At 31.7% G+C, this 122925-nt stretch overlaps 3 protein-coding genes across 3 annotated transcripts in view; all 3 read left to right on the top strand.

Moving 5' to 3' along the window:
- Window positions 1-12498: 12498 nt before the first annotated feature.
- Window positions 12499-81044, top strand: LOC107455511 (fatty-acid amide hydrolase 2). Its single transcript, XM_087164046.1, has 8 exons — window positions 12499-12818; window positions 27837-28023; window positions 29583-29802; window positions 34466-34678; window positions 48095-48214; window positions 51317-51471; window positions 68198-68293; window positions 78834-81044. Coding segments are annotated over exons 1-8 (1572 nt in total). The 5' UTR covers window positions 12499-12816; the 3' UTR covers window positions 79413-81044.
- A 21479-nt stretch (window positions 81045-102523) lies between these two features.
- LOC147809409 (fatty-acid amide hydrolase 2-A-like) lies at window positions 102524-113967 on the top strand (the record flags this gene model as incomplete). Its single annotated transcript, XM_087165051.1, has 5 exons — window positions 102524-102764; window positions 105238-105357; window positions 106534-106688; window positions 110974-111069; window positions 112071-113967. Coding segments are annotated over 5 exons (828 nt in total), but the record flags the coding sequence as incomplete, so codon positions are not given.
- Window positions 113968-118629: 4662 nt separating this feature from the next.
- LOC139426413 (fatty-acid amide hydrolase 2-like) overlaps window positions 118630-122925 on the top strand; it is a 51353-nt gene continuing 47057 nt past the window's right edge. Inside the window, exon 1 of the mRNA XM_087164045.1 lies at window positions 118630-118939. The gene's annotated coding sequence lies outside the window, so the exon portion shown is untranslated. The remainder of the gene's footprint in view (window positions 118940-122925) is intronic.

Below are 122925 nucleotides of genomic sequence, written 5' to 3'. Positions count from 1 at the left end.
CAGTTGTGCGCATGAACCCAAAACCTTTTATAAAAGTAATTGATAGAAATTTATTTTATATATTATTTGAGAATTGAATCTGTAGTGGTAAATAAGTGAATAAGGCAAACCAATAATATTCATAAATAAAAAAAAAAATTCAGTCATATATTTGCTACCACTTTCTTATTGTAACTAGATTTTGTATTAAATGACTCGTTCGGAAAGTTGTTATCCTTAGTAGTGGTCTGATCGGACTACCTATAAAAAACCGTGTGGAGGCTTTCAGTTATAGGAAGCGTTGACGTAAAGATATGTGCTACAATGTAAAGCATATTAATAATTTTATGTTGAATTCTAGTTCGCTCAATCAAAGAAGTATTATATATATTTTATAATTCTTAAATATTCTCGGTAGTTATAAATAATTTATTTTTTTGAAAGAAAGTTGGAATTAAATGTCTATTTTTCCAGTTATTGTTCTTTTCAATCTTGATATATATAGAATCTCAGTCGTGGACCAATGTGTGGATTTTTCAGACATGCCAATCAAAAGTGGAGATAAATAGATAACAAAAATTTATAATAAAGTGACTAAAATCATTAAATATTTCAAGCATAATCCTTTCAGTTTCCGATTGAAATAGGGTGATAGTTATGAGTTACGAAGAATCCAGGAAATAAGTACCAGACGCGGAAGGCGGTATCAACTTATTCATCGGAATTATGAGTCATGAATTATAAAAACTAATGTGGATTTAGTTAGAGATGAAATGGAAGGAAAACTGTAAGGAAAAACAATGGCAAGCACCTAGTTCAGAATAGTTGAATAATGAAATCAATATATTAATAGAAATCTACATATAAGGCGGTAGTTTATAGAAACATGAAATAAATCGAATAAATACATAAGAATACTATTACAGTAAATGAAAATATATGTAAAAAGTTTTTTTTATAAATATGAATAAATAGAAATATAATTCATGTTAGTAGTTAAAATTGCATAATTGAATATATACAGATGAATTGAGTTTCTACCATTAATTACAATTTTAGTTGCCCGTGCCATCCCTGACTTAGTAAAAAATCAAAAAATGAATTGTATTAAAACTACACGGCTATTATATAGCAGGTTTCAAACAAATTTCAATAAAATTTGAAAGATTGTTCTGATTAAAATTCCAAAATGTATGTGTACTAATTTAAGTTGCCAAAATATTTAAAACATTTTTCATTTTGATACTTTAAAAATAATTTTTTAACATGTTTTATTTAAAAAATATTTCTTAAGCGTAAGCATGATCAAAGTAATTGTAGTGTATCCCTTCGCACTCCGGGTAGCTTACAAAACTTTTTGAACTATTCTTGTTCTTTTAAAGTACATATCTGCCAACTTTTAATCCCTTCCATTATCATTTTTCCAAGTGGTATTAAAATGGAATTAAAACTTCAATTTTAAGCAAACAAATACGTTGCATTTGAAAAAACTTAAGTTGACAACCATGATAATACCGAATATTAATATATGTGATTAATTTTTGAAAGAATAGTGGTGATCAAAATCATTTAAAAATTAAGTTTATAAAAGAAAAAAATAGTATATATTTACTACCACTTTAAATATGAAAATAAAATCTTCCGGAAGAGTTGGCAGGTATGATAGTACATAAAAAAAATTTTTTTATTTTTGCATAATTTTAAAAATTCTTAAACAAGAGGTTACTAATTATTAAGATATAAACATTTTTAATTTTAGAGTGGTAGCTGTTGATTACGCCTCAGACGCGACATTGGAGTGTAAAGGGTTAAGGATTTATTTAAAAATTAAAGATGTTAGTCATTTATATACAGTAAAAACTATTAAAATTAGCTTATCCTCACAGAGAATTTAAAATCTGCTTTAAATTTAATAAAGAAAAATGCCAAAACTTCAGTCAACAATATTATAAATATATTTTGAAAACATCATATATACTTTTTAGTGCATTGCCTTTGAATTTTTAATCGTGTAATCTTCGAACTTTTAACACGCTGTCTTTTAGTATTTAAGATTACGTTTTCTGATATTGTTCTTATTTCTTGAAGAAATAATTTAAATATTATCAATTGATGTAAACGTATTCATATGTGTAAATGTAAATATTCATTATGTAAAATATTCATTAAGTAAAAATATGTATTATTAATCAGCAAAGATCGCATTTTTTGTGGGTCATCTCTGAAACAGATTGTGCACCCTGAGAATGATAATTATGCATGGCTAAAAAGCATAGCAATGCGCATAGCTAAAAAGCATAGAAATACGCATAGCCGAATAATATATTAGTTTTATTCATAACTTTAGAAAACCATACCAGAAAGAATTATAAGTCCCGTGGGTCACGCAGTGGGTATTAGAATAAAGATAAACAACATCTCTATAAAATCATGTCTGGTTATTTACAATTAACTACTTTAAATTAAATTAAACAGGACATTCAAAAATTACGAGATTGCTCAGGCTCAGATCTGCAAAATTATTTCCAAGTCAGAATTTCCCAAGTGGTAGTGAATAACTAGTTGAAATATAAAAGTAGGTAGAGTTAACTTTAAAAACCACTATGCATAGCTGCCAACTCTTCCGGTTTTCGCGGAAGATATTATTTCCATATTTAAAGTGGTAGCGAAATTCACGTTATTCCGCTAAAATTTTTGAATTATAATAATAATTATAAATGACTTTGGCTACATGTAAATAATTGCAACAAATATATAAAAGCATATTAGTCTTTACGTTAGCGAATTTCAACCTGTTTAAAATATAAATATATTTTTGAGGAAGAAAGTTTTTCGGTAATTGTTTTACTACCACTTGGAAAATCTATTCTCGAAAAGAGTGAATGTTGGCAGGTATGCATTATGGCTTAACACTCATTTTCGAATCGTTAACCCTTTGACGATAATGAACGAGTTCAGCTCGCAATCGAATCGTGCTTCATAATGCGCGCAAACGAGTTCCGCTCGGGAGCAAGATTTCAACCGCAATGGTTAGTAACGAGCACTACTCGCGTTTTTCAATGCGCGCTGAGGAGCTGAGCTCGTTCGCCATTATTATTCTGCATTAACTATGTTAAAAACGAATTCTACTCTCGAAACGTAGTTAGTTTTACAGACTACAGAAGACAGTGCGTGTTCCATGAATTTCTTTTCATAATGAAGGGGGAATTAATTTTTTTACCTTGTTCTTTTTATGCGGATTTTGGTGTGTTTTTTAGGGTGTTTGTATAATAAAATGGGAGAAAAGCGAAAGTTAGATAATTATGATGTTGATTATGATTGTGATACAGAAAGCTTATCAAGTTTTGAGTCTGATGTAGACTTTTTTCAGAGTATTTAGGTAATTACTGTATTTAAATGCTTCATAAAGTTTTACATTATATGTAGTTATTTAGTCCCTTCAATCTAATATTTGTCTAGCATTTATAATTAATTATTATTTATATAATTGATTATAATAATTTATAATTTACTATTAATAATTATCATTTATTATTTTAAAGTACGTAAAAACCGTTATTCATGTACTACAAATGCTTTATGAAATTTTTAAAACGCGTGAGACGCGCTATCGAAGGCACCGCTTTGTAAAATAGTATTTTTTAGAGGTAGCGAAATTCAAGTTACTTTCAGTTTAGTATTTTTTCTCTTAAGTAATCCTTTCACCACTAAATATTAAAAATTATAAGTGTGATATAAAATGCACCGTTTAAGCAATTATTTACTGGCTATTCTATTAAAAAGTAGGCGTAACTGTCCTTCTCCATCGAATTGTACTACATAATATGCTACCACTTTATTATACCAATTCCAGAAAGCGGAGCAGTTGGCCTCGCCAGAGAAGGGTGACATTTTCGGAAGAACGGCGGGGTAAAACAGCTGCCACTTTCTACTACTGTTTGCTCGTAATACTGCGCGAATTAATGAAACGAAATCTGCTCATTTCCCTGGCCGTCAAAGGGTTAATTTGCTCTTAGATATAAGATTGATTTATTTGCATTTAGTGGTAATTAAAATCATATTAAATAAAATTTATCAATCCGAAAATTAAAAAGAAATTTTTTATGAATTATTACCATTTGAAATATTAAAATGAAATACTATAGATATTCCGTACTTTTTGACAGCTATATCAAATATCACGCAAAAATGGCAACTGTAAACCTCTTCAAGTCATATATGCATTCGCAAAGTGGGGACAACCATGGCAAACTATTTCTGTAGCAGATTATTAGTTGCCAGGGCAGTAATAGTCTGATTTATTTAATTTAAAACAACTTAGACTGCTGAAATTAAAGCGTTAACAAAAATATGTCTGTTAAATCAGCCATGCAGACATTTAAGCTACCACTTTTTATTTTTTACCATCTTGATTCTGTACAGATGCATTTATGACTGGACCGTCTCGAAAAAGTTAAATAATCTAAAGAAATAAAAAGAAAAACATCTGAAATATTTTTATAAATGCATTCAATGATACAAAACTCGACATCCACCTTATCCCCAAGAATATGATGAGATTAAACTTTAAACCCTTAAAAAAACCAAAGAGATTTGAATATGGTAGAAAAAGTATGTTAATTTAAGTAACAGATTTTTAAAATTCTGAATTACAGATGGCGCTGCAATCTCAAAATTAAAATGAGGAACAAATTATTAAAAATGAACATATTTAACTTTAAGAAGTGAAAGTCAGTTCGAAATAATAAAAATAGGCATGATTGATAGTTAAAAAAATGTATTTTATGGCAACAAATTCGATTCTCAACACCAAACTAGGGCCTTGGGAGTAATCCCAGTCTTAAGGGTAGCTCGGGAGAAGAGTATTTTGTATCATTAAATATGTTTCAAACCTTTATCACTCCAAGAATTTATTTTATTTTGTATTAAATAACTATCAGGCAACTTGGTAACAGAATATAATTAACCCCTATCTTTTTTCGAATGAGAATTTTTTTTTGTATCAAGCACAATTTCCCCCCATCTACATTTGTAACAAATTAATATGATACTGATTAGGAATTCTCAAACTAATATACTTTTAATAAGCTAAAAGAAATGATCGTAAAAATTACTTACTTTATTAGAGAATAAGGCTAAAATAATTATTTCAAAAAGTCTTCCTAAAAAAAAAAAAAAAAAAATTCTTTGCGAGAAAAGTATAGGCGTATGTCTGTGACAGTAATACTTGGTAATAACACGTAAGTAAAAAAAGTAAAAAATCAGGTAGAAAAGCCAAGGCTGTCACTTATCCTACTACTTGTTAGCATTTCTAAAGCTTACACATGAAATATAAATATTTTACCGTTTATTAAATAATGATAGTCACGGAGAATTTACTTTCCCCGAAAGAAAGGTAGAAATGTAATGTTTTTATTACCGTTTAATCATCTTTTCCGGATAAGTAGCTGTTCGGTAAAACTAGAGCCCCTGAATTAGACAGGCTGACTTATCGTCTATTGTTGGAGCAAAGAGCTAAAATAAACACAGCGAATAAATATTTTCAAGTGGTAGTTTATTAATTATAATTCTTGGTTTAATAAGTTTGATTTAGTAGATTTTAATCCACCACTATTTTTAAGCAATGCGTAGGCTTATATAATTCACCACTTAATAGTATTTATGACATGCTTTACATTTTTAAAAGTAAGCAAATATTGTCAACTACTTGCAAAATTTACTTTATAGTTATTTACCGTTTTATAAATTATTTTAGTGTGTCCACAGCAGTTGGCATCTCTGTAATAACATAACTAATACTAACATAACATTAACTCCAATATTGCTTGATAGGTCAGCTCTGATAGTATAGGAGAGTTAGGTAAAACTATTTCATGTCTAGCTTGTTCAAGAGAAGAGTTAACTGCCAGGACTTATTAACAATTATGGCATATACTATATCAGAGATGCCAACTGCTCCGGTCACGAAAAAACAAATAAAAAAACGGTAAATAACTTCAAAGTAAATTTTGAAAATATTTGACTATTTTTGCTTGCTTTTTAAAAGGTATGGCATGACATAAGTTTATAAAGTGGTGAATAATATAAGCCTGCGAATTATTAAGAAATAGTGGTGGATAAAAATCTACTAAATTGAATTTATTAAATCAAGAATCACAATTGATAAACTACCACTTTAAAATATATATTTGCTGCCGGGAGCAAGTTGGCATCTCTGCTATATGACTATTTTCTGTGTGGGACAGTAATTGAGATCTTGGCCAAGGGTTTCTGTGTCTCAGAGAATAAATAAAGCTGGTAACAAAACAGTTTCATATCTTGCACATGTTTTCTGGAAAAAGTAGGAACTCTGGCTACCAAGCTAATTCAACAGTTATAACGTATATACCAGACTGTTTCTTATTTTGGAAATTAACCATTAATAAGGTTTGGTAATCACAAACATTTGTTCCTTGCGTTTGTTACCAGCTTATTTTTCTCTTTTTTCCGGGATACACTCAGACCTGGTTTTCGTATTTAACACTAGGTTTACGGACGTTTCGTATATACCTATCTCTACGTACACGTGTCAATTTGATGCATGAACGAATACATATAACAGCACCTACAGAGATGCTAATTTGCTCCGGACAGCAAATATATATTTTAAAGTGGTAGTATATCAACTGTGTTTCTTGGGTGAATAAATTCAATTTAGTAGATTTTTATCCACCACTATTTCTAAATAATTTGTAGGCTTATATAACACCACTTTATATTTGCAAAATTTATTTAGTAGGTATTCACCGTTTTTATAAAGTTATTTTTTCGTGTCCGGTGCAGTTGGCATCTCTGCACTTAGAAAGCAATGTAATTATATACTATAAGAAAACAAAAATATAAGATATATATATTTATGAAATATTTTAGTATTTTATTTTTCAATACTTGAACTAAGCAACTGAAACTTTCAAAATCTGACACTCTGACATCAATTGACATTCCGCGTTTGTTCTTTCTATTATTGCTTATCGGCAACAGTTGTATCGCTTGTTTCATTTGAGTTAACGATTTTGGATAACGGATCGAAGTATTGTCGGTACATTCCTATTTATTATTGATATTTTGTTTTAATTACGATCGCGTCAAATTGACGCATATCCGTAGAGATAAGTATACCAACAGGGCTGAAAGCCCATATATATCAAGACGGAAAAGTGTAAACACTGGTAACAAATAAATTTCATTTTTTAGCTTATTTTCAGGAATAATTAAAATCCATAACTACCAATTCTTTTTAACGGATACAATTTTTATATTGAATTGCTTCTTTGCCGAGAAAAAATTAATTACAGTGAATTGTTTATTGTTCAGAATAGATTAACTCCTCCCGAATATTATCTAATATTGAAATAGTTCTCTTACCAGTATTTTATCTTTTCCGTCTCGCTTTCAGGCCTGTATACCACAAAGAGAATCTCAATATTTCAACGCTTTTGAAGTAAATAGATTTCAATATGCAGGGTGTTTATAAAGTCCCGGACCCATTTTGATGTTTAATAACTCATAAGGTTAAACTCATAATATAGGTTATAACTCATAAGATAGGTTAAAATTAATAACATAAATGGTTAGATAGACTCAAAAAGTTTCATGGCCCTTGTCAATGAACTTCCACGTCTGCCCCCTTCGTCACACGGAGAATATCAAGTCGATAGTCAATTTCACGCCAGGTAGCGGCAAGCATGTCGGCATCCACAGAGGCTATTGTGGTTGTAATTCTGGCTTTTAGATCATCAATGTTCGACACGATCCTCCTGTAAACATTGTCCTTTATGAAAGTCCCCATAGAAAAAAGTCCAGCGGCGTTATGTCAGGTGATCTGGGTGGCCAAGGAATTGGACCTCCTCACCCAATCCATCTTCCTGGAAAATAGTCATTCAAAGAACTACGAACGATGATACGCCAATGAGGTGGTGCACCATCTTGTTGCAAAAAGACATGTGGCTGAAGCTCTTCTAGTTGTGGAAATACGAAGTTTTCAAACATGCCTATGTATACGACTGATGAGACCGTCTTTTCTGTAAAAAAGAAAGGCCCTAGTGACTCGGTCGTGCATTAGTCCACACCATACATTAACCTTTGGGGAATCCCTTTGTGTCTCACGGTATTCATGGGGGCTTTCAGATCCCCATATGCGCACATTATGGCGATTAGCATTGCCAGAAGCATGAAAGGATGCTTCATCGGAGAACATTATGCGCTTCAGAAATTCAGCAGCATCTTCTATCCTTCCTACCATATCTGTTGCAAACGCCATCCTCCTAGGCCAGTGGTCGGCAAACTTATTAGTCAAAGAGCCAAATATGAACATGACAACAATTTCAAAAAAAAAAAAAAAATTGGGAGCCAAATCAGCTTGTTTAGTAAACTTTTATTACACTAAATAAGTAGTACACTAAATTAAACTAAATTTCATGCTTAATAAATATTTACTAATGCGAACAATGTGCTTGCATCTCCTTGGAAAGTTTGAGTAAGTCAGGTTTGTATGTTACTGTTTTTAATTTTAGGCATGATTCCAAGTTTTCATAAATAAGAAGACTTCTCAGTTTACGCTTGATAATGTTCATGCTTGAAAAAGATTGTTCGATGTATATTTAGAACTGAAAAGGGAAAGAACAGCAAACGCGAGCTTTTTCAGCTGATTGTAAGAATCAGGAATACTATTCCAAGCGTTGAAAATGATAATTTCTTCCTTCTCCGGGTCATTCAAAGCATACCACTTGTGTTCTGAACTAAGATCAAATTTTTTCTTCTCCAATATTTCCAATTCAACACAAAGACGTTAGAATTTAGAGCGCCATATCTCCTTGTTTTTTAAATCCAGCAATTGTATATTTCAAAGCTACCAATGTCAATTTCAAAAGGAGAAAATTTCAACTCAGTTATCGTAGCATTAAGAGGATTTTTGACAAATGCTAAAGTTGCTCTGCTGTTTTTAAATTCCTGAAACCTGCTGAGAAATGCTTCCCTCATATTTAAAATTATTGTCTTAAAATGATCAATCAATATCAATAGAGGAATTATTTTCTTGGATATGCTTCAGCAATCCTGAGACAAAATTGACAATTTGTTTTCGAATGCTATTACTTCCTCTAACATCGAAAAAATTAAGTTTCCTTTTCCTTGTAGTTTACGATTAAGCTGATTTAGATGAGACGTAACGTCTACCATGAAATAAAAGTTTTGGATCCACTGATTGTCTGTTAGTTCTGGATAGTGAACGCCCTTCTCAAGGAGAAATGCTTTAATTTACGGAAAAAGAGACGCGAAATGTTTTAAAACGTTCCCTCTTGATAACTAACGTACCTTTTTATGAAGCAGAAGATCAGCGTACTCACTCTCCATTTAAAATAAAAATTCTTTGAATTGGCGATGATTAAGAGCTTAAGCTAAAATGGAGTTGATAATGGTAATCACTAATTCATACCTGCCAACTCTTCCGGATTTTCCGGAAGATTTTATTTTTATATTTAAAGTGGTAGTAAATATATACTATTTTTTTCTTTTATAAACTTAATTTTTAAATGATTTTGTTCACCGCTATTCTTACAAAAATTAAGCATATATATTAATATGCGTTACTATCATGGTTGTCAACTTAAGTTTTTTCAAATGCAACGTATTTGTTTGCTAAAAATTGAAGTTTTAATTCCATTTTAATACCACTGTGAAAAATGATAATGGAAAGGATTAAAAGGTGGCAGGTATGCTAATTCCATAACTTAACAAATTTTATCTGGAAATGTTTGCGCACAAACAGTGGTAAACAATTATCTCGTTATTAATATTTTCTTTCAATAATTAAAGTGCTTCAATTCAATAATTAAAGCTTCTCCACGTGCCTGACCTTTGAGTGGCAATGATCCTAAAAATTCTTCTTTAGGGTATGAATGAGACATAAATCTTACAAAAAGTGAAACTTACGCTGTATCATTAATGTCACAAGACTCGTCAACTGCCATTGATAAAGCCGAAACCAATTTCAGATCCTCGATACGCTGGGTGGTTGTATTCGAACACACTTTAATTGTTCTATCTTTAATTTAATTGTTATATCTTTACAACATACGAACTCCGAAAACATACGAACAATTTCAGCCGGTAGCTTATACATGGTTTTGTGTTTACGTTTACGAAAACTAATAAAATTAAATTCGATGTTCGTTACGTATTTTTACAACAATATATAAAACTTTAATTACCTATCTATCTTTTAACTTAAACAAAAAATTATACATGTTCTCCATTTATAGAAGAATTTTAATTTATTAAAATAAGACAAAGTTCAAGTTCTTGCCAAGTTTTTTTTTTAAATGAAAATATTATTGCGCCTTCCGTGGATATTTGTGTCTGAGTCGCACTTAAGGAGCCAAAGAGCCACATGCGGCTCTGGAGCCGCACTTTGCCGACCACTGTCCTAGGCCTATCGTCCGGTTCCAAACCTTGAACAATTTGAGCTTTGTATGCATGCAGTCTTAATTGTTTCTTAATAACCTTGTACACCGTCGAAATTGGCATATCAAATTATCTTGCTGCTGATCTCACAGATCTTCTAGGATTGTCTAAAAATGTCTGTCTGACACGCTCAGCGTCAAAATCACTTGTGCAGGGACGTCCGGAACGTTTATCTGCGATACTTCCAGTTTCTAGAAAATTCTTTTCCCACAGCTAGATGCTGCTTTTGGATGGAGGATCTTTTTGGTAAATTCTTCTGCAATTTCTCTGTGCTTGCACAATCGATTTCGTTTCTATGAACCACCTTAAAATCTGTGCTTTCTCTTGTGGTGTATGCATTCTCCTTAATATCCGCTCAAATAAAATATCGCATAGAAAAGTATTACATAGAACAAACACATCAAAAGTAAACATAACATTGCAATAGTTGCCAAAAACAAAAGAGAGAAAAATGCAATTTATAAGCGGACGATATTTAGAAAAGTACAGATATTTAGACTGGAAAATGAAATTATCTGAAATTAACCACACACGCCGACGATATTTACAAAAGTAAAGATATTCAAACCTGAAAAGGAAAGTATATGAGTTATTCCATCAATAAATGTCATAAGTTTGTTTATATCTTCATTATTTTATGAGTTATTAAACATCAAAATGGGTCCGGGAATTTATAAACACCCTGTATATTTACCTCGATCAATGGATAAAAGTCATTACAAATAAAAATGCAAACGGGTCCCGTAAACCTAGTGTTAACTATGTTTATTCTTCCAGTAAGGAAATGGTTTAGCTATTAGTTATTTCGCTTTCCTGGGTCTCAAAAAGCCCACCAAATCATCCCCTCTTGCATCAGAACGGTTTCTTATAAGTAGTCTGAGCAGACTATTTAAAAAATGAACCAGTTGCGCGCATGAGCCCAAATTCTATTTTAAAAGTAATTGAGAGAAATTTATCGTATATATTTGAGAAAATTGAATCTGTAGTGGTTGACAAATAAATAAGACAAATCAATAATATTCATAAATTAAATAAAATTTTAGACATATATTTCTTATTACTTTCTTTTAGATTTTCTATTAAATGGCTCTTTCGTGAACTGGTTTACCTTCAGAGTGGTCTGATTGGACTACCAATAAAATACCGTGTGGAGACTTTCTGTTACAGGAAGCGTTGACCAAACACATCCCTTATTGTTTCTTTCATCTGATTTTTATTTCTCGAATTCTCCAAAATCGGACCATACCTGCCAACATTCACTCTTTTCGAGAATGGAATTTCGAAGTGGTAGTAAAACAATTATCGATAAACTATCTTCCTCAAAAATATGTTTATATTTTAATCTGGTTGAACCTCGCTATCGTAAGGTCTGATATGCTTTTATATATTTGTTGTAATTATTTATATGTAGTGGTGGTCAAACTCATTTATAATAATCATTATAATTCAAAAAGTTTAGTGAAATAGCATGAATTTCGCTAGCACGTTAATTATGAAACTAAAATCTTCTGGGAAAACCGGAAAAGCTGGCAGCTATGGAATACTTTAATTTTCCAAATCCAAAACTGCATTAAAAATTGGAGATTATTATTTACGATTTTATAGTTGCCCCACCCTCTGAGAATGAGGCATGTAGGCGGATTAGCAAACGCATTTTTTAAAACTGTTTTACTCGCATATTTTTAGACCGATGTGTAATCTCAAGGAATTAGATCGTCTCTGTATTTTTGTACTTCCTGTGTAAAAAAATGTGAAAGTTATTAATATCGCATTTTATGATTCTAAAGTGCTTTATAATATGCATTTTAGTGGATTATTTTTATATGTTTCATTGAAAATTATACTTAGCAATTTATATTCTGAAAATCAAATCGAAGTAAATATTTTTTCTTAGTCTGTTAGGTTCTTTTTGTGTATGAAAATTTCCTTCGTAGTACATTTCCTGGAAGTCGAACGATTAACTTTGTTTAATTGTTGCTAATGAAGCATTATGAGGTGTAATCGTATCTTCTTTTGAAATTGAGGAACTAAAGCGAAAAATTAAAATTGAGGACTCGGATGTCACTAAATTGTCTGTAATTAAAAATTGTAAAAGTAAATATAATTCTTTTATTAGTTGTAAACTGATTTTCAGGTAATATCTCAAGATACTGATAAAGTTTTAATTTAAAAATAGAAAGTTCTGCTAATAGCAATTTATTTTTGTAAATAGTATTGTTGTGTGTTTATATAAAAACCCTGATATGAATTTATCTAAAAGTAAAAATAGCCCAAAACTGATAAACGTGATTTGATAACGAAGTGTAAATTTTTGGAAAAGAAAGTAACATTGTTGAGATGTAAGTACTAAATATTTCAATTTTGGATTTATTTATTGTATTATATATTTTGTAATTTTTACTTAGTAATTTTTATTTTGTAATTTTTTATTTTGTAATAATTAATATTTTAGTGTTGTCAAAGTGATTCAAACTGATGATATGTGTCAATTAATTAGATTGTAACAGATAGATTAATAGCTTAGATTAATAACAGATAGATCAATAGCTTAGATTAATAATAGATAGATTGTTTGATTTGAATGCGTTAAAATTCATTTTGCTTACCTCGTTTGCTTAATTCGTTTTGCTTTCCTCTAATAATCCGAATAAGCTTATTTCATTCGAGAATTAAAAGGGTTTCTATATAGCTTTCAAAACGAATATAATCCTCCCATCTATTTTTTTAATCAGTTGTTCAAATCTATTTATTTAATTCAAACCTGTTAATCCAACAACATTCAAATTTATTTATAATACAGAGGAACGAATTATATTTTATTTTATGTCGAGTGATTTTTGAATGGATTTTTAATATTTTCGCGTCGATTTAAAATCTGCAATTGGTTTCTTTATACAAGCTTAAGTTTTTATGCAAATCAATAATATGTTCAAGGATCTTTTTAAAGTGTTTCGATGAATATTAAGAGTCTCCAATTACGTGCTACGTAGGGAGTGGTAGAAAGAAGGAGATAATACATTTCAGTTTATGATGCGATGCGTTAACGTAACATACCTTTTATCTTAAATGTAACTTTCAATACAGCAGACAAGTGCTTCAGCATGTATATGTTACGGTGAAACACCGAAATCTGGAGAATGTAGACATTTACCGGTGAATGTCAACATTCACGTAGTCGCTTGGTGTATGTCCGAAATATTTACTAAATACCCTTATTTCTGACTCTCACCGGTGAATGTCAACAATCACATAGTCGCTTTGGTGAATGTCCGAAATATTTGTTATTTCCTATTTGATATTAATTTATTCGTTAATATTATTATATTTATTTGATATATTTATATTTATTCCTTATTTTAATACTTACTGACGATAGATTAGAAGAAACATCAATGTTTGGAGTATCGGGCAAATATATACCGGGAAATGGCACTTGAATTTAAAAAAAAACATCAGTGTAGGGTATACCCGGCAAATGTATACCGGGCAGTGGCACTTAACCTTAAATAAAACATCAGTGTAGGGTATACCGGGCAAATGTATATCGGGCAGTGGCACTTAACCTTAAAAAAACATCAGTATATTGTATACTGGGCAAAAGTATACCGGGCACTTAACCTTAAAAAAACATCAGTGTAGGGTTAAAATATCGAATAAATGTAATTATATCCACGAATAAATTCATATCAAATCGATTGTAATAAATATTTCGGACATTCATCAAAGCATATATGTGATTGTCGACATACACCGGTGAGGGTCCGAATGTACAAGAATGTAATGAAATATTCGATCTTTCACCGACGTATTTGGTGTTTGTCGACATTCACCGGTGAAAGTCAACTAACACCGATTTCGGTCTTTCGCCGTGACATATACATTTCTTTTTAAACTTGAAGATTCAGATAAAAAATAAACTAAACTAAAATTATCATTTTGAAAAAAAAAAATATGTAGCTTTCTGAACTAGCTCTTGACTAGATCTAAGTATTTGGTGAAGTTTCTGCCCGCAGCAGCGTGCACCACACTTCTTGTTCTGGAATTTTGCCCTAGGGCAACTGGGACTGTTGGCATAGATAACTGGATATAAATGAAGGAGGTGGTGCCTGATATAGCATGATGTGGTGCACAGTTCCTGTAATGATTGTCAAGTAAAAAGACATAAAAGATATGAAAAACTTAATTAGTATCTGATAATGTGAATTAAAGTTTCAATACAGTTTAAGTAGCTTAAGGGGAAGCAATAGTTTAAACACCTAGGGGTGGTATACTCTCAATCTGAGAATCACCTTTGCTTTTCTTTTTCTCGTGCACATTCTCTGATCTTACTCCTATGTCTATACCTATGTAAATTAGATATCCTAGTATCATCCCCACTAGGGGCTCTAACTAATTCGTCTGAGGGAAATTTTATTTAAGTATCCGAAGCTCATCTGTATTGGGGGAAATTGGGAACAGTAACATTTACTAAAGTACAGAAAAATTTAGAGCACAATGAAAAAAAAAATTAAAAATGGAAATAAGCGAAACAAAGGTTTTAGCCCCGAGCTTCACGGGTGTCTAAACTTACTCATGGAAGAAGCAATTTTATACATAATTGAGAAAGAAATCTTGTTACATACAGAAATTCTGTTTATTTTGTTTGAAAAAAAATGATAGAGTGAAAGGTTTAAAGTACCAGTTTTTGCTCTTTTCCCCTCTTGATATATATAGGCTTTAAGCTCTGTTTGAAATCTCCGCACCAGAATTATGTAAGATCAAGTACTTGTATAAACACAACAAATAATTTGTTCCCCAGTGCATACCTGCCAACTTTTAATCCCTTCCATTACGATTTTTCCCAGTGGTAGTAAAATGGAATTAAAATTTCAATTGTAAGCAAAAAAATACGCTGTGTTTGAAGAAACACCAGCTGACAACCATGATAGTAACTCATATTAATATATATGCTTAATTTTTTTTAAGAATAGGGGTGATCAAAATCATTTAAAAATTAAGTTTATAAAAGAAAATATAGTATATATTTACTACCACTTTAAATATAAGAATAAAATTTTACGCCAAATGCGTAAAAGTTGGCAGGTATGCCAGTGCAATCAATGATTATTCCAATCGGTTTGTTCAAGTAACTCATTTAGGCCAGGCCTGAAAGCGAGACGGAAAAGAGTAAATACTGGTTGGAGAACTATTTCAATATTAGATAATTTTCGGGAGGAGTTAATCCATTCTTAGCAATAGCATACCTGCCAACTCTTCCGGATTTCCCGGAAGATTTTATTTTCATATTTAAAGTGGTAGCAATACTCAGGTTATTCCAATTAACTTTTTGAATTATAATGATAATTATGAATGAGTTTGACCACCACTACATGTAAATAATTACAATAAATATATAAAAGCATAATAAGCCTTGCGCAAGCGAATTTCAGCGGGATCAAAATATAAATATATTTTTGAGTCAGATTGTTTTTCGTTAATTGCATCACAACCACTCTGAAAATCCATTCGCTAAAAGAGTGAAAATTGGCCACGGCTGAAAGCCCTTATATAGCAAGACGGAAAAGTGCAAAAACTGGTACGAAAGACATTCCAATTTTAGCATTTTTTTCTAGAAAAAAATAAAATATCTGTAACTATCAAGATTTCTTTTATAATTTTAGTCTATATATGAAACTGCCTATATTCCAAGGACAAAGTAGATATTGTTGAATACTTTTAAAAATAAGAAGTTAACTACTCCGGAAAACTAATTATAACTGAAATGGTTTTACTACCAGCCTTTCCTCTTTTTCGTCTCGCTTTCACCCCTGAAGTTGACAGGTATTACCCTTCAACTGCTACGGAATTTCCGTAGTTTCAGAAATCTTCTTTTCAGACGGTAGCAAAATTAATGTCTTAATATTTAAAAAAAATTAATTCTAGCGTAACTTGTGCACTATTACTTATAAAAGTGCAGGCCATATGGCTAGATTCTTAAGTTCTGATAAAAGTTTTATGAGAGATCCATTTGCTTTAAAAATTTCTACTTTGGTTCGCTACCACTAGAAAGAATTATTTTCAAAATCCTCATAAGTTGGAGGGTATGCAACAGGCAATTCATTGTAATTAATCTATTTCTCGGAGAATAAGCAATTAAATATAAAAATTGTATCCGTTAAAAACAATTGGTAGTTATAGATTTTAATTATTCCCGAAAAAAATTAAAAAACGAAATTTATTTTTTACCAGTTTTTACTCTTTTTCGTCTTGTTATATATGGGCTTTCAGCCCTGATTTAGACCGGGATTTTTCAGAGGTCTAATTCTTCATTGTAAATGGCTGTGGGCTATTTGAACAGTGAAATTCTTTAGTATTGTAAATGGCTGTGGGCTCAAGTATATAATGGGAAGTCTTCATTGTAAATGTCTGTGGGCTAGGTATATTGTGGGAAGTCTTCAGGATATTTGAACAGTGAAATTCTTCATTATTGTAATTCTTCATTATAAATGGCTGTGGGCTAATTATATTGTGGGAAATCTTCGTGAATTTGTTTTAACTTTAGTTTAATTTTAGGCCTAATTTATCAGTCAGAGAATCTAAAAAATTGAATGCTGTGACAAATTTTCTGGATCTACCAACTGAGGCGATGCTGTCAGCAAATGCCAAGGTTCTATAGTAATTAGGTTGATGGTTTTTTTAAGCTGTGAGACCAGACTCTCTGATAGCTTTTTCCAGGGTCAAGTTCAATAGTACACGCAACAGAGCACCACTCAGTTACAATCTTCTATCCGTATGGAAAACTTCAGGAAAGTCGTTCGTTATTTTCGCTTTGCACCTTTCCCGAATGAAGTTTTTGTCAAGTTTAGCTGGTATATCAAATTCTTTAATTGTATCAGGAAGTTTCTATTAAATAATGCTATCATGCACAGTTTTAAAATCGATAAAGAGGTTGTTTATCTAAAAATAATAACATTAGGAAACATATAGTTGGTGTATTAAAATATTTGATTTTATCTATTTCAGGTGTGGTGATTTTAAATCTGAAATTATTTTTGTTTGAGAAACTGCAAATTTTTCTAGGAATTATAATTTTAGTTTAGTTTATTTTTTACATGAAAGTACAAGTTTCTAAGGAACGCTTAGATTTATATGCTGGCCAGGAAAGCCTGGTTGGCAGGGTGCTGGACTCACGTTGGGAAAAGTAGAAGTTCGAATCCAGCCTGCCGAAGACTCTGTAGTAAATGGTGACTGGTGCACGTTAAATATTTCGGGTCACAATGTCCCCCATATTCCCATAACAAATCAATACCTCTTGGGATACTCAATTGGAGATTGATTTTTCTTCGGTTCAGGTCTGAATTGCGATTTGTGGACGAATGAATCGATGTATGAATAGGCCCGCTTGGCAGAAGTCTAATTCTCATCCATAGATGGTGCCACTGGAAAACAAGAACAGTCGCACCCATCTCCCTTAATGGCCAACGACAACACCAACGACAGATTTATATGCATATGTATACACTTGTCTGCTCGTTAGAAAATTATACTTCAGATTAAAAACTTATAGCCTTAACTTATCATCATAAACTGTGTCGCTCAGTGCTGGGTGATAAAAATTAAAACAAAGAAACTTACGCATTGAAAAGTATAGTGGTGTACATGCGTAATATTACACAACCTCCCAGTTACTAATAAAATTTACATAAAAAAAAAATACCATTTGGAAAGGAAACTAATACCTTCAACCAGCCTTTGAAACGAATGAGACACAAAAAAACAGTAGACATCACTAATGCCAGTCTTTTCAGATGAAAAACAAAACCATCTTTATTTAGTTCTCATCGACATTTGTTGGGCACAAAGAGGAAACAGAATGGTAAAGTAAACTCCGTGGTGATCTGGAGCGTTATTCATATTCTTTTAGAGATCTCGTCAAACCCCGGTGACGCAATTCCGCAAATCAGGAAAACAGGCAGATAGTATGTTCCATATTCTGTCACAGGAACGCTAGAGCAATGTACAGGATATTGCAATTATTCGATGAGACGGCCGATAAGTTTTAACTGCTGATCATGTGAAGACATTAAGACTTTCACCATTACCCAGCCGCCTGAGGGGGAAGGTGGAAAAAGGAGGGGGCTCCGTTTAAGCGAGATGTAACAATAAAAAAAAAAATGCAAAAATCAAATGCCCGGCGCTAAGCGCCGGCTGCACCTGTTGGTAGCAGAATGCTACCAACAAGTTACAGTTACGTAAAAGTTAGAAGTTACGGTTAAATAAGCAGCAAAAGGTATAAGTAAAAGTTAAAGTTTTTAGTATTTCAGACATGTTACGGGTAAGAAACAACAAAGGAGCAACATTCCAGTCAACTACCATTAAGGAAAATGCAAAAATAACCGAATTAACTCCAGTAGACCATGTGAATTTGAGATCTTAAAATAGTGAGTGACCCAATGTCACAAACTGAAATGTATTGTTGCTTTTTTTCTAACACTCCTCACTTAACAGTAGCAGAGAAGTGGAGAAACTTACATTTATAAATAATTACACTTAATGAAATGACACAGTCCCTTCTAAGATATTACAATTTTTCACTCAATATTTGTGTCAAATTTAAAATTAAAAAAAATAGATTATTTTTTTGTGTCTGTTTTTTGTGTTGGAGCCATTGTTTCTTTCTATTTCGACCAAGTTTTAACATTTTCTTGGTGAAAACTACTACTAAATCATTCTTTATAACCCCCCCCCCGCAGAGGAAATAAACGTTTCTATCACTGACCAATGAAGAAATTTCTTGGTTTTAATTGCCCAATAAACAAAACAAAAAGAAGGAAGAAAAGAAACAGTGAAACAAAATAAAATAATATACGATTAAAAGAGAGATAAATAATTTACTGGTAAACTATATATTTTACTAATTTAATTTTAATTTTAAAACAATTCGAATCACGGAGTTAAAAGTTCAATTTTGAATCCTTGATTGCCATTTTGTGAGGTTCAGATAATTCTAACATGGTTGGTGTATATATATATATATATATATATATATATATATATATATATATATATATATATATATATATATATATATATATATATATATATATATATATATATATATATATATATATATATATATATATATATATATATATATATATATATATATGTCATGTTACGTCTTTAAAGGCTAGATAATTGAAGAGACTTAGGCTGCTTCTGTTAAAAAGGCATTTTATTTTGTTAGATAGAGTATTGCAAACATTATGCGTTGGATATTTACATCAGGTTTCCCCCTTTGCAGGGATTGTTTGGTTTTGGCCCAGCTTTATCTAGCCATTGAAAATATGAAAAAGACACGCAATTTTGCCTGTCCTGAGCTTTTAAAGTGAGATTCTGAGAGGGCGTGGTTGCAAGTATCTTCTTATTTGAATGAAACGTCATTCAATTTATAAAATTTAGAGGTTTTGATTCGCTAAAAGTATCTCGCCACTCTGACGGTGGGAACTTTCTGGGACTATCTTCATTGATGAATTATTGCCCATTAACTTCAGAACATAATCTTTTATCTGGCCTTATCTGGTTCATCTTGACCTTTTATGACTCTTTGTGAGAGACCGACTTCTACATCTTAAACTTGATAAGAAACATATGTTTTAAGCTTACCAGTTAATATAGAATGACTCGTATGAGAAATTCTATATTACATCCCCCCTCTCCAAAAAAATTTCATTTACTATTAATTTTAGAGCTTTGGGGAAAATTATGATTAATTACTTGCAACCCCTTCCATCAGAATTTTCAAGAACATTATAACAAAACACACACAAAATGATCAAATAAAAAGCTTCAAGCAAAAAAAAATTACAAATGTAAAGTAAAAGTTGTGTTCAAGACAACATGCATACCTATTAAGTATAACATTATGTAATGTTTACATCAAATTATTTTCTATAGGTAAAGTATCAAAATTTCTACACATATAAACATATAGCAAAAACATAAACAAAAAGATTTAGAGTCTCTAATCTTATTAAATATTTTTTTTTCTTTGAAAAATTCTGTTTAATAACACCACAAAATGCTGTAAGTGAAGATTCTTTTTGTTTTTTAAGTTAATATAACGAAAAGAAATTAGAAATAATAAACGTAGAATCACATACACAGAATTTCATTATTCACATATATTTCTAAAGTGAATGAAGGAAATAAGTAAAGGACACAAATGTGTCGTTTCTCTAGAATTTAATATTCTAGTATCGTTAAGGGCTTGTTACTGGATACAAAGCTGTAGTCCCCAAAAGAAGGAGAACAATATTGTATCTCAGCAATATTGATACGGAAGATCCTATCTCAAAATACAACAATGAAAAATATTATTTGTTTTTGTTTAGATCATATGAGAAATTACATCCCATATTTATTTTGGATTCGGGTAAACACAAAATTTTTGAGGGGTCAGATCTTCCGTGAAAAAGGGGTATCATGTTCAAATGAACCATGTCTATAACAATTTCATGTCTTTAAATTTGTTTACTGCAAAACAAATAATATATTTGTTTTTCACATTTTCATTTCACATTTACATTTTCTATTTAATAAATTTTATTCATGATTAAGCTTTAATTTCTCTGGTTCGTAATATTTTCTTAGTTTAGAAACATGTACGATTTCTGTTTTTTCTTTAGTATGACTATTCTTTTTGTTTATTTCATAATTTACATCAGACATCTTTTGAATGATGATATAAGGACCACTAAAAGTTGGAGAGAGTTTTCTAGTGTTAGGATATTTAAACTCTTCATACATGACTGTGACACCTGGTGAAAAGTTTATATCTACAAATCTAGAATCGTAATAAACTTTATTTTTCTCGTGGTATCTTTTTGTGTTTCCGATAGCTATTTTCCTAGCTTCTTCAAGTGGAGGATAAATATCCTCTTTTAAAGGATTTTCATATGGAACTATGCCATTTAATAAATATGCCGGCGGGAATTCCGTAACTGAGTGAGGAGTTAAGTTATATTCCTGAACCACTTCTTTTAATAATTTAGGCCACGGTATCCTGGAAGAATTTTCATTAATTTTGCATTTTAAACGCGTGATGATTGTTTGTCCTAATCTCTCTACTTTGCCATTAGTTTCAGGCCTATGGGCTGTAGTTAAAAGTTGTTTAACTTTATGATGCTTAAGAAATTTTTTGAAATGCGAAGATGTAAAAGCTGCATTTCTATCACTTAATAGTTTTGTAGGTATTTGATTTTCAAAGATTTGATGGAGAAAAGTGGTATAAGTTTCTGTTGTAATAGATTTTGAAGCGAATGCCCATATATATCTTGTCATATGATCAATAATTAAGGTCAAATATTTTTTTGTTGAATTATAATGGTTAAGACCACCAACACTATCAATTGCAAGTAAATCAAATGGTTTATCAACAGGAGGCATTGATTGTAAAAGCCCAAATCTTTTTTGCCGGTGCTTCTTATTTAATTGACATGTGTGACAATGCTTAATAAATTTTGTGATATCAGAAGTAATGTTTTGCCAATAATATACCGGAGTTAATAAATTAATCGTTTTTTGAATACCCGGATGTCCAAATTTTTCATGAGCAATTTTGAGTAATTTTAACCGTAATGAAAAAGGTACTACAATTTTAGTAAATCCTTTTTTACGAAGGCATAATACATCATTAATTTCTACAAATTTTCCAGTTAAATTGTCACTTTTTTGAGCCTCTATTATTTCATTTAATTGCAAAAGATGTGATACTTGACTTCCCTGATTGTTTACATTTACATTTGAATCTGGTATTTCTCTCGAAAGCATATCTGCTTCAAAATTTGTACTACCTTTTGTATATTTTACAACGTAATCATACATACTAAGGTGTAAGGACCAGCGAAATAATCTCCCTTTAAGATTTTTAACATTAAGCCAAAGAAGGGCTGCGTGGTCCGTATGTATTGTAAATTTCTTTCCAAAAAGGTAGTGATGAAATTTATTTAAAGTGTCCACAATAGCGAAACATTCCAGCTCAGTGATAAAATAGTTCTTTTCATAATCTTTTAATAAGCGGGAGTGGAACGCTACGGGATGCAGAACACCAGATTCATCACATTGTTTAAGTACAGCTCCAATACCATTGGTACTGGCATCAACAAAAATATGACAATCATGAGAAGGATTAAATATTTTTAATATTGGTTTGCTAGTTAAAGCTGATTTAAGAGCTTCAAAAGATTTCTGACAATCATCTGTCCATATCCATTTATTATCCTTTTTTAACAAATTATTTAGTGGAGCTCTAATAGATGCATATTTATCTATAAATTTGTTATAAACATTAATGGATCCTAGAAATCTTTGCAAGGATTTTACATTTGTAGGAGGTTTTAATTTTTTAATAGCTTCAATATTACTATTATTTGGTGTAACAGTGCCGTTTGTTGTCTCATACCCCAAAAAGTCAATTTTTTGTTTTAGGAAAGAACATTTAGAAAATTTTAATTTAATATTTTCTTGTCTACATATATCAAAAATTTGTTTAATATGATCTAAATGTTCAGAATAGCTATTTGAAAAAATAATTATATCGTCAAAATAATTTGCAGCGAATTTAATTTTATGTTTAGTAAGGATTCTACGAATAGTTCTTTGAAAAATGCTTGGTGCATTTTTCCAACCAAAAGGTAAACGTAACCATTCATATAACCCATTGTGTGTTGCAAATGCTAATTTTTCTGTGTCTTCTGAGTGGATTTGTAAATGCCAATAACCACTAATGAGGTCTATAGAAGAATAATAAGAACTTTGAGCTAATTTATCAATTAGAGATTCCATGAGAGGTAACGGTTCAGCGTCCGACTTCGTCACCTGATTCAATTTTCTAAAATCTACACATAAACGCGTTTTTTTATTTTCCTCCTTTTTAAATACTAATGTTACTGGCGCAGAATATGGAGAAGAACTTTCTTTTATTATATTATGTTTTAATAACTCCTGAATTTGGTTATCGATTTCTTCCTGTTGTTTCGGAGATGTTTTATATGGCCTTAAAGAGATCGGTAAATCCGAAGTCAACCTCACCCGTTGTGGTTCTATTCTAACTTTGCCTACATCATATTTATTTTTAGCAAATATGTCCTCATATTCCCTTAGAATTCTGAGTAAATCAGAATTTTTCACACTTTCTATCGATTCAGTTGTTTCGTGGATGACGGTCTGATAATTTTCGTTTCCATTACCAGAATTTTTCTCAGAAACATTCGAATTCTTTAGATCTTTTTTAACTTTTTCTTTTATCCTTTCCGTAAAACGATTTTGTTCGTTTACGTTATTTGTCATATTTATTTTTGAAATTGATTGTTTAATGTCCCCTTTCTCAGTTTCATCCTCTTTTTGTTTACTGTTACTAACATTTATTTGCATTGGATTTTCAGTTATTATTTGTAAAGTCAAGTCGCGATTTTCCAGAGGTGAGAAAGTGATCAGTTTTCTGTTTCTCTGGGTAACAATTTGCTTTACACAGTTTATAACGATGTGAAACTCACATAAAGATTGTACCCCTAATATGGCATAGTTTAGATCGTTGTTTAGTACTAGAAACTCAGTCGACCTAACCATATTACCAATTTTTAAATTAAGAGTACACTTTTTTGCAAGTGTTAATTTTCCTTTTGTTTGGATAACATTTATCCCTTTACAACTTCTAACAGGAACATTCAATTTCAATACAATATGCTCGGGTATCAAATTTATCGTTGATCCCGTATCCAAGTTTAACATTAATTTTTGCATGCAATTCGAGTTATCTTTTTTCTCTTTTTTATCCTTTTGTACGGATTTTTCACTTTCTATGTATCCTGACACAAGTAATTGATACTTATTGGTCTTTGATGTTCTGGCTTTATTTTTAGTTATAGCCGGATTATTTGAACAGGATTGCCCCCAGTGATATGCTTTTCGTATGCCTATTTTTTCGCAAAATTTACACGGTCTGGGCAGCAAATCTCGCATCTCATGTATCGCCTGATTTTCATCATTTTTATAATCACTTAAATGCAGTTTAACCTCCTTTTGCTTTTGTAATTTAGGAGTATTGTAACGTACGTAATTATTATGTATTTTATTTTTTCCTCTATCTATGCACATTTGGTCATATATCCTTAGTTTATTTTTGAAATCATTCAAATTTGTTGCTCCATATAATATAGTTTTATTTTCTACTGTATCGGGCATGCCATTAATGCAATATTTCATTAAGGTTTGTTCATCAACATTATTCTGAATTGCAATTTCTTTTAATTTTAAAAAATATTCTTGCACTGATTCGTGCGTATGCTTTTTCCTATTTCTCAAAATTTCATGAATTTCGGCTGAGTTATATGTAACCAGAAATTCACCGATTAATAATTCTTTCAATTGAGCAAACGAATTAATATTAGGATGGCTACGAAGAAGTATCAACGCATTTTCGCGTAAACACCTTTTTGCATATACAAATTTATGTAAAGGAGATAAATTAAAAAATTTAGCCTGATCTTCAAATACTTCGAACCACCAATTTACGTTTTCGTGTTTTTTGCCTTTAAAAGGTGGAACAACTGTTTCAAAATCTGAAAAATCTATCCTAAATTCAATATTTACATTTTGCGTTACCTTTGAATTATTTTTTTCTACATTGGCACAAATTTCAGTATTGTTAAAATTATTAGAAGTTTGTATACTTTTAGAATTAACCGAATTCGGCTCCCTATATATTCCACAATTGCTTTTAATATTATCATGATTATCATTGATATTACACTCATTAATTATTTTTTCTTTCTTATTTTCATATGTAAACTTTTTCAAAAATTTTGTAGACAATAATACAAGTAATGATAATGACAAAATAAATAATGCAAGCAATAAGAGAATATTAACATAATATACCTCAATAATTTGAACCATTTTAGATCATTATGTTTTAGAATTTTCATTTCTTACAATTTATCAAAAAAAAATTTTTTCTTTTAAAATTGACTTTAATGAAGAGCATAATTTCAAGAAAGACTTATACATAATATTAAAATAAATAATAAGAAACAAATGTACTTTTAAAACTAAATAAAACTTATTTTAAGAAACTTAATATTTTTCATAAAAATAACTTACCCATTTAGAAGAATGGCGTGTTTAGTTGTCATTGCAAATTTATACTTATAAATTAAAAGGTTTGACTTAAACATTTTACGTGAAGACACGCGGAGTACTTTTACTACTTCTAGAGTTTTGAAGATAATGTTTATATTTGATTCTGAGCATTTGTAAGTCCAGATCCTCCGCCCAGATGTTTTCCATGATTTCGATGCAAGTGTTCTTTTAGATGTCGTCACCTAGAGGAAGAACGCCGATTCACTTTGAACTGTAAAACGATGTAATATCATTTCTTCTCTTGGGGGGTTGGGGATTCTTCGGAGTTGAAATTCTCCACATGGCTTTTGATGATTCTTTGACTGATCCAGATGCGGTGGTGAACTTTATAATGAATATTTTTTGGGACATAATCTTTTTCTATGGTTGTATCTTGACTTCAGCTGATGATAAAGTTTCTTTTATTGTTGATTTGACGATCCACTTGCATATTTTTCTATTTACTTCTTTTGTGGTGGGAACTATACGGAATTCAGCTTTTTCACCCCATGCATCGGAACTTGTTGACATATTTGTTGTTTCTTTTCATCTTCTTTTTCGGAAGGTAATATATATTCCTCTAATCTTTTCGTTGAAGTAAAACGATGGATATGTTCTTTGCTGTTTATATCTGGAGCCATTATTCCCAAACAAATTACTTGCGACTGCCGGCTTGTCATGTTACGTCTTTAAAGGATAGATAATTGAAGAGACTTAGGCTGCTTCTGTTAAAAAGGCATTTTATTTTGTTAGATAGAGTATTGCAAACATTATGCGTTGGATATTTACATCAGGTTTCCCCCTTTGCAGGGATTGTTTGGTTTTGGCCCAGCTTTATCTAGCCATTGAAAATATGAAAAAGACACGCAATTTTGCCTGTCCTGAGCTTTTAAAGTGAGATTCTGAGAGGGCGTGGTTGCAAGTATCTTCTTATCTGAATGAAACGTCATTCAATTTATAAAATTTAGAGGTTTTGATTCACTAAAAGTATCTCGCCACTCTGACGGTGGGAACTTTCTGGGACTATCTTCATTGATGAATTATTGCCCATTAACTTCAGAACATAATCTTTTATCTGGCCTTATCTGGTTCATCTTGACCTTTTATGGCTCTTTGTGAGAGACCGACTTCTACATCTTAAACTTGATAAGAAACATATGTTTTAAGCTTACCAGTTAATATAGAATGACTCGTATGAGAAATTCTATGTTATATATATATATATATATATATATATATATATATATATATATGTATTTGCAGCCCCTGGCTAAATTATTAGACCCGCTGAAGTTTTTTAATAATTACGTGCATAATCGTAATTGCACGAGTTTTTACATGCAATACTTTTATATATAAACATTCATGTAATGGGTTTTCATTTTGTCTTTTTTATACCCTTTAAGTTTTATTTATATCCTCTTCCTACTTATATTTATTTTTAATGTATTGCATTACAATGTTAATCAATTGATACACGAACGTAAACAAGTGCAAACCGGTTTCAATCACATTGTCGCGTGCGTTAGTTGCGGACGCGTTTCTGTGACTTACAGTTTTTTACTACGCAGTCATTTGTTTATTTTCACTGAGAAGAAATAATCAATTGGAACAATTTTATCATTTCTAAAAATGCGATCTTTCACCATAGCAAAAAGCTGAAGCAAAGGCTCTCGTGAATGCTAACATATTTTCAATTCGCGAAATATCACGAAAATTGAAGATTTCTGAAGATAGCGTATGACGCATGAAAAAGACAATATATATATATATATATATATATATATATATATATATATATATATATATATATATATATATATATATATATATATATATATATATATATATATATATATATATATATATATATATATATATATATATATATATATTATCATATATCCTGTCATATAAGGCTCTGTCATCTCAGGAGAGAGCCCCCCTCCCCCTTTACTCTTCTTGAGATACTCCAGCGGTAACTGGCCATTTTTGCTGACTAAATATATACATAATATTATAATATATACAGTTTATATACATAATAGATATATTTGATTTTTCAAGGTTGACAGCTTTAAAAACTAAAATTTTTTTAGGCATGAGTGTGGCTAGCTTTGCAAAAAATATTTTGTCAACGACCGTACAAATTGTCAAATATTTATACCTAATATCATCTGAATAACTTTCTTTTCCAGGTTCGACAAAATATTCAAATCTATTCGATTCTGGGCTAAAAAATTGGTCTTCAGTCTGTTGAGTGCTCTGAGTCACATTATGCTAATGTTTATTTACTGGGGTAAAGGTAAAACAGTTCTACCAGTCACGAATGATTTACTGTTGATGTCAGCGACAAGAGTTGCTGAAAAGATTAGAAATGGGCAAGTAAGTAGAAGCACAACACATATTTGAAAAGCAATTAAAAAAAAACTCATAAATTTATTATAAAAATCGAATGACAATGTGTTGCTTCACAGGCAGTTGAGGTTAGTAGGACGTTGGACTCGTATTCGGAGTTTGAATCCCTTTGACCTGAGAAACCCCGTGTATCAAATGGTGGTTGGTACATGTTAAATATTTCGGGGTCATAAAGTCCTCCAAGTTCCTGCAACAAAGTCAATTCCTCTGGGGGTACTGAGTTGGAGATTGATCGTTCTCTTGTCAAAATTATGATCTGTGGATGAATAAATGGGTCCTCCCCGTAAAACGGGCTGTGACGTTCGTGTAAGGTTGAAATCGTATTTTTGGCTAAATATGGCGCCACTGAAAAACAAGAACCGCACCCTCTGCCTTAAAATCGCTTGGTTTACCAAGCAGGCTTGCTGGTATTGGCAAGTGGCAATAGAAACAAACAAAAAACAACTTTCAATTGAAAATAATAAAGAAATCCTTTCCATAATCGTAGCTGATAGTAATTATAATGAAATTAATATTTTTTTTTTAAATTTCACTTTAACTGTACTTAGAGTTTCAACCAGGGTCCTATTTGCAAGCAGAATGTCATTTTGACTCCTCTTAACTTTAACTCTTCTTTGACTTTATTATAACCGATAATGTTTTCCTTGTTCGTCTTGTTGTTGTAAACCCAAATTCGGGTTAACTGTTAAATGACGGTTATAAAACAAATTAGTAGCTATTACTGAAATTAATTAAGCATTGGCTTCAATATTTGTATCATAACTTTTTTATGCTTCTCCTGAATAACTAATTTATTTCTTCGTTAGTTTTGCTTTTTAGTGCGTGACTGATTTTTTTAAAAATCGATTTCTGAAATTAACCAAGCATCGTTATCATTAATATTAGTATAACGATTTTTTATGTTTCTTCTAAACGGATTACCGCAATTCCTCCTTTAACCATTTGTTTATGGCTGGCACAACATGTGGACCAGAATGAAAGGCTTCCTCATTCGTGACACGTGAATACGACCTCTAGCGGGGCGGAAAATGTCAGGCTACTATTTGTAAAGTTTTCATTCAGTTCCACCAGAATAACTGCATTGGTAGAACATGTTTTTTTCTAGTAGCGAATAGGAAACAAAATTTCCCATGAAAAAAGTTGAAGAACTTAGCAAAACAATCTAGAACATCGGTAAATATGATCGGTGCTATTGGAAAATAGGACATAGTCCATGCTATGAAAAAGCAGTCCTTGCTATCATGGAGTCGCCATCAGATTGTTACTTTCATCAAAGAGTCTCTCTCTTGTCTTCTGGGTTGGATGAAAAATTACATAGCTAAGGAGTTGAACATTGATAGTCGTTTCCCCCGAAATAGGTCTGCTTCTCAACACCGGTTACAACATAAAAATGAAAAAGAAATGGCAAATTTTTTTACCAACTCACTTAACAAAAAATGAAGAACTATTTATTTCTCACAAACATGCTTTTACTTATAATACTATCACAACATACATTTCATCGCACTGATTGTTTTTTTTATCAGTTGAAAAGTGAGGATGTTGTGCTAGCTTACATCGAACGAATAATTGAAGTGGAAACTGACATCAATGCAGTGGCAGAGTACCGTTTTCAAGAAGCTATAAAAGAGGCGAAAGAAATCGACGCTCTTATAAAATCTGGAAAGTATACAAGGGAACAGTTGAAAGAGGAAAAGCCGTTACTCGGGGTTCCATTTACAGTGAAAGTCCTTCTTAATGTCAAAGGTATAGTGTAAATGTATTTCTATCTAGCTATTTTACCAGCTCTTAATTTAGTAACATAAACATATTGAAAATATGGCACAATAGTTCATTTGTAATATGAAATTAATTCGGAAAATTAAATATTACGTTAGGTTTAAACATAGCTAATATTCATCTTTTTTACGGCTGTTAATATTCAAAGATTCCATGGTTCTTACAGCATATTAAAGTCAGAAGATATCTATGTTACAAATGTAGTGATTTTTTTTAAACATTTTAAATCCCAGTTAATGATATTTCTCATTCTCACAGATGGCGCTCTGAACAGCGACGTAAAAGTTAATTGTTATTCAGAATCAACAAAGACACTGTAATGATAAGATCAGTCTTCAATTGTTTATTAAATATATTTATCTGTTCAAAGGCATTTTATAAAGAATTATGCAACTTACTTAAACGGATTAATATGAATACGGATTCACAAATAAGGATAGACCCGAAATTTTCGAATTTCACATTGATCTGCCACTGCTAATTTCATAAAGGTGAGTGCATCTAATTTGTATAATAGATGCAATTAATGGTTTAAAAAAACAAAAGAAAAACAATGTGTTTCTTAAAAACTCGATTAATTAAAAAAGGTGAAGATTTAAAGAATAATGTTATCGTTACAGTGTCTAAGTTGATTCGATATAATGAACTTTTATATCACTGTGCAGACTTTGTCATCTAGCTGCGAAAAATTCATATCCTTGCTGACATTAGGGCGGAATTCAGCAAAATTTTCGCAAATACGATGGCTCAATTAAGCCAATCAGGAGCCTGTATTTTTGTAAACATATAGCATTTTGCGATATGTAAAAATACTGGCTTTAGATTGGCCAAATTTGTCCATCGTAATTGCGAAAATTTAGTTGAATTCCATACTTAGAAAGCCATGGATTTACGAAATGTAGATTGTGTTCATACGACAGATAAATGATAAGAAGCTAACATAAAACAGGCGGATTTTACACTGTACTGATATTTTGTTTAAAAAAAGTTCATTAAATAAGAAAACGTTATATAAACTTTTTATTTTATTTGGGGCCCCTTTCATCATGAGGGGGCCCGCGGCAACTGCTCCGCATGTTCCAGCCTCACTCTGGCTCTGGTTGAGGAAAATAACTTTAAATCAAATAATGAAAACTAAGAATTGCATTGAAATATAAACTTAGCTTTCACTAGAAGAAATGTTGCCCGATTGCTTAGGAAGTTGGCAACCCTGAAGATGGCTTTGAAATCATAATCTAATCATTAAATTGTTATCATTAAGTATAATCATTAAAGTGTTATCTTTAAAAAGAAAAAAAAACTAGTAGTAAAGCCAGAAGTAGTACAATTGAGAACCATAGTATTAGATAGCTGAATAATATTGAAAATTCAAAATTCAGTTCTTAGCACATAAGCAATGATGAGCGTCGTTGACCTCCAATTTTTGAGAGGGGCTAAATTAAAATATAGTCACATTGTCTCAAAAATTCATAAATTAAGCAAAATTATTCTTAAATTTGCTAATCATCTGCTAAACGATTTATCTCCTTTTTGATTTTGCCTCTCACGAGCTAAAATCGACGATAATTCATGAATTTTTTTTCTTTTGTCTGAAATATTGAGGGGGTCTGAAAATAGGGACTAAATATCCACTTCCCCCCTCCCCTCGCCAACGACGCCCATGACAACACCTCATTGCTTAAGTGATTCTTATGTCGCTCGAAACATTGCCCGCAATGGTTAGTACGAGTTAAATCAGGTACAGTCGGAAAAAAAAATGATGGATCTCCGTTGCGAATTGTGAACCGTTGGCCGTATTTTCATTCTGTAAAAAGTTTCGGCAGTGTATCAAAAATAAAAAAAACTTTTAAAATATGTATAACAGTTAACAGGGATGCCACAGGGGAAAAAGTGGTAGAAACTAATTTCCCTTTCATTTATTTATAACTTCTTTAGTTATTAAAATCTAACTACCACTATAACATTTCAAATAATGATATTCATTCAATAGTAAAGTTAAAATATATGTTCTATAGAATTGATAATTCAGTTTCTTTTAATAAAAGTTTGAATTTTATTATTCAGTACCTTTTGCACTTTTAGTACCCCTGCAATTGTAACAATAGTGGATTCTAATTTTGATGAGTAATAGAATACCTGCCAACTCTTTCGGATGACTTTGTTTTCATATTTAAAGTGGTATTAAATATATACTATTTTTTCTTTTGTAAACTTAATTTTTAAATGATTTTGATCACCACTAATCTTACAAAAATTAAGCACATATATTAATATGCGTTACTACCATGGTTGTCAACTTAAGTTTGCTCATATACAACGTATTTGTTTGCTTAAAATTGAAGTTTTAATTCCATTTTAATACCACTGGGGAAAATGATAATGGAAGGGATTAAAAGTTGGCAGGTATGTGAGTATCACCTGCAACCAGATTACATAATATATTGGCTCTTATGGGGTTTGCAAAGAAAAATGGGCCGGGATAGCCAGGTCGGAAGGGCCCAGGTCCGAGAGTTCGTGGATTCGAACCCCGCCGGCCTAAGACTCCCCGTGTAGTAAAGTGACTGATGCACGTTAAATCTGTCGAGTCGCAAAAGTCCTCCATGTTCCCATAACAAATCAATACCTCTGGGGGTACTGGATTGGCGATCGACCGTTCTCTGATTCTGGTCAAAATTACGATCTGTGGATGAATGAATGAATGGGTCCTCCCTATAAACGGGGACGACGTATGGTGTGGCAGAAGTCGAATTCTTGGCCATAGATGGCGTCACTTAGAAACAAGAAACGCACACTCTGCCTTCAATTTGCTTGGTTTCACCTAGCAGGCTTTCCCGTGTGGCAAGTGATATTAGAAATAATGACAGCAACAAAAAAGACAAATTATTGCACGGAAGCATCGTTTGGTAATCGTGATCATTCTAAGATTAGAATGAAATTAATGAGTTAAAATTTTTAAATTAAATAAATAGTGGTAGTAAAATTTTTATTATATTTATTGCGTTACTTGCTTTTTATGCAGGGTGAAGTATATGAAACTGAATAAAATAAATACAAAAGTAGTAGTAAGACCGCGAACAAAAACAAGGAAATGAGGCATCTTCCTTGATCTTTTACTGGCTATTTGAGTTCAATTTCCTGAGTGGTCTTGGCATACATTCTGGGCCCGACTTAGCCTAATTGGGACAAGGGAGCAAGAACTTCCTTGGGCGCCTCCTCTGCTTCAATAATGAAGAACCAATAATTCTGAAGGTATTTAAATTTTCACCTCATTATTGATAGCAAGAAAATTGACTAGAACCTAAAATAGCTATAAGCTCTCCCCACCTCCAATGGTCAGAAGAAATATCGTCCTGTCCATTTTATTGATTTTCTGACAATTCTATGTCCACCATGGCGAGCGCAGTTTTCTGATTGTTAATTTTGCCATCTAGCTGCCAAAAATTCATAACCTTGCTGACATTAGGACGGCATTCAGCTAAATTTTCACAATTATTATGTCTCAATTGAGCCCGTATTTTTGAAAACCTACCGCATTTTGCGATATGTAAACATACAGGCTTTAGATTGGCCAAATTTGTCCATCGTAATTGCAAAAATTTAGCTGTATTCCGCCCTAAAAAGCTATGGATTTACGAAATATAGATTTTGTTCATACGATGGATTGAATGAAGTTGCAATGAAGAAGCTAACATAAAACTGACGGACTTCACACTATACTAATATTTTGCTTAAAAAAAGTTCATTAAAGGAGGAAACGTAAAATAAACTTTTTGTTTGATCCCCCCCCCCTCATGTGGGGACCCGGGACAACTACCCGTATGCCCCTGACTTAACCAGACTCTGCGTACATTGTCATGCTGCAAATGCGTTATTAAATAAAATGCTTTTTTAAGGAAAGTTATTTACGATTGCTAAAATTAAATACAATTTAGATCTTTCATTCAAAAGCCACATGAAACACTTGTACCCACTTTTTAAATATTTACAAATGGTGACCTCCCTGTTAACGCAGAGAGTCTCGTTTATTCTGGATTGAGTTCAAATCTGCAAGGTTAGGGTTTGGTAGGTTAATGTACTGAACAAAAAAATGCTAGTACATTAACCCCACTAACGTGGTTATCCTGTTGGTCTGTAATTAAATATTAAAATACAAGTATTGAGATTACTTTACAACAGAGGGATTTTGCGAAGTGATACGTTACCCACCAACTCAAATATGAACGCTGATTGTGATTAATAACGTATGCGCATATATATTTACCTGTAAATTGCTATGTCGCTAAAGGGTATAAAATTAGGTTGGCGTAACAGTAAACGCAATGTTATGTAAAATCTCTTTGTTGAAATAAAATGTTTAATGTGGTTATAAAAATGAGAAATCTAGAAATTTTCACTGACATTCAATTTCTAATAATTGGGTGCTTGAAACTGGAGAAGTGTGTGATTATGCTCAACCATGTGATTTCAATCAGATTTAATTTGATACCCTGTTAGTGACGTCAAACGTATATGTCAAACCTGATTGACTTTTGAATCAACAAATGCCACGATTCATCTGCAATGATCTTACTTGCAAGTATCCAATTGTGTTTGAGATTATGACGATCTTTAAGCATTCTTCTCATTTCAGGACTTCCCAATACTGGCGGCTCTTTAATGTATAAAGATTCACCTTCAGCTACTACAGATGCTCCAACAGTAGCTCTAATGAAATTTGCCGGAGCAATTGTTTTAGCCACTAGCAATTCACCAGAACTAGGTTTCGGCTTCGATACAATAAATCTGTTGTACGGGAAAACATGCAACCCATATGATACAAATAGAACAGCGGGAGGAAGCTCAGGTAAAAGTTTATTTTAACTACATATATATATATATATATATATATATATATATATATATATATATATATATATATATATATATATATATATATATATATATATATATATATATATATATATATATATATATATATATATATATATATATATATATATATATATATATGTAATAACAGGGTTCCAACCCTGTTATCAGTGTTGTATTTATCTTGAAATAATTGCAGTCTTAAGCCATCTGACGTTCTAAACAGGTTTATTACATGTAGGCTGATATTGCTAACAGTTGACGTCCACGCTCCCTACGGGAGGGGAATGGACAAACTCCGGAGAATTCCGGCACAGCTTATTTGGATCACATCATTATGAAAAGGACACGCAAAACTATGCGTTCTTACGTTTTATACCAACATAGATTTGAAGTAAAAAGGCACATTCGTACATTCCTTGTAACCTTACGCATTAAGGAAAATCATTTCTGCTTCCTTATATGGAATTGAAAAAGGGAACGATTCTAAAAATAACTCTTCCCTTGAAATATAAATCTATTTATATTTCAATGGTATGTTTTCAGCCTTGAATTCCCAAAATAGAATCTCTCGACGTTTATTCTTTAACAAAGACATTTTAGGAAAACGAAAGAGATTTAATTCTTTTATTAATACAAAAGTATTTACTTTTTGTATTACATCCCCCCCCCCCAAAAAAAAAAATTTTGGTGAGCCAAAATAAAAAGATTTAGAATACTTTAAATATTTTAGGTTGGCCTTTTTCCTTACTACAAACAACATTTTTTCAATTATGAGAAGAAGAAAAAAACAATTTTTTACAATGACAAAAATATGAAAAACATGATTATGCAAATTATCTGTTCAGACAACTAAACAGAAAAAAGAAATGAAACATTTATAAAACTAATCTACTAAAATTTTCAAAAAAATTTTTTCTCACAAAAACATACAAAATTTTTATGCAAAACGAACTAGACAACAAGTGTCATTGAATCAGAATTTAATTTCAACATTTGTGGTTTTTGATATTTCCTATGCTTTGATACATGTACTTTTTCAAAATTTTGTTTACTTAAATTTCTTTTTAGTTATTTTGTTTTTGTAATCAGTTTCTTGGTCATTCTTTCTTTTTCCTATTTTTCCTTTTATTTTTTGTTTTTGTTACCCTTTACATATTTTTTCGTCGATATTAACCTGATAATGAACGCATCCATTACCTAGATCTATCTTCGAATCATTTGAACTTTTTGGACATTCTTTCTTTCTATTTTTTGATGTTTACTTTTATTGAAACATCCTTAACATTCATTTTTTCGATGCTTACTTTTTTGAAACATCATTCTTTTCTTTTTTCGAAGTTTACTTTTTTTGAAACATCTTCTTCACCATTTTTAACCGTAACATTTTGAGAATTCTGCTGTTTAATGTGTAAAGATAAGTTGTCACTTTTAGAATTAGCAGAGATGATCAGTCTCTTACCAAATATAGTAACAACTGGCCCGACACAATCAATAAACAAACAAAAATCCCTGCAAGTCTACAACCCTACTAAAGCATATGGTAAATCAGTATCAAATATAAAAACTTAGCTGATTTAAAAATTTAGCCTATCGTAATAAGGGAGTCTCACAAATTTTGTTAAGTGTTAGCTGTCCGTTTGTTTGGGTTTCACATTTTTTAAAATAGGAATATTTAGTTTTGACCAAGTCCGAAAAAGTAAAAGAATTTCAAATTTCTTTAAGTTTATTTGAAAACTCTTCATTGTTTGGTTCAAAAGAAAGTTTTGATCAATTTAATTTTTTATGTGGTTAGATCTAGAAAAATCATTAGGAAACAAAAGTTTAAAAACTTAATTTAGTTTGCCGTCACTAATTTAATTGACGTTTGAATCACATTTATAGTTTTTTTTTCTTCAAAAACATTTCAAAATGCACGATAAATACAGTACTATATCATAATTTAAAAAAAACAACAATATAAACACTAGAAATGCAATCTAATCATTAATAATATACTATTCCATTATTCAAAATAAATATTTAGATTACTACTCATCTCTAATAACTATGCGTTCTTACGTTTTATACCAACATAGATTTGAAGTAAAAAGGCACATTCGTACATTCCTTGTAACCTTACGCATTAAGGAAAATCATTTCTGCTTCCTTATATGGAATTGAAAAAGGGAACGATTCTAAAAATAACTCTTCCCTTGAAATATAAATCTATTTATATTTCAATGGTTTGTTTCCAGCCTTGAATTCCCAAAATAGAATCTCTCGACGTTTATTCTTTAACAAAGACATTTTAGGAAAACGAAAGAGATTTAATTCTTTTATTAATACAAAAGTATTTACTTTTTGTATTACATATATACAGGGTGTCCCAAAAGGTCGTTTACAAACTTAACATGCTGGTCTGTCATATCATGATGAACAAGATTTACATAGGAACTTGTGTCCGAAAATTAAAACTGCGACCGCTAGAGGGCGATAATTACACGAAAACGGAGAGAGGAAAAACAATCATTTCAGGCGTGGACGTTGAAGGAGAAGGATGAATGAGTTTAGTAACGCAGAAATGGCCGACATGCATTACGTATACGGCGCCGCTGATGGAAATGGACGAGCCGCGGCACGGACGTACCTTGAGCGCTTCCCAAACAGACGTCAGCCAAGTCATGTTTTGCTTGGACGATTGCACAGCAGATTATGTGAATCAGGTGCTTTCGTACTCGTAGCCACATCGGTCGAGAACGTGCTACACGCACACCTGTCTTAGAGGAAACCGTGCTACAGGAGTATGCCATCAACCCGCAAAGAAGTCTCCGAGAAGGCGAACGTGTCTTGGGTGTAGCTCGTTCCACCATGACGCTGTGAAACGTGCATTGTGGCGAATGGAAGGAATTTTGAGCATTTGCTGTGATGTAATGATGTTTTATAATAAAAATCATATTAACACCGCTATCGATATCATTTTTTTCTCCTCATCCAAACCTGCACTTATCGCCCTCTGGCGGTCTCAGTTCTAATTTTCGGACACAAGTTCCTATGTAAATCTTGTTCATCACGATGTGACAGACCAGCATGTTAAGTTTGTAAACGACCTTTTGGGACACCCTGTATATATATATAATATATATATATATATATATATATATATATATATATATATATATATATATATATATATATATATATATATATATATATATATATATATATATATATATATATATATAAAATTTAAGATACAAACGCGGTAATAGTGAAAATCAAAGAGAAAAAGTATAAAATACGTAATTCCAAGTTGCGACAGCACCAAGCTGCTAATGTATTTTTTTTAGTTAATGGCGGGCACTTGGGTCTATTTCCCATTGGCCTCAGAAATGCCAAAATTATTACTCTCTTATCTTTATTGCTACTCTCTTCTCTTCTCTTATCCTATGGTTAAGCCACGGCGGTGGAGTAGCGTCGCCCACGTCAGACAACCACAAACCCTTTTATAGGGCGGGTTACATTCACACAATCACACAGAAGAAAGGACATAGAACACAGGAAAAGAGAGAAAGAAACGTACATGCCTTGAGCGGTATTCGAACCCACAACCATCGGCTCCGCAGTTAGGCACGCTAACCACTCGGCCACCTGGTTGGCAAGCTGCTAATGTCACAACTGGAAGAATAAGTAAGGAAATTTTCTTAGGATGAAATAAAAGAAAATAATTTATTACCTTATGGGAGGTTTGAAATAATTACCACAACAGAAGAAAACCGTAAATTATTATCAGGAAAAACATACTAAATATTACCACTGCTGAATAAGCCGAATAGTTTTGAACAGGGAATAACGTAGCCTTAAGAATCAAAAAGGAAAAAACCTAAAAAGAAATTCAAGTGGAAGCACTGACATTCATGGCAGCTTCGTTGATGGGGGGGGGGGGCATTTCCATACAGTTACTGGCGGGAGCAGTTTCTGCGGTTGGCGGTAAATTACCGCTAAATTAAAGAGTTGGTTAAATGAAGACTGTATACTGTAATCTTGAATATCGAAGTAGAAGTGCATAAATTACCAGATGGGAAATAGAATCTTTCGGATAAATTTAGTAAGTTGAAGGATCGAGTAACAAATTAGCATGCGGATCAAGGGCTAAACTATAAATAAAGAATTTTTAAAAAAATATAAATGAGAAAAAATAATGAAAAGTAATTAAAAAATAAAAAAGAACTCTTTAAGCATTAAACTTCAAAAATAGACTCTATAAAAATTGAACTTAGTAAATTGATTGGAAATACAGACAGGCACCCGATTATGCTTCAAGGTGATCCAACTGTATCTTCAGTGTTTTGATCAAACAATGCTAAAGCTAAGCATTACTTGTCTCGTTACTGAATAATCTATCAATATCAGTGCATCCACTTTAATTTCTTTTTAATGTTTTTCCTTTTTGAGATTTTAGGAAGTTATTTCCTGTTACAAACTTTTCGGCTTATCATGTAGTGGTAGGTGATATTTAGTATGTTTTTCCTGTTAATGTTTTTCTTTTTTCTCCTTTTGTAATCATTTCAGTACTCTTTTGAGGCAATAATTTATTTTCTTTCATTGCATCTCGAAAAATTTTCACTGCTGCTACGATTAACCCTTTCGCGCCGACTGTCACAAATACGTGACAGCAAAAAACCGTATCAATCAGGGTAAGAAGATAAAACTGGTAATCAAAGTATTTCTTTAGCAGTTTATTTGTAGGCGGAGTTATAATTTTTTGATTTATTTAATTCACCATTACTTTGTTCAAAATAAAACTATTTAGTTATACTTTGAATTAACATTGATTATATATATGATTAAACTAACAATAATTAAAATAAAAGCAAAGTAAGTCTGTCAAATTAGTAACGACTACATTTAAGTTACCGTTTTTTATTTAATTGCAACTTGATTCTGATTTTGTACGAATGCTTTTCTGAATCACCCGTCCCCAAGGGGTTAATGAAACGCAAGGTGTCTTAGAAAATATTCGCCAATCCATGGCGAGTAGGTGGCGTGCGTGCATCCAAGCCGATGGACGCGGTTTCGAGCACCTCCTGCGATACTTGTAAGATTAACTGTCCCGCCCCCACCAGTGGGCTTCCAGGGAATACTAGTGACTCGAAATGCGCATACGTGACTACCCAGCAGAGAGATGGGACCTTTTTGTAGTGACTTGGAAGCGATTTTAAGCAGCACAATCGGTCGACGGGCATTGGCCCGTGATTTGGCCGGGTCCAGCCCATGCGGATGGAATGCACGGAAGCTCGTTAAAATATTAATCGCTTATGAATATATATGTATGTAACTTATTGGTGACGAGTTACTTTACTTTGGTACCAGTCCTGGTGCCGTCGCGCAACTCGGAAACCACCATCCATATCTCCCGTCCCCAAACCGAAAGATCTTAACTTTTTTAAAACAAAAAAAGAAACATTACAAAAATCTAGCAAAGAAGAGGTGAAAATTGAAAACAGTGAAGTGAATAATTACAGATGTAAAGATGAGTATACCATAAAAGGATCGTAAAGTTCATTAGCCCAAAAATACCTCCAAAACAGAAGAACAGTTTATGATTCGATAGATTCTAGAAGATAGTTTTCAAAGTGTTGTTTTAGTATAATTATAGTTCCTTTATTGATTTTCACAGAGTCCAAAGTTTTTGGATAGCTTGAAACGTTATGTTTGGTGGGAAGTATGGTTTATGGATTGCATTAAAATTTGGGCATATCATTAGGATGTGGCTGAGATCTTCTTGGGATTTACAGAATTTGCAAAGAGCGGTTTTATGAAATCTAGATTGATGCGTTCCGTGGGTTCAAGGATTAGTTATACATTGGCTTATGATGGAATTTGAATGGATTTTCCTGTGATTTACTATTTGAATGAATTCGTATGCATGTTTACCTTGATTTAGTAAGCATGTTTACCATAGTTTTAGTTCAGACTTATGGCTTTCTTTACAGGTATCCAAATCTTGAGCGTAAAATTCCACTAGTGCTGCAAAAGCCTTTATATTTGAAGGTTGCAAATGAAAGAATCGACAGGAAGAAGGAACTGAAATCCTTTCAAAATGTCACGATGCTATACAAATCCTATGCCTAATTGTGTTATAAAATTTTCTATAAATGGAATAAACACACTAACTATGCTTCGGGTGTCGATTAGGGAAAATAAGCGCAATTTTTCTACAGACAGAGATACTTCTTAGTCTAACTAACTAACTCCTTTGTACTCCGTTCCCCCTTTTATATAATTTTTCACCGCATCTCCAAACTTCTCGAATTGATTCTAAGACGACAGAACGTCTAGGATTCCAGAATCATCGCAGAGATGCCAACTGCTCCGGACACGCCAAAATAATAAAAAAAAACGGTGACTAACTACAAAGAAATTTTGCAAATATTTGATTCTTTTCTCTTGCTTTTTAAAAGGCATAGCACAATATAAGTACTATAAAGTGGTGAATTATATAAGCCTACAAATTGTTTAGAAATAGTGGTGGATAAAAATCTACTAATTCGAATTTATTAAACCAAGAATCAGAATTGATAATCTACCACTTTAAAATATATATTTGCTGTCCGGAGCAAGTTTGTCATCGCGTAAAGACCTCACCTCCTACATCAAGAAGCCTTCACACGGTCTTTTATAAGTAGTCCGCGCAGACTGTTTAAAAAGTGAACAAGTTTCCCCTTGCTTTCGCCCCCCTTGCATACGCCCCTGCTCTGATGTTCCATAAAAATCTCGTGCTTTTATTTTTAATTTATCTCGTTACATGTTTTGTTTCTTTTATTCATGCTTTTGTTAGCCAGATACTTTTTTAATATTTGTAGACTTATCGAGGGATCATTAAGATGTAGAGTAAGCTTTTAAGTCTGAGATTAATTTTAGAGTTTTAGAGAGGAATTTGTAATTTGTGACAGGCTGCTTGCGCTTTATTGATAATTGATGTGTTAAGTCGGTAATAAAATCAGGGATATGCCGACTGCTCCGCTTTCTGCAAAAATTTTAATAAATTGTTATCGAGCCGCGATTGCTTTGGTCACAACTATAACGGGAACGAGGTTTGAATACCAGCTATGGCTGGTCGATGCGAAATCTGCATTCCGCTTGCACCGACCACAACAGTGATGTAAAATATCCCCAGTGGTAGACGGATAATGGATTAGAGTCCCCTTACCGTCAGGCTAACTGTGGAAGGTTATCGCGATTTTCTTCTGGATGTAACGTAAGTGCGGGTTAGTTCCATCAAAAAGTCTTCCGCAAAGGCTAATTTCTCCCAGTAATTAATCCAGGAGTTCCCTTGTCTCCTGGATTGGGTAAAAAATTGCAAGGCTACGGAGCTGAACATTAGTAGTCATACACCCAAAAAAATGGGTCGACTGTTCAGCGATGGTTGTAAAATTAAATAAATTGGTAGCGAATTTAACAGTAAAAGCTATAGAATAAGGATGATTACACATAATCTTTAAAAAATGTCACCATAAGATATTTGCCGGGCTGCCATCTTTCTACGTTGTTTTAAAAAATTTATTCTAGTGGTATCTAAGTTTATGTTTTAATGTATTCCTTACCACTATACTTAAATGATTTAAAAATTCATACGCAACGCCATTTTGTGATAAGCAATAACAGATCCTCCGAGTCAAAGTAGATATTGAATTAGGGGCCGGGGATTTCGATGTCGTAAGCCATCTGTGAATGATGCTGCCAACTGATGCTGTTCATGCTCTACTGATGTCCTCTTCTCCCTTGCGATGCCGGTCATGCTGATTATCCTGAACGTTACAAGGTGAGTGATACTGATTTTAATCTCGTCAGGTTCCTGAGTCGGGAGAGACAATACTGACAACTGGCCATTTTGATTGTCTGGATTTTGAGCCCACCATTTTGTTTTTTCAAGTCATGCCGTATCATAAAACAGCTCGTGGTGGAAAGATTTCACTTTCTGGTCGTAATTCACCGTCGCATTGCAAAGAATCCACGTCATTAGAAGAAATCATTGCTACCTGCGGGATCTCAAAAAGATATTTTCCATCAGTTGAACATAGACATATTGACGATCTTGTAGAGTTTTACACTCAGTTTGATACAGAGGAGCTGATTCGTTTAGACAAATTACTAAGCAAACTGCTCATTCAAATAAGATCAAGTTACCCTGGAGACTATGAATACTCATACTTCCTAAAACTGACAAATGCAGCTTATCACGTCAGATGGAAGAGGAAAAACTTTCAAGCAGAAGAAAACAAGGATATGAATAAGAAATCCATTCAAGTCGAATCAATATTGATTGAAACTAATCCAAGCACTGATGACATAACAATGGAAAATAAAGATGAAAACTTGATTACAACACCGAATACAGGAGCTGACACGGACGTCAATATTAACAATAATACAGAACCACCTCCAAAGAAAAGAAAAAAGAAGAAGAAAAAGCAAAATGCAGTCAAAACAATTGAAGATATTTCTACACTCATGTCTACAAACAGCTGTCCTTCTTCTAGCCAACATAACTCAATAGATGACGCCACTATCTTGCGGACAACAAAACCTGAAGAGGATATCGATAAAGTACGGGATCCACCCAGCAAACCTGAAATAACACCGCAAGCCAGATTTATTAAGGTTTTGGTCCGGGGCCTGCCTGTGGACTTTGATACAGATGCCATTAATACAGAATTACAGAAAAACCATATTGAAACCTTTAAAATAGTGCAGTTTAAGAAGAGAATGGGAGAGGCCTATCGACTCTTCCCGCTTTTTCTCATAATCCTAACATCAACGGCGAATCACCATAGAGTTTTCGAAGTCAACAACATACAGCAGATCCCGATAAAAATCGAGCGATTTCGAGGAGGTCGAGGACCAATACAATGTTACAACTGCCAAAATTATGGACATACGCAAAGCCACTGCAATGCACCTGCAAGGTGTGTAAAATGCGCTGAAAACCACAGGTCTCATGAATGCAACAAAGACAGAACAACTACTCCAAAATGCTGTAATTGTTACAAAAACCACACAGCCAACTTTACTGGGTGCGAGACCCGACCCAGCAGAAGGAGCCCTCGAGCAACATCAAATTTGAAGCTTAAACCTGCTCATCGATTGGTGTCATTAATCAACGAATTACAAGAATTGCTCAAAAATGAAGAAGTGCTCCGCCTTCTGCGGGGAATCATCGGGGAAACTTCTCAATCCCAGTGAGTTCTATTTTTATTTTTAAGACTCTCAAGTTAAATTCACTGAACTTCTCACAGCAGACTTTTAGTTAAGTTAAATTAAATTACATTAAAATTTATTTTCTGGTAATATAGCCAATTTTTGCATATATATTTATCAACTTATGCACGTTAAATTCTTTGCGAATTCTATTATTGCATTTAATGAGCAATATTTCTCTGATACGATATATTTACTGCATTTTCTCCAAATATGTTATTTTATCATGTATCAAGGTATGATTTGTCTATATTCATCAATTATGTCTTTCATTTTTCAAAAATCAATTATTGTACATATCAAATCATGTTTTATCTTTATTTTTAATTTAAGTCTAGAATCAACATTTCGAATGTTATGTAAAAACGCCAATTTGTCATATTGAAAATTTCATTGTTTTATTATTTCACAAGCAAACTGCTTTATTTTTTTATGACTACCACAATGTAAATATGTTCCTTTCAAATTATGTTTATATTCATATGTGTCAATTTAGATTTGATATTCAAATGTTATATCTACTATATTTATCTATGTCAGCCTATGTATATATATTTCAAATTATGTTTTTATTTATATGTGTAAATTTAGTTTCGATATTCAAATGTTTATTTACTCAAGCAAAGTGCTTGTAATTTTGTATTAGCTACCACATCGACTGCTAAATTCAAAATGTTATTACTTTAAACTTATGTAAATTTCCAGATGTATGGGATAGGGGCCGCTGCGCGGCCCAGGTGCCCAATTTTTTATAAATAAAGTAAAGTAAGTATAAGCAATAACAGGTATTTTCAAATAGCAGGTTGCAGCTGTTACGATACAAAATAATATCTGTTCCAAAATAACTGGTTTAAGGAAAAATATTTAAACTTTTTTATATTTGAAAGATAGTTTAGAATGGCAAGTATTTTTGTAGCAGATACATATTTTTCTATTAATTTGACAAAGTTGTTAGGAAAAGTATTTTTTTTTCCCTAAAAGTAAGAAAATGTCGCGAAGTTTTTTTCTTGTTATTTTTTAAACAAAAAGAAAGCAGTTACATATTAATTTCTCTTTTATTCTCTATTGTTTAGGCTCGGTGAAAAAATTATATTTCGTCTTTTTTGATGTATATATATCTTTTTCTGTTTGTGATTATGCTTTAGGAGATCAGGTAGTTCAAAATGGTTGAAAACACTTAAAAAAATTTTTCGTTAGTGTAATCAAATGTAATGAATAATAAAAGAAACAATAATTTTTGTTTCAAAATATAGTTCTTTTTAAGGCACTTTCAGGAGAAATGAGTGACGGAGAAAAAATTCTTTTGCAAAATTTGCCTCTTTTAACAATCATAAAGTAATTTAGAAAGCTTAGAGAATTAAAAAAGTTTGGAATATTACAATGTACATTGTTTCTAAATGAAAAGAATTTAGGAGTTCCCTATTGCATTCTGTTTGACGATGTAACCAGAATATTTTCATTTTTACAAGAGGGAGAAAATAGAACTTCATAAATATTGAGATAAATTAGAAATTTAAAAAAAAAATAAATATCTGAATTTAAAATACAACATAGTGTATTATTATTTTTGAATCAAAACAAATTAGGAGTTGCGCATTATATTCTGTATATGTGAAAGAATAACGAACATTTTTTTCATTTGACAAAAAGAAAAGAAATAGAGCTTAGTTGTCCTCTAGAATTTTAAGTTGACAAAAATGAAATTAAATATAAACTAATATCTAAAAACAGTCTAACTGCATGCATTGCAACCTCGTAGCAACTTTTTAAATGGTTCGAATAACATCATTTTATAGTTTTAAGCGAAAAAAAATATTTACACTAAAATGTAATTGATTGAGCTTTACCAATTTGCATCAGCTAAAACATTTAGCAAATTAAATATAAATAGAGCATAATCCCAGACTTTTAAAAAAAAATTTTAAAGTAAATATTCAAAATAAACATCAGTATACGAATTCAGCATAATTTTTAAAGAAACAAGCCTTTTTAGCAATTCTAAACTTTTCTTGGATTATTTAAATAATATTTTTTTTTTCAAAGCAATTAGCACATTAATTTCAAAGTATCACATGCTATGTAGCCTTAATGGTAATTCTAATGTCAAAGGAAAATTCAAAACTATAAAAAAAGAAATTCGTCAAATTAACTGTAATATACTTTTTCCTGTCCTGCAGAATATTATAATTTAAAAATATTTATTTATTTTCTTCAAAAATTCAAAATCTTTTAAGCTACAAAATAATAGGCAATGCCACAGAAATATCTATTTCTAGGCGAGTGGACGAAATTTAACGCCCTAACAAATTACTCTTCACATAGAACATTGATTGAATTACTGCAACAAATAACTACGAGGGAAATAAAGAACACGCCTTCATGTAAAGATATTGAGAGAGTCGATTCGTAACCCCGAAGGTCACGGTCGATCTCGACCTCGAAAAAAGACGCCGAAAAAGAGTCGAAAAAGCAAGCCGCACCGATAGCAGCGAAAGCTAGTAAGGTGGCCCGAAAGTTAGGGGGCCAATGGTTTAAAGAGATGCCTGGATTCTCGAAGTAAACTACTTGATTAGATGTCCGCCAAAAGACGATTGTAATTAATGCAGTAAATATAGTAGTCGGAAAAAAGAGACAGTAAAAAAATTGGAGCATTTTTATGTAAATGTAGGCTATAGTTACTCAATAATGAGCAATTCACTATAGAGTAATATAGATATATGTAGACTTTCAGCAACTTAGTGTAATATCTCAGAAGATTACATCATCATTCTTTATCATGTAATTCCGAGAAGAAATCATGTGATACTACTTCCTAGTAGAGGCCAACCAGTCCCGAAGGGAAACTCCCGAATTTATAATTAACTAATTAACTCTTAACTTTATACCATAGGACAATTTAATTCTTATTCACATGCATTTGGGCGATAATGAGAGAAGGCAGCTCTCACCAAACATGTCACTGTTATATCCTTCCATCCTTTTATTTCTATTAAGTGTTAAGTTTGATTGTTAAATCGTCGTTATCCAATGCTGCACTAACTCCCACACACACACACACACACACACACACACACATATATATATATATATATATATATATATAATAATTTCGATATTTCGAAATTTTTTTTGCTACACCGTGACTTTTTTATTTGGTGTTTTGATTTAGAAAAAAAAAGCTATAATATAGATGGCAGCATAAAGTGCGTAACATATTGCTTACCTTAAAATAAACTATCCCCCATAATAAAGGCTATGTTTCCCCCTTCCAAAAAATAAGGCGAGTAAAATGTCTACTACTCTATAAAATATTTTGCAAAAAAAGTAGTAGTTTGGAGGCCTGTATTTTCAAATAAGTTACATATGATGTGATACTTTGAATTTTTGATATGTAGGGGTGGAAAAATTACTTAAAATAAACATACTAAAAGTGACTTAAGTTTGCGTACCACTAGAATTTTTATTTTATTTATATAAAACAGCAAATTGGCAACATTGCAGAATGCGGAATAGGTATACGACCAATTTTGCAACTTACTTTACTTTACTTACAAAAATTGGGCACCTGGGCCACTTAGCGGCCCCTATCCCATACATCTAGAAATTTACAGAAAATTTATAGTAATAACATTTTGAATTTAGCAGTCGATGTGGTAGCTAATAGAAAAATAAACACTTTTCTTGAGTAAATATAACATTTGAATTTCTGATTCATCGAATCTAAGTTGACATAAATAAATATTAACATAAATTGATATATATCAATTTTGCAACTGAACGGTTGCTATATCTAGGTCTGCCAACTTTCTACACTTCTAGTGGTAGCTAAGTTAATGCTTTAATGTGTATTATTCCATCTTTTATAAATTTGAATTAAAGTTATTTTTCACACCACTACTACTTGCAAAAGATTTGAAAGTTTATATAAAAATACAATTCATTCTAACCTTCTTTTGGTAAGAAGACTATTAAAGTGTTGTCAAAATAATCAAAAATTCTGTAAGCTTCAGTTTTTATTGTCTGCCACTCAATAAAATATTATTCAATATAGTTGACATCTTTTGTGTGTAGCTTAGCAGAAATAATTTTAACTTATTGCTTTTATATCCCTCATTTGATTATTTATAGAAGCTTATGACTCATATTACAGGAGGTGAAAGTGCTCTAATTGGCGCTGCAGCATCAGTTATGGGATTAGGAAATGATTTATTCGGAAGTGTAAGGCTACCTGCTCATTTCACTGGAATATATTCTCATAAGCCATCAAGAGGTAACCACACTCTTTTACTTTAACCCTTTCGTGCCGACTGTCACAAATATGTGCCAGCATAAAACCGTATCAACCAGGGTAAAAAGATAAAACTGGTAATCAGAGTAATTCTTTAGCAGTTTATTTGTGGGCGGAGTTATAATTGTTTGATTTATATAATTCTCCATTACTTTATTCAAAATAAAGCTATTTAGTTATACTTTGAATTAACATAGATTATATATATGATTAAACTAACAATAATTAAAGTAAAAGCAAAGTAAGTCTGTCAAATTAGAAACGACTACATTTAAGTTACCGTTTTTTATTTAAGTACATCCTGATTCTGATTTTGTATGAATGCTTTTCTGAATCACCCGTCCCCAAAGGGTTAACCCTTTCGCATCGACTGTCACAAATAAGTGCCAGCATAAAACCGTATCAACCAGGGTAAAAAGATAAAACTAGTAATCAAAGTAATTCTTTAGCAGTTAATTTGTGGGCGGAGTTATAATTGTTTAATTTATTTAATTCACCATTACTTTGTTCAAAATAAGAGTATTTAGTTATAATTTGAATTAATATTGATTATATATATGATTAAAGTAACAATAATTAACCCCTTGAGGACGGGTGATTCAGAAAAGCATTCGTACAAAATCAGGATCAGGACGTAATTAAATAAAAAACGGTAACTTAAATGTAATCGTTTCTAATTTGACAGACTCCTTGCTTTTACTTTAATTAATGTTTGTTTAATCATATATATAATCAGTGTTAATTCAAAGTATAACTAAATACTTTTATTTTGAACAAAGTAATGGTGAATTAAATAAATCAAACAATTATAACTCCGCCCACAAATAAACTGCTAAAGAATTACTTTGATTACTGGTTTTATCTTTTTACCCTGGTTGATACGGTTTTGTGCTGGCACTTATTTGTGACAGTCGGCGCGAAAGGGTTAAAGTAAAAGCAAAGTAAGTCTGTCAAATTAGAAACGACTACATTTAAGTTACCGTTTTTTATTTAATTACATTCTGATTCTGATTTGGTACGAATGCTTTTCTGAATCACCCGGTCCCCAAGGGGTTAATCGTCACTGATTTGGAATAGCGTTAAGTGCAACAAACCCAACACGTTTAGGATGATAGATTTTTTTTTAGAAAAATTTTAATATAAATTAAAAGTTGGCATCATGAGGTTTTAATTAAAAATGCTTTTTTTTTCTCTTCATTCCAACAAGTGAAGTTATGAGACAATAGTTGTTAGTGAAATTTTTTTTGATTTTGAAAACATTTTAAATCTTTCTACATTAAAAAGCTGTAAGAGCCACCGCTGCTTCATCTGTTCAATTTAATGTTGCATTTTGTTTTGCCGCGCAAATACTATAAGACTTAAGAACGAACTAGGAAATTGAAAGAGTATTAACGAAGGGATTACGAAGGACTGAAAAAATAATCATTCGATAATAAGTTCAGGAATTATTAAGTGTTAAACTTGTCGGAACGCATACCCAACGGGCCCCTTTACAAGACGCAGGAATGCAACAGCAGAGTTTAAACTTGACATGCTGAAAGGGTCATATTTATTTATGAACTAACAGAGAATTTTTTTCCAAAATTCTAATTTGTACAAAAGTAAATGCATAATTAATTGTTTTTTTTCGTGTGTGTGTGTGAATTTTTTCTTTCTATTTTTCGTGTTCCGTCACATTGTTCTTTACCGTGTAGAAACTTTGAGACTGAAAAGCTGAAAATCACAATAGTGTCTGAAAAAAATTACGAGGAGTTCGATCGAATAAAAAATTTCATGATTCAATAATAACTTCAAGAATCATTAACTGTTAAATTAGAAGTTAAAAAAAATTATGTTAGCTAATATCTACTGCCAGCTAAAACAAAACTACACAGTTATTCTCCTTGTTTGATTGGACCATTTCGAATTACAACGATAATTTTTTTCATAGTCCTACATTGAAAGTTTCTACAATTTCAACTCATTTCTGAACAGAAAATTTCGGCTAAAAATTTGATCAGGCAAGGCATTAGGCAACTGTGACCTTAGACAGTACATTCTAAGTAAAGAAACATACTTAAGCTCTTTGTTCTTTTTAGAATAGTGATTAAAAGCAGTTAGTTTTACATTTTATTAATTTGTAACATTTATTGAATTCATGTTGTCAGACTGTCTACATTGTACCGGGAAGGGTAAGTATTTTTAAGAATTTCTTATTCTTTAACTAACAATTATTTATCCATTGCTGCAGAAAAATTTCGGTCTTTAGCTTTTGTGTTTTATAAGTTCTCGCTTGAGTGGATGTCAACTGCTTTGGATTTGATAACACTGTTTTTGAAACACGGTTGAGAACTACTCTAGCTAAAATTTCAGATTTTTGGTTAATTTTGCCACCAGTTTATAAGGTTTAACATCTCTTAACTTCAATGAAGTTGCCTGTCGGATAAGCCTTTGAACTATTTAGAAAGAGTGGTGAGTAAAAATCCCATAAATCGAATTCACTTTTGTCCAGAATCATGCATTAAAAGACTACCACTCGAAAATATTTATTTCTTGTCCGGAGAGGAAACTAGTAGAAGGTGAGATGGAGTACCTGGCCAATGAGGCTACCTCCGTAAGGAAGTAGTGTCTAGTACCTGTAGATGTGATTCTTTTCTGAAAAGGAAGTATATATACTTATGTTTAGTGGTAAATTACATTCTTTCAATTCTAATTTATTGAATTATAAATAATAAATACATTACCTTTGCTACTATGAAAATATTTTCTGGAAACTAAGGAGAATCCGCAGAAGTTGGCGTCTATATAGTAATATTTAAATTAAAAATAATTTTTGCAGTTTATTTTTAATAAAAATATTACCATTTCAAGTATTACTGTTAAGAATATTTTTCAGTTAAAAGCAATGAAATCTTAAACAGAATTTATCTAGTAGAAATGCGTGAAAGAGGTTTTTTTTTTAGAAAAAAAATTTGATTCATAAATTTAGCAAACATTTTATAAATGTGACTTAAAATTCTGCAATTTATTTTCAGTGTTATGAGAACAGGATTTTCGGATGTGGCACAAATTTCCCTCTCTGATAACAGTTTTGCAATATTTTAGGTTTGGTTCCGAATGGAGGATGTATTATAAATCCAACTGAAGAAACCTCAAAATTTCTCGAAACTGGACCAATGTGCAGATACATAGAAGACCTAGTACCGATTATGAAAATTCTGACTACGAACAGCACAGAGAAACTTGACATCGAGCGTAAAGTAAGGAAATTATTTCCTCAGTTTATTACTGAATATTATGTGACACGCTACATTATAACACACTCATTATTATCACAGCAAATTGAATATTGAGTTACCTGCATTCACCATCGCCATTATTTTCTAAATTATCAGCTACAAACTGTGGACTAAATTCCTCTATTTCTAACTAAATTCCTGTGGACCTTGAAAAATTTTAGCAGTGGTAGTAAATTTAGTTTAACGCCAGAAGATATTTCTTATTTTAAGATACCACTTTGTCGTTAAGTGATTCAGAAGGTCCTAGTGTTTTGATTTTATTGGGCACCTGGGCAACGCCTCCTATAACTGAAAGCCTCCACACGGTTTTTTATAGGTAGTCCGATCAGACCACCGTGAAGGATATCCACTTTCCGAACGAGTCACATAATACAGAACATAGTTAAAATAAGAAAGTGGTAGCAAATATATAACTAAAAATTTGTTTTATTTATGAATATTATTGGTTTGCCTTATTCACTTGTCAACCACTACAGATTCAATTCTCTACTTACTACTTCAATTCTCTAATTACTTTTATAAAAGGTTTTGGGTTCATGCGCGAAACTGGTTCACTTTTTAAACAGTCTGTGCGAACTACTTATAAAAGACCGTGTGGAGGCTTTTTGATGTAGGAGGTGATGACCTGGGCCGCGAAGCGACCCTTATCCCTTTCATCTGGAATTTTGACGCTGTTTTGGTTTAGCATTGAGGTAAGCAGGCAGTGGAGTTGCTTTTATGAATGCAGAGATGCCAACTTGCTCCAGACAGCAAATATATATTTTAAAGTGGTAGTTTATCAACTGTGATTCTTGGTTTAATAAATTCAATTTAGTAGATTTTTATCCACCACTAATTGTAAATAGGTCGTAGGCTTATATAATTCACCACTTTATAGTACTTAAGTCATGCTGTACCTTTTAAAAAGCAAGCAAAAATGGTCAAATATTTGCAAAATTTACTTTGTAGTTATTTACCGTTTTTTTTAATTATTTTGGCGTGTCCAGAGCAGTTGGCATCTCTGTGAATGTTTCAAGCACTTTGCTTGAGTAACTAAAAAGGAATCAAAATGATTTAGAAGGTGGGATTTTCTTTCATGCATACTTTCTTTGGAAAACAATTTTTAGTGGTAGTTACGCAAAATTTAAATTAACGACATTTGTTTAATATTCGTTACCACTTTTTTTAAAATTTACTAGTCACGCGGGAACCCTGTGTGAACTTATAGTGAAAAAACCATGAAACTTACAAAATTAAAGAAAAAATGTTTTTGTCCAGGATTATAAAATGAAAATTATTTTTTTTTCTCATAAACTCATTGATTAATCTTATACTAACCTCAATTTAAGTAATTGTTTTTTTATCCAACTGAAACTATTTATGCGCAGATGTGGCATGAAGGAATTCATTGCAATTTTTTAGTTTTTCGCTGAGGAAATTTTAATTCCAAATTTCCATTTTCTTTAGAACAATATTGATACAAGTTTTTAATTCTTTTGAGGCGCGTATGAACTCCTTTAAATTTTATTTTAAGAAGTCGGCAAAAAATTCTATTTCTAGTATAAACGTTTATTTATTCATTTATAATTAATGATTTTGGATTGTGGAAATACTTCTATAGTAACTTTCGTAAACTATCTGTCTTTTAGCGGCAAATGTTTTGGAAGATTTTAACGAAAGAAAAAATTGCTTTTACAAATTTAAACATCACGTTTAAGGCTTTTCGGAAAGAAATTGCATAAACCGCATAGTATTTATGACATTACATGATAAATGACATTCCTTTTAGAAATTACATAAATTTTGCAAATGCAAAATTCAGATCAACCAAAATGAGGCGTTGAAAATAATTTATTCCTAGCTTTAATAACAGCAATATTTTTTTAATAACCGTAGTTAAACAGCCGACCCAATTTTATGGGTTTACGACTACTATTGTTCATCTCCGTACCCTCAAAATTTTGAACCCAATCCAGAAGACAAAGGAACTCCTGGATCGAGTATTGAGAGAAATTTGCCCTCGTGGAGGACTTTTTGATGGAACTAACCCGCATTTGTGTTACATGGAGAGAAAGACCACGAGAACCTCCCATGGTTATCCTGACGGCAAGGGACTCTAACCCATTATTCGTCTACCACTCAGGATATTTCACGTCAGCACTGTGGTCGATGCAAGCCGGATGCGGAATTCGTATCGAATGGGATTCGAACCCGGTATGTTCATTGGAAAGCGAACGCTCTATTTCTTGAGCAATTGATATTATTATGTAGGATTGTGATTTTTATATTAGAATGCTTTTTTCGATTGTGGTATTGAAAAAAAGAAGCTTTTAACATCCTACGCTCCCTTTGGTTGACCTGAACTTTGCCTTAGTAAAAATGGCGTAATTTCTAAAAGTTTTAATCAGGATGTTTCAAATTCTGCCAACAGTTTTGCCACGTGAAATATTTGTTGTTAAAAGAGAAATTGTTTAGATAGCGTTAGAGTACGGAAGTGTTTCTATAAGTTTGTCCAACTGTGTAACTCTCGTTGTTAAAAACGATGAAAAGAATGGCACCCCTGGCAATGATTCATTGCCAGGGGTGCCAACAGCTCCTCTTTCTGGAAAAATGGTAGCGAAGTAACCTGTAAAATTTGTAGATTAAAGATAATTACGCTTGCCCTTTAGATGAGTCACCACGAGACTACTGAATTAATGTTGCATATTATATCATACTTTGAATTATGATATGTAGTGGTGGAAAAATTACTTAATCATTCTTGCTTCATTTTTTACAAAATGAAGCAAGTATCCATCCCTGGGAAACTAAGATGTTTGCCAACTGTTCCACTTGTTTCAAAAGTTTAGAAATATTTAAACTTTCGGAAAGCATCTTCGAGTTAGTTAAGTTTAAATACAGGGGTGCTAACAACTTCGCTTTCTCAAAATATTTTATGAAGTGGTAGGCAATTAAAAATTAAAGCCTTAAGAATTTTAGGTAACTTTGCCAAAATTTTAATAGTCTCTCCACTATAGAACAGGAACAAAATAACATTTCTTATGAACTTTTAAATCAATTTTATGTAGCGTTGCGGAAAATGCAGATGTTCCGGTTAGGTGGTCAGCCGAACGCGAAACCCCTAGTATTTAGTTTCCAAGCATGCTTGGTACTCATTTATCGACCCACTGAAGGGATGAAAAGCTGAGTCAGCCTTGCCCGGCCCGAGGATCGAGCCCAGGACCTGTGGCACGGGAGCGCGAATCGAGTTACCGGTTCAGTTAATTACTGAACCTCTTTACTTTTACTTCATTTACAAAAATTGGGCACCTGGACCACTTAGCGTCCCCTATCCCATACATCTAGAAATTCACAGAAAATTTATGGTAATAACATTTTGAATTTAGCAGTCGATGTGGTAGCTAATAGAAAAACAAGCACTTTGCTTGAGTAAATATAACATTTGAATATCTGATTCATCGAATCTAAGTTGACATATGTAAATATAAACATAATTTGACATATATATATATATATATATATATATATATATATATATATATATATATATATATATATATATATATATATATATATATATATATATATATATATATATATATATATATATAAGTTGACATAAATAAATATTAACATAAATTGATACATATGTCACTAATTAAATTTCTATATTTTAACTAGCACTTATTTAATTATGACATACATTGAAGTTCATTCGAATACATTGTGGTAGCCATAAAAAAATCAAGCCGTTTGCTTGTGAAATAATAAAACAATGAAAAAATTTAATATGACAAATTGACGTTTTTACTTAACACTAGAAATATTGATTGTTGACTTAAATTAAAAATTAAAGATAAAACATGATTTGATATGTTCAGTAATTGATTTTTGAAAAATGAAAGGCATAATTGATGAATATAAATCATACCTTGATACATGATAAAATAACATATTTGGAGAAAATGCAGTGAATATATTTTATCAGAGAAGTATTGCTCATTAAATACAATAGAATTTTCAAGAGAATTTAACATGCATAAGTTAATATATATGTATGCATAAATTGGCTATATTATCTGAAAATAATTCTTAATGTAATTTAATTTAACTTAAGTGAAAGTCTGCTGTGAAAAGTTCAGTGAATTTAACTTGAGAGTCTTGAAAATAAAAATAGAACTCACTGGGATTGAGATATTTCCCCGATGATCCCCCGCAGAAGGCGGAGCACTTCTTCATTTTTGAGCAATTCCTGTAATTCTTTGATTAAAGACACTAATCGGTTAACAAGTTTAGGCGTCGAATTTGATGTTGTTCGAAGGCTCCTTCTGCTGGGACGGGTCTCGCATCCACAGGGTTGAAAGCGAGAAGGAAAAGAGAAAAGGCTGGTAGTAAAACCATTTCAGTTATAGCTAGTTTAGGGGAGGAGTTTACTTATTCTTTTTTAAAATTTTTCAAGAATATTTACTTTGTCTTGGAAAAGAAGCAGTTTTGTATATATGCCAGAATTATAAAAGAAATCTTGATAGTTACAGATATTTCATTTTTTTCGAAAAAAATGCTGGAATGAAATGTTTTACGTACCAGGTTTTTCTCTATTCCGTCTTGCTATATAAGGGCTTTCACCCATGCGCACCCAGTATAGTTGACTGTGTGGCTTTTGTAGCAATTACAGCATTTTGGAGGTGTAGTTTTGTCCTTGTTGCATTCATGTGACCTGTGGTTTTCAGCACATTCTACACACCTTGCAGGTGCATTGCAGTGGCTTTGTGTATGTCCATAATTTTGGCAGTTGTAACATTGTATAGGTCCTCGACCTCCTCGAAATCGTTCGATTTTGATCGGGATCTGCTGTATGTTGTTGACGTCGAATATTCTTTGGTGATTCGCCGTTGATGTTAGGATTATGAGAAAAAGTGGAAGGAGCAGTAAGGCCTCTCCCATTCTCTTCTTAAACTGCACTATTTTAAAGGTTTCAATATTGTTTTTCTGTAATTCTGTATTGATGGCATCTGTATCAAAGTCCACAGGCAGGCCTCGGACCAAAACCTTAATAAATATGGCTTGCAGTGTTATTTCAGGTTTGCTAGGCGGATCCCGTACTTTGTCGGTTTCCTCCTTAGGTTTTGTTGTCGGCAAGATAGTGACGTCATCTTTCATGTTATGTTGGCTAGAAGAAGAGCAGCTGTTTGTAGACATGAGTGTAGAATTATCTTCAATTGTTTTGATTACATTTTGCTTTTTCTTCTTCTTTTTTCTTTTCTTTGCAGGTGGTTCTGTACTATTGTTAATATTGATGTCCGTGTCAGTTTCTGTATTCGGTGTTGTATTCAGGTTTTCATCTTTATTTTCCATGGTTATGTCTTCAGTGCTTGGATTAATTTCAGTCATTATTGATTCGACTTGAAAGGATTTTTTATTCATCTCCTTGTTTTCTTCCGCTTGAAGGTTTTTCGTCTTCCATCTGACGTGATAAGCTGCATTTGTCAGTTTTAGGAAGTATGAGTATTCATAGTCTCCAGGGTAACTTGATCTTATTTGAATGAGCAGTTTGCTAAGTAATTTATCTAAACCAATCAGCTCCTCTGTATCAAACTGAGTGTAAAACTCCACAATATCGTCATTACGTTTATGTTCAACTGGTGGAATATATCTTTTTGAAATCCCACAGGTAACAACGATTTCTTCTAATGACGTGGATTGTTTGCAATGCGACGGTGAATTACAACCGGAGAGTGAGATCTTTCCACCACGAGCTGTTTTATGATACGGCATCACTTGAAAAAACAAAATTGCGGGCTCAAAACCCACACATCAAAATGGTCAGTTGTCAGTATTGTCTCTCAGGAACCTGACGAGATCAAAATCTGTATCACTCACCTTGTAACGATCAGGATAATCAGCATCAATTCAGCATGACCGGCATCGCAAGGGAGAAGAGGACATCAGTAGAGCATGACCAGCATCAGTTCACATTTTATGTCGCCGATTCAAGACGCGTATATTCAATCATATTCAATATTCACATAACATCGAATTCCTTAATTACTGTACCGAAAATGCAACACAAAATAAGTTTCCTTAAACGCAGAGCAAGATGGCATCTCTCTTTACATAAACTTTTGAATAATCTGCATGTAGTGGTGGGCAAACTAATTTTAAAATAAATTTGCTAAATCTGAAAACATACTCTAACGTATGTATACTTTGCTACCACTGAAAAATACTTGCCCACAATGCGAAGCGAGTTGGCATGTTAACGAAGGACAATACGTAGATTCTTCCAGGGTTACAACGGGATTTTGCCACTTTGATGCTTTCAGATACACAGCTTTCTATAAAGTTGGAAAAATGTCTGCTATTCATAACAATGAAGAGCAATTTTTTTTTTCTTCTAGTGCATGAGTTTTCTAAACGGATCGTAGATATTTTCCGGTTGCTAATTTCATATCTATTGTCTGTATCTGTCTACACGCTACAAATTTCATGCGATTCAGTAATTTATTCATGATAAGGACTTTTAAAAATTCACTCGAGGCCTCCACTTCTCTTTTACGTAGAGAGTAGTAGGAAGAAGGCAATAATACATTTCAGTTTAAGAAGACAATGAAACATTCAGTTTATGTTATGATCATATGTTTATTGTCTTACGTATTGTATTCATAAAAGCACATAGTGTATACGTATGTATATAAACCTACACATTCCTTATAAACATGTACAGTGCGCCAGAAAAATAAAAAAATGGATCATCCTGAAAAACTTTTGATCTAATGATCGGATTTTCACGTTCTAGGACTTATTTTTAATGATTCGAAGGGGTGGCCTCTAATATGATAATTAATTAGGGCAGACGATATTTTAATTTACAAAATCAGACAGAAAAACGTACTTTCTCTGAATAAACATACCTTTTTCTGAAATCTGGGGAATATGGTCCCCACAGTTTAGTCAGGAGAGCTGTAAAAAGTTTGACCCCCTTAAAGTTAGTTTTATTTTTTGCCTGTTTTGACATATCTCGAGAAAATTTTCAGCGAATTTAAAAACTTCTCCCCACAATTATAATTTCGTTTATTCAAAGACAATTCCACGTAAAAAAAAATAAATTTTAATTTTCACTTATTATTTTTCATTATTTTATTAACTAATAGTAAAAAATGTGAATTGCAGGGTCCAATTTTTTTTACGTTATTTTAAAATATTTTATTTTACAAGGCAAAATACAAAACTTCAGCGAAGTCGCTTGAATGTGTGGGGCTAGTAGTTATCCACAATGTCAACCTTCATGTATGAAAAGGTACCCCACCATAGAATCGAGTTAACATGTCTTATATACTAGTGAATTGGGAGGGATTGTATTTTTGTAGTGGTAGATGCGCTACACAACTCCCCACCAGAATTATATCTCTGATAGAATTCGATGAACGTATACCACTAGTTGATTCATTACTGTTTTGTGAGAAGTCGGGAAAGCTGTATTAAGATCACCGTACTTTTGCTGATCGTGAGAGCTGTATTAAGATCACGGTCGCTCCTGTGTTGCCTTTAGCAGTCGAGTGTATACGTTGTACGTGATTGAAACTAAGCAGCAACAGCACTAGGAGGTGGATGATGTTGCAGTCACAAGTCAACAGTTCAATAGAGACCATCCATTGACGTAGCCGTGTTCATATCACGTCCGATGGTCACCAATGTGGGGCTACTAGGTATCGATAATGTCAACTTTTATTTATGAAAAAGGTTTGGCTTGGATATGAATTTGGCCGAAGTACCTGACAGCGAATGCGGGCTCCTCACTTCTTCTGATAACTGAGACTAGTGGCTATGGTTCAGGGGGGGGGGAGGTATTGGCAGTTTACTAACATAGATTGGCTATCTATAGTGTTATTTACTGGGAAGGTCCCTTGAGTCAATAGCATGTAACAGACAATAAATTGAAAAGATATGTACAAAAATATTTACAGGATTTGAAAATAGGGAAAAAATATCATATATTTACATTATTTACATATTAACATTATTTATATAACTTGATGTTTGTATTATTTAGAGCATAGATTCTCAACCTTTTTAACGTTGCCGCCCCCTTAAGGAGCAAACAATATTTCTATACCCCCCTTCGTGAAAACCAGTTGTTTAGAGCATGGGGACGGAGGGAGGTGTGCTGAATTATAAGCAAAATCTTAATTTCTTTACGCTTTAAATTTGTTTGGTCTCTTTAAAAATTAAATGTGCTCATTTACTCGATAATTTTCTCGCGGTTGGTAATCGCAGGCTATTTGTTATAATAAAAATGAATATGTTTAATGAAAAAAATACAACAAAGAAACCTAATCTTAAAAAAATAATTTATTCTCAATTAGATAATTAAAAAAAAACACAACCAAAATGATTTTTAACACTAAAAAGTAGTAACAGCGAAACATTCAAGTAACTATGTTAGTGGGATGATTGTACTTAATGGTTCAGAACCAATTTCTTAACGGTCGGCTCAATACTTTTAGTGAGATGAAGACGCTAATCCCCTCGTTGCACAATTTTGAGCCGATTTCTCCTTTTTGTGATAAGATCTGTAACAACATTTCCACGTTCGACAAGCTAGGGGGAAGGGGAGGCAATTAAAAAATGTTTAATGATAGTCTACAGTCCAGGATAGAGACGACTGATGTTACCTTTAAGCAAAAATTCTGTGAGACTATCATCATTTCAAAGTTTATTTAGTTAAAAGTTCAACCAATTCCTCGCAAATCTGAACCTCTGCTGTTTCAATATTCACAAAAGGATTCAGAACCCATAAATCCATAGAGGTACTTCTAGGGAACAAAACATCTTTAAAACGGTCAGAAAAGTTCATGTACAAAGAGTGAAGGTGTTGACAATATTCTTGTGCGTCATCAGAGTGAATTTCACCTGCTTGACTGAACTCATTCCAACCAAAATTCTGCTTCCTCGAAATGAGTTTTTTAAGAAAGGCAGAAATAACTGATTTTGTAGGGATCAAATTGAGCTCGTTGCCTTGAAGATGTAAATTATCACCCTTAAATTTCACAGATAAATTTGTCAAAGTCTTCCTTAAATTCTAGCAATCTGTCTCTCAGAGCTACATCCCTGTTTTCGAGGAACTCAAGCATAGAGTCGAAAAGATTCCAATACCTATTGAGACAGAAACTTTTGGAAAGCCTGCGAATCTCGGTGTATAGTAGCAAGTGATGGAATTCTTTATCGTTTTTCTTTCACAGCTGTCTGAATAATCAATCGTAGAGAGCATTACAATGAATTTTGTTCACAGCATATATGGCATATTGCAATGATTGATGCAAACGGTTGCTGAGATTTTCCCCTACTAAATGCTTTCTGTGAATCACGCAGTTTATAGCTAAGACATCTGGTACCTTCCTTTCCAAAAGGGTAATGTCGACCCACCATTGCAGGAGCCTATCAGTGGTAATAGACATAATATTCGCAAGAGGAATGTTTTTCTCTTTAAAACAATTTTTGAAAGTATTAAATATAGATTTACCTTCGATATCTACAATCAAGCTTCTTGCAAACAGCATCTCTTGAATAATTTTACCTACCTTTACAAACCGGACCTATGCCTACAGTAAAGCCTACATAATCTGGCAAGGTTGATTTATCAACTTGAAGGAAAAATTCGTTGGATATCAAAAGTTTGCGTAAAGAAATTTTTACGTCTTCAGCCAATTCATCATTTTGTCACCGCACTGTATATTTTTTTATTACAATGGATGCGACTGGATAGTGTAAAACTGTTTCTAAAACTTCCTTGATAAACGGCAGTACCAACTCTGCTCCGATGGTATATGAGCTTTCCCAGATTTAGCAATAAATTTTGATATATTATAAGAAGCTAAATAAACCATCGTCGCATTTTTGTGATGAGGTTGCTAGTAAGCCAGAGACCGAAGGTGCCTTCAGAAGCGTGAATGAAGATGTTCATGAAAAATGTCGAATCTTTATTTTGTTTGTCAGGATAAGTTTTTTGCAAATGCTCCTGATAACGGGAAGATTTCATTACCTCATTAGATAAAACTTTATTACAAAGTAAACACATGGGTAGTTGAGAGTTCAACACTGATTGAACAAATCCCAACTTCAAGTATGTGGCACTGTATTGATGACACCTCTTTTTATTAACCGACATTATTGGTGGCAGGGGAAAAAACTGTAATGAAGCTAAGAAAAACCATTATAAGAAACACGGGTCAAATCAAAAATTCATACTGAAAGCGCAATGACTTCAATTTTCACCAAATGGCTTGAATAAGTCAAAGGCAAAAGGTACAGACTCATGCGCTGAGGTGTGTTGGTTCGGATCGGAGAATAGGTGCCGTATAAGTTCTTTTTTATTGCTGTTACAAATGGTGTATCGGATAATCTTTATTTATTATATTAATCTAATTTTTTTTCTCTAATATTAATTTTAGATTAATTTTATTTATTAAATAAAACTTAATTTAATAATTTTATTTCTAAGTTTTAAATTTGAATGACAAAACATGCTCATCGCCCCCTACCGCCCAAAACATACCCAACGCCCCCCTTCTGCTCAAAACAAGTTCACCGCCCCTCAGCATACTCCCATCGCCCCCGTTGAGAACCAATGATTTAGAGTGATCCTCTGCTATAACGATGACCCGGTCGTCCCGCATGTAAACTCTCTTTACACTCATAGTATCCCCCAAGAGATTTTGAGCGCGCTGATTGGCTTTCTCGGCATTGCCTTCTGTTACGACTTTTTGTAGCTCCTCCCCAATAACATTTCTCCGTAGTTTATTCCCAAAATATAAATCAATCATAAATCAGTTCCAGTATATTTCTCATACTAATTTTAAGACAAAGATTTGTTAAAAAAATTATATAGCGTTATTAATTGTATTTCAATAATAACACATTTATTTAAATCTAATTTGCTTTAAATTTTATTCTAATATTTTTCATTATTTGTTTAAAATATTTTTTGTACGTTTCAGTGTAATATTTTTTAATATCAATGTTATGAATTTTTGGTAAATGCAAGGTAAACAATCATGTTTTGGTAAAACATCTAATTAGTGTAATAATAATTATTAAACATAAACTAAAGTTTTATCAGCTAGATTTTATGTAACATAAATATATATATAAGAATTGATTAATATTCAAATTGAATAGTATTATGAATATCCTTATGGACTTAGAAATTAAAATCTCTTACTTAAATTTATTAGTCTGATTGCAGAACCACTCAGTTAAATTTGAATTTATTATAAGAGATTTTAAAATGTATATAAATGAATTTTTAAAATTAATGTTTGATTATTTGAAAAAGATTTTATCATATCTAAGAGGAAAATATTCTGAAATGTTAAAAAAAATGAAATTACAATTCAGCAAAAAAATTTTAGAATATCTATAATTAATAAAATTTATTTTCTAACGAGTATCATATAACAAGTTTATAAAGTACAACAATCTGATTTCCTTGTTGATTTTTTGTTCAACTTCACAATTCAATGTATATGTTCTAGAAATAAAAGATGGAATTTTTTGTAAATTTATTCTTTCATTACTCATGGTATTAATTTAATGGACAATTCATAATCATTAACTTTTATTTTGATGGGAATTATGCAGTCAAAAATTAATAAAATAAGCATCTTAAAAGACAATTGCTTGACTTCTTAGATGTCAATTAATAGTTTTTCGGTATTACAAAAGATTTAACAAATAAAAAAAAACATTAAAATTAAGTTATAAATAAGCAGGCATAATGCAGATCTTTTAGTTTTAATTTATAATAATAGATAGCGCCACTAATAAATCTTAAATTTAAAATTTTGTAATTTAATTTTAGTAATCCACAAGAAATAAATAAAATATTAATTTAATTCTATGAGCATTAATTTAATTAAATAAATATCAAGTGAAAATTATTCAGTTTTCATTTTATAGCGAATGTAAGAATTAAACAAGGCAATTAAACTCCATTTTCAATGTTATTCAATAAATCAGAGGGATATTAGCTTCATAAGAATTCATGCATGTAATAATCATAAATTCAAAGAAAAGAGCAGTTCTCCCATAAAAATTAAATACAAAATTTTTCTTAAAATAACAAAACTAGTTACTTACCTACAAACAAATCTGTGTCCATGAGGTTTGGAAATTCTAGAATTCCATTTCGTATTGATAAGTTCCCCAAATTCTATTACCCACTTGTTGCAATCGTCTAAATTTAGAACATTGCTTCTAAGGGTAATGCATACCTGCCAACTGTTAATCCCTTCCATTATGATTTTTCCCAGTGGTAGTAAAATAGAATAAAAATTTCAATTGCACGCAAAAAAATACGTTGTACAGTGAATTCGCGATAACTCGAATCTGATAGGACTGACGAAAAACTTCGACATATCGGAAGTTCGACTTACCGTTAGTTTCGGTTTTGGACTTTCAAAATATTGTCGGATTATTTAATTAATGCTTATTAATTACAAATCTTCTAATTGCTTACCATATTTAAGATCATTTTTCTGACAAGCCATTTACGATAAGACTGTTTGAAGCACTTTATGATACCCTGGTGAATCAACTGCAACTTTGCTGTTGTGTTTGGTGGGAGAAACTGCAAGTTTACTGCTTTCAAATTAGGTAGATCACTATGTGCTGTGTATTTATCCATAAAGAGTATCACTTTTCTTTTTTTAGCGAAGAATTTCCGAATCCAATTAAGAATCCAATTTTCTTACATAGTCTTCAAATAAAACTGATGTCATCCAAAACTTTTTGTTAGACTTGTAATCCAAGGGATACGTTTTTGCATTCTTGAGACATCGGGGATTTCGGTTTTTTCCGATAACAAGTAAGGGCAATTTCTCTGTCTCAAACGCATTTCCTCCAACTAGGACAGTCAAACGTTCCTCGCTCATTTTACCCCCTGAGCAGTTTCTATCCTTAAACATCATAGTCTTATTTGGAAGACATTTAAAAAATAAACCCATTTCTTCAATATTGAAAACATCATTTTAACTGTATCCTTGAAGTAAATTTGGTAACGTTTCATTTAACCACTGTTCACATACTTCAAAAGGGACAGCTTTAGCTTCTCCATGAAGAGTGCGAAAGACATTGTGTGTTTGTTGCAAAGGAAGGGGCAAGATATCAACTCCTAGGTTTTTTCTCTTGCTTTAAAAGATCCAAAAAAAAATTGAGTTAAAGGGAGTAAAATTCGAGTAATCGAGAATAATTAACATGAAATTGAAGATAAAAGGGTCGGGACCTCATAAAAAAATCGAGTTATAGTAATATTCGAGTTATCGTACTTCGAGTTATGGCGAATTGACTGTATTTGAAAAAACATCAGCTGACAACCATGATAGTAACGCATATTACTATATATGCTGAATTTTTTTGAGAATAGTGGTGATCAAAATCATTTAAAAATTAAGTTTAAAGAAGAAAATATAGTATATATTTACTACCACTTTAAATATAAAAATAAAATTTTATGCCAAATGCGCAAAAGTTGGCAGGTATGGTAATGGTATTTGAGGAAATATATTCTACTTCATTTTTAAATGAAGAAGGCAGTTTCTCTGTTGGAAAAACTGACATTTCAAGTTTGTACACAAAAGCTGGAGTATAAAAATCGCTCTATGCTGAAAATAACAAGCACGGCAGAATGAAATAGCCATACGTCACAGATGGCGTTGCCGAGAAAGCCAATCAGCGCTCTCAAAATCTCTTGGGGATACTATGTGTGTAAAGAGAGTTTACATGCGACCCGGTCGTCCCGGTGGCATGTAAAATCTCTTTACACACATAGTATCCCCAAGACATTTTGAGAGCGCTGATTGGCTTTCTCGGCATTGCCTTCTGTTAAGTCTTTTTGTAGCTCCTCCTCAATAACATTTCTCCGTAGTTTGTTCCCAAAATGTAAATCAATCATAAATCAGTTCCAGTATATTTCTCATACTAATTTTATGACAAATGTTAAAGTTTTGCTCAAAAAATTTAAACAGCGTTATTAATTGTATTTTAATAATAACGCATTTATTTAAATCTAATTTGCTTTAAATTTTATGCTAATATTTTTTAACATTAATGTTATGAATTTTAGGTAAATGCAAGGTAAACAATCATGTTTTGGTAAAACATCAAATTAGTATGATAAAAATTAATAATAATTTTAGTATAATAATAATACTAATAATTATCATAAATTAAAGTTTTATTAGCTAGCTTTTATGTAATATATATAAATAAGAATTGATTAATATTTAAATTGAGTAGCATTGTGAATATCCTTATGCACTTAAAAATTAAAAACTCTTACTTAAATTTAGTAAGTATGATTGCAGTACCACTCAGTTAAGTTTGAATTTATTATATGAGATTTTAAAATGTATATAAAAATTTTTAAAATTTTGTTTGATTACTTAAAAAAGATTTTATCATATCTTAGAGGAAAATATTCTAAAATGTTAAAAAAATTTAATTATAATTCAGCAAAAAAATTTTAAAAGTTTCTGAAAAACTTCTTTTACATTTCTCCTGTGGCACTTTCATAAACGCACTGTGGTGACAAACAAATAATTTCCTGCAATTAAATAATAAAAAAATATTTACTATCCAATAGAAATGTACTAGAATTTAAAGAGGGAATTTTTTGTAAATTTATTCTCTAATTACTTATGGTATTAATTTAATGGACAATTCATAATCATTGACTTTTATTTTGATGGGAATCATGCAATCAAAAAATAATAAAAGAGGCATCTTAAAAGACAATTGCTTGATTTCTTAGATGCCAATTAATAGTTTTTCGGTATTATAAAACATTCAACAAAAAAAAACATTAAAAATAAGTTATAAATAAGTAGGCATAATGCACATCTCTTAGTTTTCATTTACAATAATAGATGTCGCCACTAATAAATCTTAAATTTAAAATTTTATAATTTAATTTTAGTAATCCACAAAAAATAAATAAAATATTAATTTAATTCGATGAATATTAATTTAATTAAATAAATATCAAGCGAAAACTACTCAATTTTCATTTTATGGTAGGTATAAGAATTAAGCAAGGCAATTAAATTCGATTTCAATGTTATTCAATAAATTAGAAGGATATTAGCTTCATAAGAATTCATGCATGTAATAATCATAAATTTAACGAAAAGAGCATTTCCCATAAAAATTAAAGAAATTTTTTTTTTAAAATAGCTAAACTAATTATTTACCTGCAAACAAACCTTCTTCCATGAGGTTTGGATGCTCTAGAATTCATTTCGTATTGGTAAGTTTCCCAAATTCCCTTACCCGCCTATTGCAATCGTCTAAATTTAGAACATTACTTCTAAGGGTAATGGTATTTGAGGAAATATTTTTTACTTCATTTTTAAATGAAGAAGGCATTTTCTCTGTTGAAAAAACTGACATTTCAAGTTTGTACACAAAAGCTGGAGTATAGAAATCACTTTATGCTGAAAATAACAAGCATGGCAGAATGAAATAGCCATACGTCACAGATGGCGTTGCCGAGGAAGCCAATCAGCGCGCTCAAAATCTCTTGGGGATACTATGTGTGTAAAGAGAGTTTACATGCGTCCCAGTGAACGACCGCTCGACAAGGTTCCCCATGTATTATATACTAATGAATTGGGATCGTATTTTTGTAGTGGTAGATATGCTACAAATGGTTTCTGACTAATGGAATTTTAAATATACGACTTCTTTAAAATTCGATTTCTCGGAAACTGTGCAACCGATCTCGCTCAAATTTTGTATTTTGCGATATAAAATTAAATACTTTAAAATGATATGAAAAATTGTTCAAACTATTCAAATTTGTTTACTAATATTTAATAAAAAAATAATAAATATTTACTAAAATTTATTTTTGCATGGGATTATCTTTGGATATACACATTTTATAATTGTGTGCAAACATTCTTCAATTCGCGTAAAAATGTCTCGAGGTATGGGGAAGTACGCAAAAAGTAAAATTAGCATTGAAGAGTCCAAAATTTGAGTGCTATCATATCAAACTATGGGGACCATATATCCCAGAATACGGCTACCCCCTATATTTTGGATTTCAGAAATCTGAATCGGTGGAATAAAACAGGTATGTTTATTCTGATGTTGTAACTTAAAATATCGTCTGCACTTATTAATTACCTAATTTGAGTTACCCCTTCAAACTATTAAGATTAAGTCGTAAGCGTGAGGATGTGAACATTAGATCAAAAGTAATTCAGGGTAGTCCGTTTTTTTTATTATTATTATTTTTTTAAATCTGTAGCTTTTAGAACAAAATTAATTTTAGATTTAAAATCCCATACCCACATCAAGTACTTGTATAAATGCAACAAAAAATTTGTTCCCCATTGTGAATTTAGGAATATTTCATTTCTTTGAGGCTTACAGTCTCTCCACACCCGTACAAACTGGACATTTTGTTTTCGTGTGATGAATATAATATACAACTAACTACGCATTTATATACAACATGACTCTTATCACACGCCTAATTAAAATTTATTGTATTCCCGTTAATACTTATTTGTATTTATGATTATCTCTTTTAATGTGCTGACATTTTTTTTCATTGTCTACTTTTAAAATTCAACTGAAATATGAAACAATAAACATATTTCTTCACTCAAAAATAAAATTTTATCTGTATCATTTTTGTCTATAGATTGACCTTAAGAAGTTGAAAATTTTTTATCAAGTAAATATTGATGACCCAACTCTTATGAGAGTTGATAAAGAAATAGTGACTGCGATAAAAACTGTGAGTATATAAAGATTATTATGATAAAAATCTTTATTATGATATTATATGTGATTAAGATTATTATGATAATCATCTTTCATGTATTTTTTCTTAAAATGCATGAGTGCTGGCTTCTAATGTATTTTATTTAGGAGGAGGATTTTCTTCTTTCTACTTATATTGTTTTCTATTGTATACTATGACTGTCAAATTTATTATATACCAAAATGAATAGCATACTTGCCAATTTTTATTCTTTTGAAGATGATTTCCTCGAGTGGTAATAAAATAAAAATTGAATTTCAATAATATGCAGAAAAATCTTCAGATTTCAAAAATAATGTCGTATGATTATCATACAAATTTACAAATATTAATCCATTTATATGTGGTGTTGATCAAAATAATTTTAATAAAATTTAAGAGCCCAAGAAATAATAAGGAAACATTAATTGTACTACCAATTTAAATGTAAAAATTAAATTTGGCAGCCATGGAATGCTATTTTTGTTCATAAAATTTGTTTTTGATATACTAATTTTGCTTAAATCAATGAAATATTGTGATTTTAAATTAGTTCCGGGCTTGATTTCTAATATTGTTAGAAAGTTGGGGAAAGGGTTAAAACAAATTTATTGCTTTACAAATAAACATATTAGAAATGACAAATATCTAGTGAAGATTAATTTGGTGCATACCAGATGAAAATCTTTAAAACCGGATATAAGAAATATTTGTACATTTAAATTTTAAACTTCAAATATGCTTAAAACATGTAAATTATTTTTTTAAAAAAATTGATTTCTAATTTTAATTAAATAGAAACAAATATACATAACTGTTATTTTATTTTCCTCAAAATGCCTCTTAACTTGTTGAAGCCGGTTCTTGAGTATTTTGAGTCCCCATTATCAAAGCCATTCTAATTGCTATTTTACTACTCTAAAACAATTACTTTACTTTATACAAGTGAAAATTAGTTGAGTAAATATGTCATGAAGAAATAAGAATTTTTTAATATTTATCTTATTTTTTATGGATGCATTTCATGGATTTTTATTGCTATAAATAAGTCTATATGAATATGAACTATTTCCAATTGCTTTAGTCCCCTTTAATTGCCTGCCTCTCCTATAATAAAGATTAAAATGATTTTTGATACTTGAAGCTTAAATGGATGCCTTTATTGATTATTCCAGATGCTTTATATCATTAGAATTTAATATGATTGATAAATAATTAGTTAGAAAATAATACTGTACTATGAGTAATTTTGAGAAATACTTTTTCACACTGTTTTTTATGAAAGGTAACAAATATTCATAAAAACTAATTTTTATTCATAATAATGTATTCGACCATACTCCATTAGCGTCTCTCAACTTTTTAGGCCAGGGTAGTCTGATTGGAAGGGCGTGGGGCTCCTATCAAGGGGTCGTGCGTTTAATCCCCGCCTGTTTCAGACACCCCATGTACAAAATGGTGACTGGTGCACGCTAAATCTATCTGGATCACAAAATCCTTCAAGTTCCCTTAACAAATAAATACGTCTGGGGGTACTAGATTGGAGGTTGATCACCAAAATTTATCTACAGGTAAAAATTACTGTCTGCAGAACGATGGATGGTGTTTGAATGCGTCCTTCCTGTAAAATGGGCTGTGACGTTTGTGTGACAGAAGTCGAATAGATGGCGCCACTGGAAAACAAGATGAGAACCCCTTTAAAATAGGCTTGTCAGTCTTGACATGATGCATAAGAAAACAAAAAAACAGCACTGTAAATCATTTTTAACTATTGCTTTGTTCACTGCTAATTTCTTGAGGAATATGAATTCGAAACTTAAAACTACTTTTTCACTTAATTATCCAGAGTCTTTTCAAGTTCCTATAATTATCTAAAAAGTACCATTAGCGACATATCTTTTTTTCTATTTAAAGTTAAGTTTTTTTCCTTTTTTAAAATAAAGCTTCTTATCTGTATTAACGAGTTTCATAAGGCAACAACAAACTCATCTTATTTTCTAAGTTATGTTATTACATATTTCGTTTCTGGAGGCAATGAACTAAAGTAGAAGTTCTTAACCGGTTAACGCCCAGCTTCATATATTTAGGACAGTTCCTTTTTTCAAAGACATTCATTTTGATGGGAAACTTTTTTCAGAATTTTCATTTATCTGGGTGAATTAAAAGATTCTCAGATACCACAATGATTTAGTTATTTCTGATTAGATCTAGAATTAAAAGGAGCAAGTACTTTTTGATCTATCAAAGACTTCTTCAATGCCCTAACAGTAGAAAAACCAATTAATTTCGATAATATATATTATACCACCTTTTCCATAAAACCACTTCTTGTATCATTTCAATATATAAAGTCGGGACAAAATGGGTTAAAGCAAAAGAAATTTTGATAAAACCTTTTTCCAGCTTTAGAACATGGACTTAAAAATTACCACTCGCTACAAGCCCCGCGTCAATTCAACAAAAAAAATTGGCTATTTAAATTTAAAAAAAAAAAACCCGGTCATTCTCTCTTCTAATTTCTTTAATTGTTCAAGAAAAAAAGTACACCAATGCAAAAAAATTCTGGGAAGCAGAATTTTCATTAAAATGTCCAATGTCTCCATCCAAATATTTTATTTTTCACAGTCGATCAATTTGTCATAGAAAGTTTCATGTGGAAGGTTTATTTCTTTTCCCTAAATATGCTTAAATAAAGTCAAAGTGTTAAACTAAATTTCGCCATATATTTATACTAATTACATAGTTGAATCAGCTTCTTCTAGCTGAATATTATTTTTTATGTATTTTCTTTTTAAAAAATATAATTTTATCCAAACCAGGGCTCGAAAAAAGTCCGTCCGCCCGTCCTCGGCGGTCGAAAATTCCCCGCGTACAGCGAATTTCTCGAATCCGACGTCCGCGCGGACGGTCATTTTCCCGTTAATGTTCGTGATACATTTTTAATTTTCGATATCTTACCAGAATCTAACGCCTCACTTTTAAAATGACCCTCGCGCATTTTGGAATTGATGTTTTCTCTGTCTGGGAGTACTGCAGCTGTTGAAAGGGGCTTTTCAGCAATGAATTTACAAAAAAGAACACATTTCGTACTGGTCTTAAATAAGAAGCGTTAAACGCAATTATAAGCATCTAGCTAAATGGAAAACCCCTTTCAGATTTCTGTGCAGAAACCTCTGTAAATCATTGGCTTGATTATGGAACTGGCAAACGTCATATTTGATTCAATTAAAAAACGCAGTACCCTCGGATAAATTGACATTCTTGATAACTTGACCTTTGTCTTTTAAATTATTTCATAAAAGAAATAAATTATTTCATAAAAGAATTACTAGGTTACTATTAGTAAGTATTATAGTATTTCTTTTATTACTGTATAACGTCATCTTAGCACCCTTAGTAACTACTAATTCATTGTGTAATTTATATTAATGTTAGTAATAAATAAGAGAAAATTATATTTTTATTTATTTAGGAGCTACGGGTTAGTTTCAAAGGAGGACGGGTATATTGCTGGACAAGCCGTCCTCGGGGACGGGTGAAATTTCTGAGTTTTTTCGAGCCCTGATCCAAACAAAAAAATAAAAGAGTTGACTAAAAGTGGTTATCAAATGAAAAGAATAATGAATAATATAGATATCAGTCACCGACTCATAGGGTTTGAGGAAAAAGTGGCTATTTACAATTTAAATATTCTGGTCTAATAGAACATAACAGACCCGGAATCGGTAGCCACGGGCATCGGTAGCCACTAAAAGTGCAAAATGTAGTGACTAATAAAGTTTAAAATTTTATTATAATTAGTAACATTTTATAGCATATTTTTTCAGATTACAATTAAAGATAAAGAAGTTTTTTTAGCGAATAATTACTAATATATTTCAATCATACAATCACATTTTTAATTTTCATATTTATAACCGTCGTTGAACATCCGACCCAAATTCTTGATTACGACTACTAATGTTCAACTCCCGTAGCCAGGTAATTTTTAACCCAACCCAGAAGACAAGGGAATTCCTGTAGCAAGCATTATGTGAAATTTGCTTTCGTGGAGGACTTTTTTGATAGAATTAACCCGCAATTGAATTACATGGAGAGGAAAGCCTCGAAAGCCTTTCACGATTAGCTGACGGCAAGGGGACTCTAATTCAAGATTTGTCTATCACTGAGGATTTTTTATGCAGCACTGTGGTCGTTGCAAGTTAGAAAATGAATTTGTATCAACCAGCAATCGCTATTATTCGAACCCAGTTCACCTACCGCAATGAAGAAAAATCTCGATCCCCTAAGCCTTCACGGCTCAAACATAAGTCATAGTGGCAATTACGAATGACTAATTAAAGAGATAATTAATAAATAAAAATGAATTGCGTTTCAATGTCACTTTTTGCATTTTTCGTCACTTGTTGGAACCCTACTACAGTCAGCTTGACCTTTTAGACATCTGTTTTAAACATTAATATGCAGAGTGGTAGAGTTAATTCTATTATTTTGAAATTATTTAAATATTAATGCATTACTTTTGCTGTCACTAGAAAAACATTTTCGGAAATTTCTTAGTAGTTGGAGGGTATGCTTTACAGCATAGATTCTCAACCTTTTTAGCGTTGCCGCCCCCTTAAGGAGCAAAAAACACTTCAACGCCCCCTTAGTGAAAACCCAGTTATTAAGCACGGTGAAGGAGCGAGGTGTGCTGAATTTTAAGAGACAACATTAAGAGTTAAATTTGTTTATTAAGAGTTAAATTTGTTTAGTTTTTAAAAAAAAATAATGTGTACATTAACTCGATACTTTCCTCACGTAATCGCCGTCTATTTTTTATAATTAAAATAAATACGGTAATAAAAAAAATACGACAAAGAAAGCTATGCTTAAAAATATACCTTTATTCTTAATTAGATAATTAAAAAAACATCCAAAATAATTCTTAACTCTAAAAAGCAGCGTAAATGAAACATTAGTTTCTTAACGTTCGATTCAATACTCTTAGTGAGGTGAAGACGCAAGTCCCCTCATTGCACAATTTCGAGTTGAATTCTCTTCATCTTCTTTTTTTTGTGACAAGATCCGTAACATCACAGAATTCACGTTCGACAAGGTTGGAGGAAGGGAAGGCATTTAAAAATTTTTTTAACGATAGTCCGATGTCTAGGGTAGAGTCAACTGATGTTACCTTGAAGCCAAAATTCTGTGAGACGATCATCCCTTCAAAGTTTCATTAGTTGAAAGTTCGATCAATTCCTCATAAATCTGAACCTCTGCTGCTTCAATATTCACAAAAGGGTTCATAACCCACTAAGGGACTTCCTGGGAACAAAACATCTTTAAAACGGTCAGAAAAGTTCACGTGCAAAGAGTCAAGGTGTTGACAGTATTTTTGTGCATTATCAGAGCGAATTTCACCTGCTTGGTCGAACTCATTCCAACCAAATTTCTGCTTCCACAAAATAAATTTTTTCAGAAAGGCAGAAATGACTGAGTTTGTATGGATCAAACTGAACTCGTCGTCTTGAAGTTGTAAATTAATGTCATTAAATTTCACAAATAAATCCGCCGAAGTCTTTCTTAAATTCTAGCAATCTGTCTCTGAGATACATCTCGGCTTTAAAGGAACTGAAGAACAGAGTAGAAGAGATTCCAAAACCTATTGAGACTGGCGCCCTTGGAAAGTCAGAGAATCTCGGTGTGTAGTAGCAAACGATTGAATTCTTCATCATACACAGCTGTCTGAATAATCAATCGTTGAGAGCATAACTTTGAATTTTGTTCACAGCAAATATGGCATATTGCAATAAACCCACGATGTTGACCCACAATTGCAGGAGCTCCATCAGTGACAATCTACATAATATTCTTGTCTTTCTCTGAAAAGTAATCTTGGACAGTATTAAAAATAAATTTACCTTTGTTATCTACAATCAAGCTTCTTGCAAAAAGCATCTCTTGAATACTTTTTTCTACCTTTACAAATTGGACTTAGCCTACAGTAAAGCCTACATTGCATGGCAAGGTTGATTCATCAACTTGAAGCGGAAATTCGTTGGATATCTTAAGTTTGCATAAAGAAACTTCAACGTCTTCAGCCATCTCACCATTTCGTCCCCGCACTGTATCGTTGATTAATGCGATATTTTGGATTACATTGGATGTGACTAGATGGTCTAAAATTGCTTCTGAAACTTCCTTGACTACCGGCAGAATCAACTCTGCGCTGATGGTATTAGCTTTCCCAGAATAACAATACACTTTGATATATTATAAGAAGCTATCAAACCATCGTCGCATTTTTGTGATGAGGTTGCTAGCAATCCTGAGACAGATGGTGCCTTCAGAAACTTGTCTTTGATGTTCGTGAAAAATTACAAATCTTTATTTTGTTTGACAGCATGAGTTTTTTGCAAATGCTCCTGCCAACGGAAAGATTTCTTTGTCTCATTAGATAAAACTTTGTTACAAAGTAAACACATCGGCAGTTGAGAGTTCAACAGCGATTGAACAAATCCAAACTTCAAGTACTTGGCATGGTATTGATGACACTTCTTTTTGTTAACCGACATTGTTGGTGGCAGCCAAGGCCGGATTTACGTATAAGCTAAATAAGCTGTAGCCTGGGGCCCCGAGATGAAGGGCCCCCAGATCCTACTTTCCCACCTCTTTTTTTAAAGTTTTATTCGGAGCTCGGGCCCTCAGCCGAAAATGCATTTTTTTTTCTTTTTTACACTGTCGGACATAATAAATATAAATAAATGACTGAATAAAACAAAAAACTTCGTTGTCTCTAGTAGGGTTCATATCATCTTCCAAGCAATTTGAGTATTTATAAATTATTTATAAATAAACAATTTTTTAGTTTAAAAGGTAAAAAAGTTTTTTTTGCCCCATCATTCGATCATCAGACTACTTAATATCTGTTTCTAAGGATCAGAATTCCCTTTTATTTTACTTTAAAATTGTACAAATGATATATTTAATGCTTTCATGTGATATGCAGCAGTTTTAAACAGCACTTTAAAATATCTAAAAAAGGACAGAAATTGTCAGTTATAAAAAATTAACTAATACTTTTGAATAAGAATTTAAATAACTACACACGTTCGTTTTGCCATCTTATTCTATACTAGCCACCTAAGGCGGCCAGCTGTCCGCCACGCTGAAGGTTTTTACAAATAAAGTTTTTTAAAACGTAGCAGGAAATCTGAAGATTAGTGGACAATTAAAGTGTTCCTGTCCTGCAATTTTGTCTTCATATCCAGTTCTGCTGCAGATGTGTTATAGCTCTTGAGGATGTTTGAAATTATATAGCTACAACGCTTAAGAAAAAAAAAACTAAAATGCTAAATACATGAAAAGAACACGAAAACGAATAAATTTTTTATGGTATCAATTTCTATTTCTGTATAATTTTTTATGGTATCAAATTCTATTTCTATATCTGTTACGTCAAGCACTCAGGTATTATAATTTGATCTAGTTGTGCTTGTATAATTTTGATCTAGTTGCGCTTTCTACGTCATTTTGTTAACATCGTTTGGTTTGTTATTTAACATCGTTTGGTTTGTTATTTCTAAGTTAACTTTCAAAAAATTGGCTGGCATCAGCATTTTTATTCTTTAAGTTGCTTATTTTTTCTTTTGGAATTCGTTCCTTTTTAGCAAAATGTTTTTCCACCTAATCGAATTCTTTGCCGACTGTTCTCTGTATATATAAAGAAAATAAAGTAAATATTTTTAAAGTGTTGTGAAAAGAATTTTTAGTTGTACAAAGTACTACAATATCGCTACAAAAATTATCGTCTTCGCTTAAGAAAAAAAAATAGAGCGTGGAAAGAAGAAGAAAAACTTATTATAACAATTATGAACAGCGACAAATATATCAAAGCGAAGCGTTCTATTTACGTATCGAATATGTTGCCACATTTTTAATACAAAAGTTAAACTTTTCTCCACTTTAATAAATGTAAACTAATGCGAACTTTACAATTAAATTATTAATTCCTTCGTATATCATTGGTTTAAGTTGTCGAAAATTAATATTTCAATTGTAAGGTTCGCATTAGCATACATTTATAAGAGTGGGGAAAAGTATATGCATTTTTTAATAGTTTTTTGAATATGGCTCTTTGAAGACGAAAAAGCAGACGAAAAGCATAGACTTACAAAATGACTGATAACTAAATAACTAATCCAAATTTTTAAAAAAGAAAAAAAATACTTCTTCATTATGTCAAAACACAATTATGTGCCGAGTTTCGTGCCTGGGCGAGGCTTCTGGGGCGATATATTGTGATTACAGACACACACACACACACACACACACACACAGCCGCTTTTATTATTATGTATAGATAACGTTATTTAGAGTAGACAGTAGCGTGTGGGTGTGATGATGACGTAATAAAAGAGGCATACAAAAAAAGCAAATTTCAGTTAAAATCCTCAATATTATGTTTTTAAACTCCTCGAAAATGTAGTAAAAGAGGTATACAAATTAACTGTCACAAACAAATTAATATTAAATAAGAACGAAATAAAAATGATATCGAAATATGCTGAATCACTAATGAGACCGGGATGAAAGACATCGAAACCCATTTGATTGAATAGTATAACTAGAAGGTGTTTCTAAAATTCTGAAATCTATCAAGGCTACGGAGTTGAATATTAGTAGTCGTGAACTCGAAATTGGGTCTGCTGTGCAATGGCTGTTATAAAATAAACTAATAAATTTGGCCGGGATAGCCTGGTTGATAGGGCGTTGGACTCGTGTTCGTGAGAATGGGAGTTTGAATCCAGCCGGCAGAAGAATACCCATATATAATATGGTAACTGGTGCATGTTAAATCTGACGGGATCACAAAGTCCTCCAAGTTCTCGTAACAAATAAATACCTCTGGGTACTAATCTAGCAATTCCCTTGTTTTTTGGATTGGATTCAAAATGACAAGGCTACGGAGTTGAATATTAGTAGTCGTAAACTCGAAATTGGGTCGGCTGTGCAATGACTGTTATAAAATAAACTAATAAGTTTGGCCTGGATAGCCTGGTTGATAGGGCGTAAACTCAAAATTGAGTCGGCTGTTTACCGGCGGTTATGAAAAAAATAAAACTAATAATCAAATTGTATTTTCTTGTTTTCATTTTAACTCTTTGCATATTTTCTACGCACATTCAAAATTTCATGTTTCTAAGTCTTATAGATTTTGTAACGTAAAAAAAAAATAATTGAAAAAAAAATTCGCGAAAAAATTATTAAAAATTGCAAATAAAATATATTTAAAACGAATCTAAAAAAAAAACTCTGTTAAATATATAGTGGCCCAGCACGCCAAATTTTTACTCTGTGCTCAAAATACGTTTCTTTTGTAACTTTTTCCCCTCGTTCAAAAAATATGTGCAATAAAAGAAAGGTTCTACATAATAGTCTCATCACAATTAATATATTTAACAATAAAGTAATATTATCAAATTTTTTAATTATATAATGTTAATACTCAACAATAAAAAATAGTGGCAGTTTACTTCAGGTGCATAGAAATGGAATTGAACTTATAAGGGCCCCATCATTTTCAGTAGCTTAGGGCCCCCAAGCTAAAATCCGGCCCTGGTGGCAGCAAAATACGAACGATCAAAGAAAAGTAACTTTTTCTCCAAATTAATAAATAATTTATGGTAAAGAACTAATCCGTGCAAATATCTGGCCAAATAAACAATGAGATCGAACCGGAGCTGCAGAAAAAACTGTAAGGAAGGTAACGAAAATCATCATAAAAAACGCGGGCCAAGTCAAACATTCATACCAAAAGCACATGCACTTCAATTTCCGCCAAATGGCCTTAATGAGTCAGAGCCATTCGCGAAATAGTTTGAATGAATCAGAGGTTAAAAACTACTGACTCAAGCGCTGCGCTGTGTTGGTTCAGATCGGAGAATAGGTGTATAAATATCATTTTATTGGTGGTACAAAAGGTGTATCGGATAATCTTGATTTATTATATTAATTTAATCTTTTTTCTTTAATATTAATTTTAGATTAATTTTATTTATTAAATAAATTTAATTTAATAATTTTATTTGCAAGTTTTAAATTTAAATTTGAATGACAAAACATGCTTATCGCCCCCCTACCACCCAAAACATACCCACCGCCCCTCACCATACTCTCAACGCCCCCGTTGAGATACACTGCTTTACAGGGATACCACAGGCATCTAAAAATATAAAAAGTGGTAGAAGCTCAAATAACTTTATTTATTTATTGCCTCTTTAATTATTTAAACGTTACTATCACTATGACTTCTTTTTTAAATTTTTCATATTTAAAGCAAAACCTATCGTTTCATTCCCTTTCAATAATGAACTGAAAAAATAAGCAATAAAAAATTTCTAATTTTAATCTCTTTTAATAAAACTTTGAATTTTGGTTGTCACCACTTTTTGCATTTTTAGCCGTTCGTAGTAACCCTGATATAACATAACAGAAAATTTTTTGATTTTGTTTCGAAACGTAAGTTCAAATTAAAACATTTTTTTTCCAGGCCATTGATCATTTCTTCACTGAGCATGGCGTGGCAGCAGACGAAGTGAACGTAAAGTTGCTTAAGTTGACTAGTACAATAAGTATTCCTCTCCTATTTTCTGATGTTCCCAATATCATACAGTATGTATCTCAGGGAAAAATCAACAGTATAAATGGAATACTAGAATTAGTAAAATTTGCTTTTGGTAAAACAAAAATTTCGCTAGGAACTATAATTGCGTCAGGTTTTGAAAAATATCTTTCTGACAGGGATAAAATTCATTTACATAAGAATTTACTTCAGAGATTAGAAGAAGATTTTGAGAACATACTGGATGAAAACTCTGTCTTCTTCTGTCCTACTCTTCCCTTTTCAGCACCTCGCCATTATGCGATGGTAACAAACGTTTTAAACACAGCATATGTAGGAGTGTTTAACCTTCTTGGATTTCCAGCCACTCAATGTCCTCTTGGATTAAATCATGCTGGTCTGCCACATGGAATGCAGATAATTGCCAGAAAAAACAATGATGCTCTTACTTTGGCTTGCGCAAAAGAACTCGATAAAGTCTTTGGTGGATGGATTCCTCCAAGTTAACACGTTGAATGCAATGGGGGTCACCGGTGACCGGCACTGAGTTTGTTCGTAGAGCCACGGGGTTACCGGTGACCAGTGAAGCCAAGATTATTAGAAACACATAATTCGAGTAAATTTTTAATTTTTTTATATCATTATCGTTACTAAATGGCTTGAAGAAATTAATGCAATATAGAACACACAAAAATAGTTTTTATTTATATACACAGAGATTCCAACTTTCTCCGGACAGCTAATAAATATTTTGAAGTGGTAGTTTATTAATTTTGATTCTTGGTTTAAAAAATTTAATTTAGTTGATTTTTATCCATCACTATTTCTAAACAATTCGTAGGCTTATATCATTCACCACTTTTTTCAGTTATGTCATGCATAGCTACCCTACTGTTGCTAAAATCAAAATGTCTTTAAATCAATATATGTAATATTATTTCATGATACTTATAGGGGCCGCTGCGCCCCCCAGGTGCTCAGTTTTTGCAAAATAAAGAAAGAAAAGAAAGAAGAAAGATATGTCATGCTAGATGTATGGGATAGGAGCCGCTGCGCGGCCCAGGTGTCCAGTTTTGTTAAATAAAGAAAGAAAGACAGATATGTCATGCTAAGCCTTCGAAAAAACTTGCAAAATCAGTGTAATATTTGCAAATTTAGTTTGTAGTTATTTACCATTTGACCAGACGGGCAAACCGTGTAAAATTAGCGTGGCATTCAACGTGTTAATAATCAGATAATTGTAAGAAATTAGATGAGTGCAGTAGCAGAAAAAAAATTAGCATATACTGGGAGTTTTTTCAGAAATACAATGAAATGAATCAAAATGATAAAAACCATCCGTTATTGTACAACTGCATCCTGCAAGCGACGTCATGCAGGGATAAATTGAGGTTTTTTCCACGATTTAGCTGAGAATACTTCATAATTTGATACTTGTGACTTCAAGAAGAACACAGATACCCACATATGTGATCTATAACGTCAGCACCAGCAGATCGTTCATAAGCAAAGTGGCTTGTTAAAGTTGAGCTAAGTTTCTCAATATAAGTTAGAATGTTAATTAACTCAAAGTTAACAAAATACAGTGTTGTGTCAATTTCGATGCATAATTAGTTTGTTTATGTTCTACGCGCATTCATGATCGTCTTTGTATTAAGTAATAAATACATGGTGAAAAATTTAAAATCTTCGTGAAAGAATCTTTGTGTAGGAATATAGAATGTGTTATTTAAGAGAATTGATACTTGGTGGGCTTGGCTTACTCTAAATAGAATAGAAAGAACTGTTACTAACGTTGGTTACATTGATCGAGATACTCACACTACGTCACTCGCAGGTATCCCAATAATCGGTGCAGCGTTAACGCGTCATGCAGCTTGAACCATGAACGTGGGCAAAACCACAACCACGTGAATTTGCCCAACCATGTGATTTCAAAGTTTTTCTTCTTCTGAAGTAGCAGGTACCAACTTAGTTAGCTCTAAAAATTAATTTTTCGAAAGTGATAACAAACAAAATGACTGCTTCCTATATCCTGGTGTTAAAATCAACTCTTAAGTTTTGATTACGAAATAGTAAAATTCAGGTATGTCAGGTGTAAAAAACCAAATACAAAAATTTCTAAAATTAAAAAGAAAACGAAAGAAATTTTTTAATTTAACAAAATTTACTCATTCTAAAAATATTTCACATTGTTCTCTCAGAAAATGATACCATTACTCACAAGTAAGAAAGCTTTAACAAATACTATTACGCTAACCGTTAACTAGTAAATACAAAATTAATTGTTTATAACATAGTAAAAATAGTGTTTGAAACGGTTAAATTGATACAGAGTTATTCATATTTATCTCACTGCTTATAATGCATCAATAAACCCCTATTAATGAATGTCCGACATTAATACTGGTATAGAAGTATACCCCCTGTTTTGAAAAGTCGACAACTGCACCTTGATATATTGTAGTAACACTGAAAAAATGTGGTTATTAATATCTGATATAAATGATGCCGATTTCTCAATATATCCTTGGATACACGAGTTTTAAATAATGACAAGTACACTGTTTTAAATAATGACAAGTATACCGTTAACTAGTAAATGCAAAATTAATTGTTTATCACATAGTAAAAATAGTGTTTGAAAGGGTTAAATTGATACAGAGTTATTCATATTTATCTCATTGTTTATAATGCATCGATAAACCCCTATTAATGAATGTCCGACATTAATACTAAAGTAGAAGTATACTCCCTGTTTTGAAAAGTCGACAACTGCACCTTGATATATTGTAGTAACACTGAGAAAATGTGGCTATTAATATCTGATATAAATGATGCCGATTTCTTGATATATCCTTGGATACACGAGTTTTAAAGAATGACAAGTATACCGTTAACTAGTAAATGCAAAATTAATTGTTTATAACATAGTAAAAATAGTGTTTGAAAGGGTTAAATTGATACAGAGTTATTCATATTTATCTCATTGTTTATAATGCATCGATAAAACCCTATTAATGAATGTCCGACATTAATACTGGTGTAGAAGTATACCCCCTGTTTTGAAAAGTCGACTACTAAACCTTGATATATTGTTGTAAAATTAAGAAAATGTGGCTATTAATATCTGATATAAATGATGCAATTTCTCGATATATCCTTGGATACACGAGTTTTAAATAATCACAAGTATACTGTTTTCTTTTTAAACCACATTTTGTCTGTAAAAAAATAGTTTCGGACAATTCAAGTGGGACAAAAAATTCATAAATAATAAAAACAAAAATAATAATAAGTAAAAAAGAAGTATAACAAGAAGTTTCAGAACGAAAAAATAAATCATATAATAAATTTTTGGATTATAAACCACCTCATTTATTTTATGGTTCAAGAATTTAAGCTTGAGTTCAGAGACGCTTAATTCTAAACTCTGAAGATGTTGTCATTAGAAACAAAAGTTTTTTTTTTCCTAACTGTATTCGTTCTTAAAGTTGAAATTTAAAGTAGAAACATGTTAAGTTTAAACTTTAGACAGTCAAAAAAGTTCAAAACACATTTATATTATTTGAATTTATATCTACAAATGCTAACATAAGTGATTAAGGTTATTAAAGAGTCCGTGGAAAAGGGAAAAATTCCTCGCTTCAGTGGATAACGGACACGAGTTTTCTGTCGGTCGAGTGAACTTTGTCCTGAACCTTGACACATACGAATTCTATTTGTTTTGTAACTTAGTGTCCTTTCAGATATCTAGAAGGAACAAAAGTTCTCAAATAAAATGTCAGTAGAATCAAATAATGACGCTTATTTATTTTTTATCACTTGAAGTTTTATCTCTTATCAGAATGTGAGCAATGGAAGCTTTCCGTCTAATTAACTAAGGCATTAGGAAGACTTAATTAAAAAAAAAATTTCTCCCTTTTTTAAACTATTTCATTTACATTTTTTCAGAGAAAAAATGTAAAAAAATCATTACTTTCTTAGATTCCATTATTAAATGTAAGAAATTGAAACAATGCATATAGAAAGTTCTTAATATGAAACACTTTATATTTTAATATATGGAAAGTTTTTACCCTCTTAATTAATTAATTATACATAAAATTTTCAAATCTCTATGACTTTTCTTCCTTGTAAATTAAATTCCCCCGATAAGAATTAACTCTCAAACTTACTACTATTAACCATGCATAAAATTATTAAATCTGTAGTATAAATTATAAAAATTATTATGCTTTATTATTATGATAAATTGTAATTACATTTCTTTCTTATAAATTGATGATAGCCTTTTCTCAACAAAATAGTTTTGATAATACAAACAAACAGTTTTCATACTGAATCTTCTTTTCAAATTTAATAGTCATATTGTTCTATAATTTACATATAGTTTAATTAATAAATTTTTCGATAATTTAAAATATTATGTTAAAGTTTAAAAATTTAATTTAATGATAAATAATTCTCTTAGTACAATTTAACATTAATGGTTTAAAACCTTCTCTTTTCATAATTAAATTTAATAAATTTAATAGTCAAAATTCGTTCAAATAATTACGATCGATATCACTTTGTTCTTTTTCATATTCACAGAAATTTTTTAATTGCTTTTAAATTGTTCCCTGTAATTGTATGTGATATTAATTAGTGTATGTAATACAAAATGTAATAATTTCTGAGTTTTTTTGAAAAATATTGATTTTGTGATTGTGTGAATTTGTATAATTTGGAATAAATATTTTCGATGATGTTAACTTCTCTACTTTCTTGAGTCTAGCTATAAATTTTTTTGACTAGTCTAAGTGATGTTGGTTAAATTGATTTCGACATTATTTTTGACAGTGCTAATCATTTTACCCTTTTCTATACCTGGTTTGTATTCTATGTATATATTTTATAATACATTTCATAGTTTAATGTTCAAATGATTCAAAGAAAGTTATTATTATTTAAGAAGTTACGATTTTAGTGCTAGCAATTATGGAGTTGTGATGCTTTAATAGATATGCAGGTAATATTATTAACTTATAAGTAGTCTTTTTATGTTAAGAAGCTAAATGACTCAAAGAAAGTCTTTATCGTTTACAAAGTTACAATTTTAGCTTGAGTAATTAAGGAGAGTTGGAGCCCTAGTTAGATATTATAACATTAACTTACAAGTGGTCTTTTAACATTTAGAAGCTAAATGACTCAAAGTTGTTAGCATTTTAAAGTTTCAATTTTAGTGAGAACAATCGGAGAGCTATGGAGCCCGAGTTAAGTATTATGAAGTTAACTTACAAGTAGTCTTTTTACGTTTAGAGGCTAAATGACTCAAGGGAAGTCTTTATCGTTTACAAAGTTACAATTTTAGCTTGAGTAATTAAGGAGAGTTGGAGCCCTAGTTAGATATTATAACATTAACTTACAAGTGGTCTTTTAACATTTAGAAGCTAAATGACTCAAAGTTGTTAACATTTTAAAGTTTCAATTTTAGTGAGAACAATCGGAGAGCTATGGAGCCCGAGTTAAGTATTATGAAGTTAACTTACAAGTAGTCTTTTTACGTTAAGAAGCTAAATGACTCAAAGAAAGTCTTTATCGTTTACAAAGTTAAAATTTTAGAGTGAGTAATTAAGGAGAGTTGGAACCCTAGTTAGATATTATAACATTAACTTACAAGTGGTATTTTAACATTTAGAAGCTAAATGACTCAAAGCTGTTAGCATTTTAAAGTTTCAATTTTAGTGAGAACAATCAGAGAGCTGTGGAGCCCAAGTTAAATATTATGAAGTTAACTTACAAGTAGTCTTTTTACGTTTAGAGGCTAAATGACTCAAGGGAAGTCATTATCATTTGCGAAAGTCTTCATCAAGTTACATTTTAGTGCGAGCAAGCAGTTTAGATAATATTCCATGAGAAATTAAATACTTACTACAAACTAAACATTAAAGATGGAAAAAGTGTTTATTGAACTTCGAACAATTATGTTTTGTGATGTTGAAATATCTAATATATTAATAACTTTGAGACCAAGAAACATTGGACTTAGTTCACTTGTAGTTCGATAAGTCTGACTGATATAAACTGAGATTAACTATAAGCTGAGACTAACTTTAAACTGAGATATTACTGAGATTAGAAAAAAATATAAACATTTTGTCAATTCAAAGTAAATAAATAAAAAGTTCACAGTTCTCATAAAATAAATAGAACAATTGCCAAATGCTCAAATTGTTATTTTTTTTCTTCGTTAAACGTAAACGTTATTATTTTTTTTAACACATTAATTAAAAATGAGAAAGAAATATTTTTGTTAAATATTTATATGCGAATCTTTTTGTCCCATCAATTTTAAGTATTATAAAAAGTAAAATCAATAGAACCAATGATTATTGTCGTTTATTCATTTGACGTATAACATTTAATATGTACGCTGCCTTAATTTTAGAACAGGAGAAATGAGAGATCAAAGCAATCAGTTAGGATATGAATGAATGATAGCAAGTACACAATAAAAACTATGGTATAAAGTACCGGCGCTTTCGCTTTGGGTGCATCATCCGTCATCCAATTTACCATAAAATCCATTTTTACCGTAAAACCTATTTTTACCGTAAATTCTATGTGATATTAATCTAGTTAAGAGTGATACAGGGATTTTATTTTGGAATGAATTATTGCCGCAAGAAATTACGGTACACAATTAAAATTTTCATTCAACAATTATGGTCAAATAACCGACAGCAGTCTGTCCATCCCATTAACTGTAAAGTTTACGGTAAAGAGCACTTTTTTCCTGTACGGTTCTGAAACCTTTTACAACTAGTATGGTTATAAAATCCTGAATAGAAAACTGACCATTTTTTTATCCATTTACAACTAGCATGGTATCTAAACCGTAAAAAAGAAATTTAATTTGATATTGGAACCAAGATTTTCGTAAGGTAATGGACATTGAAGAGTGCGAACCACAAATTGGGAAATGTAGGACTCCAGAAACTCTTCATGCGTTGAAGGGAATGTAGGGAATATTGTGGTGTGGTGACTGACGAACCCCTGTTCTGTCAGTCATAAGGCTGTCAGATTAGCTCTTTCGGCTATGTAAAGAACTCAGTGACCTCATTAGATGGGCATTGTCGGTGCAATAAATTCCTGGTTGTTTAACCTTATACGGTGAAATCAGTTAATAAGCAGTTTTTCTCACAGTTAAAAGTTTGATTACCATCTCATTTATAGTTATTTGACTGTTTTGCTTGAATATAATGAGATAACCATTAAATAAATTGTTTTTTGACCGTTTTTTTCTGAAAAATTTCTAATAGTCAGGAGTGAAAGCGAGACGGAAAAGAGGAAAGGCTGGTAGTAAAACCATTTCAGTTATAGCTAGTTTTGGGGAGGAGTTTACTTATACTTTTGTTAAATTTTTCAACAATATCTACTTTATCTTGGAAAAGAAGCAGTTTTATATATATGCCAGAATTATAAAAGAAATCTTGATAGTTACAGATATTTCATTTTTTTCGGAAAAAATGCTGGAATGAAATGTTTTACGTACCAGGTTTTTCTCTTTTCCGTCTTGCTATATAAGGGCTTTCACCCATGCTATTAGTGTATATATCATATTTTTTTATTCCGTAACATGCTGTGGTGAAAAAGATTTTCACCCTGAGTGCCGGTACTCTTTATCTTAATTTGATCAGAAAAATTTTACAAAGTGAATGACGTAGCTTTTAATACAAACCTAATACAAGAACATTAAGATTAGAGATATTTCATGTCAAAGTTGAAGCTGTTTTCTTTCCTTTTCGCGGTGCTTAGTTTAGTTTAGCGAAAACTATTAGCAATGGAATTGCAATTTCTTGCAACCACGTACCGTAAAATGGGGTTATTTTGCGACAGGCAAAATTACTTGTAGACAATCACGTTTTACGGACTTCAACAAACAACAAAAAAAAGATAATTGTGTTAGAATTTTTTTGTCAGTCCAAGAAGCAGAGTCAGGATGTGAAACAGTTGTCATTTCTGTGATTACTGATATAAATATTGATCAACAATACTTGTCATTTGATTGAGTTACTTTTGCAGCCTGAGATGAAATTTGTTATATCTCATATATTGACGATAATATAATCAATAAGCTCGATTAACATCCAGATTCCTAGAATAATGGAAGAATCGTATTTACAAATAAAACATTTAAGTGCTTTAGTTTATTTTACACGTCATGATAACTTAGATAGATAATTGCACTTCGGGTGGTGACTTTGTAAAAATGTTTGGTGATATGTTGATCAATATTAAGGACAGTAACCAAGACTGTGAAGACGAAATTATGAGTTAAGACTTTGTTCCGAAGTCAAAATATCTGTGCAAAACTTTAGAATAAAGGCAATAGCCTGATAGAGCGTTCGTCTTCCAGTTATGTGAACTGGGTTGGAATCCCAGCGATGGCTGGTTGATACGAATTCCGCATCCGGCTTGCACCAACCATAGTTCTGATGTAAAATATCCTCAGTGGTAGACGGATCATGGGATATAGGATGACCATGGGAGGTTTTCGTAGTTTTCCTCTCCATGTAATGCAAATCCTGGTTAGTTTTATCAAAAAGTCCTCCACGAAGGCAAATTTCTCTCAATAATTGATCCATGAGTTCCCTTGTCTTCCGAATCGGGTTCAAAGTTACAGCGCTACAGAGTTTAACAATAGTAGTCGCAAACCAAAAAATTGAATTGGCTGTTCAACGGCGGTTATAAAATAAAATCCTTTAAAACTCACGAAAAAAATTGGTACCTTGTTTTGGAATTTAAAAAATACAAAACTAATCAAAATTTTTATTTCAACTTGGGATTTTGATCAAGAACAGTATTTTATTTTTGAATAATATAATGTTATAGCTAATAATTCTATGTAAATGATAAATATCAATAAAGCGTTTTTTTAAAGTCCTCATATTGTTATTTTCATTTCTTTAATATATATTTCAGTGAGAAAATTACATCATCATAAAATACGACTCCGTTTGAATTATTTCAGTTGTTCATAGCTTGGTCTGTTAAGCGCACTTGAATTTACTCGAATACTTGCGTTAAAAGATTAAAAGAGAAAAAGATTAAAAGAGAAAAAGATTAAAAGAGAAAAAGATTAAAAGAGAAAAAAAAACTAAGCCAAAATGTGTTAGGAATGGAAGCTTACATCGAGAAGCTTATATCGGAAATGAAATACTCCAGCTCTTTCAGAGGCTGGAGAGCAATAGCGAGTAGGCAGTGGAGCTACACAGTTGAATAAAAAAAAGTATAATGTTAATAAAACACTTATGAGAGAAATGCGCGTTTTTCCTTGTTAGAAAGATTGTATTTGCTTAAAAGTTGTTTAAAAAGAGCATGTGGCAGATTATTCTTTAAATAAAAACGAGGAAATAGCTCTGCTATTTTTGTGAAAAATAGTAACGTAGAAAATCACGAGTTAACTAAATGCAAATGTCCTTCAAATGTTATATTGTCTTAACATTTAAAATAGGGCGAACTTTCTTAGGGAAGGATTTAATGAAAATATATTATTATGTTTACATTTATGAACTTGTGTGTAGTTTTAACGGATTCTATCAGGTAAAATATTTTTAGTAGCTCAATATAAAATTTTAGTGATGAATTTCATAGATGAAATTTTTAAAACATTTTTGCCTGTTTCAATGTATAACATGAAACTTATAAATTGCAAAATTAATTTCCTTAATGTTGCATTTAAAACTCTTTTATAATTTTTCATAATAGATTATAACTTTTCGAAAAAGAAAAAAAAGTAAGTTTTTTTCACGGTTCCCAGTAGAACACCAAAGTTAACCAAGTCAAAATTCTTGATGATCTCATCAATACATTTCGATGGTTTATGTTGGTTTTATTGCGATTAATGATGGCCCAACATCATTTAATGGTCACTATCATTCAACATTTCGCATTATGAGTTCATGGTTTTTGATATGCCAACAAACTTCTATCATTCCATGATGAAAAATGCCACTTTAATGATATGATGGTTAACCATCAAAAGAAATTTGATTAGACAAACAATCCATAAAGATCCGTGATGATTCGAATAATACATTTGCATGATAGTTTCATGGGAATTCTTGTTTGTTCTCAGGAATATACCTTCAAAACAATTTGTTTTAATGTTGGCTCATCCAAATTTCAGTCCGAATTCCTAAACTGGGATGATGGTGGTTCATGATCGTTCCAACATTTGATTTCTGAGAAACTATTATAGATATTTCTTATGGTTCAACATGAACAAATCATCAAAACAAGTTGCTATTCTTATGTTGGACCATCATAAATCAGTCCGAATTCCTACATTGGGTGATGGTAACTCATGTATGCTATTCTTATGTTGGACCATCATAAATCAGTCCGAATTCCTACATTGGGTGATGGTAACTCATGTATGCTATTCTTTTGTTGGACCATCATAAATCAGTCCGAATTCCTACATTGGGGTGATGGTTACTAATGTATACTATTCTCTTGTTGGACCATCATAAATCAGTCCGAATTCCTACATTGGGGTGACGGTTACTCATGTATGCTATTCTTTTGTTGGACCATCATAAATCAGTCCGAATTCCTACATTGGGGTGATGGTTACTAATGTATACTATTCTCTTGTTGGACCATCATAAATCAGTCCGAATTCCTACATTGGGGTGATGGTTACTAATGTATACTATTCTCTTGTTGGACCATCATAAATCAGTCCAAATTCCTACATTGGGGTGATGGTTACTCATGTATGCTATTCTTTTGTTGGACCATCATAAATCAGTCCGAATTCCTACATTGGGTGATGGTAACTCATGTATGCTATTCTTTTGTTGGACCATCATAAATCAGTCCGAATTCCTACATTGGGGTGATGGTTAATAATGTATACTATTCTCTTGTTGGACCATCATAAATCAGTCCGAATTCCTACATTGGGGTGATGGTTACTCATGTATGCTATTCTTTTGTTGGACCATCATAAATCAGTCCGAATTCCTACATTGGGGTGATGGTTACTAATGTATACTATTCTCTTGTTGGACCATCATAAATCAGTCCGAATTCCTACATTGGGGTGATGGTTACTAATGTATACTATTCTCTTGGTGGACCATCATAAATCAGTCCAAATTCCTACATTGGGGTGATGGTTACTCATGTATGCTATTCTTTTGTTGGACCATCATAAATCAGTCCGAATTCCTACATTGGGATGATGGTTACTCATGTATGCTATTCTTTTGGTGGACAATCATAAATCAGTCCGAATTCCTACATTGGGGTGATGGTTACTAATGTATACTATTCTCTTGTTGGATCATCATAAATCAGTCCGAATTCCTACATTGGGGTGATGGTTACTCATGTATGCTATTCTCTTGTTGGACCATTATAAATCAGTCCAAATTCCTACATTGGAGTGATGGTTACTCATGTATGCTATTCTTTTATTGGACCATCATAAATCAGTCCGAATTCCTACATTGGGGTGATGATTACTCATGTATGCTATTCTTTTGTTGGACCATCATAAATCAGTCCGAATTTCTACATTGGAGTGATGATTACTCATGTATGCTATTGTCTTGTTGGATCATCATAAATCAGTACGAATTCTTACATTGGGGTGATGGTTACTCATGTATGCTATTCTCTTGTTGGATCATCATAAATCAGTCCGAATTTCTAAATTGGGGTGATGATTAGTCATGTATGCTATTCTTTTATTGGACCATCATAAATCAGTCCGAATTTCTACATTGGGGTGATGATTACTCATGTATGCTATTCTTTTATTGGACCATCATAAATCAGTCCGAATTTCTACATTGGGGTAATGATTACTCATGTATGCTATTCTTTTGTTGGACCATCATAAATCAGTCCGAATTCCTACATTGGGGGGATGATTATTCATGTATGCTATTCTCTTATTGGAAAATCATAAATTAGTCCGAATTTCTACATTGGGGTGATGATTACTCATGTATGCAATTCTTTTGTTGGACCATCATAAATCAGTCCGAATATCTACATTGGGGTGATGATTACTCATGTATGCTATTCTTTTATTGGACCATCATAAATCAGTCCGAATTTCTACATTGGGGTGATGATTACTCATGTATGCTATTCTTTTGTTGGACCATCATAAATCAGTCCGAATTCCTACATTGGGGGGATGATTATTCATGTATGCTATTTTCTTATTGGAAAATCATAAATCAGTTCGAATTCCTACATTGGGGTGATGGTTACTTACGTTGGTTACCATCAAAAATATAATAGTTCCTGATGGAATTATTGATGGTTATCATCAATATTATGTTATTCCATCAGTGGATACCATCAAAAATTTTGACTTGGGATAAGCATCAATGGCTGCGGTCAGTGTACGGGTCGGTGACCACGTTGATCAGCCTGTGTAAGGACCGAGAGTGCGCGTATAGGATCTTGTCTTGTTCTGCTTAAAGTCTTGTTCTACTTCACGTCTTGTTCTACTTCACGATGGACGGGCAAACAAATCGGGTGAAGCATAGCAGATCTAATGTACTGAAAATAAAGTGCTGCTACTACTTTAGAATAACTAAACTTCATTTTTATGAGAATTGATTTTTATTATCGCGAACTAAAATGTTTCTAAATGTTATTAAAACTTCAAATTCATTTTTATACAATAAGGATCTGGAAAAAAATTCTTTTGTTTGATAGTTGATAATTATAAATGTTTACCTCAAAACATTAAACTTTCTGTACATCAAAAATTTTTCATCAAATGTTCAATAAATTGATAAGATTTTTCAGAACTGCATTTTTTAGCATTTATTTCAAGACTAGGAGGAAAGTTATACGTATTCATGCATGAAATACAATACTGATTAGACTTTAGAGCCGTTTCTTAAGTTAAAGGTATCTCTAATCGCTGCAGTTACATGTAATGTATATCTAAAGGTCAAATATTCATTTTGTTCAACTGCTATATCTATAACTCACACAGTATCACAGCTGCAATATTGTTAGGTAAAGTATATCATTAATTGTTTTTTTTAAACACAACATTAAAACATTTTTAAACATTAAAAATGTGTATGATTAAGTATTAATTATAAATAAAAAATATTAATTTATTAATATAATTAGGAATTTGAGAGGAAGTATAAATTGTCTCTTTTTTATTTTTTTTTTTAATCAATGATTTTAATACACATTGAATAAAAATTAGTGGAAATTCTCTGGAGCTTTATATTAGAGATGTTTCTAAGACTGAAATTCGTTATCTTTGATGGTGTTTTCTTTAATCGTAGAAGAAACATATTTACAGCAATTTGGAAGCTAAATTATAGTTTCAAATAATATTAGCTTATAGAAAAAAATTCATTTAAATTAAGCTGAATATAAAATAAAAACATAATTAGTTATTACGATCCAATTATTCTTTTTAGTGAAACTTATCTACTTTTTTATCTGTATGCTAAAATTGATTTAAAAATTGAGTATGACCTCGTCATAAATTTTCAATACTAAATTAAGCTATATTCACCTTTAGAAGTTTTGGAGGAAGATGATTTCGTTCTCATAGAAATTTGGATTTTATTTTTATATAGGTTAAATCAGTCGCACAAGTTTTGATACAACGATTATGAGTAGTATTTTTTTTTCTCTCAAAGCAAATTAATGGCCACTTAACACTTACTTTGTGACTAAACAGTAGAGTGCGGGAAAAAAATGTGCTACTTTGAATAACTTGTAATTTAATGATCGGATCGTCATGTTCTAAGTCTCAATTTTTATGATTGGAAGCGGTGACCTTAAATATGCTGATTAACTATCTCAGACGATATTTTAAGTCAAAATATCAGACACAAAAACTTATTTTCTATCATTAAATATACCTTTTTTGGTTTCTGACTCTTTTCATTTTCCAACTGCAGTTGAACAGCTGACCCAATTTCAGGTTTACAACTTCAGATTGGAACATTTTCCCCGACCAGCCCTTATTTAGAAATGCTTATTAAAATAAAAAAAAAATCCAAAGAACAGTACAAACATATAATACATATCAGATATGGCAAACAGCCCATGAACATGGCGGTCGCAGAGGAGCAAAAATCATGTAAGGTGATAAAACATTGAAACAGCAAAATATTAAAAGTGTCAGTTAAAAGAACAATTTAAAAGATAAACACGTAAAATTTACAAAAGAATAACATATTAAAACAGTACTTTTAAAACCAATTAAATAGTACAAAAGTAGTAATTGCAATAAAATTGGAGCAAGTAGAAGAAGAAAAGTTCATAAAAGACATAATAAAAGTTACAAAACTATAAGATCAATAAAATTGAGACACCCAAGCTGGAACGAGCAGGTTCCGAGACCAATAAAGACCGTCCCCCAATACATCCTCTAAAGTTTGTTTAGTAATCTTTTTTATGATATTTCTGCAAGTCAGGTTAGCATTGCATTGATGTTGACTAATATTATTAAAGTGATTGCACCGGAATGTCTGGAATTGAGAACAATTCATTAACAAGTGATCAATAGACTGTTATTCACCACAGTAATTACTTTACAACTACAGATGTTCAACTCCGTAGCCGTGTAATTTTGAAGCCCACCCGTAAAACAAGGGAATTATAGGATCAAGTATTGGTTGAAAGTTGCCTTCGTAAAAGACTTATCGTAGGAACAAACCCTCATTTGCGTTACATGGAGAGGAAAAACCCGAAAACCTCCTACAGTTAAGCCAGATGGCAAGTAGGCTATAACCCATGATCTGTCTACCACTGGGGATATTTTAGATCAGCCCTGTGGTCGATACGAGCCGGGCGTGGAATTCATATCAACCAGTCATCGATGGGATTCGAACCCAGATCACCTCATTGGGAGGCGAGCCCTCTATCCCCTGAACCACAATAGCTCTTCACAAAATATATGGGGTAGTCGCAATCTTTGATATGTGGTCCATTAGTTTGGTTTTTTTAAATTTCGATTTCGTATCAACTATTGGACCAATTTCGCTCGAACCTAAATTATGCCATGTAAAATTGCATTCCCTAAATTGATGCAAAAAATTGTATGCCTGACAATTCAATATTTTCTTACTAATTTTAAGCAAAATAGTAGAAAATAATAAATATTAACTAAAAGTTATTTTTTGCATGAATTTATCATGAAGTAAACGGATTTTATGGGTAAAGAACAACTTTCAGTGACTAGCGTTGACGGAGATTGAAGTTAATAACTTCTGGAAACTCACCAAAGTTGTAAGCACAATGAGCCACAGCTCGATTCGTAAAATCTCTCTAACGTTACATAGTGGGTAAATATGAATTTTTTTTACATAATTAATATTGGCTTTCCAATTAAATGTGAGTTAGTATTTGCAATGAAGGCGTATTCTAATTCGTTATAAAAAATATTAAAATTTTTAAGAATTGATTTTTTTTTAAATACCACATAATTTTATTTTAAATTTGTATTCATTGTGCTCATTATATAGGCGAGGACCCTCTGAAAAGACCTATGCATGTTTTGGAAATAAAGTTGAATGAATTATGAATCTGATATGATTCAAATCATAGGGATAAGCAATCATCATCCTCATATTCATTTTTTTTTAAAGTGAAAGAATATTTTTTCAGTGATGAAAGTATTAAATTTAATTAAAAATTCTAGATTATATTTTCAAAATAAAAATTTAAATATTTTGTTTGTTGCAAAATTAAATATTATGCTATAAGTAGTTGTTTCTAATGCTACTTGCCAATCTAAGCAAGCCTGCTAGGGCAAACCAAGCGTATAAGACAGAGAGTACGTTTCTTGTTTAATAATGGCGCCATCTATGGCCAAAAATACGACTTCAGTCACAGACATATCACATCCCGTTTATAGTGTGGACCCATTCATACATCCATTCATTTATTCACTGATCGTAATTGGGATCTGCACCAGAGAAAGATCAATCTCCAATTCCGTACCTCCAAAGTTATTGATTTGTTATAGGAACATGGTGGACTTTGTGACCCGACAGATTTAACGTGCATCAGTCATCATTTACTGTACTGGGAGTCTTCATTTACTGTACTGGGATAGAAATCGCGACCATATGGGCCCAACGCCCTAAAAAACCTGTCTATCCCGGCCCCATTCTAGTACAATTGTTCAATATTTAATTGCACTAAGTACAATTGTTCAATATTTAATTTTAATGGAAAAATAATTCTTTAAGACAGGTTTAATATCAATGTTTCAAAGCTTTGTCTTTTTAGTTATGCAATAAACGGAAAATAAAATATTTAGTTTGCTTCAAGATCAAATATTATGCTCAAGTTCAAATGCTTAATTATTAGAAAAATAATTCTCCAAGACAGAATTAATATAAATGCTTCAAAACTTTATCTTGCATATATAATATGCAGATATTGAAATATTTTGTTTGCTGAAAAACTGAATGTAGTGTTTCAAGTTAAATTGTTTAATTTAACAAAAAAATAATTCTTCAATACAAATTTAACTTTGTTTCAGAACTTTATTGGCTTTGCAAAAATGAAAATTTAAGATACGTTAAGATAAATTTAATGAAAATTTAAGATACGTTCATTGAAAAGTATATTATTGTAATTCATACATTATTACCGGGAATTGTCTGTCTCAAAGAAAATAAAAGTGAACAATACTGTGCACATTAAATGAGTTTAAGTCTTATGACCTATTTTAGTGGTCTTATGACATTTTTAGCGATCTTATGACGTATCAATGTCGTAAATGTACTTGTCGTAAACACATGGGATCATATGTTACCATTTTTTTGATTTTTATCTTTAAGAAAATTGTTTAATCACAGGTTTTCAATAATATTATTCTCGCTCATATGAATTACTCTTAAGAAATAAACATCCGATAATAGAAAGCATATTTTTGCATAGGGCAAGTATAGGTTAGATGGCCATAGGGGACAGATGCCCAGTTTAAATATCTCCGATATTTTGTAAGATATTGCAGCAGTTGCAGCTTGCTTAACAAATATGGTCAAAGCGTCACTTTTCGTGACATCAAAAAGTATGTAAAGTCTCAATGTTTATTTTATTTAGGTGTCGAGCATTTTCCGAAAATTCCTTAATAAATTTAAAAATAGGTAGCAAAAGTGAGAAAATAAGATGTATTTTAATCAATTAGCCGTTATCACCCCTTACATCGCTTAGCATATCCGTGAATTCTGTTGTTTTCTAATGCGTAGGCTATAATTTTTTCCCCAATTAGATGGATATTTGAAGTCCATGCACAGTTCACTCTTTTTACCTAAGTGAAAAGCAGAGGAATATTACAAAAGAATAACGCTATAAATTCGGGGGCCATCTCATTATTAACATTAGGAGAGATGACCACTTTTCATTTATACATATTGAAGCATCAAGGATAGTAGGGTCCTTAATAAATTTAAAAATAGGTAGCAAAAGTGAGAAAATAAGATGTATTTTAATAAATTAACCGTTATCACCCCTTACATCGCTTAGCATATCCGTGAATTCTGTTGTTTTCTAATGCGTAGGCTATAATTTTTTCCCCAATTAGATGGATATTTGAAGTCCATGCATAGTTCACTCTTTTTACCTAAGTGAAAAGCAGAGGAATATTACAATAGAATAACGCTATAAATTCGGGGGCCATCTCATTATTAACATTCGAAGAGATGGCCACTTTTCATTTATACGTATTGAAGCGCAAGGATAGTAGGGTCCTTAATAAATTTAAAAATAGGTAGCAAAAGTGAGAAAATAAGATGTATTTTAACAAATTGGCCGTCATCACCACGCTTAGCATATCCGTGAATTCTATTGTTTTTTAATGCGTAAGTTATAATATTTTTCCAATTAGATGAACATTTAAAGTCCATATATAGTTCACTCTTTTTACTTAAGCAAAAAGCAGAGGAATATTACGAAAGAATAACGCTATAAATTCGGTGGATATTTCATTTTTAACATTAGAAGAGATGGCCTTTTTTCATTTATACGTATTGAAGCAGCAAGGATAGTAGGGTCCTTAATAAATTTAAAAATAGGTAGCAAAAGTGAGAAAATAAGATGTATTTTAACAAATTAGCCGTCATCACCACGCTTAATATATCCTGTTATTATTCAACGTGTTGGTTCTATTCTTTGTACCAGATGACCCATATATAGTCCGATATTTTTGCCTCTGTGAAAAACCGGAAGGAATATATAATGGAGTGAAACTGAAATTTCAATGGTCATTTCATAATTAACATTCAAAGAGATGACCACTTTTTATTTATACGTACTGGCGTATCAAGGATAGAAGGGTCCTTAATAAATGCAAAAATAAGTTGTAAAAGTCAGAAAATAAGATGTATTTTAATGAATTAATCTTCATCTCGCTTAGTATATCCCTGAATTAAGAATTTTGTTGTTTTTCAATTTGTAAGTTATATATATTGTTTATTAGATCTACATTTATAGCCCATATGTAATAAAAAAAAGAAGCCTTTTTTGGGTTGGAAGTACGAAAAAAAAAATTCGACAGAGATGGGGTTAAGGACAAAAGAAATTTCAATAGTAGATACAAACGGATAAACCCCAGCAATTAGCAAAGTTGCAATTACCTTGCACTTGTTTTTTTAAATATTCTAAATGCAGAATTAAAAAGCTATTATTATATACCAAACTAAAAAAAAATGTCTGTATGTTTGAAAAATAATACACACAACTATGGAAGTTTTATCAAAGTTTAGATTACAAAAATCCCTCTGAAAATATAAATTCTTTTAATGCCCAATTCTTTAGCGTAGATGTGTTCCATCAAATAAGCCAATTATAAACAACATGAAAGATTTCTAGAATATCTGCAAATATAGTTTTACCAATTTTGTAAAGTTGGCCTATTTTCCTGAATTTTTATTTTTTATTCTTTTAAAGCGTGTGACTCTTTTCAAGTTCTTCGAGAATCCTTTTTTTAGTCGTGGTGGCTCAGGGGAGAAAGCGCTGAGGTCAGCCGGATACGAATCCCAGCGATGCATGACAGAAAAGAATTCCGCACCCGGCACTCACCCTTCCACTGTGCTGACATTAAATAACCTCAGTGGTTGGCGGATCATGGGTTAGAGTCCTCTTACCGTCATTGTAACTGTGAAAGGTTTTTGTGTTTTCCTCTCCATGTAACGCAAATGCGGTTAGTTCCATAAAAAGAGTTCTCCATGAAGGCGAATTTCCCTCAATACTTAGTCCAGGAGTTCCCTTGTATTTTGGATTGGGTTAAAAATTACAAGGCTATGGAAGTGAATATTTGTAGTCGCAAACTGAAAATTGGGTTGACTGTTCAAAGACAGTTATAAGATCCTTTATTTTGAGCTCTGTCGACTAATTGAGATTGCTATATTTTTTAGCATAGAATGACCTGCTTCCCCTTTTTGAGTTTATAAACGCAGTCAATGTTCTTTCTGCCGACGCGAAATAAAAATGTTCGCCCTGCCAAAAGCGTATTTGTGGAAAATGTTGAAAACTTTTATTTCAAATCTTGTGCTAATTTATTCAATGGCCTGAAATTGTTTTATGATCTTATAGTTTTTTCTGAAAATAAAGGTTATTTTGAAAAACTAAAAATCAAATATTTATGCTAAAAGCTTATGTTTATGCTTTTATGAACTAAAAATCAAATATTTATTCTCTTTTTCTTATTGCTGTCAAAATGACCACAATAGTCGTACTACGTATATGAAATGTCGATTGTTCAAGTGTTAAAGATTTTCTGAATTGTAAAATTGTTCATTTATTATGAGATATAATAGCCTATTATTATTATACAAGATTTTCGTTCAATTGAATTAAAGAGGAATTGAAAAATACAAACAGCAAACTATAAGTATTAGACAATAGGTATCTTGGAGTTTTGTGCAAACAGTACTGTAAATCATTCAGGAAGGGGGGAAAAAGCTGATACACGGATAATGCATTTTAATGGGTCATGGCATTAAGCAGGACCCCGATTAAAAAAATTTCGAATAACTACAATAATTCAAATAAACCATCGACTTTTCATTTGTTATCCTTAAAGTTTTTGTATGAAATTATAGGAACACGTTTTAAGATAAACTTTATGTAAAATGAACATAATACCTGGAAAATTTGCCGAAACCTAATAAACTTTATTTTGCTAACTTACGCGCAATATTTTATTTATTACAATTTCTTGCAGACAAATAGAAATGATGTTTTTTTTTAAAAAAATAATAAATTATTTTATTTCAAATTTCATCGTGAGTGCAAGACGTAGTTTTTTTTTCCTTCAAATTTCGGAAGTGAAGGAAATCATATTATATGTTGTTGCCGTTGGCCATTAAGGTAGAGGAGGTGAGAATGTTCTTGTTTTCCAGTGGTGCCATCTATGGCCTAGAATTCAACTTCTGCCACACCCATGCGTCACACCTGTTTATAGGGCGGACCCATTCATACATTCATCCACAGATAGTAATTTTGACCTGAACTAGAGAACGATCAATCTCCAATTAAGTACCCAAAGAGGAGTTGATTTGTTATGGAAACATGCAGGACTTTGTGACCCGACAGATTTAAAGTGCTCCTGTCATAATTTACTACGCAGAGAGTCTTCGGCTGGTCGGATTCTAATTCCCCTTCTCCCAATTATATTGTATAAGTTAGTTGTATTGTTTCATAAAAGTGCTCGCGTTTAAATGCATGCATATGCTAAACTGATATAAAAAAATCAGAATCAAAACTTGAATTTTAGATAAGTTTTTGAATGTCAAACAAAGTAGCACAGTGATGCTTTCTCGATGAAATCAAATGACCTGGACCCCTTAAGATATCAAATGAAAATGTATATGTAGTTTGATATGTATGAGTCTGAAAATGTAGTCTGATATGTGTATGTCTGAAAATATTTCGTCAACACTGTGTTAACTTGAATTTTACACATACGTCAGACAAATTTGTGCATAGCATTAAAATATTATTCTTAGTTTTCTTACGTGGTATTTTTTCAGAATCTTTAAATGGAAGAAAAATGAAAAACGAAGTCATTTATGAGACCTTCTGGAATTATTTCAGGAACGAATTCACGGAGTTAAAGACAGATATTTCAATGTTTATACTCAAATATTTGAAATAGTGATAACTAGGACTGGGCTATAAATCGATATATCGTGACATATCGATTTAACGCTTTTATCGGCAGGCCGATACAGCGACTTTTGTTCTAGGCGATGCATCGGAAATCTGATTTAAGCCGTCGAGTAAAGAAGACGAACGATATAGCGATATACGATATAGCGATACAAGACAAGCAAGGATCTTCTCTTACATTCCGATGCCAATTCGCGCTGTGGAAGACGATGTTCGTTTCGTTAAGTTGAAACGGCCTTGATTGATGAGCGGTAAAATCAGTTTTGAGAACATATATCGTGATCTCGCATGTTCGTTTTCGCGCCTCATAGTTTTTTTCGTTTTCTATGTCGCGACTTGATATCGTTTCTTGTAGATTATTTTCAGTGGGCCTGACTTTGTGATCGCCGTCGTTACCTTGTTCTGAACGTGATCTATTATTGAAAAGAATATATAAAGAAGTGTTTCTTAATTAATTAGGTAAATTATTATTTTTAAAACAAAACATTTTTTTTATTTTTAAATGTGAAAATAAATTTTGATATTATATGTTTAAGTAATTTTTTACTTTATTGAATTTATTACAATCGGAAATCTAATTTAAGGTGCCTATAAAAAATTAAATTACAAGCTTATTAAATTTATTAGGCTATTTTTTACTTTATTTTAATTTATTAAAAACTTTTAGGATAAAACTTCTAATAATTTAATGGATTTTTATTACTGATTTTAAATTTATAAATCTTTAGTTGTTTTTGTTTTTATAAATAAAATTATATCACAACTTGTTTTTCCTCTTTTGGATTTGGATAAATGTCAATCAACTTTGCTTATTCAAAAAAATTAGTAAGGTTTGCGACTTTTTTTTTTTTAATCATTTAGCACTTTGTTTTATTAAAGAGTGTAATCGTGTTTTTTAATTTCCTTTCAATATTGTCTGTTAATTATATTATCGAATATCATAATTCTTTTGTTTTTATTTTCAAGAAATTAAACCTTACTTTGTTTCTTCGTTCAGAATTCGGTAATTATTCAATTTAACTTAATTATTTATGTGAAATAATAATGATAAAAAATAGGTTTGTTTTAAAAGCGTTTTTTTTTAAAATTTATTTAGCACTTTGTTTTAAGCCAGCATATAATTTTTAACGAAGTTATTTTTTAAATTTTCTTTCTATATTGTTAGGTAAATATTATATTGTAAGATTTCAATTTTGTTTATTATTTTAATTATTTATTTTTAAGCAGAGAAATCTTTTGTTATCTGCGCGATCATTTTTAGAAAATATAACATTAATATCTTTCTTTAGCAAAACATATATATCTTCAAATTCATAAATTGATTTGAATCAATCTGAGTATGAAGTTTCGATAGAAATCCTACTTTCTGTGCCTTACAAGTAAATGAAATTCAAAAATTCTATATCACGATACATCGCTATATCGCGATGCTAAACTGACGATGCATCTCGATATAAAATTTCTTATATCGCCCAGTCATAGTGATTACTATTTTTTTTTAAAATTTTAACATCTTTGTGGCATTGTGTGCTAATAAATATTTACTGATCGTAAACTTATTTTAAAGAGCTAAATATATATATATAAATATATATATATATATATATATATATATATATATATATATATATATATATATATATATATATATATATATATATATATATATATATATATATATATATATATATATATATATATATATATATATATATATATATATATATATATATATATATATATATATATATATATATATATATATATATATATATATATATATATATATATATATATATATATATATATATATATATATATATATATAACAGGTGCCCACTAGGTAACGATAAGAGAGTAGCAATTCTGGCATTTCTGAGGCCAGTGGGAAATAGACCCCTTAGAAAAGAAGGCTTTATATAATATTCCACGATACAATGTTTATATAAGCATAATCGGTAACCGGTGACCAGAGTAAATCAGAACCTGGAGTTGTTCAACCTCTTGGTGAACTTGGCGTCCTAGCACAAGTAACCCATAAATACTGATTTTTTTTAAAATAAAATTTATATTTTCCTTTAAAATATAATAAAGTTTTATAATGTTATTATTATGAATAATTGGTATTTAAATGTTTTAGTATTAAAATTTAATAAATGTAAAAGAGCCTTGAAATTGAAATGCTGTTTGGACGAATAAAAATAAGCATACTTATGTTTAACATTACCATTAACGGTGATTATGGCGCAATAAAAATTTCTTTAATTTTCAATAACTTATGTTAATCTGATAATTTGTTTCTAACACGCTTTATTTCTGCACTCAAACTATTAGTTAAATTATGTTTTCTTTAGATAGACCCACCTCATATTCATTAATAAAGATCACAAAATATCTTATAATGTTTAGTCAATCACATTACGTAACTTAAATATTTTTCTTTGAAAAAACTTTTTGTCGTACTAGGACTTCATAGTTCAGCTGGGTCCACGCTTTTCAAAGATGTGATTGCTGCAGATGATGCACCAACTATTACTCTGATGAAAAATGCTGGGGCAATAGTGTTGGCAACAACAAATTCAGCTGAGTTAGGACTTGGATTTGACACCATTAATCCTTTGTATGGAAAAACATGCAATCCTTATGACACTCACAGAACACCCGGAGGAAGCAGTGGTTTGTGCTTTGATCTGTTCTGAAATAACTTTTGTTGTGAACCTGTAATCAGGGCTCCTGCAAATTTACGAATCTTAACCAAAACAAAGAGATAAATATCTCTAAAGTGGACCTCTTTTCAGATCCACTTTTTGTTACAGACTTACTCAGAGTCTCTGGAGTCATGGACTTGGTTTAGCTCCGCTAACCGTGTGGGCCAGCAACAACAACAACAAGAGATAAATCTTAATCAGTGAATAACCTTGTGACCACCACTCTATCTCAAAATATATTTATCGTGAATTTGAGTCCTACCAGACCTTTTAATGTTAAAATTGCGTTTTAAAAATTCTTAATATTCTTGAAATTCTTGTTGCGCCATTTTAGCTCATGGCAGCACTTTTCGCTGCATTTCAAAGTGTCACCCTACTGCTAATAAAACTCCCACTGTAGTCGGAAGAGTCGTGGTAGCTCAGGGGATATAGCGTTGTGACCTCCCAGTGAGGTGATCCGAGTTCGATAGCTGGTCGATACGAATTCTGTTTCAGTCTCGCACCGCCACAGTTTGGACTCAAAATGTCCTCAGCGGTATCATGGATTATGAGTTAGGGTTCCCTTGCTGTCAGCCTAACTGTGGGAGGTTTTCGCGAATTTCCTCTCCATATATGCAAATGCGGGTTAGTTCCATCAAAAAAGTTCTCCACGAAAGTAAATTTCTTCAAATACTTGATTCAAGGGTTTTCTTGTCTTCCAAATTCGGTTCAAAGTAACAAGTCTACGGAGTTGATCATTAGTAGTCGTAAACTCAGAAATTGGGTCAGCTGTCAAACGGCGGTTATAAAAAAAATGACGTGGGATTTCAACCAGGCTAATGAATTCCCATGTAGCCATTATTTAAATCTAAATAGGATATTTCGGAGGCATCTTCTAGTCCTAGTGTTTTGATTTTATTGGGCACCTGGGCCGCGAAGCGACCCCTATCCCATTCATCTGGAATTTTAACAGGCATATTCTAAGTAGGGCTGAAGCCTTATATGTATCAAAAAAGAAAAGAATAAAAACTGGAAAGTCAATTATTTTGCTTTAGTTTGTTTTCGGGAAAGTTTCAATATCCAAATATATTTTTAACAGTTATAACATGCAGAGATACCAACTGCTCCGGACACGCCAAAATAATTTAAAAAAAGGTAAATAACTACAAACTAAAATTTGCAAACATTTGTATTTATTTTGCAAATATTTTGAAAGATTTAACGTGACATAACTGTCATCATCATCATCATCGAAATATATCTGGGCGCCTGGGGCCATTAGCGGCCTTTTTCCCATTTGTCTTGTATTGTGGTCTTTAAGGTGGTTCTTTCTGGTAATTGGAATAAAGGAAATTAAATATTTTGTATTTTAGTTAAAATTACGTCACTACAAAAATGAGCTGCCATCGGTTTGAGGTGTATGTCTTCTCTTAAGTTTTCAAAAGTAAAAATTTCGTTGAATCCTTCGGTGTCACAATTTATGGTCTTTTCGAAAAATCTGAAATTTAACTTTGCAATATGGTGATCTGAAAAATCTATGCTGAGGTCGCGATGTATGTTTTTATTGCGGATAAACCATCTTGCTTTTGTTATTTTCCTAAGGATTTTATTCTGGCATATTTTGAGTTTTTTATGGAGTGATGTGGAGATTTTGCACCAAGCTGGAGAAGCATAAGTTAGGATGGGACGGATCATCGAGATGAAGAGTAAACGTTTAAGTCTGAGTTCCATTTTGGGGTTCTGAAGAAGGATTTGTAATCAGTGACAGGCTGCTTGTGCTTACATGAAATAACTGTAATAAAGTGGTGAATTATATAAGCCTACGAATTATTTAGAAATAGTGGTGGATAAAAATCTACTAAATTGAATTTATTAAACCAAGAATTACAATTTATAAACTACCACTTTAAAATATATATTTGCTGTCCGGAGCAAGTTGGCACCTTTGAACATGTATACAAAGTGTTTCTCACCATTGATTAACACGCTCACGCCGGGAAAAGTGAAAATACTGGCACGGGAAAATACTGGTACGGGTAAAATACTGGTAGAAGAACTATTTCAATATTAGATAATATTCGGGAGGAGTTAATCTATTCTCAACAATAACAATTCACTGTAAGGAAATTTATCACGGCGAAGAAGCAATTCATTATAAATGTTGCATCCGTTAAAAACAATTGGGAGTTATGGATTTTTATTATTCCCGGACAAAATCTAAAAAATGAAATTCATTGTTACCAGTTTTTACTCCGGTGCTCTGCCAAGATGAGTCAATCTAGCGTGACCCACCGGTGGGTCACCCCGGCGTGAACGCGTTAAATGAATTGTATTGTATATTTTATTACTAAGAATAGGAAAAACATATTTTACTCCTCTTGAAAACCAGCTTTTCTTCTTTAATTGGAGATATATTTGTTTCACAATTTTATGAATTTCTTTTTATTCTTTATGTATTACAGGTGGTGAAAGTGCTTTATTGGGAGCTGCAGGTACTGTTATTGGATTGGGCAATGATGTTACAGGAAGTGTTAGAGTTCCGACACTTTTCACTGGTGTTTTTTCTCACAAGCCTTCTCGAGGTATTCTTCTAACATACATTGTGATCCAAACTCAAATATTTAATAAAATTTTTCATTAATTTCAATGTCTTTAAAATAAAAAATACTTATGAAAAAAATATTTTTTAACTTTTTTGCGATATTAAAAACTCTCACGAGTTTGTAAAAATTTCTCCTGCTAATTTCTGAAATTTATTCTTAATAGCTTATTAATATAATAAAAAAAGGTTTTGTGATCCAAATAATTTTTATCCGTTTAATATATAATTTTTATCCTTAGAATACGGAATATAATTTTTATCCGAAGAATACGGAATTAACTTTATCTGTGGTAAAATCATAAAACTGAGTAGCACAATTTTAAAACACAGAAATTAACTCGATGACCAGTTTAATATTTGGAAATGAAGCTAGGACAATTACCAAGTTAATTAGAAATAGAACTATTTGAATAAATAGACATTTTGATTGGTGATTTTTTTTCAACGTTAGAAAAGTTAAACTAAAAAATCCATCGATAAGGAAAAAAAAAAAAAAAAAAAAAAAAAAAAAAAAAAACGGAAGCAATCTGGAAAAAATGTAGTAATAATGACACTGGGGAACAATTTTTTATTTTGTTTTTCTAGCATAATATTTTTGATCGGATATTAAATAGTTTCGTGTCATTGATTTCGAATCTGCAATTGGTTTCTCTCTGCATAAGCCACAGTTTTTATGCAACTCAATAATAAATTATTAACCAGGGTTTTTTTAAAATTCACTCTAGTGAATACTAAGTGCCTACTACTTTGCTACGTAGGGAATGGTTGAAAGAAGGCGATAATACATTTGAGTTTACAATGCTGACAGTTAAGGTGATGCCTTTTTTCAAAGTGTTATTTTAAAAGAACCAAACAAGTTTACATGTGCATATACAAGCATACACTTTCTTAACAAACTTGTACATTCTGACAAAAAATAAACACCGTTTTGAAAAAAATCTGTAACTTTCTGAATAGAGTTAATTTCTGATCTGAAATCCCCACATACAGTATTTGATATTACCTAATATTAAATACTAAAGTATTTGGTATTAGGTAATATCAAATACTCGTAAAAATGCAAACAAAAATATTTGTTCCTCAGTGCAACCAATAATTTTAATTACGTAGAATTAATCAATGTTTCTTTCTCAGAATAATATTTGCTGTTTCTTAGATTTAGTTCCAAATACTGGATGTTTTCCGGCACCGAATCTGAAAACATTTCAATACCTTAGCACCGGACCGATGTGTAGATATGCAGAAGATCTGATAACAATGATGAATGTTCTCACATCAAGAAATGCACAAAAGATAAAATTTGGTCAACCGGTATAAAATATTTCTCATAATCTTTCATATAATACAATCGTAAAACAAAATAAAAATAGATTTTGATCTTAACTCATTAAGAACAAACAATTCCCATGAATTATTTCGAAAAAGATAAAGACTCTTAACTCATTTATTTTATTCTTGAAATTTTTCTTTGTGAAAAAAGGACATTCGGGATCAACACAATCCATTATTATTTCAAGTATTTTAATATACACTTTTTTAAATTAATAGAATTTTAAGTATTCAGAGATTTAAAACCGTTCAGTAAAAGATTAAGCATAATTACTAAAGCCAAAAGAACTCATATCGCCCAAGTTAAGAGAGGAATAAATTTTTGTCTCTTGCATGCTCGTATGGTATAGAGGTGTTAATTAGTAATTAAAATGTTCAGCACTACATATGCTATACTTAACACGTTCACGCCGGGGTGACCCACCGGTGGGTCACGCTAGATTGTCTCATCTTGGCAGCGCACCGGAGTAAAAACTGGTAACAATAAATTTCATTTTTTAATTTTTTTCCGGGAATAATAAAGATCCATAACTGCCAATTGTTTTTAACGGATGTAATTTTTATATTGAATTGCTTTTTCGCAGTGATAAGTTTCCTTACAGTAAATTGTTATTGTTGAGAATAAATTAACTCCTCCCGAATATTATCTAATATTGAAATAGTTCTTCTACCAGTATTTTCTCTTTTCCCATACCAGTATTTTCACTTTTCCCGGCGTGAACGTGCTTAATTGGTAGTGAGATGAAGAAATTGTCTTCGTGACAGGTCACCATACTGCCACTGTTGTGTTTTCAATTGAAGTATTTTGATTGATATTCTCTTTATTTTAAATTATTCCGGTTTTCTAAAACTTGTTAAAGATAAAAAAAATGTAGCCTGTTTTTTGATAAAAATTTGCTAATTTGTATTGGTCCAAATTGTTTTTATCTAATTATAAAGCTCTGTAAAATTTCGTATTAAATATAAATATTGTCACACTAAATATATACAAGAATCATTTCTTCGTTATGCTGTAAATACTAGTTTTTATAACTGGTGACCCATTCATACATCTATTTATTCATCCACAGATCGTAATTTTGACTAGAAAAAGAGAATGATCAATCTCCAATTCAGTTCCCCTAGAGCAGGGTTTCTTAACCTTTGGTTAAGGGTTTCTTAACCTATGGAACCCCTTAGGGGTCCATGAACCATAGGTTAAGAAGGGGTTCTTAGAGGTCCTTGGGTCATATTTTGGAGGTCCGCAGAATATTCCTAATTTTTAAAACGTTTGGATCAATAATATTTAAATAACATTGATCTTCTTTTTCTAAAAGGTGAAAATACATATTTGAAACTAGGTGATTTGTGAGCGGCAAGCCAACCCGTGATAGAGATACCACAAATTCAGCGCGGACTGCACACAGGCCTCTAATATCCATATCGAATATTATTTAATCATTATTTGATTTAATATTATTTGATATTTCTAAGCGGGATTATCCACACTTGTGACAATACAAACAGAACATCAAAATCGATTGAATGCTGAACATGATATGCGCGTTGCTTTGTCGAAAACCATCCCTCAATTCAATTTATTAATTAAGGAAAAGAAGTAACAACCTTCATATTAGGAATTTTTATTTTAAAAATTTTGCATACCATTAAAATAATAAAATTAAATGTTTTCTAATAATTGATATTTTTTGCAATTATTTTTTTCGCAGGGGAGTGGTCCGTGACTGCTTAAAATTTTTTTAAAAGGGGTCCATTATACGAAAAAGGTTCAAAAAACACTGCCCTCGAGGTATTGATTTGTTATTAGAACGTGAAGAACTTTGCACAACTGCATATTTAACGTGCACCAGTCACCACTTACTAGACGGGAAGTCTTCGGCTGTCGGCCCATGTTATCTCGGACATGGGCCCAACGCCCTACCTACCAGGCTATCCCGGCAGTCATAAGCGGATTTTTAATAAAATTCAAAAAGAATTTCTTTCGAAAATCTTGGTGAAAATTTTTGAAAATAGTTTTTTGAGATATTGAAGAACTTTAGCAAAAATTAAATTCAAATGAGTTTTAACAGTCCCTGATTATTTTTGTCAAGTATCTTGAATGGCCTACTATCTAAATTGTATTACGTAACCGTTTTTTTTCCTAAGTACTATTGGTTACAGTATCATAGTATCATAGTCATGCAATTTGAGCTGGAAGTCTGAGACGACAGAGGGGCCCTTTCTCCATCTGTTTTGTTGTACGGTCCTTTGTTTTGATATCAATTAAGTAACAGAACAAACTTGACCAATTTTGTAGGAAGATTTAATTTTTACATGAAAAGTGAATGATGAAAAAAATGAATGAAAAAAGTGGTATAATATATACTATTGAACTAAACTAGTGAGCTGAGGCCCCTGCTCGCTAGCGCTCGCCAACCCCCGAAAATTGCTACGCAATTTTATATGATTTGCTTCGCAAACCAAGCTCGCTTCGCTCGTTACTAACTTAGGTACATTGCAAATGCACAAAATTTTAAGAATTCAAAACAATCATTCAAATCCACATAACAACTTTTTTAAAAAAAAAAATTAAATCTTTTTAGTAAATACTAAGTCATTAAAATAAATTTGAATTCAAATAAATGACCTGTAATTCGTTAAACCTATTAAAAATGTGCTATAGTATAAAATCTTAAAGCGTAACAGCACGACTGAGACTCATTTTTCAATGGATAACTAATAACAACAATAAAACAAATAAATTCGTGATATAAATCAAAAATCGTCAAATAAATTCATAATATATAAATTCGTGAAAGAAAGCACTTTCGACAAAATACTAAAATAAAGATCTATCGACAAAGACTACTCACTTCTGCCTAGCTTAATAGTATGAGATTGCCGCAGCTGATAGGGTGAATTTTGGAAGAGATGACATTTGTCGAGAATGCTCTCTCTGGTTATTTCAGTTTCCGTTTTTAAAAGCGCTACATGTTGAGCCACCTCACTAGATTTGGCATGTGACATTTTTAGCGGCAATCATTGATCGATTTTCAAGCGTTGCCATTCGGGGAGTTGTAATGAGGCTTTTTTTGTCGCCGTGTAAGAGAAATACATATATAGATTGCAAGTTTTAACCTTAGTCTCCCAATTGACTGCAAGCGATACTTTTGGAATAACTAGAATGTTGCGAAGGTGGTATAGCACCAGCATTCATAAAGTTACAGACTCACCATCAGCCTTCTGATGTGCAACCAAAACCCACAATAAAATTGACAAGAACTTAACATGAAAATCTTTATGATTATTGCTGATTCTCCTACATTTTGAAAACAGGAACACACGAATAAATACTTTCCCTATAGGCTTACCACGTTTTATCCCGACTTTTTATATTGAACTGGTATAAAAAAAGTTGCTTTATGAAGAAAGTGGTATAATATGCTATTCAACTAAATGGCTAACTTCAACTGTTTGATACCATTTTATGTCAAAATGTCCCTGCTCCTTACAGTTCTAGATCTAGTCATAGAAACTTAAATCATTAATAAATTATTGTGGAAGGCAATCTTTCAATTCTTCTAGACAAATGAAAAAATTGAAATAATTGTCTTACCACAATGTATGTTTTTGGAAAAGGAAACTGTCTTATAAATATTAGCTGATAGTTCTGGTATATTTCAGTACTTGTGCCATAGTTTAATAAACTCAGTTATGCTTTAAATAATGTTTTTATTAACCCTTTCGAGCCGACTGTCACAAATACGTGACAGCATAAAACCGTATCAATCAGGGTAAAAATATCAAACTGGTAATCAAAGTATTTCTTTAGCAGTTTATTTGAGGGCGGAGTTATAATAAATTGATTTATTTAATTCACCATTACTTTGTTCAAAATAAAACTATTTAGTTATATTTTGAATTAACATTGATTATATATATGATTAAACTAACAATAATTAAAGTAAAAGCAAAGTAAGTCTGTCAAATTAGAAAATACTACATTTAATTTACCGTTTTTTATTTAATTACAATTTGATTCTGATTTTGTACGAATGCTTTTCTGAATCACCCGTCCCCAAGGGGTTAAGGCTTACTGCATTGATGCATGTAATTACAGCAAGTAATTACTTATTCTTAAGTGCATGTAATTATTTATTCTAAAGTTTAAAAATATTTTAACAACTTTAAATTTAACTTCAAATACAGATAAAATGTGCATTGGTCGACGTCTTTTCTTGTATCATACATGAATAATTTTTTTTGAAAACTATATTTCCTTTTTTAGGTTAATTTCAAGAAATTAAAGATTTATTACCAGTTTAACCTCAAGGATCCTGTTGTTCAGCCCGTTGATAAAGAAATTGTTAATGCTATGAAAAAGGTAACTAAACTAATAATTGTAGCAGTCAATGTTAAAAGAGGGTATGTAACATTTTTAAGAAATTAAGATTTTTGTTGGTTTCGGAATATCATTGAAATATCGAGTAATTCTCTTGACTGCCTACAGAAGAGAATCCAACAATTTGGAAGCAATTAAAACAATATAATCGACACAGCGTTTTTCTTTTTCTCGCAGATTTCGAACATACCCCCTTTTAATATTGACATCTTCAATTTTACATTCTGTGTTAACTACTCTAATTATCACAAAATACTTATTATGCATGAAAAAAATCATAAACAGTGGAAGAAAAACTAATAAATTCTTGGGTCAAATTCTGAAAGAAATGATAATTACTGCAAAACGTTGAAAAAGTCCTAAGGTTCGAAGTCCCATCTGCTATATTTGGGTGCTTGACTTAACTTTACTTGACTTATGGAATGGCTCAAGAAACGCTCTCAACCCCAATAAGGTTACCCAGATTTGAATCCCATCGACAGCTGGTCAATTTTTATGCTGTTACGTACCACCCATTGCTCGAACGAAAAGCAGGTAGACGGATGAGGAGTTAGAGTCCCTTTGTCCCAGGTTTAACCGTGGGAGATTTTCGAAGCTTTCTTCTTAACGCAAATGCGGGTAGTTTTCGTCAAAATGTCATGAACGAAGATGAGCTTATACCACTGATTTATTCAGGAGCTATCGTGTCTTTTTGATTGTGCTTACATTTAAGAGGCTACTGAGTTGAATATTGTTTGCCGAAAATTTAATATTGAACAGCTGTTCAACATCGGAGATAAAAAAAAAATGTGACATAAATGCAGCTTTAACAAGTGAAAAACTGCTAAATATTTTATCAAAGTGTAAATTGTTAAAAAAGTATTTTATAATTCTTGGACTAATGACGACATTAAACATTTTAGCTGGATACAAACTGATTTTGATTATATTATTTAATGCAAGTAAATTTTTATCACCCTAAATTCTTTTTTTACTTTTTTCAGGCTATCAACTACATTACCGAAACGTATGGTGTAGTAGCAGAAGAAGTCAACATAAAGCTTTTGAGTATGTCAAATATAATCAATTTTCATCTTTTGCTCGGTGACATTCCGAACCTGGTAGAGATGATGACAGCTGGAAAACTTAAACACTTAAATGGAGTCCTGGAGCTCTTAAAATTTACTACAGGGTCCTCCAGCCTCTTTGGAATATTATAGAACTTGGATTTGGAAAATACCCTATATTTTACTCTGATGAAAACGTTCCACTCTCTCATGCTCTTCTGGAGAAGATAAATCAGAAGTTCGAGAATTTATTAGATGAAAATTCGGTGTTTTTTTTTACCCCACATTTCCCTTCACAGCCCCTTATTACTATGAAATGATACCGCATATATTTAGTACTTGCTTTACGGGCATCTTTAACTTTCTTGGACTGCCCGCTACTCAATGTCCCCTTGGTCTGCACCCGAACGGTATGCCTCAGGGAATGCAGATTGTTGCCAAAATGAATAATGATCCATTGTCTTTGGCCTGTGCAGAGGAGTTAAGTAAAGTATTTGGAGGGTGGATTCCACCTAGCTGAACTTCTATAACTGCTATAATTTTCACCTTACAGATACATTTGATAAATTGGAGGGTGGATTCCACCTAGCTGAACTTCTATAACTGCATTAATTTTCATCTTACAGATAATTTGTTGAATTTTGAAACACATTTTTACGATGAGTATGAAATGGTATCTATAGAGCTTAATAATGGTTACTAAGAATTTCCTAGAAACAATAATCGATTGATGAGAGGAGAGTTAAGCGACAAGTTGGAAGCTATGCTTTAAAAATTGTCTGAAGAAATTACTTTTCAACACAAATGTATGCATTTGTTGAATTTTAGTATGCATTTCTTTAATGATGAATACTGGACAAGACAAAATTCATAAGAACTTAATATTGATGCTTGCATGCTTCTTATGAATAATGATTTTTGGGGCAAGCTGAAGAGCTGATTAAAGTGTTTGGAAGGTCTACTGTATATTAAAGACTATCATCTCGAAACTCTCTCCTCATCACAATGTAAAAATGTATGTAGTCTACAGGAATTATTAACATGTTATAAACAAATTCTAACATTTTATGGACTGATTTAAGAGCTTTAAAATTTTTAAGATTCACAACAATAGAGTGTACTAAATTCTCTTTCATTATGTAATCTATTTCAACACTTGACTATCGTTGTTCAACTCACAGTGGTCATAAAAATAAAGAATACAACTCTTTGATATTAGATTATAAAATTTGCGGAAAATGTAGCCTTCTGTTGTTGAACACAGACCTGGAATCAAGGCGGATAAAGGAATAATCTGGAAGTCAACCCATTTAATTTATAATTGATTTTCGGGGGGACTTTTCTTTTTTAAACATTAAAATATTAATCATTATTTACTACTTCTCGTTGGATCATGGGTATTTTTGTTAGCACGGTATTTGGCACGAAGCACCACCAACCAACACCTCCTAGAAGAAAGAAGGCCTCAGCACGGATCAATTTAGTAGTCCGACGTAACGAACATAGACTGCGCAGTGGATGAAAAATAAGAAAGATGTCACTACGTTTAAGCTACTAAGTTGCGCAGTGGTGGAAAATACGATAAAATGTTATTGCGTTTGGACTACTAAAGAATCAAATTTCCTGTTTATGGTATCCTGTGATGAGGTCTTCTCTTTTCTAGGAGGCATTGCATCAACCGAGTTATCTGCACTGTGTTATCACCTCCTACATCGAAAAGCCTCCACACGGTCTTTTATAAGTAGTCCGCGCAGACTATTTAAAAAGTGAACCAGTTGTGCGCATAAACCCAAAACCTTTTATAAAAGTAATTAATAGAAATTTATTTTATGTATTATTTTAAGAATTGAATCTGTAGTGGTTAATAAGTGAATAAAGCAAACCAATAATATTCTTAAATTAAAAAAAATTTCAGTCATATATTTGCTACCACTTTCTTATTTTAACTAGATTTTGTATTAAATGACTCGTTCGGAAAGTGATTATCCTTAGTAGTGGTCTGATCGGACTACCTATAAAAAAACCGTGTGGAGGCTTTCAGTTATAGGAAGCGTTGACGGTAAAGATATGTGCTGTAATGTAAAGCATATTAATAATTTTATGTTGAATTCTAGTTCACGCAATCAAAGCAGTATTATATATATTTTATAATTCTTAAATATTCTCGGTAGTTATAAATAATTTATTTTTTTGAAAGAAAGTTAGAATTAAATGTCTATTTTTCCAGTTATTGTTCTTTTCAATCTTGATATATATAGAATCTCAGTCGTGGACCAATGTGTGGATTTTTCAGACATGCCACAGGCTACTAAAAATATCAGAAGTGGAGATAAATAGATAACAAAAATCTATAATAAAGTGACTAAAATCATTAAATATTTCAAGCATAATCCTTTCAGTTTCCGATTGAAATAGGGTGATAGTTATGAGTTACAAAGAATTCAGGAAGTCAGTACCAGCCGCGGAAGGCGGTATAAACTTATTCATCGGAATTATGAGTCATGAATTATAAAAACTAATGTGGATTTAGTTAGAGATGAAATGGAAGGAAAACTGTAAGGAAAAACAATGGCAAGCACCTAGTTCAGAATAGTTAAATAATGAGATCAATATATTAATAGAAATCTACATATAAGGCGGTAATTTATAGAAACATGAAATAAATCGAATGAATACATAAGAATACTATTACAGTAAATGAAAATATATGTAAAAAAGTTTTTTTTTATAAATATGAATAAATAGAAATATAATTCATGTTAGTAGTTAAAATTGCATAATTGAATATATACAAATGAATTGAGTTCTACCATTTATTACAATTTTAGTTGCCCGTGCCATCCCTGACTTAGTATAAAATCAAATCCAGCCATCCTTGTTTTTTAAATCCAGCAATTGTATATTTCAAAGCTACCAATGTCAATTTCAAAAGGAGAAAATTTCAACTCAGTTATCGTAGCATTAAGAGGATTTTTGACAAATGCTAAAGTTGCTCTGCTGTTTTTAAATTCCTGAAACCTGCTGAGAAATGCTTCCCTCATATTTAAAATTATTGTTTTAAAATGATCAATCAATATCAATAGAGGAATTATTTTCTTGGATATGCTTCAGCAATCCTGAGACAAAATTGACAATTTGTTTTTGAATGCTATTCCTTCCTCTAACATCGAAAAAATTAAGTTTCCTTTTCCTTGTAGTTTACGATTAAGGTGATTTAGATCAGACGTAACGTCTACCATGAAATAAAAGTTTTGGATCCACTGATTGTCTGTTAGTTCTGGATAGTGAACGCCCTTCTCAAGGAGAAATGCTTTAATTTACGGAAAAAGGGACGCGAAATGTTTTAAAACCTTCCCTCTTGATAACTAACGTACCTTTTTATGAAGCAGAAGATCAGCGTACTCACTCTCCATTTAAAATAAAAATTCTTTGAATTGGTATGAATTGATACCTGCCAACTCTTCAAGAAGATTTTATTTTTATATTTAAAGTGATAGTAAATATATACTATTTTTTTTCTTTTATAAACTTAATTTTTAAATGATTTTGATCACCGCTATTCTTACAAAAATTAAGCATATATATTAATATGCGTTACTCTCATGGTGGTCAACTTAAGGTTTCTCAAATACAGCGTATTTGTTTGCTAAAAATTGAAGTTTTAATTCCATTTTAATACCACTGGGAAAAATGATAATGGAAAGGATTAAAGGTTGGCAGGTATAACTTAACAATAACTTAACAAATTTTATCCGGAAATGTTTGCGCACAAACAGTGGTAAACAAATATCTCGTTATTAATATTTTCTTTCAATAATTAAAGTGCTTCAATTCACTAATTAAAGCTTCTCCACGTGCCTGACCTTTGAGTGGCAATGATCCTAAAAATTCTTCTTTAAGGCATGAATGAGACATAAATCTTACAAAAAGTGAAACTTACGCTGTATCATTAATGTCACAAGACTCGTCAACTGCTATTGATAAAGCCGAAACCAATTTCAGATCCTCGATACGCTGGGTGGTTGTATTCGAACACACTTTAATTGTTCTATCTTTAATTTAATTGTTATATCTTTACACCGGAGTACTCCGAGTACATACGAACAATTTCAGCCGGTAGCTTATACATGGTTTTGTGCTTACGTTTACGAAAACTAATAAAATTAAATTCGATGTTCGTTACGTATTTTTACAACAATATATAAACTTTAATTACCTATCTATCTTTTAACTTAAACAAAAAATTATACATGTTCTCCATTTATAGAAGAATTTTAATTTATTAAAATAAGACAAAGTTCAAGTTCTTGTAAATTTTTTTTTAAATGAAAATATTATTGCGCCTTCCGTGGATATTTGTGTTTGAGTCGCACTTAAGGAGCCAAAGAGCCACATGCGGCTCTGGAGCCGCACTTTGCCGACCACTGTCCTAGGCCTATCGTCCGGTTCCAAACCTTGAACAACTTGAGCTTTGTATGCATGCAGTCTTAATTGTTTCTTAATAACCTTGTACACCGTCGAAATTGGCATATCCAATTCTCTTGCCGCTGATCTCACAGATCTTCTAGGATTGTCTAAAAATGTCTGTCTGACACGCTCAGCGTCAAAATCACTTGTGCAGGGACGTCCGGAACGTTTATCTGCGATACTTCCAGTTTCTAGAAAATTCTTTTTCCACAGCTAGATGCTGCTTTTGGATGGAGGATCTTTTTGGTAAATTCTTCTGCAATTTCTCTGTGCTTGCACAATCGATTTCGTTTCTATGAACCACCTTAAAATCTGTGCTTTCTCTTGTGGTGTATGCATTCTCCTTAATATCCGCTCGAATAAAATATCGCATAGAAAAGTATTACATAGAACAAACACATCAAAAGTAAACATAACATTGCAATAGTTGCCAAAAACAAAAGAGAGAAAAATGCAATTTATAAGCGGACGATATTTAGAAAAGTACAGATATTTAGACTAGAAAATGAAATTATCTGAAATTAACCACACGCGCCGACGATATTTACAAAAGTAAAGATATTCAAACCTGAAAAGGAAAGTATTTGAGTTATTCCATCAATAAATGTCATAAGTTTGTTTATATCTTCATTATTTTATGAGTTATTAAACATCAAAATGGGTCCAGGAATTTATAAACACCCTGTATATTTACCTCGATCAATGGATAAAAGTCATTACAAATAAAAATGCAAACGGGTCCCGTAAACCTAGTGTTAACTATGTTTATTCTTCCAGTAAGGAAATGGTTTAGCTATTAGTTATTTCGCTTTCCTGGGTCTCAAAAAGCCCACCAAATCATCCCCTCTTGCATCAGAACGGTTTCTTATAAGTAGTCTGAGCAGACTATTTAAAAAATGAACCAGTTGCGCGCATGAGCCCAAATTCTATTTTAAAAGTAATTGAGAGAAATTTATCGTATATATTTGAGAAAATTGAATCTGTAGTGGTTGACAAGTAAATAAGACAAATCAATAATATTCATAAATTAAACAAATTTTTAGACATATATTTCCTACCACTTTCTTTTAGATTTTCTATTAAATGGCTCTTTCGTGAACTGGTTTACCTTCAGAGTGGTCTGATCGGACTACCTATAAAATACCGTGTGGAGACTTTCTGTTACAGGAAGCGTTGACCAAACACATCCCCTATTGTTTCTTTCATCTGATTTTTATTTCTCGAATTCTCCAAAATCGGACCATACCTGCCAACATTCACTCTTTTCGAGAATGGAATTTCGAAGTGGTAGTAAAACAATTATCGATAAACTATCTTCCTCAAAAATGTGTTTATATTTTAATCTGGTTGAACCTCGCTATCGTAAGGTCTGATATGCTTTTATATATTTGTTGTAATTATTTATATGTAGTGGTGGTCAAACTCATTTATAATAATTATTATAATTCAAAAAGTTTAGTGAAATAGCATGAATTTCGCTAGCACGTTAATTATGAAAATAAAATCTTCCGGGAAAACCGGAAAAGCTGGCAGCTATGGAATACTTTAATTTTCCAAATCCAAAACTGCATTAAAAATTGGAGATTATTATTTACGATTTTATAGTTGCCCCACCCTCTGAGAATGAGGCATGTAGGCGGATTAGCAAACGCATTTTTTAAAACTGTTTTACTCGCATATTTTTAGACCGATGTGAAATCTCAAGGAATTAGATCGTCTCTGTATTTTTGTACTTCCTGTGCAAAAAAATGTGAAAGTTATTAATATAGCATTTTATGATTCTAAAGTGCTTTATAATATGCATTTCAGTGGATTATTTTTATATGTTTCATTGAAAGTTATACTTAACCATTTATATTCTGAAAATCAAATCGAAGTAAATATTTTTTCTTAGTCTGTTAGGTTCTTTTTGAGTATGACAATTTCCTTCGTAGTACATTTCCCGGAAGTCGAACGATTAACTTTGTTTAGTTGTTGCTAATGAAGCATTATGAGGTGTATTCGTATCTTCTTTTGAAATTGAGGAACTAAAGCGAAAAATTAAAATTGAGGACTCGGATGTCACTAAATTGTCTGTAATTAAACATTGTAAAAGAAAATATAATTCTTTTAATTGTTGTATACTGATTTTCAGGTAATATCTTAAGATATTGATAAAGTTTTAATTTAAAAGTAGAAAGTTCTGTTTATAGCAATTTATTTTTGTAAATAGTATTGTTGTGTGTTTATATAAAAACCCTGATATAAATTTATCTAAAAGTTAAAATAGCCCAAAACTGATAAACGTGATTTGATAACGAAGTGTAAATTTTTGGAAAAAAAAGTAACATTGTTGAGATGTAAGTACTAAATATTTCAATTTTGGATTTATTTATAGTATTATATATTTTGTAATTTTTACTTGGTAATTTTTATTTTGTAATTTTTTATTTTGTAATAATTAATATTTTAGTGTAGTCAAAGTGATTCAAACTGATGATATGTGTCAATTAATTAGATTGTAACAGATAGATTAATAACAGATAGATCAATAGCTTAGATTAATAATAGATAGATTGTTTGATTTGAATGCGTTAAAATTCATTTTGCTTAACTCGTTTGCTTAATTCGTTTTGCTTACCTCTAATAATCCGAATAAGCTTATTTCATTCGAGAATTAAGAGGGTTTCTATGTAGCATTCAAAACGAATATAATCCTCCCATTTATTTTTTTAATGCGTTGTTTAACAGACATGCCAACTGCTCCGGACAAGCCAAAATAATTAATAAAACGGTAGATAACTGCAAAGTAAATTTTCTAAATATTTGACTAATTTTGTTGCTTTTTAAAAGGTATAGCATGACATAAGAACCAGACAGTGGTGAATTATATAAGCCAACGAATTATTTGGAAATAGTGGTGGATAAAAATCTACTAAATTGCATTTATTAAACCAAGAATTACAATTGATAAACTACCACTTTAAAATAAATATTTGCTGTCCGGAGCAAGTTGGCATCTCTGGTTTAAATCTATTTATTTAATTCAAACCTGTTAATTCAACAACATTCAAATCTATTTATAACACAGATGAACGAATTATATTTTATTTTATGTCGAGTGATTTTTGAGTGGATTTTTAATATTTTCGCGCCGATTTAAAATCTGCAATTAGTTTCTCTATACAAGCTTAATTTTTGATGCAAATCAATACTATGTTCTTTACGAGGATTTTTTTAAAGTGTTTCGAGTGAATACTAAGCTTCTCCAATTCCGTGCTACGTAGGGAGTGGTAGAAAGAAGGAGATGATACATTTCAGTTTATGATGCGATGCGTTAACGTAACATACCTTTTTTCTTAAATGTAACTTTCAAAACAGGAGACAAGTGCTTAAGCATGTATATGTTACGGTGAAACACCGAAATCTGGAGAATGTCGACATTCACCGGTGAATATCAACATTCACGTAGTCGCTTGGTGTATGTCCGAAATATTTGCTAAATACCCTTATTTCTGACTCTCACCTGTGAATGTCAACTATCACATAGTCGCTTTGGTGAATGTCCGAAATATTTGTTATTTCCTATTTGATATTAATTTATTCGTTAATATTATTATATTTATTTGATATATTTATATTTATTCCTTATTTTAATACTTACTGACGATAGATTAGAAGAAACATCAATGTTTGGAGTATCGGGCAAATATATACCCGGAAATGGCACTTGAATTTTAAAAAAAACATCAGTGTAGGGTATACCCGGCAAATGTATACCGGGCAGTGGCATTTAACCTTAAATAAAACATCAGTGTAGGGTATACCGGGCAAATGTATAGCGGGCAGTGGCACTTAACCTTAAAAAAACATCAGTATAGGGCAGGGATGGGGAAACTACGGCCCGCGGGCCAACTGTGGCCCACCGGAAGGTTTTATCCGGCCCGCGGATGGAATTTTAACTTGCTGATCTGTGGCGAATATAAACAATATACATCCATTTTCTTGTCTACTTCGTTTAAAGTTATTTTTCTTTCTTTTTTAACTAAGTACTGCGGACCTTTTAACTTTCTCTATTTTTGTTCTACAAAATAATAAATTGATGGAGGCTAGCACAGACAGCTTCAATTGGTGAAATGAGCAGAAGTTCTTTATAGAATAGCCGTAGATTGGTGCCATCTGAAGCAATTGTTTCTGAATAAGCCAAAAATTGAGTTTTACAAATCATTACCAAAAGCTAGTTTCCCAAATATTTCATGTCTAGAAAATCAGGTCTATGTTTGCTTCCTTTTATTTATGTTGTGAACAAGTGTTTTCTTCTACAAACCTGAGAAAAAATCATTTCAACAGTAGTTACCTAGAAGTAGTTTACACTCCTTGTTCCTTAAAATAAGTACATCTCACTTGGAACCTTAATATAAGGAACTTTTAAAAATGAAATCGCAATTTCATTCATCTCATTAAATATTTACATAGAAAATTGCATATAGTATTTTTTTTCATTTTAGATGTTTTTATTTAGCCCACCAAAAATTTTTTTCTTCGATTTTTGGCCCTCGACCAGAAAAGTTTGCCCATCCCTGGTATAGGGTATACTGGGCAAATGTATACCGGGAACTTAACCTTAAAAAAACATCAGTGTAGGGTTAAAATATCGAATAAATGTAATTATATCCACGAATAAATTCATATCAAATCGATTGTAATGAATATTTTGGACATTCACCAAAGCATATCTGTGATATACACCGGTGAGGGTCCGAATGTACAAGAATGTAATGAAATATTCGATCTTTCACCGACGTATTTGGTGTTTGTCGACATTCACCGGTGAAAGTCAACTACCACCGATTTCGGTCTTTCGCCGTGACATATACATTTCTTTTTAAACTTGAAGATTCAGATAAAAAATAAACAAAACTAAAATTATCATTTTGAAAAAAAAAATATGTAGCTTTCTGAACTAGCTCTTGACAAGATCTAAGTATTTGGTGAAGTTTCTGCCCGCAGCAGCGTGCACTACACTTCTTGTTCTGGAATTTTGCCCTAGGGCAACTGGGACTGTTGGCATAGATAACTGGATATAAATGAAGGAGGTGGTGCCTGATATAGCATGATGTGGTGCACAGTTCCTGTAATGATTGTCAAGTAAAAAGACATAAAAGATATGAAAAACTTAATTAGTATCTGATAATGTGAATTAAAGTTTAAATGCAGTTTAAGTAGCTTAAGGGGAAGCAATAGTTTAAACCCCTAGGGGTGGTATACTCTCAATCTGAGAATCACCTTTGCTTTTCTTTTTCTCGTGCACATTCTCTGATCTTACTCCTATGTCTATACCTATGTAAATTAGATATCTTAGTATCATCCCCACTAGGGGCTCTAACTAATTCGTCAGAGGGAAATTTTATTTAAGTATCCGAAGCTCGACTGTATTGGGGGAAATTGGGAACAGTAACATTTACTAAAGTACAGAAAAATTTAGAGCACAATGAAAAAAAAATTAAAAATGGAAATAAGCGAAACAAAGGTTTTAGCCCCGAGCTTCACGGGTGTCTAAACTTACTCGTGGAAGAAGCAATTTTATACATAATTGAGAAAGAAATCTTGTTACATACAGAAATTCTGTTTATTTTGTTTGAAAAAAATGATAGAGTGAAAGGTCTAAAGTACCAGGTTTTGCTCTTTTCCCCTCTTGATATATATAGGCTTTAAGCTCTGTTTGAAATCGCCGCACCAGAATTATGTAAGATCAAGTACTTGTATAAACACAACAAATAATTTGTTCCCCAGTGCATACCTGCCAACTTTTAATCCCTTCCATTACGATTTTTCCCAGTGGTAGTAAAATGGAATTAAAATTTCTATTGTAAGCAAAAAAATACGCTGTGTTTGAAAAAACACCAGCTGACAACCATGATAGTAACTCATATTAATATATATGCTTAATTTCTTTTAAGAATAGGGGTGATCAAAATCATTTAAAAATTAAGTTTATAAAAGAAAATATAGTATATATTTACTACCACTTTAAATATAAGAATAAAATTTTACGCCAAATGCGTAAAAGTTGGCAGGTATGCCAGTGTAATCAATGATTATTCCAATCGGTTTGTTCAAGTAACTCATTTAGGCCAGGCCTGAAAGCGAGACGGAAAACAGCAAATACTGGTTAGAGAACTATTTCAATATTAGATAATTTTCAGGAGGAGTTAATCTATTCTTAGCAATAGCATACCTGGCAACTCTTCCGGATTTCCCGGAAGATTTTATTTTCATATTTAAAGTGGTAGCAATACTCAGGTTATTCCAATTAACTTTTTGAATTATAATGATAATTATAAAT

Source organism: Parasteatoda tepidariorum, chromosome 5 (genome assembly GCF_982258835.1).
Source record: "Parasteatoda tepidariorum strain Cologne lab strain chromosome 5, Ptep-v5.0, whole genome shotgun sequence".
NCBI lineage: Eukaryota > Metazoa > Arthropoda > Arachnida > Araneae > Theridiidae > Parasteatoda > Parasteatoda tepidariorum.
Note: the sequence above shows the minus strand (reverse complement) of the source record. Positions and strands in the feature narration are given on the sequence as shown.

Excerpts from the sequence above, each read along its gene's own strand:
- LOC107455511 (XM_087164046.1), top strand. Across the intron at positions 28,024-29,582 it reads AAAAGATTAGAAATGGGCAA|TTGAAAAGTGAGGATGTTGT; the intron begins GTAAGTAGAAGC and ends TTTTTTTATCAG. Across the intron at positions 51,472-68,197 it reads AACTTGACATCGAGCGTAAA|ATTGACCTTAAGAAGTTGAA; the intron begins GTAAGGAAATTA and ends TTTTGTCTATAG.